This window comes from Humulus lupulus, chromosome 9, assembly GCF_963169125.1.
Source record: "Humulus lupulus chromosome 9, drHumLupu1.1, whole genome shotgun sequence".
NCBI classification, from domain to species: Eukaryota; Viridiplantae; Streptophyta; class Magnoliopsida; order Rosales; family Cannabaceae; genus Humulus; species Humulus lupulus.
The window spans coordinates 179460094-179604272 of NC_084801.1; the positions used below are offsets into that span (position 1 = coordinate 179460094).

At 35.6% G+C, this 144179-nt stretch overlaps 5 protein-coding genes, 3 long non-coding RNA genes and 1 pseudogene across 15 annotated transcripts; 2 read left to right on the forward strand and 7 right to left on the reverse strand.

The window, feature by feature from the left end:
- Positions 1-18316: 18316 nt before the first annotated feature.
- Positions 18317-20029, forward strand: LOC133802557 (uncharacterized). Its single transcript, XR_009877382.1, has 3 exons — positions 18317-18471; positions 19256-19387; positions 19931-20029. It is a non-coding gene; the product is annotated as an uncharacterized LOC133802557 (long non-coding RNA).
- Positions 20030-21929: 1900 nt separating this feature from the next.
- On the forward strand, positions 21930-23171 carry LOC133802558 (uncharacterized). Its single transcript, XR_009877383.1, has 2 exons — positions 21930-22018; positions 22941-23171. It is a non-coding gene; the product is annotated as an uncharacterized LOC133802558 (long non-coding RNA).
- A 2506-nt stretch (positions 23172-25677) lies between these two features.
- On the reverse strand, positions 25678-42948 carry LOC133801343 (tropinone reductase homolog At5g06060-like). The gene is made up of 5 exons (XM_062239522.1): positions 42768-42948; positions 42468-42675; positions 41231-41447; positions 32276-32388; positions 25678-25994 (listed from the first exon to the last, which is right to left on the reverse strand). The coding sequence occupies exons 1-5, from the start codon at positions 42860-42862 to the stop codon at positions 25791-25793; spliced, it is 837 nt and encodes a 278-aa protein (XP_062095506.1). The 5' UTR covers positions 42863-42948; the 3' UTR covers positions 25678-25790.
- A 25463-nt stretch (positions 42949-68411) lies between these two features.
- On the reverse strand, positions 68412-71882 carry LOC133800371 (uncharacterized). Its single transcript, XM_062238330.1, has 5 exons — positions 71750-71882; positions 70631-71442; positions 69991-70429; positions 68552-69567; positions 68412-68495 (listed from the first exon to the last, which is right to left on the reverse strand). Exons 1-5 carry the CDS (start codon positions 71880-71882, stop codon positions 68412-68414), a joined length of 2484 nt encoding a protein of 827 aa, XP_062094314.1.
- A 1238-nt stretch (positions 71883-73120) lies between these two features.
- LOC133802559 (uncharacterized) lies at positions 73121-74058 on the reverse strand. Its single transcript, XR_009877384.1, has 3 exons — positions 73972-74058; positions 73479-73548; positions 73121-73353 (listed from the first exon to the last, which is right to left on the reverse strand). It is a non-coding gene; the product is annotated as an uncharacterized LOC133802559 (long non-coding RNA).
- A 64-nt stretch (positions 74059-74122) lies between these two features.
- On the reverse strand, positions 74123-77644 carry LOC133800372 (protein CHROMATIN REMODELING 5-like). The gene is made up of 5 exons (XM_062238331.1): positions 77630-77644; positions 77447-77514; positions 76037-76046; positions 74415-74657; positions 74123-74281 (listed from the first exon to the last, which is right to left on the reverse strand). Exons 1-5 carry the CDS (start codon positions 77642-77644, stop codon positions 74123-74125), a joined length of 495 nt encoding a protein of 164 aa, XP_062094315.1.
- Positions 77163-79601, reverse strand: LOC133800373 (protein MOR1-like; annotated as a pseudogene).
- A 206-nt stretch (positions 79602-79807) lies between these two features.
- On the reverse strand, positions 79808-82019 carry LOC133801346 (isopentenyl-diphosphate Delta-isomerase I, chloroplastic-like). Its single transcript, XM_062239529.1, has 3 exons — positions 81100-82019; positions 80225-80280; positions 79808-79953 (listed from the first exon to the last, which is right to left on the reverse strand). The coding sequence occupies exons 1-3, from the start codon at positions 81336-81338 to the stop codon at positions 79823-79825; spliced, it is 426 nt and encodes a 141-aa protein (XP_062095513.1). The 5' UTR covers positions 81339-82019; the 3' UTR covers positions 79808-79822.
- Positions 82020-82571: 552 nt separating this feature from the next.
- LOC133801344 (tropinone reductase homolog At5g06060-like) lies at positions 82572-112558 on the reverse strand. 8 transcript variants are annotated; one of them, XM_062239528.1, is made up of 6 exons: positions 112365-112472; positions 106517-106590; positions 106006-106213; positions 83939-84155; positions 83135-83247; positions 82572-82929 (listed from the first exon to the last, which is right to left on the reverse strand). In XM_062239528.1, exons 1-6 carry the CDS (start codon positions 112455-112457, stop codon positions 82744-82746), a joined length of 891 nt encoding a protein of 296 aa, XP_062095512.1. In that variant the 5' UTR covers positions 112458-112472; the 3' UTR covers positions 82572-82743. The 8 variants fall into 8 exon arrangements, 6 of the variants coding, with proteins under 6 accessions (XP_062095512.1, XP_062095507.1, XP_062095508.1 ...); XM_062239523.1 differs by lacking the exon at positions 112365-112472 and having other exon boundaries at positions 83939-84161; positions 106517-106699; XM_062239524.1 differs by lacking the exon at positions 112365-112472 and having other exon boundaries at positions 106517-106684.
- Positions 112559-144179: the final 31621 nt, after the last annotated feature.

Sequence of the window (144179 nt, forward strand, 5' to 3'; positions counted from 1 at the left end):
AGCATATATAGTTTATTAATTAAAGAATCAGTCACAACAAGAGTAGAATTAAGAAAAAGACTAAATTTATTATTCCTAAATGAACAAGAATAACCAAAGTTTTCCAAAACATAAATAGAAACCAAATTTCATCTAAATGACAGTACAACATAAGTCTCTCTTAATTCAATAAAATGAACAGTCTCAAAAGATAATCTAAAAGTGCCAATGGCTTCAACTGGAACTGCTTTGCCGTCACCCACATAAATGAACCTTTCAGCATCACTTGGTTGTCGGCTCCAAATGCAAACCTGCATAGAAACACTTGTGTGAGTAGTAGCACCAGAATCTACCCACCAAGTATTGTTAGGTACAGAAGTCAAATTAACTTCAGAACAAACAAAGGTGAAAAGTCTACCTTTCTTTATACGCCAGGCAATGTATTTGGAACATTCCTTCTTCACATGCCCAGGTTTCTTGCAAAAGAAGCAGGCAAGCCCCTTATCCTAAGTCTTTTGTTTCTTGGGTTGTGAAGTTTCCACTGTAGTTTTCTTATCTTGAGTCCTCTTTTGGTTGTTGCTCTTTGAGGTGGTTGCAACATGAGCACTTTCAGTCTTTTCACCCTTCAGCCTATCCTCTTCTTGCACACAGTGTGAAATTATCTCATTAAGAGTCCATTTGTCCTTTTGAGTGTTATAGCTCACTATAAACTGGCAATGAACACATTGTACCATAGCCTGAGAATTTATTATAACTGAGATAAGGCACATATAGTTAATTTATTACTAAAAACTTGATTATTTCCCATTGATACTATTAATATTTATTTTGATGGTGTGCAACATGTTATATTATTTCATATAATATAATGTTAGATTAAATAATGTGACAAATGTGATTTTTCACACCTTGTAACATATTGTAGAGAGTTACAAAATTAGACATATATGTGTATCCAAATGTAACATATTTTGGAGTTACAAAATCAATTACAAATTATTAACTCCCAAATATTGCCCAATAGTGTATAGATTGAGAGTTACACATTTATGTTTGAATTTCATAGAGACATTATGTAATATAGTTGTTGAAGAGATATGTTTATCCCACATTAGGTGTATGGAGGTTACAAAATCACGTGGGATGAGAATGTGACGTTTTTTGGAAAATTGAAATTTGGAGGCTGAAAATGCACTATGGATGCAGCCACTATCATCCCTAGTCGCGGCCTGGGGGACAACAGCCAATGGTCGTGGCCACTGATACTCTCGCATTGTGAGCCCTAAAAGAATTTTTTTAGGGCTCGCATTACGAGTCTTGAAAAGTTTACTTTTAATTTTTTAAATATTAATTAGTAGCCAAAGTTCTCGTCAGAGCTCCGGCGATGACGGCGGTGCCACCACCCCACGGTGGTGGTTCAGTTAGATCCTTTAGTGGGTTCTGAAGCCCAAATTACAAGGAATGCAATGGTGATGGTCATTTGGCTCGGGGTGGCTCGAGGTGGTTGGAAAATGCCCAAAATGTTTTGAAAACTCACATAGTCGCCGAACTTTGGAGGCTCTGTCGATAGGGCTAGGAGCGCGTGGGGCTAGGGGCTCGCGAGGCTAGGGCTTTTGGGGGCCAGCGAAGATGCCTGGGCGGCACGTGTAGCTGGGGGGTGGCCGGAGAGCCGTCGTTCGTGGCTTGGCAACAAGTTGCGAGAGAGAGAGAGAAATAGAAATGGGGGAAGAGAGAGGGAATCCAAGGAAGAGAGATAGAGAGAGAGAGAGAGAGAGAGAGAGAGAGAGAGAGAGAGAGAGAGAGAGAGAGAGAATGGGCTAAGTATTTTTTTTATTTATTTTATGATTTTATATATAATAAAACTTTTGTTGAAAATAATTATTCAAACTTTTAGGACACACATAAGTTTTTAGGGCTCGTACTACGTGTCCTACAATAAATTCTTTAAGGACTCTCAATGATTGTTTTAAAAAATCCAGGAACTTTTGTTAATTTTTTTTTTAACTTTTAGGACATCAGTTTTTAGGGCTCACACCACGTGTCCTAAAATAAATTCTTTGAGGACTCTCAATGAGTGTCATAAAAAGTCCAAGAGTTGTTTTTAGGGCTCGCATCTAGGTGAGTGCCCTAAAAAAGTGTCATAAAAGCATGTTTTTGTAGTAGTGTGTTCTTCTTAAATTTTGTTCTTCTATTTATCATAGAGTTGTATATTTGATTTTACAATTTCGATTGAATTATATTCTTTAACATAACGTGCTTCAAAAAAGAAAATTTCAGTTAAGACAACAAGCAAGTCCAAGGAGAAAAGTGAGTCAACACCGAGTCCACACGTGCCATCAACTAGATCTCCCTTTGTTGTTGAAGTATCTCAACTAGAAGCTCAAGCTCAGTTAATCAACGAAGATTTCATGACTCACACGCACAGTAGTCTATGATTCATGGTGAGGGAATTCATCAGAGTTAAGGGAGAACAAGATATAGTTCAAATAATGGGAGAACCAGAATTTATACATAGTTACTCATTAATATATATCACTTCTGAAGATGTACAACAAGTAGTGAGTCTGGATATAATCGGAGCTTTAACTATGTTTTTTGGATTGAGGTATTGCTTTAACTCAATATATATCTTATTGAAGCTAAATGTGTACTTAAAAATTGATTTTGAACTTCTGTGTTGTGAATTGTATGTTTATAGGTTTAGATAGTCCTATTTAATGGGGACGCTCTATCATATATCTTATTATAAAATAGTTTAACATTTTCCCATTATGTATAGATGTATTTTGTAGACGATGTATGATAATTAAAAGTCACATTTGATGTTCTATGATAGAACATGGGAACCTAGCTTGTTAGCCCACAAGACGTAGAAAGTTCAACAAAATCATTAGCAAACTGGTTGATGATAATAGATAAGTTAGGACAACTATATTTCATTACTTAGATAGTGCGGTAACAATTTATAAATATTCTCAATTATAAAATTATGTTAATTTATGACTAATTGCCCTAAATTAATCATAACTAACATGAATTATTGTTTTAGAGCCAACTAAATGTTAGTTATAGCATACGTTAGAAAAAGGTGAGTCTTTTTATTTTGAAGGACTCTTTTTTTTTTTATAACTTATTGTTTTGGTAGAAATGCAAGTATGAATTAACTTCTATATTACATTGCAGTTCGATGAAAATAAGACATATATGACAAGATATCTGATCTCCTATACAACAAGAATGGATAAGTAGGGTAATTCAGTAATTTTAATTTACTTTTTTAATATTTAGTTTTACAATAAGTGTAATTTTAGATTTATGAACTTATAAAAAAATTAATTAATATTGAACAAATATTTGAATAAGTAATATGACTATAACCAAACTATTTAAATTTTAATCTATCAATTTTTTTTTTTTATCAATCAGCTCAATGTGAATTACTTCAATTTCAAATTTACAAACTAAGCAGGGCTAATAAAACAACCCAGCTAGTATAACTAATTACAGTATTTCCACCCAATCCCTATCCTGCTGTGTTAGTTCTTTTTTCCATGTATTTGTAATTCTAATTTTCACTTCACTTTTAATTCTTCTCACTATTATCTCAATTGTTGGGATACAATGATTCCAATAAACTTCATTTCGAGCTCTCCATATATGATATACTATCGCTGCAATGGTTGCAGCAAAAAATTTCTTCCTAAAGTCACTAATCTTGGCTCTAGAGATCCAACGAAGGACTTGTTTAAGCGAAATTCCTGCCATCTTCCAACCCAACCAATTTTTTACTCTGTCCAGACAATTTCTACTGAGATGACAGCCAAAAAACAAATGCTCAACATTCTCCTCAGCCATACCACAAAGTAAACACTCAGTGGTATTGCAGATATTGAATTTATATAGTCTCACCTTGGTCTGAAGCCGATCTAACATTGCAAGCCATAAGATTATCCTGTGTTTTGGTATGCTAAAACGACCCCAAACTTCTCTGTGTCATCTAACTTCCTTTTTACTTCCAGATAAAGCCTTGTAAACTTGATGAATACTGAATCTTCCCATTCTGAGTTGCTGAACCTGAATCTTGTCTTTGATCTGTTCTTTTACCTCCACTATCTGTATTGAGAACTATATAATATTGAAAAACATTTAAAACCAGTTCTAGTCCCACACCCTTTCTTCTCGGTTTCATAATCATTTCACAAAAATGGTTTTAAACAAATTCTAAAACCTCCCTTTATCGTCACTTCCTATGCTATGCTTCAAGGCATTTTTGTCACTTTTTAAAAGGGTATCACGTCTCTTTTGTGTAAAAAGTAATCAGAAATGGGGAATCTTTCTTGTAACTTCTGTGAGAACAATCATTTCTCATGGCTTTTGTGAGGAAAGCAATGATTAAAGGCTTTCCTCATTCTTTGAGGAGCATTCTCGTTACTTTTCTCACAAAAAATGACAAAAAATTCTCTCGCTATTTCGGTAAAAATAAACAAAAACAAACAATAGAAAGTCATCCTCTCTCTCATCATGTTTTATAAAGTCTTAATTTCTCGTTGACTAAATAAATATCGCTCGTTAAAATTTTGAAAAGCAACAAAAATCTAACTTAAAAATTGGCAAGAAAACTCTTTTTAAATTGTAGTAGTGAGATAAGATTACATTTGATAATATCTGTTGTGGGTTTTTTTTTAGTGAATTTTTTAACGAAGTTATTGTTAAAGACATGACAATATCAATTAAAACTAAAAGGTTAAATACCGATTTGTAAAAAAATAAAAATAAAGTCCAATTTGGCATGCAACCCACGAAAAATAGAGACCAGCGCAAATTTAATAAGTCTTACTAATTGTAAAAATCCTTATTGGCTAACTTTATTTTAGATAAAATATTTTAAATGGAGAAAAATCAGCAGCATAACTTTAAATAATTATCATATAATTCAACTAGTTTTTAGTGTGAAAATCTCATTCAGTGTGAATACAATTTTTACCTTGTTTATCACAATCAATTTTTCTTGGTAAAATATTGTATTTAAATTATCTTATGAGAATATTTTCAGGGATTATGTTCATTCAGGAATAAGGAAGTTTTCGAAAATGAACATGGTAAAAAGAAATGACCATGTTCATTTTGTCGGATAGGTCTGATGTCAATGCTGACTCATCAGTTTCTTTTTCTGTCGACACAAAATTCATCTGGCGGGCAAATTTCCTAAATCAGAGAAATTTACAAATTGATTACAAAGATCTCAGAGAAAGCTGTCCTTGGACGATTTCTACACCTATAAATACCCTAACAAGGCCCTTGGAAATTTCATCTCATCCACTTTGGAAATTTGTAAACATTATGTTATTTTGAAGAGTGTTTTCTTTGTAGATATTAAGTTTGCTCACCTTAATCTTTGTGAGAGTCTTGAGTGTACTTGTAGATATCTATCTAGTCCCTTGTAAACAGGTAGAGACTATTGTGAACGTGTTTATAAGGATCTTCAGGAAATGATTTAATCTAAGTCTCACTTCGGGAGGAAGTGAGCATTCACTATTCTTTGAAGGGAGTTCAAGTGAATCAGCGTTTCATCAAAATCAGATTTGTAGAGAAGGGTACAACAAGATTGCGACAATAGCTTAAGAGGGAGTCTAACATTGTTTAAGTCAATACTTTTGTACGCATTATTTCTTTACTAATTTGTTTATTCTCTGGGCGTGGCCCCGTGGATGTAGGTTATCTGAAAGGATTTCTGAATATTTTTACCTATTTTTTCTGTTTCTATTGTAATAGTTGCATGAGTAGTGTTAATAAAACCGAAATCTATCGAAACAACTTAATCAGTATTCCGCATTTAATTAAGTTTTTCATTTTAAATCACGTGGTTATATTAAAATACAGAATTTCAATTGGTATCAAAGCGGGTCACTAAACTCTTAGTGCAATCTTGTATTTTTTTCGTTTGTTTTGTGTCTTGTGAAATGTCTTTCTTTGCAAAAGGTGGTTCAATAACGCATCCTCCCTTGTTGAATGACACTAACTATCCTTATTGGAAAGTTAGAATAAAAGCTTTCATCAAATCATTGGATGAAAAGGCATGGAGATCAATCTTAACAGGTCGGATACCACCTATTGAATCTGATGATCTCACAAAGGTAAAATCTAAAATCAACTAGATTGATGCTGAAGACAAATTGTTTAGTTATAATAACAAAGTCTTGCATGCTATCTTTAATGGTGTTGGTGAAGGATATGTAAAATTAATTTCTTCATGTGAGTCCACCAAAGAGGCTTGGCAAATTCTTCAAACTCAATTTAAAGGAACTACTGATGTCAAGCGCTCTAGGCTTGTAATGTTAACTACAAGATTTGAAAATCTTAGAATGACTAAAACTGAGTCCCTCGCCGAATTCTATGAAAGATTATCTAATATTTCTAATGAATATTTTGTCTTGGGTGGAAAATTGGAAAATAGCGTGTTAGTTCGAAAAATTGTTAGAGTTCTTCCTGACAGATTTTAAACTAAACCCACGACTATTGAGGAGGCAAAAAATCTTGACACAATGAAAGTAAAGGAGTTGATGGGTTCACTACGAACTTTTGAACTAAATCAACAAATCCGTCAAAAGGGAAAACCAAATGCTCTCAAAGAGAAATCAGTTGATCTCAAATCATCAAAGAAGAAAGGCTCAGATGAAAATGATGGAGAAGATGCGATGGCCTTGTTGACCAAAAAGTTTCAAAAGTACATTAAAAAAATTGGAAATAAGAAACCTACATTCAAATCTTCCAAAGGTAACCACTTCTCTAAACATTTTGATAATAGCAATAAAAGAGGTGTACAATGCAGGGAATGTGAAGGATTTGGTCATATTCAATCTGAATGTGCCAATACACTGAAGAAGAACAAAAAGGTAATGGCAGCTACTTGGAGTGATCAGGAATCTGGAAGTAGCGATGAAGAAGATAACTCAAACCTTGCCTTAACTTCTGTTGTTTTTGGATTAACTTTAAATTCACAAGTTAAAAAAAGGTTTGTTTGTCTGACAACACAGTTCAAGAACAAAATTCTGAATGTGAATGCAGTGAATCCGATCTGGATGAGGATTCTTTGAAAGAGTCCTACAAAGACATGTACGATCTGTGGTTAAAAGTATGTTCTGACAATCGCTTAATGGCAAGAAATAACAAATATTTACAAAAAAGGAATAATGAACTTGAAAATACTGTAAAGAATCTTGAGAATAAAGTTATTGCTAAAGACTGTGAAATTAAGCGATTATCAAATGAAATTAATCACATGGTTAAAGGTGTAAAAATGCTTAATCCAAATTCTAGGATTTTGGATGATGTAATTGTTGTAGGTCAAAAAGCAGGTAATTTTTTTGGATTAGGATCTGATGGGTCCAAATCAAAAGGCAAAACCATTTTGTAAAATCTGAAATTATTTCTGGCTCAACCACAAATGTTTCTGCAGTAACATCTCCGTTGACTGATGCTACAAAAGTACAGTCTATTCCAATAGATGTTACACAGACCGAGGTTCTCAGAAGCAATAAAAGTGGGCATCTTTTTCCCATTTGTCATTTCTATGGAGTGAGAGTGCACATTCGGCCTAGATATTTTACTATGATGATTTCTTTTTCAAAAATAATTATCTCAATCATTATAGTAGAACAAAACAGATTGTGAAAAAACCATCCAAAAAGGTTTTGATAGAGAAAAAAGATAAATTGTCATGTTGCATTTACTTGTTATAAAACTCGTGCATCTAAATCTTGGTATTTTTATAGTGGATGTTCTAGACACATGACAGGTGATATAAGTATACTCACTAATTTCAAATCTTCGAAATGTGGTGCTGTAACTTTTGGTGATGGTATAGCTGGAAATATTGTTGGAAAAGGTACCCTAAATCTGGATGGGTTACCGAAATTGAGAAATATTTTTCTTGTAGAAGGAATTAAGGCTAATTTGATTAGCATAAGTCAAATCTGTGACCAAGGATTCACAATAAATTTTTCTCATGATTATTGCAATGTTGTTGATCAAACTGGTATGAGTGTTTTGAAAGGATATAGATCCATTGATAATTTTTATACACTCTCACCAACACTCACATGTCATTTGGTCATAGGTAATACAACAGATTTAGGGCACGAAAAACTGGGACATATAAATTTCAAAAGTTTGAAAAAGATTGCAAGTGCAGGGTCAGTTCATGGGTTACCTAAATTGGGTAAAGAATTTGCAGGTAAATGTGAACCTTGCCAGTTGGGGAAACAATTGAAAAATTCTCACAAAAGTGTCACAGGAATTAATACTTCAACAGTTCTTGAACTTTTGTATATGGATCTTATGGGTCCTATTCAAGTTGAAAGTATTAAGGGAAAAATGTACATTTTTGTTTGTGTTGATGATTTTTCTCGTTTTACTTGGGTTGATTTCTTGTGAGAAAAATCAGATACTTTTGATGCCTTTAAAACTCTGCATGAAATTAAGAGTTGAAAATGATTGCACTATAGGTAAGATTGTAAGAATCAGAAGTGATCATGGTAAAGAATTTGAGAATACTGTTTATGATGATTTTTATAAATCACTAGCTATTTCTCATGAGTTCTCAATGCCTAAAACTCCTTAACAAAATGGAGTTTTTGAAAGGAAATGGATAGGGTAATGTTGAATAGAAAAAACCTTTCAAAAAGACTTTGGACTGAGGCAATTAACGCTGCTTGTTACATAATCAACCATGTATTCTTACGATCAGGTACTAGGAAAACTCCATATGAAATTTGGAAATGTAAAAAAACTAACGTAAGTTATTTTCAAGTGTTTGGTTGTGTGTGTTACATCCTTAGGGATCAAGGAAATATTGGAAAATTTGGTGCCAAAAGTGATGTGGGTGTTTTTCTTGGCTACTCCACTAATAGTAGAGCTTATCGTGTTTATAAAATGGGACCTCAAACTGTGATGGAATCTTCAAATGTTGTCATTAATGATTTGAAAGATTTTTCTGAATATTCCAGTGAAGAAGAAATTGACAGGTTAATCGATGAAAATACTCAAAGATAATCATCTGATGTACCTGGAAGTGATTTTGTGCCCACAGTTTCAGAAACAGTCGTAACAAAAACCGAATCTGTTGCAACAACCTCTGGACAAACAGTGACAGAGGGTCCAGAAATTATCACAGATTCAATTAAGAGGAAACATTTTGCTAGAGTAAAAAATAATCACCCTACTGACCTCATTCTTGGTAACATTAAGGATAGTATGGTCACAAGAAGAAGGTATGTGAATCTTGTTCAATTTGTGTGTTTTACTTCATCATTTGGGCCTAAAAATGTGAAAGAGGCTTTGTGTGATGAATCCTAGATTGAAGCAATGCAAGAAGAGTTGGAACAATTTTCTAGAAATGATGTCTGGACTCTTGTTCCTAGGCCTAATCACACCAACATTATTGGCACTAAATGGATTTTTAAAAATAAAACTGATAAATTTGGTAAAATAATTAGAAATAAGGCTAGGTTGGTGGCACAAGGTTACACACAAGTAGAAGGGGTATACTCTGATGAAACCTTTACCCCTGTTGTTAGACTTGTCTATTAGGCTATTACTAGACGTGGCATGCATTGTTGGTTTTAAACTATACCAAATGGATGTCAAATCTATGTTTTTTTAATGGTATATTAAATGAAGAGGAATTTGTTGAACAACTAAAGGGTTTCAAAGATCCACATTTTCCAGATAATATTTTTTAACTCAAAAAGGCCCTCTATGGTTTGAAACGAACTCCCTGAGCCTGGTATGAATGGTTAACTCAATTTCTTGTTTTAAATGGTTATAAGAGAGATGGAGTTGATAAAACTTTTTTCATTAAAAATGTTGATTCTGACATTGTTATTGCTTAAATTTATGTTGATGATATTATTTTTTGTTCCACTTCTAACACTCAAGTGCAGGAATTTGTCAGGCAAATGAAAGATGAGTTTGAGATGAGCATGGTAGGGGAGTTAAATTACTTCCTAGGATTGCAAGTCAAACGGACAGAAGATGAAACCTTCTTCTCTCAAAGTAAGTATGCCAAAAATTTGATCAAGAAATTTGGGATGGAGTCTGCGCTAAACATGTCGAAACACCAATGGGAACCATGGTCAAACTGACCAAGAATGAAAATGGTGTAAAGGTAGATCCAACATTACACAGAAGCATGATTGGAAGTCTTCTGTATCTCACAACTAGTCATCTTGACATCAGCTACAATGTTGGGGTGTGTGCTCGATATCAAGGGAATCTTATTGAATCTCATGTGACAGATGTAAAGCAAATCATTCACTGTGTGAATAGTACTCAGGAGTATGGAATTTGGTACTCAAAGGAAACAAACTCTAACATTGTTTGTTTTAGTGATGCTGATTGGGCAGGCAATGCAGATGACAGAAAAAGTACAAGTGGTGGATGTTTCTACCTAGGGAACAATCTGGTTACCTGGCACAGCAAGAAACAAATTCAATCTCCTTGTCAACTACTGAGGCTGAGTACATAGCTTCAAGAAGCTGTTGTACTAAATTATTATGGATGAAAGAAATGATGACAGATTATGGGTTTGATCTTGACACTTTGACTATTTTTTGCAATGATACTAGTGAAATTAATATCTCAAAAAATCATGTTCAACTCTCTCGCACTAAACACATTGACATTCGTCATCATTTTATTAGAGAACTTGTTGAAAATAAAATTTTGGTCTTAGAATATATTAAGATTGACAAACAAATTGCAGGTATTTTCACAAAATCCCTTGATACAATTAGGTTTGATTCCCTCAGGAAATCCTTGGAGGTTTGTACTAATTAAATATTATTTTTGATGTGCCATATCCCTATGCTAGAAAAATTTGCTTGATGTCTTCTTGTTCTTGTCAAAGAGAAAGTCTCAAACGTTGTGACAGAATGTATTTTTACTGCATGTTAGACTTTATAGTTAATATATATCATGCACATTTTAAAAAAAATCAAATCAAAATAAATAGTCCTTCCAACTAAAATTCTTCCAAATCAATCTGTGTTTATAGTGTGTGAGCATATGATCCTTAAAAGGTATTCTCATGCTCCATTTTAGAATAGAGTGTTTATAGTGTGTGAGCATATGATCCTTAAAAGGTATTCTCGGGCTCTATTTTAGAATAGAGCTACCTGCATTGTTGTGTGATTGCTATCTTTGAGTAAGTTGGAACTATGTAACAAAAATTATGTAGAAGATAGTCTACCACTGATAAAGGCTACCCTCAGTGTAGTGTGAAAGCGTCTGATCTAGGTACTCTTTGAGAAAAAGGCTAAAAATTGCCACATAGGGCAATGACCCTAAAAAAGGCTAACATTGTTATACAGGGCAATGATCTCTGCTTTCACAATCACACACAAATGCTTAAGATATACTGTTGGAAAATTTTGTAAGACTCATACACACTTATTAATTTGGATAAAATATTTTTTTGACAGGAGTAAGTATTTTTTGTTATTTTTTTTTTAAATAATAATAATAAGCATGATTCATATTAACTATATTTTCTATAACATTGTAGCAAAAATATGTTATGAATTAATGTTTGTTACTTTCTCCAAGGACAGGGCATGAAGATATTGGGCACAATCAGAATGGGATATTTTTTGTACTTTTGGTTATTTACTACATATAAAAAATAATAATAATAAAAATTTTAAAAATTGAAAGGGGAACCCAATCCGTGCGTATCAAAAAGGGCAAGTTGTAACATTTTTTTTTGTTTTGTCTTTATAATATTTTTAAGACCAAAAGTTTCCTTTTATGGCTTGTTTCTCAATTTTGTTTTTGTGTTAATGTTGACAATTTTTTTGGGGTATTGTCGTGCACTTTACAAAAGTGTATATTCACATATATTCTAAAAAAGGGAATAAGATCAAATCCTTAACTCTCTCATTCTTTATATTCGGACAACTAGGGTCCCATTCTCTCAACCGTCTCCATCCTTCTTCTTCTCTTTTTCTTTTACGGTTTCTCTTTTCCATGTGGCAATTTTCTTTCTTTTTCTTGCAGCCATGGTGAAAACTAGGAGAAGTGGGTCACGGTCTCTCAAGGACTTGAAGGCTAACTCTTTGTCTGCATCACCCTCACTCACCAAGAAAAAGGCACGAAATAGTACCTTATCTCAGCCTATCCTCATTGACGCAACCACTACCACGAGCAAAGCCGTGGTAATTCTGGACCTCGAAGCCCCCAAAGCTCTACTTGGCCCTCCTTCAATGATGACTCCACTCGCCTCTGTCCCTAGATCTTCCAAAAAGGTCTAAGCATCTCTCTCTGATGATGCCTCTTATCATGAAGTTGCTTTGGCCAAAACACATCTGACTCCACCGAATCTCCTGATGTTCTTGCACCCAAGAAGAAAAACAAAGGGTGGTTCTAGGTTTACTTTTCTCGAAAATCCCTAGGTCCAAAGGTTCTCACCCTTCGAATTGAACTCCAAAGGCATCTTCTCCCATGGGTTCCACTCCTCTCTCCAAGTTTTGGACAAAGGTGAAGAAAATTCCTCCACCATGTTCCTCCTTTGAACCTGACCCATCTGAAGCATTTGTACCCTTTGATGTTGATCCATTTGAAGATGATGCCTTAATTGATGATAATTTTGCATCCGAAGCCGAATCTGAACCATTAGAGGACCCTTCTATTTCTCCAAAAGTCAAGAAAGCTGTGAAAATTCCCAAGCTTCAAAGAAAGTCACCTGTGTATCCTAAAGCCATAGTAGGTTCATCTTTTAAAGCTCACTCTTTGAATTTCAGTTTCAATGAAAATGAGAAAAATATGAAGCATTATGTAATGACCCAAAATTACTAATAAGGTTAAAGGGCCTTGATTTGTGTGCCGGGAGGGCATAACTAGATTATGTGTGATTTAAATGATTAAATGTATGATTATGTGATAAGCTTGCTTATATGATCATTTGGATATATGAGATGCATGATTATGTGTATTAGTATGCATGTAGGCCCTGATTAGATTATAAGGGCATATTCGTAATTTTGGTCTGTTGAGAGCATAAATGTATTATTTGTGATAAATTGTTGAGACCACATTATTATGTGGATATATTTGCAGCTTGTGACTCGAGGCGATCCTAGTGAGCGGTTTAGCAGAAAAGTCACGGTGGGGATTTATACCCGACTCGAGGAAGCCTGGGGTATTTCTCGGAATTTGGGAAATATATTGGAGACTATTTGATATTGAGGAAAATACTTGGTGATTAGTTAGGTGTCAGGATGTAAGCCGTAATTATTAGGGACACTCGAGGAGTTAGCGGGAATTGGGAACAAATGACCAAAATGCCCTTAGAATGACTTAAAGGCTTGGCTATGTTTGGGAGGGAAAAATGGTCTTTTGGTGTTTAAAAAGGGATAAGTATTAATCTGCCTTTTTGCACATAGTGGGATTTGTAGAATATAGTGGAAATTGAAGGAAAAAGGAAGAAAGAAGGAAAAACAGAACACATAAGCTAACCCCATTTCTCTCTTACTCGGTTTCTTCTCCCAGCACCATTTCTTGAGAATTTTTGGAGCTGCAATTCAGAGGAGGCTGAGGCTAAGGCTTGGAACTTGGGTCCTTGGTGAAGCTAGGAGGTTCTTCTGGAATTAAGTTCAATTAAGGTAAGGTTTCTAGTTTATTTTCTGGGATTGCTGAACTCTGTTGTGTTCAGCCTTGAATCTGAAACTTTGGATGGGAATTCAAGGTATTGAGCATTGGGAACCGAGGAGCTAAGGACTGGAAGGATACTAAAGGCAACCTAGGTTTGGATTATCCATTAAAGGAGGATTTCTGGGTTTGGTCATTTTGACTTGCTAGGTAGTTTATGGTTTTCTTATGAGTTCTTGAGTTCAATTCTTGTTTTCTTTGTTTGATGGTGCATGTGATTAAGTTTTATATTGTTGGGTTATGTGTGATGAGATGTAGGGGATGGTAGGCTCAATTTGGTGTGTGGTTGAGGTTGGGAAGGGTTTTAGGGAGTTTTGGCCCGAGGAAATTCGAAGGAGAAAAGCAGAGGTTGAAGACTGCTGCTTGTAGCACTGTAGCGCTAGCCTTAGAGCACTACAGTGCTATGCTGGCTTCCTGGGGGGCTTTTGACTCTACTTGTAGTGGTGTAGCGCCCACTCTGTTGCGCTGTAGCGCTACCCTGCCTTCAGAAGTGGATTTTTGGGTAATTTCTTAGGGCTTTTGCCCGGGGGCTCGGGGTTTGATTCCACCACCCCGTTTGGTGGAATTAGGGCTTCCCGAGGGCCTGGGATTGGTCCCGAGGTTAGGTTACAAATTGAAGTTTAGTGATGGTTCTAATTTATGGCTGTGACTAGGTGTACACTAGGGCTCCAACGGGATCGCGCTCGAAGGTCGATTTCACTAATCAAAGCTATCGGAATCAAAGGTAAGAAATTGCACCCGGTTATATGAGTATGTTGGGACTAAGAGCTCCCTATATTTGTATGTAATGTCATGAGATGGTATTATACCATGAGGACATGTGATAAACGACCTAAGAGAGCCGGAATCAATATTTGCGCACAGGGCGCGACTCGGCCACTGGTAGCTGTGGTTAAGTACAGAATCACTGAGCTCGGCCTAAGCGAGCCAGAGTCAGTGGGATAATCAGAGGGTGCGGCCTAAGGGTGTCGACCCTGGATTTTGACATGATATTTTTAATGTTGTTTAATTGATGAATGTGAAGAGTTTGTTATATGAATAACTTATTATTGGCTTGTAGTTTGATATCACTATTTATGTGAGTTGTATGACTTGTTGTATATCTGATTAGTGATTTATGAGATATCTGGTTGTCGTTTATTGTTTATACTCTGTACTATGGTTTTCTTGCTGGGCCTTGGCTCACAGGGGCTACATGGTGCAGGTAAAGGCAAGAGCAAGGTAGATTAGTCCTAAGTTGGAGGGCTTTGAGGCTGAATGTACATAGTCAGCTGATCGGCCGCCACGAACGAGGAGTGGTACACGACAGGAGAAGCCTAAATGTCAGTTTTGCCTTAGAGTGGCCAGTACTTGTTTACAACCTAGAATTTTTTGTAAACAATCTTTTAAACTCTATTTCTTTTGGGATCCCATGTACAAAATATTTAATTAAATGAAATGTATCTTTTATGACCCAAAACCTTTTAACCCTAGTTCAATTATAGTTGCAGCAAGTCTTCAACTTTTATAAACACACAGTGTAATGGTCTTGCTACCCAGGGCGATACACATTATGTGCATAGAGATGTTATTTTGAGAAAAAAACTTCTTTCTCTGCACATAGAGTATTTGGGTTCATTAAGAATATTGATGACAGAAGGTGGTTGGGATCTTTAACTGGGTTTGGTAGTTTTCTCCCTCATGTTGTTCAGGAATTATATGCTAATCTTAATGATGAATTGTTTGATAGCACACTTGTAGAGTCCAAGAACTTTACTTAGCTAGTTAGATAGTAGTATAATAGTAATAGTAGTATTATTGTTATGACTGTGGATTTATTGGTTCAGACCGGGATTTATTTGGACACTCATAGTAACACTTGTAGATTTTCTAAGTTTAACCTATAGTCTAGGAATATTAATTTTAACCTAAGGTTTGATTAATATGACTGATATTGAGGGTAATATTTATTATATTATAAGGTTTAGATAAGACCCAATAAGATAATAGCACATGTCATGTGTATGTTTAATAATGATTAAGTATTTTGAGGATTAAATTTATTAAGGTTAAAATTTGAATATCCTAGGGTCAGTCAGCAGCTTTGAAAATGTTAGAGGGCTTAGTCAAGGCTGTTTACTCAATTCAAATTAAGCTAAAAATGTGTAATTTCGTGTTTAAATATTCAGCGTATGCCGATATATCGCAGCTATAGGGGCGATATATCGCAGCACGGAAAAAAAAACGTCGCACGATTGCCTCGGGCATAATGGCCTAGGCGATATATCGCCTACAAGGGGCGATATATCGCCTCCTTCAGGACATTTTGAAACTTTTTGAAAATGTTCTCCATTCAAATCTTCAACCTCTTGATAAGTCCAGCATCTTTCTAAACGAGTCTTCAGCCTCTGCTGAACAATAATTCAAATATTTTTCACTTAAAAAGCCATTATTTTTATTCAAGTTAAATGAAGATCTTTTCATTCCTAAACTCTATAAATAGGACCTAGTACCCAGCCATTTATTCATCTATTAAGCTAAGTTCAGAGGCTGCAAGTTGTTAGGTTAGTGTGAGAGTGTAAACACTTGGGTTGGGAATTATAAGCTTGATCATTATAAGCTTACCAAACACTTGGGAAGTAAGGTTTTATAGCATTTCAGTTCAAGGTTTAGATTGGCTATAGAAGCATTCAAGGTATTCCACACTCTAGTTCATTTGGTATTATTTTCTTTATGTTCTTGTAGTCTTCTACTCAGAATTCTAACCTTATTCCTTATTCTTGGTTAGGAAATCTAAGAACTTGCACATAATTTTTTGGTAAGTATATTCTTAATGGTATAAGTTCTTCCATTCTTTTCATCTCATTCTCTTTAGTATACTCACTCTCCCATTTATGGTTTTTAGGAGTGTTCCAAAGTCCCAAAATCTGTTATCATATCCCGGTAATTTGGTAAGGAAAATAGGATAGGATTTATGTGTTATATGATTTTATATGTTATCTTATGATTTTATGTTATGTAATATGCTATGCTAAGTATGTTTGTAGACTTGGGCATATGACCTATACAACTAACAAGCCCCAAATAGATTATGGGCGTATGACTTGCTTAGCTAGCAAGCCCCACTAATCTAATGGGCATATGACTTGTTTAGTTTATGGGACCCCAAGTAATAATGGCCATTATAGTATGTATGTGACATAAGTGTTATGATATGTTTTATGTTTCTTTATGAAATTTATGTATATGGTTTATGTGTTAGATTTTCCTTGCTGGGCATTAGGCTCATTCCTTTTTGTTTATATGTATATTGGAAAATAGGTCTTAGTGGCGGGGAAGGTTCTTGGAAGCTTAGAGAATGTGTATTGAGGCGGAATGGATTCAAGAGCCGAGCGTTTCGATTCGAGGATGTAGTTTTGTTTCTTATGGTTTTTACATGTATCTTTCCGCATTTTGTTATGTAAATCTCTTTTTAATTATGTCATGTTTTGATTTTAAAATAATGGGATCCCATATCCTAACTTGAATTTTATGTAAGTTTAACTTTTATTTTTACAAGTTTCTTAAATAAAGTTATGGTCTTTTCACTTGTAAGTTTTATTAAGGATTAGTGTTTATGTATAGTTTTCGCTAATGGTCCAAAAGTCTAGAGTAGTTGGGTCATTACAGTTATTACTTCATTGTTGTAGAGTATAATGATGTTTCTGCATATCGCCTATCTCTATCAGAAGATACAAAAGCTCTTAACCAACGGGTATGGAGCTCTTTTTGTTCCTAAGGGTATTCTAAGAGCTATATTCGTATAAATAACATATAATGTTACTTTAATGCATTTATTTATACAATAGTTACAATGAGTGATATAGCTTCTTCTTTTTTTAAAGTACTGATATAGTTTTGTTTAGAGTAAGACTTATGTTTATGGTTATGTTCCATTTTCACATAAATGTCTTCAACAAAACTAAATGACATGTTGACCTTCTAATCCACTTGGCTTTGGTGTCAAACCAAAACAAAGATTAATGAAAACAAAATTACCCCAAAAAAATAAAAATGTTCAATCTTTTCATTTCTTAATCAGAATAGTTCTCATCTGAAATCCCTTTTCAGCATCATCATCTGGAGTAACCATAAGAAACACAAGTGGTAGCACTCCCCTCAGTTACTACATCAACTCAGAGTAGGCTCTTTCCAAATCATAAAAATGTTAATTTGTTTCGAGTCACATTCTGGCTGTTGGAATCTTCAGTTTTTCACTTTTCATTTCAGTTTTTCGATTTGTACCTAAGATTGTGGTCTAGTTTTAGTTTGGGACATTTGGATTTTTATTAATGTTATTTTTCTTGAAATGTTACTTCTTTATTTTGATTGTGTCAGCAAACTTTTGATGAATTGACCTCTTTCACCCTGCTTTTTAAGTCAGTTTAGCAAGCTTAGAATAAGATTTTAAATTTTAGCAGCAATAGAAAATTCTTCACGTCAAGATATACATTTGCTCAACCTTTAATTCCTAATATTATATCTTCCAATATAGTTAAAACTTTCAAGAAACTAATTTCTCTATTGTCTGACATATTGAATGAAAATGGGACTGGGTAATGCAAATAGAAATTCTTCTTATTTTCTAACCATTCTCACATTCTAGGTGCATATGTAGCAAACTCAAATTTTTGGGTCAAAGCTTAGTTGGCTAGTGATGAAGGCATCAATGGGCATATTCCTGTGAGAAGGCCAAAGTAGAGTTGAATTACAACCCTAGAAGCTTGAAAGAAGGGCTGGAAGAGGTTCTATCGTGGCGTATGAACATAGGTAGGTTTTTATTGACCCCTCTCCTTTCTAATAGCCAGGTTTTTGTATAATAATGCTTTATGTATAATATCATATTCTAACTTTTCATATATGAAAATCCTTTGGTGTTTGTACAATATGAAAAGCCTTTGGTGTAGAGTTGTATGGTACGTTCATATGCAAGACCTGATTCTGTTTTGGAAAGCCTTTCATTTTATTTTACTTTTCCATAAAACTTGTGGAAAGATTTTAAAGCAAGACCTGATTCTATTTTTGGATTGACTCTTTTAAATTTAATGGCGCATGATTGAATTGTGAAAAATGCTAAGAGACTACATATGCTGGGCACTTTCTCTTCTATTGAAAGGTAGGTTTTGAATTGGATTGAGGTGTAAGTTGAATAACCTTTAAAATATCATAAAATTATGGAGAAAAAAAATAAGAATTTAATAAGCATAGATTCATAAGAATTGAAACATAGCCTTAGTTCGTAAAAGGGCACATAATAAGAAAGCATTAAAAAAGGATGGTTTAAATACTTTTTATTTTCCATGTCTCAGATTGAAATGGTTTCAAAATGTAGGCTTCTTCAAAAGTTTTTCCAAACCATGGATCTAGTTGTTTTTAATTGCTGTGATGGACGTGGGAGTATTTGATAAGGTTATGTACACTATATGTGTACATGTTTGTTGTAGATATTGGGATGTTTTTGTGAAGAAGCTATTGAATTTTTCTCTCTAATTTTTGTTTTTTGATTGTATCTTGATGAGCATGTTTGTCTTCTTATTTTTTCACTTTTCAACAGGATGTGGCATTTGTTGTTGATGGTTGGGCTCTTGAAATTGCACTTAAGCATTATCGAACAGCTTTTATAGAATTAGCAATATTGTCAAGGACTGCTATATGTTGTCGGGTAACACCATCACAGAAAGCACAGGTAATCCTTATCAGTACCTGCTATATGTTATCACTGGACCTGTGATTAAATACATGGTACATTTTAAAATTTAAATTAATATGACCAGGATCTGATAGACATTAGCTATGTGTTGACATCCCCTTGGGGAAACTATAATATTTCTCTATATAAAACGTATGAAACTAGTATGTTGTATAGTTAGGTTTCCTATCTTTTGAATGGGGATTGGAGTTCATGGACATGATTTGAAGCTAGAAAAGATATAAGATGTTTTTCTAAAAAACTATGTTTTCTAGAGTTAAAAGTTTTTGCTGGGGAGCACTTGGAGTCCTAAAATTGATTGTTGATGATTTAGTAGATTAACCCTCCTGTTATCTTGTATAGTTAACTGGTCTTAATACATCTTAATTGAAATTATCTCTGATACATCTACTAAAACAAAGTTAGTCATATTATTTTTTTGTTGTCCTTATTTTCCAAATTTAAAGGCTCTTACTCTACGTGTGATGTCATAAAATGTTGAATACCTAAGTACATATTGCGTTTAACTCTATTTTTTAGCTTGTGGAGATTTTAAAATCATGTGATTATAGAACATTGTCCATTGGGGATGGACGGAATGATGTAAGAATGATACAACAAGCTGACATTGGAGTTGGAATCAGTCGGAGAAAGGGGCTGCAAGCAGCAAGAGCAGATGATTATAGTATTGGGAGTAAGTTGTTGATACCTAAACCCCTCCTCTCACTTTTTGGAAACTTGACAGAACGAACAGGGTAGAGTGATTTGTTTTGGTATTATTGTATTGTTTTGCAGAGTTTAGGTTTTTTAAAATAGTCGAACTCCTAAACAACTATTTTTGCTTATTTTGTTCTTTTATATTCAGGCCTGCTGAATTATTTAGTTTTAAGCACTTCGAAAAAACTTGAACTTAAATTTAGATGTTACTTAGAGAACCATTACATTGACCAAAACTTTGGTTGCTCAAAATATAGAGATGGTTGTTGCTTTTGATTCACTGATACTGATTCCTGGCTTGATTGATGTCCAGGCAATTGTTGTATTTGTAATCAGCATACATGCCTACGCTTATGAAAAAAGTGAAATGGAGGAGATCTCATTGGTGGCTCTCCCTGGATGTATTTGGTTACCGGCTTTTGTTAGGATATTAGAAACAAAGTAAGTTTCTTTCTATTAAGCATGCTTTGTTGATTCAAATTTGACTCTTCGTATAGCCTTCTTGCTGCTTAATCTAACAAACACTGAAATGGTATTCTTACAACATTCAAATATTCTTTTTAGAATGCCCTGACTTGAAAGCTGCTTAGAACTACAGAGGAAAATTCGTATAATTCAGTACTGGGGTTTTGTATCATTTAGTTCAATTTTTTGTTTTGCTTTTCTTTGTGATTTTTTTTCTTATTTATATTAGAAATTATATCTTTTTTCCTCATTAGATGAATGTTACATGTATGTATGTATGCATTGCTGATTTGGGCCATCTCAAATTCCATGGATATGTAGAATAAGATAATTGTGATCATATAGTCTAGTAAAGCATGCCACCCTATATGCACCAGTTTTTTCTGGCTACATACTTGATATTTCTTTTAGTATGTAATGAATTAGATGCTAATTTTTTTTAGCAACAATTATCTGGTGGTTATAGTAGCAATATCAATTTTTAACTTCAGAATGTTTGATTAAAAAAGGTATTTTAAACAATCACGAGAAATTCAAGGCAGATTGGGTACTTTGTGTATAATTTTTTTACCAAATATGTATTATATTAACTTGATGTGGACCTAGTCTTGATGTGTGTCATATACTCCCAAGGATCTCTTTGGCACTACACTACAGGCCTGCAATGACACTAATCATTTATATTATCATGGTTTTTATTCCAATCAGTATATTGTGCTCTGCATTTTGTATAATAAAAATAATTTTTATACATTTTTTATCTATAAAAGTAATGCATGATAAGAACCATGATAAGTTTTAGTTAATTTAACCATGTATATTTTAAGAATCATTTCATAGTAATATCATAGAACTTAGATAATTCAACCTTCTTTTGGACAGTCCAACCTCTCATTATCGCTTCTTGAGTAAGATTTTTTATTTTTGGTTTCTGTATAGTTTTTCAATTTGTGGATTTTGTTTTTTAGTTTTTTATTAGTCTTATGACTTCCAACACTTTGGTTTTGAGGGTACTGCAAGAGTACTGATAGAGTGGCTATTAAGCATGTGAACAATTGAATTCATAGCTTGTTGCAGTAGTTAGCTAGAAAAGGAAAGCCAGACTTATTCTGTTTTGCTTCTAGTTTTATTGATGTTGTTATGTCTACCATTTCTCTTGTTTCTGATGGTACATTTAGGTTTGCTTTTGATGTTGTACTTCCTTTGATAATTCTATATGTGCATGTGCTTTGGTTTCCTCTGTTTTTATAGCTTCTTTCACTGTTGCAATTTTCAACTTTTATGTTGGATGACTAATTATAAACAATGTTTAGTGAACTCAAATTTTTGTGTTTGATTTTTAGTATCTAGTTTCTGTTCTGCTTCTACTTCTGGGGGTCTCTACTATTGGAGTACCAACCTTGCTGGCCCAAAATGGTCACCATTTGCTTCATGGATAATTGGCTGGTATGTAATTAATATTCTTTTTATAACTGTTAACTTGGGAAAATGTCTTTCTTCAATTTTTTCTAGTTGACTGTTTATACTCTGGCTTGGAGCTTTTAGAGTTTCATTTGGGGTCTGAGACTGTAATCCCTGTACAGTATAAAGTCACCATTAGTAAGTATAGCACATACTTTAATCTTAGCACTAGACCTTTTATATATATATATATAATTTAGTTAAATCAGCTAGTTTAGTTAAGTTATTGAGAGTAATTTTGAGCTTAGTACTAGACCTTATATGCCTAAATTAGTATAGCACATAACGTTATGCATACAAGAAACAGATGATAGAAAATGAAATAGATTTTCTTTTGCTTCTGGCTTGCAACTAAAGTTGAATGATTAAGCATAAAGTATGATTGAGTTATTCTATATCATATATAGACCTTTTCTTCAAAAATCATAAACTTGACACAAAAGCCAAGAGTTTAGAACACAAATAGGAAACAAAAATTTAAGACATACCAAAAACCGTCTCCTCAAAACATTGATTCTTGTCATGTTTGATTTTTTATTTTATTGTTTTTCTTTATGATTTTGTTGTATAAGAAGTCAAAGTGTGATTTTGTTTTTATTCTTTAATTTTTTTGGGGATATATTGACAGAATTTAGAGTTCTGGAATCAATTCTTCCTCACATACTTTTTGATCATTGAGAATGATATATTTGTTATCTTGATACATTTCACAAGCCTTGTTTTAAGTTGCATGTTTTGTTGCTTCAGTCGTTGTTTTGCATGGTAGTACATCTTGCTATAACCTGCTGTTTCGTCAAGTTTTAGAGTTATTACAAATTTAATTTAAACTTTATATGCTTACAGGTGGAAAGTAGCTTAAGTCTTATGTTCTTAATAATAAAAGGACTTTTTTATTTACAATGTGCAGGTATATTGAGATGATTTCTTTGGAGCAATTCTTGACAACATTTGTAGTTGAGGTCTTTAGAATGGAAGAATGTATTTCACTAATTTTTGTATACATTTCTTGTTTTGTATTTAGTGATAAAGGAATCTGAATTGGGCATAAATTATGTTGTGATATGATTTCTTAAGCCTAGACTAGTAGACTAAATATTGTAATTACATTTGAGTAATTAATAAAAATCTATTTATGTTACCTTATTTGGCTTCAACTTTCATATTTGTTTTCCTAGTTTTGTGTAAGTAAAAAAAGATTATGTTTCTCTAAGCTAATATAACACATGTGTTATACTAAAGTGTAGTATAACACAAAAAAATGTGTTATACTAAAGTGTAGTATAACACAAAAAAAATGTTATATAATCGACTATAAATAACATAATTAAACACTTATCTATATATTAAAATAACATAGAAATTGTGTTATCGTTGACAGTACAATAACACATCTGTATAACACTGATAAAGTGTTATGTAAAGTACCCTGACCTACGATAACATAGTCGGTCTTAACACATCAGAAAGTGTTATCGTATGTTTTGATAACACATTTTCGGTGTTATTAAAAGCATTTTTTCTTGTAGATAGTGTGCAAACCAAACATGAACCTTGTCTATTTTCTATTTTAACTTCATTTTTTTAAGAAACCGAAGTAATAGCCTGCCACTCATTCATCAACCATTACCTTTGACACAGTTCTCAAAGTGACCGGTCTTATTCATTACTATGACGTGCTTCACAAATTTTCCATCAACAACTGGATTCTTGCCACTCATTCATCCACCATTACCTTTGACACGACATTCTTTCTGTTCAAAGTTGGGACTGGTCTCCAAGTTGGTCTTGCTGCTCTAATTTTTTATCAGATCACTGCCTTAATAAATGCCAAAAAGAAAGGCCAATATTTAGTGTTTCCTCATTTGATCTACAAGTTGCTTGATTCTCAAAGGCCTCTCCGATTGGAATATGAAATCGTGACACCTCCCACTGCTGGTCTAGATTTCAAACTCAAGAAGGAGTCATCATCTACCAAGAAGACTAAAGGAATTGATCTCAAGGCTGAGGATGTTGATTTTGTCGTCACTGAACTCACTGGTGTCAAGACCACTCTGGAAACTGTTCAAACAGAAGTTCGCAGTCTCAAGAATTGTCTCTCGACCATAGAGCAACTTCAGCACACCATGATGTCTCAACTTGCTGGTGGTCCTTCCAAATAATCCCATATGTCCCTCTTTATGTTTTGGTTGCACCATTTTCGGTTGAAATAAATTGTAAAAGAACGCTTTTGTGTCTTTTCGTTTGGCTTCTTTTGTTTGTGTTTGTTTTCCTCCTTTGGCTTATTGATAGACAACAAGGGGGAGAAATGCTTATCTTTTATGTTTATTTTGTCATTGGGATATTGATTATCTTGTTCGTTATTGATTTTTATTGTTGTTATAGAGATAACTATCACATGAGGAGTAATTACATTACTATCTTGCTCTAACCTATTTTTCTTTGTAAGGTCTTTCAAAATAAAGTCTTAAAATATTTTTGTCTATCAAGTTGCCAAAGTAGGAGATTGTAAAAATCCTTATTGGCTAACTTTATTTTAGAAAAAATATTTTAAATTGAGAAAAATCAGCAGCATATCTTTAAATAATTATCACATAATTCAACTAGTTTTTAGTGTGAAAATCTCATTTAGTGCAAATACAATTTTTACCTTATTTATCTTTATTGGTAAAATATTCTATTAAATTATCTTGTGAGAATATTTTCAGGGATTATGTTCATTCAGGAATAAGGAAGTTTTCGAAAATGAACATGGTTAAAAGAAATGACCATGTTCGTTTTTCTTGGTAAGTGTGATGTCGTTGCTGTCTCATCAATTTTCTTTTCTGCCGACACAGAATTCATCTGGCTGGCAGATTTCCTAAATCAAAGAAATTTGCAAATCGATTATAAAGATCTCAGAGAAAGCTGGCATTGGACAATTTCTACACCTATAAATACCCTACCAAGGCCTTTGGAAATCTCATCTCTTTCATTTTGGAAATTTGTAAACATTATGTTATTTTGAAAAGTGTTTTCTTTGTAGAGATTAAGTTTGTTCACATTAATCTTTGTGAGAGTGTTGGGTGTACTTGTAGTTATCTATATAGTCCCTTGTAAACGGGTAAAGACTATTGTGAACATTTTCATAAGGATCTTTGGGAGATGATTTTATCTAAGTTCACTTTGGGAGGAAGTGAGCATTCGCTATTCTTTAAAGGGAGTTCATGTAAATCAGCGTTTCATCAAAATTAGATTTGTAGGGAAGGGCACAACAAGATCGCGGCAATAGCTTAAGAATGAGTCTTACATTTTTTAAGTCAATACTTTTGTACACATTATTTCTTTACTAATTGGTTTATTCTCTGGGCGTGGCCCCGTGGATGTAGGTTATCTGAAATGATTTCTGAACCACGTAAAAAATTTCGTGTGTTAAATTTTTTTCTGTCTTTTTTGTTTCTGTTATTATAATAGTTGCATAAGTAGTGTTAACAAAACTGACATCTATCGAAACAACTTAATCAATATTCCGTTTTTAATTAAGTTGTTCATTTTAAATCACTTGGTAATATTAAAATATGGAATTTCACTAATTCCTATCGTGATTATTATACAATTAGGATTATTTTGTCTTGTATGTACTTACGTAGCTAGTACTACAAAAGTATAAATAAAATAAAATATACGTGTATGACATAATATTTATAAAGATTATTGTCAAAACATATACAAGTACCAACAAAACATAACATAACATTTACTTAGTATATATATATATAATTTACTGGCCAGGTGAGCTAGAGATGGGGAAAGCATTCACAGTAAATCCACCATCAACAGTTATAACTTGACCTGTAACAAATGAAGCAGCAGGTAGACAAAGAAAAACTACCATAGATGAAATTTCATTAGGCTCCCCTAGTCGTCTGATTGGTGTTCGGTCAATAAATTGACCCAATGCTCCTTTCTCTAAATTATCATCTTCCTGTGTTGAAAATAACAATGACAACATTATGAAGAAACACATGAGTATTTTTAAAAAAAAATCAAATCAAATTATTTGCATGATTGTTCACAAATGCGTTGTAAACACAAAATACACATATATCCATAAAAGTGAAAAAGTTAAGTACATATATAAAGTAACGGAGTAAGAATTTAATTCTTATGGGCTAGTAGCTTTTTTTTTTTAAATTTTTTAGGGAAGTTTTATTATAATTTTTCCCAAAATTTTAAGTGATCACCCAACTCCGTAATTCGCTTAATGTGATTGTATAAAATATTTATGTCCTAACAATTAAGGGATATTTGCAGCAAATTCTCTCATTCATTTTTAGTTCACGCACCAATAACTCTAATAAAAAAATTTGATGGCAATACTTACGTTATGTTTTTCTTGCAGCAATTCACTTTTGAACGTTAAGTGCCAACAAGAATGAACGAGAGTCCATGTGTCATGAATTCATTTGTCCACATGGATGCTAACATGTCACTTAATTAATGACATGAAATTTTTACTAATTTAGTAATTTTACCCAAAAATTAATAATGTAAACATAATTAATATATTATATTAACTCAACTCAAATGCCTAGATTAGTTCAAATACTCATAGATTTGTTGAAGAACAAAAACTCAAACCCATCATCTTTGAAAACTATGAATATTAAAAAATAAAAAAACCAAGATCATTCAACAACACTAATCAGAATCAAAATTAACATTGAAAATCAATACTCTATTTAATATTAAACTCATAATTCAAAACCAAAATCACAAATTCAGCAAAGATGAGCAAGAATAGATTGTGAAGAGCTTGAAACCCAAATGCCTGGATCTATTCTTGTTAGATTGATGTCAAAAAACTGAAATGTCCCTTTTCTCAGTTGATGAATTGCATCGTTGAAGCTTTAACTCTACCATAAACCTTAAATCAGTTCTTCTTCCCCCAAAACCTAGATCAAAACTCTACCATCCCAAAAGAAAACTCAAATATGAAACAAACCCATCAAACGTAGACAGAACGAGGATGATGAACGAATCTGAAGCCCATTGAACATTGCTTCGTCGACCTCCGTTCCTCCATAGTAGTAAGTGTTCCTCCATTGGATCGAGACTTCGTCAAACTCCTTTGCTTTCCCATCATCGAATCAGACCCGACATGCATCTTATTAAGATTAGCCTAGCTTTTTCCTTAACTTTTATTATGTTACATATTCTGTTTCATAACAAAAGTTTTATTCTGTTACACATTCTGTATCATAACATAATAGTTTTTTTCTTCATTCCGTTACAAGGCTTTATGCCTCTATATATTGTAACCAAAACTTCAGTCAATGATATAAAAAAACTATTATTTTCATTTTTGTCTTCATTTCCCTAATATGGTATCAGATGCAACACTCTCCTCTTGACTGAAACCCATGGCCAGACCACACACCAGAAGCTCTTCTCAACGCCAAGATCCTCCACCTCCAGCTCCAACGACTGACTCCACCACTGATCGCCCAGTGCCTCGTCAAGCTCAGCCACCTGGTAACAATGGCGGATTGGCTTCTTCTTCAAATCACTTTGAACCCCTCACCAATCTTGATCAACCTGCATATGACGATTTTCATAGTCCATATCATCTCGGCAATGGAGATCACCCCAGAATGATCATTGCTTCACCTATCCTCATTGAAAACTATTTTCAGTCCTGGAAATGCTCAATGACCATATCCCTTGGTGCTAAAAACAAGATGGCTTTTGTGGATGGAACTCTACCTAAACCTCTTACCACAGACCCCAATAATAGCCCCTAGTTACGTTGCAACAATATGGTCATGTCTTGGATATTAAACTCCATTTCCAAAGAAATTAGGGATTCTGTGATCTACCTCATGATTGCTGCTGTTATATGGCAAGAAATCATTGATCGTTTTAGCGAAGGGAATGGTCCCCGTATCTTTGAACTCAAACAAGTTCTTGCACAACTTCGGCAGGGAGATGATTTAATCAGTGGTTATTTTGCAAGACTCAAGCCTATACAATTTGCAATTGTGAAGCTGCTAAGAATAATCTCGATTTATATATGTTGATGACATTGTCATAGCAAGTAACAATGACAATGCTCTTAATGACTTCAAAAATAACTTAGACAGTCAGTTCAAATTAAAAGACCTTGGCCAATTTAGGTTCTTTCTTGGCCTAGAAATATGCCGATCTTCCAAAGGTATTTCCATTTCTCAACGTCCTTTTATCTTACAGCTTCTCATTGATGCAGGTTATCTCGGTACAAAACCACCATCATCTCCAATGGAGCCCAACCTCAAACTTAGCAAGGATGAAGGAGAATTACTCTCAGACCCAACCACTTATAAAAGTATTATTGGGAAACTCATCTACATCACAATCACATGGCCAGACATATGTTATGCTGTCAATCATCTCAGCCAATTTCTTCAAACACCTTGGCACCCTCATCTTCAAGCTGCTCACAGAGTTCTACAATACTTGAAAGGAACTCCTATTCAAGGCTTGTTTTTTCCAGCAAGCTCAAATGCTCACATTCAGGCCTATGCTGAGACAAGCCTTTCCTCCACAGATGTCCAGCTAAAGATCTTTGCTGATGCTGACTGGGCAAGTTGTGTTGATTCTCGACGCTCCATTTCTGGCTTCTACATCTTCCTCGGCCAAAGCCTCATTTCATGGAAGTCCAAGAAGCAACAAATAGTGTCTAAGTCTTCTGCCGAAGCCGAGTACCGGGCTATGGAAAATGCCACTTGTGAGATAACATGGCTTGCTTTACTAAAGGACTTCGGTATATCTCACTCAAAACCTGCCCTTCTTTACTGTGACAATAGTGCAGCAATACACATTTTCGAGAACCTGGTCTTCCATAAGTGCACCAAACACGTTGAAATAGATTGCCACCTTGTTCGGGACAAAGTCACCAATGGAACACTCAAGCTCATTCATGTCAACTCCAAGAACAACATCGTTGATGCTCTCACTAAGGCACTATTCTCGACTTACTTCCATGACCTTATATCCATGATGGGTGTCAAAAGTCTAGACACTCCATCTTGAGGGGGCGTATTAAGATTAGCCTAGCTTTTTTCTTAACATTTATTCTGTTACACATTCTGTATCATAATAGAATTGTTTTTTTCTTCATTCTGTTACAAGGCTTTATGCCTCTATATATTAACTAAAACTTCAGTCAATGATATAAAAAAACTATTATTTTCATTTTTGTCTTCATTTCCCTAATATGGTATCAGATGCAACACTCTCCTCTTGACTGAAACCCATGGCCAGACCACACACCAGAAGCTCTTCTCAACGCCAAGATCCTCCACCTCCAGCTCCAACGACTGACTCCACCACTGATCGCCCAGTGCCTCGTCAAGCTCAGCCACCTGGTAACAATGGCGGATTGGCTTCTTCTTCAAATCACTTTGAACCCCTCACCAATCTTGATCAACCTGCATATGACGATTTTCATAGTCCATATCATCTCGGCAATGGAGATCACCCCAGAATGATCATTGCTTCACCTATCCTCATTGAAAACTATTTTCAGTCCTGGAAATGCTCAATGACCATATCCCTTGGTGCTAAAAACAATATGGCTTTTGTGGATGGAACTCTACCTAAACCTCTTACCACAGACCCCAATAATAGCCCCTAGTTACGTTGCAACAATATGGTCATGTCTTGGATATTAAACTCCATTTCCAAAGAAATTAGGGATTCTGTGATCTACCTCATGATTGCTGCTGTTATATGGCAAGAAATCATTGATCGTTTTAGCGAAGGGAATGGTCCCCGTATCTTTGAACTCAAACAAGTTCTTGCACAACTTCGGCAGGGAGATGATTTAATCAGTGGTTATTTTGCAAGACTCAAGCCTATACAATTTGCAATTGTGAAGCTGCTAAGAATAATCTCGATTTATATATGTTGATGACATTGTCATAGCAAGTAACAATGACAATGCTCTTAATGACTTCAAAAATAACTTAGACAGTCAGTTCAAATTAAAAGACCTTGGCCAATTTAGGTTCTTTCTTGGCCTAGAAATATGCCGATCTTCCAAAGGTATTTCCATTTCTCAACGTCCTTTTATCTTACAGCTTCTCATTGATGCAGGTTATCTCGGTACAAAACCACCATCATCTCCAATGGAGCCCAACCTCAAACTTAGCAAGGATGAAGGAGAATTACTCTCAGACCCAACCACTTATAAAAGTATTATTGGGAAACTCATCTACATCACAATCACATGGCCAGACATATGTTATGCTGTCAATCATCTCAGCCAATTTCTTCAAACACCTTGGCACCCTCATCTTCAAGCTGCTCACAGAGTTCTACAATACTTGAAAGGAACTCCTATTCAAGGCTTGTTTTTTCCAGCAAGCTCAAATGCTCACATTCAGGCCTATGCTGAGACAAGCCTTTCCTCCACAGATGTCCAGCTAAAGATCTTTGCTGATGCTGACTGGGCAAGTTGTGTTGATTCTCGACGCTCCATTTCTGGCTTCTACATCTTCCTCGGCCAAAGCCTCATTTCATGGAAGTCCAAGAAGCAACAAATAGTGTCTAAGTCTTCTGCCGAAGCCGAGTACCGGGCTATGGAAAATGCCACTTGTGAGATAACATGGCTTGCTTTACTAAAGGACTTCGGTATATCTCACTCAAAACCTGCCCTTCTTTACTGTGACAATAGTGCAGCAATACACATTTTCGAGAACCTGGTCTTCCATAAGTGCACCAAACACGTTGAAATAGATTGCCACCTTGTTCGGGACAAAGTCACCAATGGAACACTCAAGCTCATTCATGTCAACTCCAAGAACAACATCGTTGATGCTCTCACTAAGGCACTATTCTCGACTTACTTCCATGACCTTATATCCATGATGGGTGTCAAAAGTCTAGACACTCCATCTTGAGGGGGCGTATTAAGATTAGCCTAGCTTTTTTCTTAACATTTATTCTGTTACACATTCTGTATCATAATAGAATTGTTTTTTTCTTCATTCTGTTACAAGGCTTTATGCCTCTATATATTAACTAAAACTTCAGTCAATGATATAAAAAAACTATTATTTTCATTTTTGTCTTCATTTCCCTAATACATCTCGAGCTGGACGTCATCTGAGTCGAGAGGAGTGGGTTCGAAGTTGCGCAGATTGGACGTGACCTCCATTTCAAGCGGGACGTCACCAGAGTCGAGATGAGTGGGTTTAGAGCTGTGCGGATCTTCAGATATGGGTTTGGGTGAGGGTGGGATTTGGGTTTCAAAGAATGGCATCTGCCGACCATCTGTGAAGAGCACCGTCGCTAGGTTTCTGCTACCTGGTGTGCCTCCGCCCTACCCCCACCGTCGCTCTGCTACTCCGGCCTCTGTCGTCAACTTGCCTAGCCTTTCTTCACAAGATTGATCTCTGAGGTTCTTATCTTCACAAGGTCGACTTGCTCGACTTGTCTCAGAGAAAATATTTGTTCTTATCTCTTTTTGTTTTGAAAAATTATGTTACTTTTTTTTTAAATTAGGATTTTTGTTTTTGTTTTTAATTATTTCTGATTTTATTTACATTTATGTTTATATGTTTAAGTATTGGAAATATTTCAATAATTTTTTTCCTTTTTTTAATTATGGTATTTTAAAAAGTCCATGTCATTAAAAAATGACACATGGACTATGTTGACAAATGAATTTGCGCTATAGGGAATCTCGTTCATCCTTGTTGGCACTTAACGTCTAAAAGTGAACGACTACAAGAAAAACGTAACAATTGGGGATAATGCTGTCAAATTTTTTTATTGGGGTTATTAGTGCATGAACTCAAAAAAAAAAAGAATATTTTGCCTCAAATATCCCAACAATTAATTGACATCTAGTTCTTGTGAGAGCTACATATTTGTACATAGTAGAGATGTAACCCACTGCAATTTTTAACCTTGATATTCTCACGCAAGCATTGAACAACATCTAGTTACAATAAATATTTGCAGACTCATAATAGATTTAGGGGTAACACTGACAAAAAAAAACTTACTTTTAGTCAACACAAATTAAGACTAAAAACATAATCTAGTTACATAAAATGATTACTTTTTTTAGTAAAAGTTTGCTTCAACTGACTATTTGTAGTGAAATGATGAAATGCATATTCATTATTACGAGATATTTATTTTGCAAATGAGAAATTAATATAAATAAAAAATAACATAGAAAAGAAAAGGAAAATATAAGAAGAGAGTAAACCCTACCGAATAATTCTCCAACATGGTGGTTCTAGTAAGCCCTGGAGCAACTGCGTTTGCACGAATGTTGTCCTTTGCCCATTCACATGCCAAATTCTTTGTTATTTGGTTCATTGCTCCTGTGCATGTTATTAGAACAAATTACTTTAAAATGATACAAAAACAGTGCATGCATAACAGACTTAAAATATACAAACTAGTCAGATATAACTCTCACACATATATTTATATATAAATAAAACAATTCACTTTGAATCAAATCACCCTAACCTAGATTAAACATCAATTATCAATGTATATGCATCTTATATGTATTGTTTTCGTAATGTACAATGATTATTATTTTTCTCTCTAATTTCTTTCTTATTATTTTATATTGATACATGCATGCATATGTACGTACAACAATCATGAAACTAATTTTGAATGGAAATATTATAATAATTGTTTTTTTAAATGTTCAATTCTTATTAAATTTCATAGGATCGATTGCACTTTACTAAATCGTTGGCTAATTTGGGTTTTTTTAGCAACAATCTTCATTCTTTACACTTTGTAACACTTAGGTCCCAAAAGTTAATTTTGTATCAGTTAGGTCCCCAACATTTTCAAATCGTATCATTTAAGTCCCTAAATACTATTTTATTTCTTTTTTCTTTCAAAATACATAAAAAATATTAAAAATATGGTGAATCAATCATAAAAAAATCTGGACTACTTAATTTATGACAATACCAAACATGAGATTGAAAACAAAAATTCATGACATTTTAAAAAATATTTAATAGTTTTATAAAAATAAATTAATTTTTTATCAAAAATATTTTTTACCTATATTTTTTTAATTTTAATAACTGAACTATCACAAATTTATCAATATTTATCATGCACATGTTTATTTTTATTTTGTAAATTTTTTCTATGATGTAACTTATAACTAAACATACATATATATATATATATCAAGATAATGAGATAATATAGTTATTAATATTAATTATAAAACAACAATGTAGGTAAGAATTTTTTTTAATTAAATATTACTTTAATTTATAAAGATATTGGATATTTTAAAAAATACCATGAAAATATTTTTTTTTCTCATATCATGTTTGTTAATATCATTAATTAAGGGTCCAAATATTTTAAGAATAATTCACCATTTATTTTGTATTTTTTTATGTATTTTAAAAGAAAAATGAAATATAATAAATAATATTTAGGGACCTAAATGATATGATTTGAAAGGTTGGGGACCTAACTGATACAAAAACAATTTTTGGGACTTAAGTGTTACAAAGTATAAAGAATGTCGGGAGTTAGTTTAGCTAGTTAGTATTGTGTTACAACTATTTCTGTTACAGGGTTGTTACGAGTCTGTACAACTAAGCTATATAATCTCTTGTATCACTCAATTCAATTCAATGAGAATCAAATCATTTGTTCCAGTATGTTTTCCTAACATGGTATCAGAACCATAAGATTCTCTCCTTTGCTCGTACACGCTTTTCCTCTGCTCTTTCATTCTTTCATTTTTTTAGCTTTCAGTGTTCTTGATCTTCTTCCTCAGTTTTCTTGTTCCGTTATGGCAAATCCATATCTTCCCTCTACTACGACAGTAGCGTCTTCTTTGGTGAGGGCTTCGGTGGTGTTCTCTCATAATCTGTCTGTGAAATTAGACTTCAACAATTTCCTACTATGGCGTTTGCAAGTCCAAGCAGCCATTGTTGGTCATCAACTTGATGACTACATATGTCCAGATTTTGTTCCTCCAAAAAAGTTCTTGTCCGATGCTGATCGACAAGCCAAGAAGGTGAACAAAGTGTATATTCATTGGCACACTCAAGATCAACTTCTCTACTCATGGTTACTCTAATTGATGACATAAAGTATTCTCACGCGTTTGGTTAGTTGTCATACTTCTGCAAAAGTGTGGCAGATTCTTGAAGAATACTATACCTCTTAGATGAATGCGAAGATTGATAAATTTGAGACGCAGCTTAGTAATGTGAAGAAAGGCTCATTGTCGATCAATGACTATGTGCTGAAGATCAAGGTGTTGGTCGATAAATTGGAGTCGGTTCGTCACTCGATCTCGGCGAAGGAAAACATAGCTGCCATCTTCAACGGATTACCATCAGATTACAATTTGTTCATTGTTTCAATCAATTCAAGATCTCAGCCATATACTGTGGTTGAGATTGAATCATTACTGCTATCTCAAGAAAATAGGTTGGAGAAACACAGTTAGACTCTTAATTCAGCTCCACCTTTGGTGAGTCTTAGTCAGACGCAAGGCTTCAAGAAAAGATTCAGTAATACCAATTCTTTCAGCCCTTTGGTGGTGTTAACTGGTGGTCCGAGTACAGGCCATGGTGGTTCATCTACTTCCAATTTTCATTCTTATTAGAATCCTTATGCTACTGGAGGTCATGGACAATTTTTTTCCTAATAATGGTGTCTCAGTTGGATCTAATCATCAATCACCTGCTTCTTCTGGTTCAAATCGGCCTACATATCAATTTTGCTTCTGAGTTGGTCATTTTGCATCCAAATATTACCAGATGTTCAATCCAGAATACCCGGGATAGTGAGCTACCACTACAACAATTTTCACTTTTAATGACTCTCTATAATGACTTACACCAATGGTGTAAGTCATTAAAAGTATTCAGGGATACTTAAAGTCTAATGGTGTAAGTCATTAAAAGTTCTTGTTGATGACTACCAAGGTAAGCCATTAAAAGTAGTGGGAGACGTTAATTGAAAAATATGAATATAAAATTATTTATTTATAAAATATCAGACTTGTAAGAGCATCTGACGTCTCCCCTGGGAAGACGTGCCAGACATCTAACGTCTCCCCTGGGGAGACGTGCCACATGGGACGTCTCCCCAGGGGAGACGTTAGATGTCTGGCACGTCTTCCCAGGGGAGACGTTAAATGTTTGGTCTAATATATATATTCATCCTTTCTTTCTTCTTCCCCGAGCGCACGAACCAGAGGCGGAGAAGGGCGATTTTCTGGGCGATTTCAGGGCCATTTTTTGACGATTTTGGCCGATTTTAGGCTATAAAGTCTCATTTGAGATAAGTTTTTACTATTTATAAGTGTTGTATAATAGTTAGGATAATTTTCATGCTTATTGTCTCTAATTATTAAGGAATTTATATTGGGATTTTAGGGTTTATGAGTTGCGGTTTTTGGTGATTTTTGGCTCAACAAAGTGGATTTAAAGCATATTGAGGTAGGATTTCAAGATTAAACAATGTATTATAGTTAGAATGGCAGAAAAAATTATTTTTGTGCATTTTTTAATATGATTTGTGGGTTTTATTAGAAATATTAGTTTAAAGTATGAAAAATAATTTTTATGTATATTTGAGATACTATATTGTTTAATTTTAAGATGATACCACATTATTTACTATTTTTAATTTTTTATTACTATTTAATCCGAAAATTATACATTTTTTAATTAATTTTTAATGTTTGTTAAGTATATATATGTAAATATATTTTGCTAAAATGTATTTAATAATTGTCTAAAATAAGAAAAATAATTTAATTTGAATTTTACATACAAAATAGTAATTCAAGTTTATAATGTTTATAATTTTTTTTAATTTATATTATTATTTAATTAGAAAATTATATATATTTGTAATCTTTATTAAAATTTAAGTAGGTTATTTATGTATAGTTATGTTATTTTATTGATTTACTAATCTTTTATTAATTAATTAATTTAAATTTTTAAGTTGTGGTTTTAACAGAGATTTTTATGAGAATTTTGCCTCAAATTTTCGATTTCAAACATCAATAATAAGTTATTGTTAATTTAATTATTTAGTGAAGTTTGTTTAGTAATATTTTATTTATTAATTAATTTAGTTTTGTAGGTTGTGAATTTAATAGCAAAGTGCACTCTTTGCAAAGTGAAGTAAATTTGCTTGCAAAGACTATTAATTGCAAGTGGTACATACATTATTTTCTTTCTTGTTTTAGCATTATTAAACTTTTGTTAGAGGGGTTTAAATATCTTAAATATTCATCCATAGTGAAGTAGGTTCTGAGATTAAAATTGTGTGTTTCGGTGATAACAGAAGGTTGAGAACTGTGTGTTTTAGTGAAGTAGGTTCTGGAAAATTTGTTTGTGTGCTGCGGAGCTATAAGGAAGAAACTTATTGTGTGTTGTTTGAATTTTTTGACTTGTTGTTCACAGATGGTTAGATCACTATTATAGGGGAAATGCTGCTCGATTTTGTCTAGAATTATGTATTTTATTATTCTATTATTATATTTGTATTGTGTTGTGCTTATTCGATTGGATTTGATTAGATTGACAGATGGTTAGGTTACTAATATAGGAGAAATGCTGCCCAATTTTTTGTATGCTTATTTAGTTTTTTTTTTTAATTTTTCATGAACATAGAAGATGATATGGATAGAAAATGGATGTCAGCGAATAGGTTATCCATGGAATATAAAAACGGGGTCAACTTTTTTCTGACCAGTCTACCAAAACATCCCGAGATTCCAAATAATATAGAAATTGTGCAACCTTAAGTAGCTAACTACAACTTCAATTATTTTGAAAATCTATAGTTGAATTTTACTAATATTCTTTATATTAAGTATTTTTATTTAAATATTAGTGTCCATACCAACCAGACAATGTGTCATTTGGATATTATGTTGAAGGATTACATTGAACATCTACGACCTGGACGTTACTTGAAGAAAGAGGTATGTATATAAATTTATACAAAGTTAACAATTTATTTATTATTATAATATATATAATTAAATAATAATTAACTAATGTATTTTACTTTGTATTTTTTTGTAGCTAAACACTATGCCATATACACCAACACAGATTAATGAAATGCGACAACACTAGGCGAACCATATGCTACAGATAATTCAAAGTCATCGTCCGACATATTTAGGTTTTTTTTTACTTTATATTTCTTACTATATGTCTAGCTAGCTAGAATAATATTTGTTAATTTTTTATGTTTAACAACAAATATTACATTTGTGTATATTTAGCTAGCAAAAACATATTATATACACATTTTTGTTTTATTAATGAAAATTCACAATTTTAATTTGCATATAATTTAGATTTTTAAATTAATATATTTAATTATATTTAAAAAAATATATATATATTTAATTCTATTTAAAAAAAATTAATATATTTAATTCTATTAATTAATATAGTGAAAATAATTATTTAATTATTTAAAAAAAAAAATACAAAAACCTATGATGACTCCCAAGGGGAGACGTTGAATGTCTACAAAGTCTCCCCATGGGAGACGTCATAGGTACCTACAACGTCTCCCATGGGGAGACTTTGTAGACATTTAACGTCTCCCCCTGGGAGTCATCATAGGGTGTACGTGTACACCCTATGATGACTCCCAGGGGGAGACGTTAAATGTCTATAAAGTCTCCCCATGGGAGTCATCATAGGGCCACTTCAGATGGCTCCTGCAACAACGTCTCCCTTAGGGGGAGACATTAAATGTCTATAATGTCTCCCCCATGTAGCCATTAAATGCCTATTTTGTTGCAGTGTACTCATGTTGATAAACAGCCATCCAACATGACAACTATTGTGGCTACTACTAAAATGGTTAATGACCCTGCATGGTCCCTGATTCAGGTGCTATAAATCACTACACAATGGACCAACACAGTCTTAGTCACAAGCAGGATTACAAAGGACCAGAGAAGCTTCATATAGGTGATGATGACAGTGGTTTGATTATTCAGAATGTGGGTAAGACAGTTTTACAATCTCAATCTACTCCTAGATATTTTGTTCTAAACAATGTTCTTCATGTTCCAACACTAACTAAAAATCTTATTAGTGTTTCTTAGTTTGCTCGTGATATTGGTGCATTTTTTTTAATTCTATCCTGATTTTTGTCTTGTGAAAGATCAGGTTTCCAAACAGGTCTTGATGCGAGGTCATCTCAGTATAATGGCCTCTATGCATTCCCTCCATCCTTTTGTGTCATTCTAGCTGCTTCCTCGAAGGGTCATGATGTTCTAGTGTCAGAATCATTTGTTAACTCTTTTAGTAATAATACTAACTCTTGCAATAACACATAGCTCATTAACTCTCATTCTGATTCACATTTGGCATAGTAGATTGGGATATGCAGCTGGCAAGACTATAAAATATGTGCTGTCATCTTGTAATATTTCTTGTGCAAATAAAACTCATGTTGATTTTGTATTGCTTGTTGCCTAGGTAAAATTCACAGGTTTCCTTTTCCAATATCTGACACTGAATATACTGCCCCACCTTAGTTGATCCATCGTCTATCGTGTCCTACAACTCATCAGCAAAATGGAGTTGCAGAACGCAAACATCGTCACTTAATTGAAACGTCTCTTACTTTGCTTGCAAATGCTTCTCTGCCTTTGTTTTTTTGGGATGAAGTTGTGCGTACATCTGTGTATCTTATAAATAGATTCTCTTCGTTTATGTTGTCTGGTTCATCACCTTTTCAAAATCTGTTTCACAAACCTCCAGATTACTCTCAATTAAAGGTATTTGGTTGTTCTTGTTTTCAAAATATTAGACCTTACAACTCTCACAAAGTTGAGTATCATTCCATTGAGCGTACATTTTTGGGATATAGTTTGAATCATAAGGGATATAAATGTATGTCCTCCTCAGGTTGAATATACATCTCTAGATATGTAATCTTTAATGAGCATATTTTTCCTTATGCTAAATTCAATTCTACTTCATCATCTAATTCTTTGTCAATGGATGCTAGACAAACTTCAACCTCTATTTCCATTGCTAAAGGTTCAAGTGTGAGTTCTCCTTTGCAAGTGCCATCCAATCTATCCACTGACAATTATCTGATTATGTGCCTCAACCATTTCCAAAATCTACATCATCATCTCCTTCTCTTCCTCGGTCCTCTGAGTCAATTCCTTCCTCTCCAACTTCACCTATTGATAATACTAATCATGTTGATATTGTAGAATTTTTTTTACCTACACAACCTGCAGGGCCTTCGAATGTTCAAGGAATGGTTACAAGGTCTAAGGCAGGGGTTTATAAACCCAAAGTGTTCATTTCATCTAAAGAACCATTAACAGTGGCAGATGCTTTGAAGGACAGTTCATGTAAGATAGCTATGATTGAATAGTATTCAGCTCTTGTGAGGAGTGAGACTTGAAGTTTAGTTGATCTCCCACATAAAAGGAAAGTTATAGGGCATCTATGGATGTTCAAGCTAAAGGGAAACCCAGATGGATCTGTTTTGAAGCATAAAGCTCGACTGGTGGCTCAAGGTTTTAGTCAACGGTATGGCTTTGATCTTGCTAAGACTTTTAGCTCTGTTGTTAAACCTAAAACTATTAGAGTTATACTCACTGTGGATTTGTTTAAGAATTGGCAAATAAGGCAATTGGATGTTAATACTGTCTTTCTCAATTGTGCGTTACATGAGGAGGTGTATATGCGCCAGCCACCAGGTTTTATTCAGCCTAAAGCAGAAACAAATGTTTGTAAGTTGCATAAATCCCTTTATAGTTTGATGCAGACACCTAGGGCCTGGTTTGAAAGGCTTAGGGACACACAATATCCTATGAGGTTTATCCGTGCTAAGTTTGAACAGTCACTTTTTGTTTGCAAAACATCAACATATATTTTGTTCATATTAGTATATGTTGATGATATCTTAGTTACTGGTAGCTCAAAGGATATGATTGATTAGCTTATTTTCAACCTCCATAATTCTTTTGCTTTAAAAGATCTTGGTGTAGCTCACTATTTTTTGGGCATCGAATTAGTCTATACTAAAGCTGGTTTGCATTTGTCACAGAAAAAGTATCTCATTGATTTGTTATGAAGAGCTAAAATGCAATTTGCAAATGGATTGCCAACTCCTATGTGTGCAAGTGAAAAATTATCAGCTTATGGCACTGATCTTGTTGAGGATCCCACTATGTATCGTAGCCTTATAGGTGCTTTGCAGTATGCCACAATCACTCGGCCTGAGCTCACTTATGCAGTTAATAGACTTTCCCAGTTCATGTAGAATCCACTTATGTCTCACTAGAAAGCTCGTCGAAGGGCGATTAGATATGTAAAGGCTACTCTAGATTATGGTTTGATATTTCAGAAGAGTGCTTCCCTTGATATGGTTGGTTTTTGTGATGAAGATTGGGCTTCGGACCCTTATGACAGACGATCAACCTCTGGATTCTGTGTGTATATTGGCAACAACATTGTTTCTTGGTCTTCGAAGAAGCAGCACACTGTCTCTCGGTCAAGCACATAAACTGAATATCGAAGTTTGGCCAATCTTACTACTGAAGTTACATGGTTACAATCTCTTTTTTCTACACTCTACATTCCTCAGTTTAGAACACCAACATTGTGGGGCGATAACTTGAGCACTGTACTCATTGCAGCTAATCCAATTCAACATGCCCATACTAAGCATATTGAATTGCACATTTATTTTGTTCGAGAGAAGGTGGCTCGCAAACCGATCATTGTCAAGCACAATCTTTCAGTTGATCAAAATGCTGACATTTTTACAAAATCTATGGCAGCTGCTAGGTTTCTATTTCTTAGAACCAAACTTCATGTGGTTTGTATACCAACTCTAAGTTTGAGAGGGATGTTAGGAGTTAGTTTAGCTAGTTAGTATTCTGTTACAACTGTTAGTGGTAGAGGGTCGTTATGAGTTTGTACAACTAAGCTTATAACTAACTAATGCTATATAATCTATTGTACCACTCAATTCAATTCAATGAGAATCAATTCATTCTTTCCATCATGTTTTCCTAACAGTAACAATATATATTATCATATTTCCCTTACGATATACTAATATATTTTTAACTAAAATATAGTCTCTCACATAATAAATGTATACATATACATCAATGTGTATATATATTTATACCTTTGGTTGCAGCATAGAGAGTACTAGCTGGAAAAGTCATAGTTGCGCCAATAGAAGAAATGAAGACAATGCTTCCATTTCCGGAAGCTTTAAAAAGAGGATAACTTAGTTGTGACAAATGAAAAGCAAACTCAAAATTGGTTCCCATTTGAATCGAAAAATCTTCGGCAGAGAGATCTGTGGGATTCTTTGCTATTGCTCTCCCAGCATTATTTACCTGAAGCTCATGAGAATATATGTGTATATGATGACGAACTCACTATGAAATTTCAATTGTATTATCTAATATAAAATTTCAAAATATTGATTAATATTAATAGCAACAATCCTATAGATAGTTAGAACTAGTAGTTGTGAGTATTAGTAGCAAGGGTGATTGTCCTCCGTGCATGCATATTCACTACAAGAAAAAAGAGTTGTAGTGGCGATTCTTGCAGCAATATCTTAGGTTTATGGCACTGATAAGAGGAAGTCCCCACAAAAAAAAAATTATAAAAAGAAGAGAAAATTTATGTTGTAGGAATTTTCGCAGCTAATAACTTTGAAAAATTGAATGAATTCCACATACAAAGTTTTAGGTTTGTAGGAATTGGTGAATCTATTGCGACGATATATGTTTAGCAAGAATAGTATTCTATAAATCTAGTACATTGTGCTAATACTTCTGCATTTTACAACATTGGAAGTGGAGTTTTAAGGTTTTGAGAGCTATATAGCTATTATACAATAACTAATGTAAAAGCACTTCTAATCGATTCTCTACTCTATTTTTCAAAATAACTTACTAAAATTCTATTTTTTTTTAATTTTATCTCGAATTTTTATATTACCTCTTATATTGGTTCCTCTATAATTTTTCTTTATAACATTTAAATATTATATTATTAGATATTATTTATTTATTTAAATAAAAAATAATGAGAGAGAAAGAATGATAGAATAGTAAAAAAATAATTAAATAAGTTTATAGAATGAATAGTATTTAGCTAAATATGTGGAGAAGGATTTATGTTACTATAGCTTAACATTATCTTAGCTATTATATATTATTTCCTAGAAGTGTTATTTTTTGGATTTTGAGCTATATTTTACATATTAGTTATTATACATAATTATTAGGAGTGCTCATGATCTCACAGGACAAAAGTTGGACACTTCATTAAATGGCTGTTGAAAGTAATTTTCGTATGATTAGGCAAATAAATAATCAAGAAAATTAATTAGGGATAAAACTTACTAGAATGTTGAGCTTTCCTTGGAAAATAGAAGACACAGTATCCATAAGTTTCTCTCTTTGGTCTCTGTGTAATATATCACACACTGAACCAGTTACTTTGAAACCCTTCCTTTTCCACTCTTCCAAACACTGCTCCAACTCACTTTCTTTGCGACAACAGGTGTGAACTATGGCTCTAAATCTTGCTAGTTCTTCTACTATGGCATGCCTAAAAACAAGTTTTGTATTTATATTAGTTAAGCACTAATATATAGTATAGCCAAATTAATCATTTATATATATATATATTAAGTTACATACCCTATGCCACGAGATCCACCGGTGACCAGAGCTGTTTTTCCCTGAAGACTCCATCTCTCGTCCGTAGACCTGTTCTTTGTTTCAACCATGTTCATCTATTGATCTTGTCGTCTTTTTAACTTTGCCTTTTTCATTATCAGTTTGTATTTATTTAGTTGTCCAAAAGAAATAAAAATAATTAAGTATTTGTGGTCACTGCACGTTGTCCACAAAATATGTACGATAGATGAAATCACTCAATCTAGTCCATACATTTTTTTTTTCTCTACAATCAAATTATAGGATAGGAAATCACTCAATCTCGTCCATACAATTTATTTTTTCAATCCTTTGCTTACTAGGGACTAGCTCAAGTAGTTCGGGTGGGGATTTGGGTTTTCACATGACAACAAGACTAAAAAATGACATGATATTTGCAGGTTAGGTGGGGGAAATTAAGTGCATGGATCGAAAACGGGTCAGACCCGTTTGACATGATATTTTTCTGGATCGGATTAAAGTCAACCCATATGACACGAAATTGACACGAATTGACCCATTTGTGTTCAGTATAACATTAAAATTATTAATTTATCGTTAAAATATTATTTATTTTCCATAAAAAATAAATCTAAAGTAGAAAGAAAATTCCTTAATATAATATAGCATAATTAATCTACACTTATAATTAATTAATATTAAAAATTTGTTTACTGTGTTGATATTTCGTGATAAATTATTTAATTCAACAATTTTTTTTATTAGAAACATTATATATTTCTATGTAGTGTATTAGTTAAATGAATGAAACAAATTGATGCAATCAAAAATGTAAAATAAATGTGATACTAATCATTTCAATCTACAAGTAGTATGGGATGGGTTTGGTAGACACGTGAACACGACATGTAGACACGAGAACACGACGAGTCGAGTTAGGGTTGAGATTTTTTGACATGAAACATAAACAGGTCGGGTTAGGGTTGACCAATTAGACACGCCAACTCGCCATGACACGACACGAACACAACACGATGACACGAATTTCCACCCATATAATGTAATTAGTTGTTGGGTATATCTCAATTATATTATATATATATTGGCCTACAACGTATTGCTCAAGAGACCAACCTTGATTGGGTTGGGGGCAGACATCTGTGAGGCACTTAGCACTAAAATTCCCAACACCAAGTGTAATTGGGAAACTTAAGGGAGATTAATATTATTTATAATATAATTTTTTAGACTAAATAAATGTGACAAAGAGTGCCACATATTGTAACATATAATAGAGAGTTACAATATTTAGAAATATGTGAATATCCAAATTTGGTGTTACAAATTTAGTCACAAATTTGTAACTTCCAAATATTACTCATTATTGTGTAGATTTGTTGTTACACAATATTGAGATGAATTTCTTAAAGTCATATGTGAAATGGTTGTTAGAGATATGATTTTAACCCCAATAATGTGTTTTGGGGGTTACAAAAGCAATTGGGAGTGTATTGGAACCGTTTAGAAAAACAACACATTTTTTAGTGCTGAAATTGGTCAGTGGCTGCAGCCTGGGGAACAGACCAACTTTTTCAGGTGCTTAACTGACCAACTTTTTTCAGTTTCTCCAACCTTTTTTAACGGCTCCAAAAACCCAAATAACACTCAAATCTCATTTTTAATTCCATAAACATCCAATTAATCATTGGCGATCCCCAACACTCTTCACTTTGGTTGTGTGAGTGAGAGTTTCTAGGTTTTAGTTCTTGTTCTTACTCTTTTTTTTTTGTTGTATTGCTTTTCTTCTCATTATTCTTATTCTATTTACTTGTATTTTTGTTTAGTTGTAATCTTTTTATTTCTTTTGTTTTAAACACTTTTACTTTATTTGTATCATTTTTCTTAGAGTTGTATTTCTCCATTCTCTTCTTCTAATTCTTCTATTGTTTATTTGTATTTTCAGTCGTAGAGTTGTAACACTATTTAATCAATAATTATTTATCTGTAATATTTTGTCTAGAGTTGTAATTTTCTTACCAATTTCCATTGATTCAACATACATTTTCCTAACATTCAAAAGCTCATTCCTTTGTTATTTCACTGGAAGGTGAGATTATCAAGATCATGAATCAAGACCTAGTGAGATTGGATAGATTTGATGGGTCCAATTTCACTAGATGGCAAGACAAGGTGAGATTTCTCTTGACCACTCTCAAGATTGCCTACATCCTAGAGTCCACTCTAGAACCTCTCCCAACAGCATCCGACAAGGACACTCCCAAGGAGGTGGAGAAAAGAAGGAAGAGGGAGGAGGACAATCTCCTTTGTAGGGGTCATATCCTTAACGCCCTTTCCGATAGGCTCTATGACCTCTACACCGAGACCAAATCGGCAAAGGAAATATGGGATGCACTTGAGACAAAATTCAAGGCAGAAGAAGAAGGTACCAAAAAGTTTTTGATATCTCAATATTTTGATTTCAAGTATTTTGGTGATAAACTTATTCTTCCTCAAATACATGAATTGAAAATAATTGTTAACAAAGTGAAAGTTTTGAAGAGTGAGCTTCCCGAGGCCTTTCAAGTTGGTGCTATAGTGGCTAAATTACCCCCAAATTGGAAGAGCTATAGTAAAAGAATCCTTCATAAAAATGAGGATTATTCCTTGGAGGAAATCCAAAAGCATATTTGAATCGAGGAGGAATCGATATGTAGAGATAAACTTGTGGAGGGGTCTAATGGAGAGACTTCCAAAGAAAATGCGGTGTCACAACCAAAACATCCCAAAAACAAAGGGAAAGGCAAAAAGGGTAACGAGACATCCTTGGGTCCAAGAACCAACCCAAATAAGTTTAAGGGCAAGAAAGGTCCTTGATTTGTGTGTGGGAAAAATGGTCACTATGCTAGAGAGTATAGGCATAGAAAAGACCAACAACGACCTAAGGTAAACGTAACTCAAGAGGAGAATATAGCTGCTACCCTTAGTGAGGTGAATGCGGTCCAAGTCAAGGTGAAAGGGTGGTGGTATGATACATGTGCCACCGTCCATGTCACCTATGACAAATCATTGTTCAAGACCTTTGTAGAGTCAAAGGGCAACCATGAAATTCAAATGGGCAATGAGGGCAAATCTGTAATGCACTGGTTACCCCAGAACAGTTACGGTGAACGGTGGACTAGAAATTTGACCCGCTACCCGAGTCCTTTGGTCAAAAAAGTGCTCTAAGTGTAATTAACAGGTTAAGGTGGAAAATTAATAAAAAGGGAATGGATATTTTCATTACAAACTGCTTTGCAGAGCTAATCAAACATTTACACGTTGTTCTCAGTACAAAATGGTCTTTGCTGTCTCAAATTTACAACCCCGCCAACCTAAGCGGCAAAATAGGGTAAACCCCCTAGTTCCTCTAAGAACGCCTTGGCCGTGGTGGTCAAGCGGCCGCATATGTACACATTACCACCTAAGCTCTCCACTCACGGCTGGGTGAGCTTTTCTTTCCATTTACCTGCACCACATAGCACCCATGAGCCAAGGCCCAGCAAGAAAAGCATAATGGCACATGATATAATATCAATAATGATCGTAATAACCATTCTAGACCAATAGTCCAAGCTAATAGGTGACAGTCACAAAAGTCACTAATATGGGGAGGGGACAACACCCTTTAGCCATGTGACGATAGGATCACCAGGCTTAACTGATAAGAGAACCTTTCATAAGTTTGAACAGGATAGGTGTATGGTGAATAGTCACCAACATAACCTTTCTCATGACCATAGAGTAATAACCCTGGAACAACGTTCCCTAGCCATGTGACAAACAGTCACCGGGGCCATATGCCCTGGCTCTGAATAACTGGTCTTAGACCAGACATGCGCTTATAGTTCATCGACCTTAGGGTCGGTCCAGCGTTAATACTCCATATGAGTCATTCTTGCTGATATCGATTAGATCTAATCTTCATTTGGCTCGGCGTTCATATCACTATGCCATTTCTGACTCTTTAGGTCAGTGTCCCTGACTAATCAGTACATATACAAGTATTTAACATTCGCTAGCATTCAATAGGCAATCCATGTCCACATTTATCAATCAACATGCCTCAATAATAATCATGCATGTCACATATACACAGGGTGCAGTTTTCTTACCTCAGATTCGAGCTAGAAAGATTAAAAGAACGACACGTGAGAACGATCAACCTTTAGTCCTTTAGTGGTTACCTAATCATAACCAAACATGGGACATGATTAACAATAATGGTCAACATAGGTTTCCACACCAATATCTAGCCTCCAAAAGATCAATCCCAACTAATCCAAGTAGTAGGAACACTCCCGAGGCCTATAGCTAGTTCTCGGGGTCAAACGAGCAAACGGGGTGAAAACAGGGCAAGGGCTGTGGCCCCCAGAAATTCCTGAAGCAAGGGCCACGGCGCCCTCCATCAAGGGCCGCGGCGCCCAGCAGGTACAACACCTCCACCTGCTTCTTCAAAGCCGGGTCGCGGCCCCCAACTCTGGGCCACTCCCAAACATATTTTTAACCCTCCAAGGCCTCCAAAATCATACCTAAACATTCCCCAATCATCAAAACAAAGTTCCCAAGCTTCCCAAAGCTCAAAAACCCTCAAAACCCAAGGTTCAAACCAACCAAAAACTCAACAATTTACAAAATCCAATTCAAAGCTTAAAAACTCGGAACTCAAAACTTAAACTTCGATTACCTTTGATTGGGTTGTTTTCCATCAAATCCTTTGGTTAAGAAGCTTCTAATCTTTCATAGGATCACTATGCCTCAATCCTCGCTTGATTCCGACTCCTAGAACTCGAGATATCTTCGAAAATGCTTGAACGGTAAAACGGACTATTGAAAGGGAGAACGAGAGGTTTTCTAATCGTACGTTCTATCTGACAACTACTTCAAGCTTAAGTAACCTCAAATAAAACCTAATGCTCGGGGTCTCGAAAATACCCCCGGGGACATTATAGTCAAAACTTCCGAAATTTCACCCTGATCTCAAATATTCCCAATTTATCATCAAATAAATATTTCTATTACCCCAAAATTGACCCTGTTATGACAAAACTGCTAATCCACTCTATGTGACCATCTCATGCCGAATAGCTTGAATATATCTCCATAATAATGGAATCTCATTCACAAATCAAGTTATGCACCCAAATACACATATTCACCCTCAATGGGCCAAATTATCAAAATAGCATAATTATTCAAATGTGGACCCACATGCACGCATATAACATCATATCATAATATAATTCGCATATACATGCATAATATCAATTAATGGCATAATTAAACAAGTATGGCCCTCCCGGCCTACTATTCCCGCCATTAAACCATATCGGAGAATTCGGGGCATTACAAAATCCAAGGTACTTGGCAAAGGTATCATTGAAGTCTTTTTCACCTCCTGCAAGAAAGTAACATTAGTGAATATACTTTATGTTCCTGAAATGAGTAGAAACTTTGTAAGTGGTGATTTTCTTGGCAAGTCCGACATTAAAGCCGTTTTTGAGTCTGGTAAGGGCACTCTTGTGAGGGTATGGTTAAGTTGTGCACCAATGATGTACCTTTCAATGTTATCAATAAAAATGCTAACTCTGCCAATATAGTTGAGTATGCTTCTTTATTTTTGTGGCATCTTAGACTATCTCATATAGGTTTTCAACCATGAAAAGAGTAGTAAAATGTGGTATGATTGCATGCAATATTAAAAACTATGGTAAATGTGAAACATGTGTTAAGGAAAAAATGATTAAGAAACTATTTCCTAGTGTAGAAAGATCATCTAATTTACTAGATTTAATCCATAGTAACTAGAGGTGGTAAAAGGTATTTTCTTACTTTTATATATGATGTTAGTAGATAACCTCTGTGTTCCTTGGAGAGCTTTGGATGGTCAAAATTGACGACATAAAGGAGTTTGAATAAGTGTTCGAGCCTAAAGAAAATAAAAATTTGTCTTAAAAATACTAAGGCAGGAACTTACGTATCTGTTGGAAGGAGTATAATTTGTAGGGATCGAGACCATTGGTTTAGAAGAACTGATTCTTAAAGTTGGGAGGATGATTGGGAATATCCTCAAAGAGCCTCATATCTCTAGGCCAGCTCAATAGATAATAGAATCAATCTCCACCTTTGGTTCACATGGGGTTATTCTTAAGGCAAAAGAGATAAAGAATCTCATATACTGAAGGTTCCTACCTCATCACATGATACAACGACCTTAGTGCCGCTAGGACCCTATAGGATTTGGACTGTAATTGGAAGTGAGCTATACCGACCTAGTAGGTTAACTTTTTGAAGTAATATCTCAAGGGCAAAAGAACCCCAGCTCGCATATGCTCGCAACTCCATGCTACAAGCTTATATTTTTGCTCCTGGTTGCCTACACCCAGAGCATAGCTTCTTTTCTCATGAGGGTCAGGAGCTTGACAGATTAGCTTTGTGGAAAATTGTAAACCATGACAAGACAAGATGTCTGAAATCTACTTGATGGATAACTAAGCTCTTGTAATGAAGAGGGGAGAGAAGGCGTCAATGGGGCTGAAGACCTTCGAGCATTGTTCGAAGAACTCTCCATGATCTCGAAGGAAAGTTCATTGAGCTAGAAGGCTATGGTTACTTTGAGTTTGGGATCCAAAGGAATCGGACAGATATACAAGTTTGTCTCGAGGTGAAATGCTAGACACAGTCTTCTTCTTTTACCTTCTTGGACCTCGACGATCTGGCGTCAAAAGTGAGCGTTGATGTCCTCATGTTCAGTTCGTTCCTTGTGCTCTCGTATTAACCTTTGATTTAAAGTAAATGAAGATTCGACTCAAGGAGAGGGAGGTTGGTAAGGGATGGCAAGCTTGGGCCCCCATCAATTCTTCTTAGAAGATTGCATCATCTAACAATAAATAAAAGGGTGAGGGCCCATTATTTAAAAAAGAATTAAATTGGGAAAATATCTTGAAAATTCGAGCTTGAATAGGCTCGGAGTAACGAGATGAATGTTTTGAGTAATTTGGGCCAATTTAGGCTCGAAGTATCAAGATTATCTCCACATAAAGTGGGGAGTTAATTTCCAATTTGGGTTATCCCGTTAATCTAGGAAATGTAGGCAATTACTTAAAAAGTGGATATTATTGGTTTGTGTGCATTTAAACCCTACTTCTAAAACCCCATTTCTTGTGCTAGAAGGAACATATAATCTATTACTTTACAAATTAGAAAGATGCCATTTTTATCTTGAATAACTCATTTTTTCCTATAAAACCCTCATTCAAACGGATCAAAAGCCCTCTTTTTCCATAAATTTTCAAGAAAAACTTCAAGAATGTGTCAAGAATAGAGATAAATAAAATAAAATCAATGCATAGGCATGTACAGACGATGATATTAAAAATAATGAAGAAACTTACACAAAGTTGATCGAGGAAATGAGAGGATTGATGATTGAAGGATCGAGAGTAGGGAGAATCTTGTTGAATCATAAGATCCAAGGGTCCTCGTTTGATCTCATGAAGTGGTGGTAATTGGGAAATTGGAAAGACATTGGCAGAAGGACTAGTACTTGAGTACTTTTAATAACCACTCTCATGTTGACATGTATGCCCACTCGAGTGGGGTAGGTGGGCATGTTTTCCGAAAGAGAAGTTCAAAAGTTTCTCCGTCTCAAGGCTCGAATAGATACTTTTGATAGGGAAAAATATTTCACCCAAAATTTTGAGATAGATTTATTAATCTCGAAATATAGGCTCGCAAAAATAGGGACCGAATATATAAAGTAAGGCAATTGTGTGATCATATGCACAAATGATCACGAACCCAGGTGTAATGTAACTTGAACATTTTGAGCATGAGTTGTAGGCTCAAACAGGACAGTCGACTCGACGGTCAACCTCGAAAAGCCTGAATGATGAAGAAGTGGATAACAATGTGAATATAAGCTCGAACAATGGTGTAAGCTCGAAAGCATCAGTATGGAAAATAGTGGGTGGTTACGACACACTTATAGTTGAGGGATTGGTTATAGCCACTTTTAAATAACCCTATTATTAAAGGATATTTGATATTTAATGTATCATGTTGTATTTTAATTTATTCTTTTATAACTATAAATTCAAATTAGATATTAATGAAACTTTCCTAAAATTAAGGGAAGGGATATTTGTAAACCAGGTCTATAAATAGTCTGGATTATAGTCATTTGTTTTCACGCACAATTGCTTGTACTCAAAAACACTGTGAAATTGCATTTAGGCTTTAACACATATTATTAATAAAAGTGACTCGTGGACTAGGTAGATTTAACTACTGAATCACACAAAAAATCTCTTTCTTTTCTTTTCTTCCTTGATTGTTCAAAAACGCTTAATTGCTCTTGTTTAATTTTAGTTGATGAAAAACGTCATCAACAATCATAATAATGTTTTATCACATTTAAATATATATATTAATATAATTATTAAATATCTAGTCTTGTATTATATATTATTATAATAAGGATATTTTATAACATTTGAATTTGAATTTATATTAATATAATTATTAAATGGAAAATACTACTTTGGCCCCTGTGTTTTTTATGAATACGCGATCGACTCATTTGTTTTGTTAAATGACAATTCAAACTCTATGTTTTACAACATTGATCAAAATAGTACCTTATGGCCAATTTTGGTAAAAAAAAATCAATTATAATCTTTCATTCTTAGCTCTTTGACCACTTTCTCCACTTCTCTGAACCAGACGCATCACTAACGACCGAGAATTGATCTTATAATTGAAAATATTTTTACCAAAAATAGGTCTAGGGTACTATTTTGATTCATTTTGTAAAACAGGGGGTCCGAATTGTCATTCAACAAAACATAGGGGTCGTTTGTGTATTTGGGAAAAACATGCAGAAAAGCGAAAATGGTATTTTCCCATTATTAAAATGTAGTCTTATATTAATATTATTATAATAATGATATTTTATAATATTTTAATTTATATTAATATAATTAATAAATATCTACTTTTAATTAGTTTTAAATGTATATTTCGTTAAATATTTAAAATATTCCGTTAAAGTTAACAAAAAAAAAACGGTTAGAACCAAGAATTTATGTTATCAATATAATTTCTATATAAAGATATGTTTACCTGATGACGTGACAAAATTAACAAGCACGTGGGATACACATGACCATTTAAGTGAGTACGATAGGTTCGACCATCGACCAGAAGAAAACGCACTTAGTAGGTAGCATATTTTATGGGCGACCAGTTTGGTCGCAACATTTTAGATATTTCCTACAGATATGTAATTTTGGATTTATGTAATAATTGTGATTTCCATTTTTATTTAGATACGCTTGCATTAAATGTAATTAAGGCCCATCGGTCCATGAAGAACTCCTTGAGCCTATAAATAAGACTCAAAGGGCTCAAGAGGAGGGACTTTTCAGAATTTTGAGAGAGAATTTAGTGTTTTTATCGGCCAAAATTTTATTCATGTCGAGGCTTGTGAAACTCGTAAACCCTAGTTCATTGATCACAGTTTTTGGGATTCTACATTAATAAGAACACTAAATGGATGTAGGTTATTACCATTTTTTGGGGCTGAACCACTATAAATCTTTGGTGTCGTTTATCTTTTTATCTTGATTTCATTTGGTTTTTATCGTTTTACTTGACTCCATGTTATTGACCAAATCAAGGGTCAACAATATATACTTAAAAAAAAAACTTTCCTACTTACATTTCTTTTTGTTTTAATATATTTTTTTATTTTAAAAATCAATCAACACTTTTCTTAGGCTGTTTTAAAGCACGCGACCTTTTTTTAAAACCAAACAAAACATTTCTTGCAATATTTTTAACCTGAAACAGTATCTTAACCAATTTCCAGCCTAAACCCGACCACAGTTCAAACATACAACCCACAATCACCACAATTAACATCAGTACATGCCCAAAACTCATCAAAATTCCCATTCTTTTAAAAGAACTTTGTGAAACCAAAAACTTAAAAAGAGAAAGCAAACCAATCTCATTCCTTGCGGAAAACTTGAATCCCCTAGCTTGATGGTGTCACTAGTAGTCTCTAATCTTCAACAACAAGCTTTAATTCATCTAGGAACCCTTTCAAGCTGCCTTGATCAAGTTGGGTACGTTAGACTTTGGTTAAGCTTTTAGAGAAAATCTAAAAGAGGAGAGAGAGAGAAGTGTACGTGAATGGCAAAGTGCTCAGCACTTAGCCTAGTATACTCAGCCTAATGGTCAAAAGCCCAAAGTACCCCATCCTCTAAAAAATCTTTTAATTAACCCCATGGGTGTTTTGGTCATTTAGCTTAAATCTCCCACTAAACCTCAAATTTCACTTAAGACGCCCAATTGATCCACCAATCCTCCAAATACTCATATCTTCAGCAAATTATATCTCACATTCCAATAATTCTCGGTAACTCACCAAAATACCCCTATCAAAAGGGCCGACTCAAGCCAAATATCTCAAATACATCCACATAATAATGTGGTCTCAAACACATAACATATAAATTACAAATATACCCTCAACAGGTCAAAATTACGAAAACGCTCATTTATAACAAAAACAGGCCTTTAAGAATATATAATACACATAAACAGTCATATCATAATATAACTCATATAATCCACATAATTATTCAATTAATTAACACATAATTACTCCATGTGCGCCCTCGGCACGCTAAACAAGGCACAAAGCCTCATTAGGAATTTTGGGACGTTATAGTGGAACTCAGCTTTTATGATGTTAGATGTGGCTTTTAAATTTTAAAAAGCTTTTGCAAGATATGAGGACTACAAGAAAAAGGCTCTGCAGCGATGAATTTTGTCGTCGTTGTAGGTATACAGTGACGACATGCCGTCACAACAACGGCAACGATGTAGCTATGTATGTGTAGCAATCTACGGCGACTACAAAACGCAGTCGTCGCAGTAGGGTTTTACTACAACGATGACATCTCGGTCGCAGAAGGAAATAATTTTTTTCGGTTGGACTGGGATATTACGACGACATGTCGACGTTGTTGGTGGTGCAAGAATTGACAATTTCAATTTCAAAAAACTTCTACAGCGACGACAAGTGGTCGCTGTAGGTACATCGACCGCTCCATCTACAGCGACGCCATGTCGTCACTAAAGAGTGTGTGGGGTTATATGCCTTCAGCGACGGCATGGCATCGTTGTAGTGTCACGAACTCGTGTTCACCCTACGGCGATGACATGTCGTCACTATAGGTATATAATTTTTAAAATATATATATTTAATTAATTATATTGATTAAAATTTATTTAATTAAATATTAATTAAATAAATAAAACCAAATTATTTAATTAAATAATAAAAATAATTTATTAATTAAATAATAAAATCAATTTAACAATATTCATAGTCTCCAAAATGTAAGATAACAAAACATAAGTAGTATTGTCTCCAAAATTAAAAAAAACAACACAAAATATTAATAATTTAAAAATAGTAATTTAATAAAACTAAATGTCAACAAAATCAATTCCAAAGTCATTATCGTCGGGTTGTTGTGGTGGTGGCTGTGGTGGTTGCTATTGTGGTTGTTGTGGCTGCTTTGGTTGTTGTGGTTGAAAGCTTGCCATCATGGAATGTATCATGTTCATGTCCAAGTTGACAGGCTGGAATTGTGGAGGTTGGATGCTCATATTTGTTGTTTGCACATATTGTTGCATTTGCTGGAAGTTGTTGTTCTTGGTCATAAAGGCTTGACTGAAGTGTTGAATCATGGACTGGAAAGCCTCATGTGGTATCATCGGAGGGCCAACTGTGGTGGACGGAAATGGTGATGCCTCTGATTGTGAAGAGGATCCGGTGGTGCTTGAGGCAAACGTACTAGTGCCCTTCAACTTTTGTCCAATACCTCGGTTGTGGCCACGACGTTGACCAAGTACCTTTGAGACGACTTGTATCTCATTGACATTGGCACTTTCTGCTTCTGATTCAGATTGAGACTGAGATTGGGATTGTGTCTGGACTTCTTGCTGCAAGGCATCCTGTAGTTTAGAAACAAGACAATTAATATATAATATAATTGAATAATATACATAGATACAAAACTTAGAAAGTTACTTACATATGCATCCTTAGCATTCGTGTTCACCCATCCTTGTGTCGGATGATTGTGCATGTCATGGAAGGTATCGATAATGCTGGGCAGTTCCTTGGTCTGAAGATTCATCTTTAGAAAACAAAATTTAACAAAATATTAGTTAAATATTGAAATTATTATTAAGATAACTTAAAATATTTCAAATTATCTATTTATTTTCATTTACCTTCTTAAATCGAGCAGAAGCATAAGAAGTCGATCCATGGAGACATGGATACTTCTATTTTGCTCTGTTGGCAGCATTGTGTAATGCCCCAAATTTCCTAATAAGGTTTAGGACCTTTATTAGGAGGCCTGGAGGGCCATAATTGATTTATCATGTCATGGAAGGTATCGATATGCTATTAAATTATTATATGCATGTTTATGTAAATTATATTATTATATGATGATAAATGCATGCATATGGGTCCACATTTAATTATAATGGCATTTTGGTAATTTGGCCCGTTGAGGGCGTGATTGTGTATTTTCATGCATGTGGATGAATAATAAATAATACCACATTATATGTGGACTTGTTCGAGCCATTCGGCATGAGACGATCATGGAATGCAAGTTATCGGTCTAGTCATAACGGGGTTAGTTTCGGGGCTCGGAGTGAGTCTCGAGGTAATTTGGTGATTAGAACATTGTCGGGAATTAAAGGGTAATGGGATATGAATTATTGATATTTGAGAATATTGAGAATAACGGGAATTGGAGGGTATTAATTATAATTAACAAGATAGGCGGGAAATGACGATTTTACCCTAGGGAGTCTTAGAAACCTTTATTTGACCTAGGGGTATTTTAGTCTTTTCATCCCTAGGATTGATATAAGCCATTAGAAGGCTGTGGAATTGTAAAAAATAGAGCATCATCATCCTCTTCTCTCTCCCTCACCCGTACACCATTTCTCCTCTTTCTTCCTTTGGAATTTTTGAAGCCAACTTGAGGATCCAAGCTAGGAGATCAAAGGTGGGAGCTTAGAAACTTAGTTCATCCATTGAAGAGGACTCAAATCAAGCTTGAGGTAAGATTACATCCATGAATTTAAGCTATACTCTATTTTTCAAGTAAGTTTTCAATTGAGAATTTGAGGTGTTAGTTGTGAGAATTCATGGAAGTTTTTGAGTTTGATTGCTTGGGTTTTGATGAGGGTGTGTTGTAGATGAATTTTTGCTTAGGTTTTTGAGTTTTATTGCTTGCGTACCAGGCGGTCCGTGACCTTCTTTAACGCGGCCAGCTATTCCATGAACTGTTTGGCAGTACCGTCTTCCAAGGGAACTCTCTTGTTCCTCCTGTCGTTGAGATTATTTCTCAAATCGCCATCTCAGGGGTGGATCTTTTCCTTGTGGGCCCGTTCCTTTCGAGCATTCATCCCATCGCGCAGGTCTACTCGGGATGTATCGTCCCCGGAGCTAAGGGTGTTCAGCTCGTCATTATGCTGGCGCTCCTAGTGGCCCTTGTTCACAGAAGCGCTTGGGTGGAAAGACCGTTCCCGTCCAGTCCGACCTGGGGCGGACCGGGGCTTGGTACCTTGCGAGCGCGTCCCTCGCGAATTGATTGGGTGGCCTTGTCCTGGGATGAGGCCACCTTCTCTTTCCTAGGGAGCAGTCGGGGACGGGTCCCAGTTTTCTGGACAGGAGGGACTTCCCTCTAGGGGTGTGCTTTGGCCTTCCCTTTTTCTTGGGTCGCATTAATCGGGCCCTGTCCAAGAGCTTATCCTGGGGTAGGAATCGTCCTTGCATCTCCGGGCGCGCCATTCCTAGCCTGCGAAGCGGGCGGTTGTGTTCCTGGAGGCAGAACAACTGGAGGATTAGCCGCCAAGCCTTGAGCGGCTATGAAAGCTTGCAGGGCTTGGATGGACTCTTGCATCCATCGAGTGGCTTCCTTTTTTTCGGCAATCCTGGCCTCTTGGTCTAGGACTTGTTGTCTTAGTTTTGTCACCTCCAGGTCCTCCTGGTTGGGGTCTACTTCTTCAGGGATCGCGGGATCCTCAGCTTCGAGATCATGGTATTCCCCCTCATTTCCCTCCTCTTCCTCATAGTAATCTTCCTCATACTCTTCCCCACCTCCATCGTTCTGTGACTTGTCGGGCTCGGACATCTGATGAGGTGTGTCCTCAGGTTGGCTCTGAGGAAGAGGTTGGCTAGGCAGTGCCCTTCATCGCCTTGTTCTTGGTTAGTAGGGTCGAAAGTGATGTGTTTCGTGTTCACCATTGTTGTAGACATTCAAGATCGACTCGAGCTTTCTTAGTGCTCTCAATGAAAACACCAAAATGTATACAAGGTTTAATAAGAGATTAGAGAGAGTAAAAGAAAGGATTTAATAAAAGTAAACAAGGTTTTTACGTGGTTGGGGCATTAATGAGCCTTAGTTCATGAGAGAGTTGTATTAGAGCTTAGAGAACTTTTGACAATGGAGTTTTCTACAAGTTTGAGAAGAGTAACTGCTTACAATCAAAATCTCTGATCCCCTCCTCGGTGCACCACTATTCGTATTTATAAGCACATGAGTGCACTGGGCTTGGGTCAGACTAGTCCGGGCCCAATAAGGGTGTAAATACCATTGACTTCTCTGATGGGAGCCCAATACAAAGGATTGAAATATGAAACATACATTAATCAAAGCCCATTGGCCAGCCCAAACAAGGTCTTAGTCTAAGACATGCAACAAACTGGTGTTTCAGTTTGGGTGTTATGGGCTACGAGGAAGATTTGGGGGACAAGATCAGTCAGAGTAGTGGTGGCGCATTTCTGAACCAACGACGTACAATCCCGAGGTAGTCTCTTCTGCAGGTTAAGCTTGGGGACAACCCCCACGCTTCATGGGACGATGTCACTATCTTGGACACTTTATCGTGCCGAACTCGGATAACCCATCTCGGTCTATTTACCAAGGTCCCCCTCCGTTTACCAGAGCCCCGTTTTATTTACCAGGACCCGGGTTTGTCCACGGGGATCCCGGCCCAATCTTGGATTTGGTAGCTGCAACCTCCTTTACCGTACCTCAGGGAACATCTCGGTACGCGGTCTCAGGTTTATACTACTTGCCCTGACGATGGTCTTGGCTTACTCTCCCGGTAGACCTTTGGGCCTTACCGTGACTTGGGCTGCCAATACCCATTTTCCCCTTACCTAATTGGCCTGGTCTAGGCCTTAACTCCCAGGAAAGCGGGCCATGGACTTACAGTGTGGACCCGTACATGCATGAAGAAACAGGGATAACACTAACCTTAACAAAAAGGGGCCAAAAATGGCACTAGGCGACGCTAGGAGGGGTTGGGCGGCGTTGGGAGGCGGAGGAAAACAGAGAAAATGCAACGACCCAAAATTATTAATAAGGCTTAAGGGCCTTGATTAGTGTGTCGGGAGGGCATAACTGGAAGTTATGTGATTAAATGGTGTGATATGCATGATTATATGAAATGCATGTTTATGAGTATTGGATAAGGGTGTGGGCCCTGTTTGGTTGTAAGGGCATAACTGTAATTTTGGCCCGTTAGGGCATAAATGTGATTTTGTGATAAACTGTTAAGACCACATTATTATGTGGATATATGTGTTTGCAGCTTTCGGCACGAGGCGATCCTAGGGGGCAAGTAGCGGGAAAGTCACAACCGGACCCGGTACTTGACTTGGGGCAAGTCAAGGGGTATTTCAGGCATTAGATGATTATTTGGGCTATTGGGTTATGGAAATAAATAATTGGAGATATATTTTAGGTCAGAAAGTCTAGGCGGGAATATTGGGGAATTTTACCATTTTTCCCTCGGGGACGTTTTCGGTACCCCGAGCCTTGGGATTGACTTAAGTACCTTAGGATAGACTAAGTAAACTTTAGAAAGCAGTGGAACAAAAGGCTAAACCGACTCTTCTCTCCATCTCTTCTTCTCTCTCAAGGAACTCAGTGAAACCAAAGGACTTGTGGCTGGTAATTCAGCGGTTTGGGGCAGAAGTATTGAAGGATTAGTTCTGTGTTTAGCTAAGGAATTCAATCAAGAACTGAGGTAAGATATAAGCTTTGTGCATGGTGATAAATTCTGTGTTTTGGCTGGGTTTTGAGGTGTTTATGGATTTTGATATTGAAGGGTTGGATTGAAGCTGAAACTTGGAAGTTAGCTCAGGAATCCTTTAGAGAATTGATTCAACAAAGAAGGTAAACTCCAATTCTTGTTTTAGTGTTTGAATTCTGAGCATTTATGACTGGTTTTCTTGTGTTCTTGGGCTGTTGAGTTTCAGAAATTAAAATGGGATTTTAATGAGTTTTTAGACTAGATTTCTGCTGGATTTTGTTGCTGGAAACATGTTAGAATGATGGGATAATCGAATTGTTTTATTGGGATGGTATAGGGTGGATTTTGCTGAGGTTTGAATGTTACAAATGGTGGTTTTTCTGGGTTCGCGGGGTTGGGCCGCGACTCTGTTCTAGAGTGTCGCGACCCTTCGGAGCAAGAAAGAGCCAGGAGGGCTCTGAGATGAGGGAGCGCCGCGGCGCCACAGGGGCAGGGCCGCAGCGCGTGTCTTTGGTCATAGAGGCCTAGCCTCTGTTTTAGGGGGCGGGCCGCGGCCCTTAAGAGCATTTGTGGCCTTTTGGATTCTTTAAGCGCGGGAACCTAACCTAGGGTGCTCGGGATCGATTCCACCACCGTGTTTGGTGGAACTCGATGTCTCGGAAGCTAGAACTATATCCGGAAACCTATACTTGAATATTAATGGAATCCTTTATCATGGTTGTGACTTGGTGTACGCTTGGGCTCGGGGTTGGATCGTGCTCGGGGGTCATCTTTCCTAATTTAAGCACTTGGAACTAAAGGTAAGAAAACTGCACCCGGTTGTGGAATTTATATTGGGACTAAGGGCTCCCTATTTTGTGTGCTCTTTAAAGAGGATGGTATTATGCCATGTGAATTATAAATGGATGGTATCATGCCATGTAAATAGTAAACATGCGGCCTAAGAGCGCCGGTGTTTACACTTGCGCACAGGGTTCGGCTCGGACACTGGTAGCTGAGGACAACTTACTATGCACTGAGCTCGGTTTAAGCGGGCCGAAGTCAGTGGGTTAAACATAGGGTGCGACCTAAGTTGTTGGCCCTAACCATCTGGTGATTTGAGTGCAATTATTATGATTATTATGATTTGTTGGTTAGTTGAATGGCAGATTGTTAGCTTGTTGATTATTATTGTTGATTGGATGAATGTTGTGTTCTGTTGAACCTCGTTATGCCTTGTGAAATAATTGAGTATTATTAGTGATTGTGTCTTAAATGTTAAGTTTTCTTGCTGGGCCTTGGCTCACGGGTGCTACGTGATGCAGGTAAGGGAAAGGGTAAGGCAAGTTGACCATGGGTTGGAGAGCTCTGGGGGCGAGGTGTACATTGTCAGCTGCTTGGCCGCTACGGTCGAGGATTTGTACAGAAACGAGAACCTAAAACGTGTGTTTTGCCATTAGATTGGCTTGGTTATTTATAAGCTATGGAAATTCTGTAATTATGTTATGTAAACCTTAATTTGGGATCCCATGTACCAAACATGTATTTTAATAAAAATTATTCGTTTATAACCAAAACCTTTTAAACCTAACTTGTTTGTAACATTATAATCACATTTTTAGTCAAATGACTTCATTTGCAAGTCTCGCACTATTTCAAACACACAGTGTAACGGTCTTGGTTATCCAGGGCGTTACAGGAAATGTCTCTGTTTTGGAAAATAGCAGCAGAAATGAGGAAGAAAGGCTTTGCTTGGTGGGTTATATCGCTGGGACATATCGCAACAACATGTCGTCGCTATAGGGAATACAATGTCGTCGCCACTGTTGAATGCACTGTTTCACTCAAATGGTGAGACCCTACAGCGACGACATGTCGTCGCTGTAGGATAGTGAATAGTACACGAATCCCTTCGTGTGCTATGCATCAACTATCCAGCGATGACATGTCGTTGCTATAGGCAGTGAAATTTGAATTAAATTTTTTGGCGGTTCACGTTCCCACGTTTTATTTTTGACCCTATAGCAACGGCATGTCGTCGCTGTAGAGTACAAAATTACTGATTAGTGGATTATATTGGATTCTATGGCGACGACATGTCGTCGCTATAGGGTGTGCAAATAGGCAACCAACTGTGGGCGGTTGAATTCCCTGAGCATCCTATAGCGACCACATGTCATTGCCATAGACAAACATATTTCCCTCTTTTTTTCCTACGAATACCCTACAGCGACGACATGTCGTCACCATATAGTCAGTTCCCACCTCGTGTTCCGTCCAAATTCCTGATACCCTAGTCATCGCTGTATGGTTCTAGGAATTTGGAGGGCCAGATCGTGTGTTGTTGACGACCCTCCAGCGACGACATGTAGTCGTTGTAGCTTATTTTTAATAAATTAAGAGAAAAAAAATTTCATGGATTTTGCCTACATACAGCGACGACTCACGACTTTAGAGTCATCTCAATAGATGTCGTCGCTGTAGAGTCTTTTTCTTGTACTGAGGATGAAGATGACATATTTGTGAGTTTCTTCATGGAGAATGAAAATGGGAAGAAGATGGTTGGGCCACCTACTTCTAGTGATTAGGGGAGTGCTACTATTTTTGTCAAATTTCTCTCCACTTTTTATGAAGTTGCTCTAAAGTTTAGTGGCACATTGCATGTAACGTCCAACAATTTCTATCATGGGATTTGCAAGATTCATAATCAATTAAGTCATCTGGCTACTAGCAATGATCATTTGTTATCCACCATGGTTGCTAGTATGGAAAGGAAATATGACAAATATTGGGGCAATATAGAGAACATCAATACCATGTTGTTTTTCGCAGATGTGCTTGATCCAATGTACATGTTGAAGTATTGTTTTGAGACTTTAAATGATAATGAAATTGTCGCCAAGATTGTTGTTAAGGTGAAACAAATCCTTCAACGATTGTACAATTCTTATAATGTTGAGGGTGAGAGTAATAGTGATAAGGTTAGTTGTTGGTTTTTTATTTTATTTATTATGATTTTTTTTCATATGTTATTGTTTTCTAACCCTAAGTTTGTGTTTCTTTTTGGCAATATGTTTATGCCAACAAAAGTGACTCACCACCAAAAGGTGGTGTCAAAGAAACTTTGAGGAGGAGATTATTGGAAAATTATTTGCAGCAACAATAGATGTTTGTGATTGAGAAAATGAATGATGTTGATAAGTATTTGGCTGAAGAAACTGTCAATCCAGAGACTTCTTCATTTGATATCCTACTTTGGTGGAAGGATAATTCTCAAAGGTTTAAGATTATGTCTATAATTGCTAAAGATGTTCTTATTATACATGTGTCTACCGTGGCTTCTGAATATGCATTTAGTACTAGTGGACGTATTTTAGACTCATTTATGAGTTCTTTGAGTCCAGAAATAGTGGAGGCACTAGTTTGCACTCAAAATTGGTTGAAGGGTAGTCATAAAAAGATTTAATCGAGGGAGTATTTGGATGATATACAAGCTTATGAGTTTCTTGAAGAAAGTAAATAAAATGATGTAGAGTCCAAGAACTTTACTTAGCTAGTTAGATAGTAGTAGTAGTAGTAGTAATAGCTAGTAATAGTTGTAGTGTGTTTATTACTGTGGGTTTTGGTTCAAGCCGGGACTTAGTTGGACACTCGTAGCAACACTTGTAGATTTTATAAGTTTAACCTATAGTTTAAGAATATTAATTATAACCTAAGGTTTGATTAATATGACTGATTATGAAGATGATATTTAGTATACTATAAGGTTTAGATAGACCCAATAAGATAATGACACTTGTCATGTGTATGTTTAATGAATAATTAAGTATTTTTGAGGAATAGTTTATTAAGAGTAATATTTGAAAATCCTAGAGTCTGCCAGCAGCTTTGAAATCATTAAAGGACTTAGTCAAGGCTGTTTACTCAATTCAAATTAGGTTGAAAAAGTGTAATTACATGTATAATATTTCAGTGTATGCTGATATATCGCAGCTCTAGGGGGCGATATATCGTCACACGGGGATACAAAAAATACGTAACTTCGCACGACCACCTCGACGAGCCTCGGGCATATGAGCCCAGGCGATATATCGCTAGGCGATATATCGCTAGGCGATATATCAGCCCTAGGGCATAAATTTTGAATGATTTTGAAACCGAGCTCATTTGAATCCTTAACCTCTTGATAAGTCCAGAATCTTTTTGACCGAGTCTTTAGCCTCTGCTGAACAATTATTCAAATGTTTTTCAATTAAAAAGCCATTATTTTATTCAAGCTAAATGAAGATCTTTTCATTCTTGAACTCTATAAATAGGACCTAGTACCCAGCCATTTCTTCATTCATCAAGATGAGTTCAGAGCCTACAAGCTGCTGGGATTACTTTAGAGTGTTAAACACTTGGGTTGGGATTATAAGCTTTATTATCTTAAGCTTATCAAACACTTGGGAAGTAAGGTTTATAGTGTATTTCGATTTCGAGGTGTAGTTCGGATATAGCAAATTCAAAGGTATCCCTATTCTTAGTTTCTTTCTGTATTGTTTCATTAAGTTCTTATAGTTTTTCTCTACTCAATTCCTAACTCAGTATTCTTTATTCTTGGTTAGGCATCTAAGTTCTTTGAACTTGAAGTTCTTTTTGGTAAGTATCCACTCGATGGTTTAGTTCATTCTTTTCATTTCCTTTCTTTTAGAATACTCACCTATCTATTAATGGTTTTTAGGAGTGTTCCAAAGTCCCGATCTTGTTCTCACATTCTGGTATTTTTGATAAGGAAAATAGGGTAGTTCTTACGTGATATATGTTTATATAAAAGTGTTATGATTATGCTATAGTATGCTTCTATATGTTATGATATATGTATGCTTGGGGCTTATAGTTGTTATATAGCAAACCCTATCACATTTATATTTTGGGGCTTATAGTTGCTATATAGCAAACCCCAATAGTTATATGTTTTTGGGGCTTATAATTGCTTAACTAGCAAACCTCATTATAGTTCGAGGCTTATAGTTGCTTAGTTAGCAAACCTCAATAGTCACCATGTACATGGGTAAGAATTATGATATATGTTCATAATTTATGTGTATGATTATGTTTCATGCTTGTAGTAGATTTTTCTTGCTGGGCATTATGCTCATTCCTTTATGTTTTATATGTGCAGGAAAATAGTTATGGCGGCAGAAAAGTTCTTGGCAGCTTGGGAATGTGTATTGAGGGAGAATGGAATTGGTGGAATACGTGAACAATTCGAGGATGAAGTTGTTTTCTAGTCATTAAAAATTATGCTTTATATGTATTTTCCGCTCTTTGTTTTGTAACGAATTTTCATATTTAAGTTATGTTCTATTTTATTTTAAAACAATGTGATCTCATATCCTAACCGCATTTTTATGTATTTAAACCTTTACGTTACAATTTTTAAATAAACACTACAAGAAAAAGCATTTTTAGAGGCAGAAATATTACCGGTGGACTTCGTCCGCTGGTAATGTACAGGTTATTAGCGGCGAAGTACTAGGTCCGCCGCTAATAATGTGAAAATTAAATTAAAAAATTAATTTTTTTTATTAGCGGCGGACTGACCCATTATTAGCAGCGGGGTAGTCCGCCGCTAATACAATGCCCGGGAAACGAAGAAGAAGGCGTTTCAAAATTGCAAGTGGTGGGTTATTACCGGCGGACTATCCGCCGATAATGTTATTACCGGAGGGCCTTATCCGCCGCTAATAATGGATTACCGGCAAAGCTTTTTAATAGTGGCGGACCCTCGCCGGTAATAATGCTATATATGGGATTCAGTCGGTCGGCCCTCCCATTTCTCCTCTTCTCTCTAAATTTTTTTTTCCTATCAGTCCGAGCACCACCATCGTCCGAGCCCCGCCGTTCAGTCGTCACTCTCACCGCCTCATCTCACCGCCTTTCAGTCACCACTCTCCTCTCCCTCGCATTTCTCAGGTTTGTCTCTCTCTCTCTCTCTCTCACTTCGAGCCCTAGTATTGTGAATTTGTTATTAGTGTTGTTTCTTCATCTCTTTCAAATTGGGGTTTCTCCGGCCTTCATATGAGCTTGCAGCGGCGTTCGTTTGAGTTTCCGGCAAAGGTACGAATTAAGTGATTAAAATTGTTGAATTTGAATGATCCTAATCTATGAATTATTTTTTTAAATCTTTCATATATTTTTTCAAGTTTTGAAAAAAACGTATAATTTACATTTTTTTTTTCTTCTTGTTTGAGCCTATTGTGCATTCTAAACTGATAATATAACAGAAGTATAATTGAGTGTTATTTTAAAATGAAATATGTGATATGTATATTGTTAGATACCGTACAGAATTCAAGATTTGAATATAGAAATTGAAATGTTTATTTAATAAAAAAATTTACAATAAATAATGATTAATTAAAAATTACTACATATTTTGTAATAATTTATTTTTTAATTTTTTAATTAATTAAATAATAAAAGTTTGATTCAACATTATTTAATTTAATTTTTTATTAAATAACATTATCTAATTGAATAATTTAATTTAATTTAATAAAAGTGTTAAAAATTAATAGTGATTAATTAAATAAATAATATATTATTTTAAGAAATTATTTTGATTTGTTTATTAAATATTATTATCTAATATTAACTATTATTAAAATTTGAATATAGAAATTGAAAAGTTTATTTAATAAAAAAATTTACAATTAATAATGATTAATTAAAAATTACTACATATTTTGTAATAATTTATTTTTTAATTTTTTAATTAATTAAATAATAAAAGTTTGATTCAACATTATTTAATTAAATAATGTAATTTAATTTTTTTATTAAATAACATTATCTAATTGAATAATTTAATAAAAGTGTTAAAAATTAATAATGATTAATTAAATAATTTAATCCTCAACATACCAGTACAGAAACTGAGTCGCTGTTTGAAAGCCTTCTGCAACGATATTTACCATCACAACCTGAAGGTGGTATATCTTCTCAAAGTCCACCTCCTTGGTCAATGCCACAACAACAACAACATTTTTATCCACCTCAACAGAATTATCCAAACATGTATGGACGCTCCTTCCAGTCCCCTCCTTTTTATTACCACAACATCCCTGCAGGATCTCAGACGTCACATCCTTGGCGTCGTGACTTCGGGGATTCATCGCAGCAGCAGCATCCATAGCAGATGTATGGTTAATTTGTGAGTTTGTCGCAGCAGCAGAGGTATGGTCAGTTTGAGAGTTTATTGCATCAGTGATTAGTGGTGAAAAATGCACATTTGTTTATTTTAATTGTCAAAATAAATTAAGTTTTAATTAATATTTTCATAGAATTAATGTGATATATTCTTACATTGGAAATATGTGATTTTAATTTAATATTTACATTTTGCAGAAAATAAAGTGTATTTTGGCACTTGGAAACAAAGAAAAAAAAAAGCAAAAAGGAAAGAATTAGAATTGAAAATATAGTGGAAATTGTGGTATTTTTTAAGAAACTTGGCCCAAATCAGCCCCGGCCCGCCTAGCCTCTTTCTCCACCTTTAGCGCCATGTGGCGCCTTGTCCTCGCGCCACGTGTCTCAGCAGCACTCCAACATAGCTTCAGCCATGCAACCAAGCTCCTCCTTCAACGTCCAAGCCTTCTTCAAAGAGCCAAAACTCCTTCAACGTAAACCAACTCCAGCAGCCCAACACAGTAAGCCCAACTCTCTTCAGCTCCTCCAAACAGGCCATCCAAATCTCCAACGTGACAACCCAGCCAAAGCCCAAACGCAACCCAGCAACCCAAACTCGCCTCAGTTTCTCCTCTCCCAGCCAGTGCCTACGTGGCGCATCCCCATTGGCTGGGAATGGGTCAAAACCCACATCTGCCACCAACCACCTTCAACCCATATTTTGTGGGTATTGGGTCTTGCAAAATTGCCATTTTGAGCTTTAAAGCTAATCTTTTTTTGTGTTTTAGAAAAATGGCATTTTGACCATACACCAAAATAACTAGGTTAATATTTATAATAAGATTTGATTTTTCAAAATCATATTTTATTATTAATATTTCAGATTTATTTTGTAAACCCCAAATTGTTGTTTAATTTCTTTTTTAGTCCCTTTCTCCCTCTATAAATAGGGACTACATTTCATATTTTGTATGTAATTTTTAGGTAGCAAAACTCTACCAAATTTTAGTCTCATTTCTCATATTTTCTCTCTAGAATTTCATGAGAATGTCTAGCATAATAGGCTAACCTTCTTAGGAAGGTTAGGATGATCTTATATGCACTATGACTTTATTTTGTATTTTTTATTCACCATGTGCTTAAAGTTTATATATTTTAGTGATTTATTTTCTTTCATCTCTATTTCTTCATCTTGTTATCTATATTTATGTTTACTAATAGTATATAGATTTTGTCAAGCACTTTCTATGTATTATCAAATTAGTGAAAATAATATAGGTAATATCTTTATCATTTTCTCCATCTCATTCATATATATTTACTTTTGCTAAAATATATATAGAATTAGTCATGCTCTTTCTATGTATTTTATAAATAGTAAAAGTAATATTTGTGTTAGGTTTTATGTCCAATATTTTATTGCATTATTGCCAGTAATATAATGTCATTTTTAGATTTCTCATAAGATTTATCTCATCTTTCCATGGTAAAGAATAATAATCACTTGAATATATTTTTGTAAAACATATTTGTGCTTTAATGTTAAATCTTCCAAATGAATAGTTGGGATGTGAACTTCTTATTTGTGTAACTTTTGTGAATCAAATATCCAAATAAATAATTATGCATATTGGTGACTCTTGATCCTTCCTACTTGTTACTTATTGTTACATCACACTTTATTCTATCTTTATTTCTATTATTTAAATCTCCAAAATAACAAAAAATATCACTTGTTCTATTTTCTTCATATTATTTATCTCTAACATTTATTTATTGATTAACTTTATTTCTTTTCCTCTTTGTGGAATCGACCGCCTGATCTATACTACGACTACTGCGAAGTGGAAGTCACGTTTGGGCGTTAAACAATCAGTCTCCCTCGACACGACCACATACTCGACAATTTGGATCATCTTCGCAGCAGCACTCTCCACAAGCACCACAGTTTGCTTCACCACCATTGTCGCGCCATAATACTGGTGATCAAGATATTGACCTTAATGAATATTTTACACCTGGTTGGCCCGATCAAAACAATAATAATTAGATTACGTTTGTTAATTATATATGTTTTTTTTGGTAAATCAGCAGTGCATTTCATTACTCCCAAAAGCCAATTTACAATAAAATGGCACCCACTAAAAGGGTCCAAACATACTTCTTTAATCTGTACAATGGTTATATTCTATTTATAATACAATATACCATGCAAAATCTTTTGCAGATACTTTTTTTGGCCATACACTTTGGATTCTAATCTTACTAGCTGCTTTAATCTTCTATACAATGCTTGTTGGATTGTCAAGGGAGGATAGCCAAAGACTTTCATTTCTTGCCCTCCATAAATGGTACACCAGTGCAGCCATAATAGCTGAAAGTACCATTTTGCTGAACCTTGTTGCCTTCATCCTGCCAATCACCCTCATAATACTAGGTAGTTGGCACGCAGATATCCCCTAGCAAACCCAGCTCTTAACCTGTTGAAGACACTCACTAGAAAATGGACAATCAAAGAAAAGGTGAGTAGTTGTTTCATCTGCCACTTTGCAAAACTGACACCTCGCTTCAAGAAGAACATTGAATCTATATAATCTTGCTTTAGTCTTCAATCTGTCTTGGATAGCCAGCCATAGCATGAAACTATGCTTTGGGTTATTCAATCTCCCCCAAACCTCCTTGCTCCAATTAACCTGTTCATGTACAGGACTGAGAAGTCTATATCCCTCTGCAATCTTATACTTTCTTTGAGGAAATAGAACTAAATCCACAAGAGTCTTCACTTGGTCTTTAATTGCTACAACCTTCCTCCAATACCAACTACCATGAACCAGGGCAATGTAATCCCACCATACTCCATCTTTTATGTACACACTATGCACCCATCTAACCCACAAATTGTCTTCTTTGGCTGCTACAGCCCATACATACTTGAACATAGCAGCTTTGTTCCATTCAGAGATATTCTTGAAGCCTATACCTCCTGCTGCTTTAGGCTTGCACATGCTGTCCCAAGCTATTTTCCCTGCTCCAACCATCAGCTTTTTACCAGTCCACAAGAATGCTCGGCAGATAGCTTCAATCTCTTTAATCACCTTCCTGGGCAGCAAGATAATTTGACTCCAATAAGAATGAATTGAAAGGAGAATAGAGTTAATCAAGACTACCCAACCTACAAAAGAGATGTTCCTTGTGCTCCAAGACCTAATCCTATTAGTCATTTTATCCACCAGCAAGCTGGATTCCTTTGCAGAGATGCGCTTAGCACAGATGGGAACACCTAAGTAATTGAACGGGACATCACTTTTCCTAAATCCTGATACTTCCAAAATGCGATGGACCTCATTAGAATTCATCCCACTACAGAATAGTGCAGACTTCGAAGCATTAGGTTGTAGTCCTGATGTTTGCGAAAATAGCTTGAGGCCTTGTAGTAGGTAACAGATGCTCTTGTAATCACCATCGCAAAACAGTAAGACATCATCTGCAAAAATTAGATGATTTAACTTCAGCTCCTTGCACCTGTTATGAAAATTAAAATCAGATTTCTGGCCAACTTTTTACATTATTCTAGTGAGGTATTCCATTCCCAGCACAAAAATAAGAGGAGACATCGGATTCCCTTCTCGCAACCCTCTTTTAGCTTCAAAATATCCATGCATCGACCCATTAAGCATAAGTGAAAATCGTGGTGTTCTTATACATGTCATGACCAGCTGAATAAAATGCTAAAGGAAATGGAAACCATACAACACTTCTTCTATAAAGCTCCACTCAATGGTATCATAAGCCTTTTGTAAATCTAGCTTAATTAAACAACTGGCTTTTGATGATTTTCTCCCATAATGACAGACTAAGTCTTGTCAAATCATTATATTGTGCGCTATGAAGCGACCTCGAACAAAACCTCCTTGATTTTGAGCCACAATACTAGGGAGAATTGTTTTGAGCCTCGAGCAAATCAGTTTCGTAGCTGCTTTATAAATGACATTGCAGCAGGCTATTGGTCTGTAATCCTTCACTGTATTCGGGCATTTAGTTTTGGGAATAAGTGTAATCACTGTGGTATTTATCTCTTTAAGCAGCTGCCCAGTCTTTAAGAATGAGATAATAGCTTCAGCAACTTCATCTCCAATTAAGTCCCACTTTTCTTGGTAAAAGAAACTCCCATAACCATCCGGACCTGGTGCTTTATTTCCAGGGATTTCAAAGAACACTTTCCTAACCTCTTCTTTTGTGTAATTTTTTAATAGTAGCTCTGATTGCAACGCTGTTACTTTAGGACCTTGATTCATCACTCCAGCCAATACTTTCTTCCTTTGCAGCATCTTACTACCCAAAAGTTCCTGATAGAAATTTAAAAAAGCTTCAATAACCTGTATAGGCTCATCTACCCAATCACCCTTTGCATTAACAATAGATAGAATTCTGTTTTTCCTTCTTCTCTCCCGAATACTGATGTGAAACAATGTTGAATTCTCATCACCATCTCTAGCCCAATTCAGTTTAGATTTCTGCTGCAAAAAGGAGATATAATCCTAATGAACCTTAGTATACTTGTTTCTAGCCTCCAACTCCATGCCATGTAAGGCAGGGCTTAAGGGTTCACACTGAAGCTTATTTTGACATTCAGCTAGGTGATCTCTAGCTTGAATTTCTGCACTAATTATATCAGAATAGCCTTGAGTGTTGATCTCCTTGAATACTGCCTTTAGTGCCTTCAACTTAGTAATTAGTCGATACATTTTTGTCCCTGTAAATTGTTGCTGCCAGGTCACTTTAACCTTCTTAAAATAATCTGGGTGTGTAGACCACATATTGAAATACTTGAAAGGCTTCCTACCACAAGGGACATTTGAATAAACCGTGAGGACCACTGGGGTATGGTCAAACAGCCCCTCATTCAAAAATACCGTCTCAGCATCAGGGAATAAGTTCAACCAAACTTGGTTTGCTAGCACACGATCTATCTTAGAATAGATTATGTCTTCTCCATATTGTTTATTGCACCAAGTATAAAAATTCCCACTATATTTGACATCCTCAAGTTGGCAGTTTGCTACATAGTCAATGAAGTCAGTGGATGTCTTATATCTAACTCTATTGCCAATCCGCTCCTCTTTTGCTAAGATATCATTAAAGTCACCCATTACAGTCCAAGGACCCTTAACAGTCAGATCTTGAAGGTCTTTCCAAAGCCATTTCCTCCCCTCCTCATCATTAAAAGCATAGACATAAGTGACAAAAAAGAAATTCTTATTGTCAATAGTTGTAACTCCAAGATGAATCAAATGGCTAGTACACTTGATGATATTAACATGAAAGCTAGAAGGGTTCCAGCTAACCACGATTCGCCCTCCTGAATGCCATGCATTATTGGAAGTGAAGCACCATCCAGTAAACAAATTCAGATATAAGGCTCCTAGTTTCTGAGCCTTAACTCTTGTCTCGAGCAGACCAACCAAACCAACTCTCTAACAAGAAATGAATTGGTTGACTAACCGCTGTTTTTGTTGGTTGTTAATCCCTCGGACATTCCAGCTAATAATTTTATCCATTTGAAAGAGGAGGTGCTCCCCCACCTCCTGTATTTTCACTTTGAGTTCCAACTTCTATCAATTGTTGACTCTGTTGTTCCTTATGTTCATTTTACACCAATTCCTCACCATTCGATTCTAGAGCCTGAAATGAATTAGTAACCGAAGTGTTAACTGGAGGGTCCTTTGCTTTAACTTTCCAAACCTTTGTTGCTGGTTTGAAGCCATCCGGATCAGTTCCTGTGTTCAAATTAGATGTCATATCCTTATTCAATTCTAGTGTTTCTTAATTATATTAAGACAATTGAAATGTGATTATGTTTATTCTATAATTAGTTCATATGTAATTAAAATGAGACAATTGATATTTTTATTATGTTAATTTTATGATTAATTATAATGTTATTTTTGTTTAATGAATATTAATTGTGTTATTAATTATAATTTATGTTAAATATTATTATTTTTAAATAAGTATTATATGTATATTTATTATGAAATAAAATAAAATCAATTATTATATTTTAATATTAGTATTTTATTACCGGGGGATTAATAGAGGCGGAACCCGTTGGTATTAAATGAGTCAAACGAGGTAGACAATGTATTTTATACCGGCGGACTCCCGCCTCTATTAATCCGCCGGTATTAATATAATACCGGCAGGTGTGTCAATTGGTCGGTAATTCCACTAATTACCGACCGATTATTACCGACGGATACACCATTTATTACCGGCGGAATCCTCCGCCGGTAATACTATATTTTTTTGTAGTGAAAGTTACGACGACTTTGTATGTAAGTTTTCTTAAGATTGGTATCTATGAATAGTAATTATCAATGGTCCAAGGTTTAAGATAGTTGGGTCGTTACAAATGACTTGTTAATATTGCTCTTTCTTTAATGCTTTTTATTTTCAATAAGTTGTTTAACTTTGGTTTTTGAATTGTAGACAATAATAAACTCAAGGGTAAGGTAGAAACAAAGGAGAAGACCAAGACAACCATTGACATTATTGATTGATGGATTCATGTTTTTTATTTTGTTTGAATTTTTATGAATTATCTAGTTGCTATAATGCACTACAAGAAAAAATGTTTTTAATAACACCAAAAATGTGTTATCAAAACATACGATAACACTTTCTGATGTGTTAAGACCGACTATGTTATCGTAGGTCAGGGTACTTTACATAACACTTTATCAGTGTTATACAGATGTGTTATTGTACTGTCAACAATAACACAATTTCTGTGTTCTTTTAATATATAGATAAGTGTTGAATTATGTTATTTATAGTCGATTATATAACACTTTTTTTGTGTTATACTACACTTTAGTATAACACTTTTTTTGTGTTATACTATACTTTAGTATAACACATTTTTTGTGTTATACTACACTTTAGTATAACACATGTGTTATATTAGCTTAGAGAAACATAATTTTTTTTACTTACACAAAACTAGGAAAACAAATATGAAAGTTGAAGCCAAATAAGGTAACATAAATAGATTTTTATTAATTACTCGAATGTAATTACAATATTTAGTCTACTAGTCTAGGTTTAAGAAATCATATTACAACATAATTTATGCCCAATTCAGATTCTTTTATCACTAAATACAAAACAAGAAATGTATACAAAAATTAGTGAAATACATTCTTCCATTCTAAAGACCCCAACTACAAATGTTGTCAAGAATTGCTCCAAAGAAATCATCTCAATATACCTACACATTGTAAAAAAACAGTCTTTTTATTATTAAGAACATAAGACTTAAGCTAGTTTTCACCTGTAAGCATATAAAGTTTAAATTAAATTCGTCAATATCCATATTCAAGAGCCTTTTCTTACTTTCTTCTTCATTCCTCTCTTCTTTAAAAAGTTCCTCTGCTCCAAATCTCAAGATAGCTGAAAGCTCATTCTGCAATTGTGTAATAGAAAATGGCAATTAGAGAAGACATGAGAGAGAAAAATAGTATAGAAACTCTACATTGCATTTTTTTTTAAAACTAAGTTTCCTGCCTAACCCTACAATATTTGGGGACCAGAAAACTATAGCAATTGCAATTGCAACGTAGGTACCCAAGAGGGACTCAACCTTGTGGAAGCAAACCACATGCTTGACCATTGGAGCTACCCCTCTTGGGTTACTCTACATTAAATATTGATGTACAGAGAAAGAGAATTAGGGGCCTCGGAAAGGAGTTGAAGGGTCAGGGGAAAGATTACCACAACTAATCACCCACTGATAATCTACTTTATCATTTTTTAACAGAAAAAAAAAATTGTACATAATCCAACTAATTCAGGAAACTATTTCAAAACACCCCCACAGGAGCCGTACCTTGTCAAAATAACTCCCCTTCTTTGCTTCTTTCTTCTCCAATCTGCCTTCTGCATTCAATTTCTGGATCACCACGTGGTCAAGAGCCTAAATGATACATGTAGAGATGTAAGTAAAACTTCTGAGAGAAAACAAAAGGCATTATTAGACTCTATAAAGCAAACAAATTTCTCAAGAATTTGAAGAGAACATCATCAACCATCTTTTTCTTAGCTCGCTCCAAGATATCTTCCTCAACACTTTTGCTTGTGACAAATCTGTAGATGTTCACAACTTCTTGTTGGCCGATTCTATGAGCTATACTCATTGCCTGAAAATGAACGCATTAATTAAGTAAAACCATTTTCTCTGATTATATTCTGCAATGAAAAAACCCATAAAAAATAACATAAAATACCCAAAAGAAATTAAAAAATTAAAAGGAGATTTCATTTCAATCAAACCTGTAGGTCATTTTGAGGGTTCCAGTCCGAATCAAATATGATAACTGCATCTGCTGTTGCAAGGTTGATACCTAGGCCACCTGCCCGAGTTGAAAGAAGGAAGCATAAATCATCACTACCAGGTGCATTAAAATGATCCATTGCTTGCTGACGCAGTTCAGCCTTAGTGCTGCCATCTATCCTTTGAAATTGAAACCCTCTATGTGACATATATTCTGCTAATATATCCAACATTCTTACCATCTGCAATAAATCAGTATTATTAATTTAACCATCAGCAAATACTTATCTGGGCATTGAGTACTACAATATACTGCGAAGACATAATCACAGTCTTAGATAGATAACTCCCATACTACAATAGTAAAGATACAGGAACACTGAAAATCGGCAACATGCCTTTTATTTATCTAGATATATTGGCATTATAATTTTCTTCAGTATGAAAGAAAACTAACATGGTCATCAAAATGAAGATAACAATTAAAAGAGCGTAGAATAACAATTCTCGCCTTTTCAAAATAAGTAAAGAAATAAATCACAACTCTCACAAAGTAACCCAAGGAACCAAAAAACCATACACTCAGTAACCCAAGGAACCATATACATGACAAAGTCATAGCATCAAGAAACATAATTCCAGATACTGTTCTAACATAACAAGTTAACTACAAGTTAAGTTTTGTTAATTTTGACAAAAGAGCATAGAACTGGACATAAAGTGAGGAACACATAATTCATAGAGAGACATAAGCATGTTGGTGTAACATGCCAATTGAAAAAAGATATGCCATTATTACAAAATAACAGAAGAACAATGTTGCTAATACTTGGAACGTTGGTACATCAAAAAATTATGGCTTTAATATTAACGTTACAAGCATTTTGGCTTGCTTAGATACAGAGTGCCCTATGACTACGAGAGACTACAATTCCTAGAATATAGTAAGAAAAATGGTAAAAGTAAACAAAGAATTATATCCAAATGAAAAACAAAACAGACGTTTAACCACAACAAGTGTTGCACTCTAATCAAGCTTCATAGCTTTAAGCAACCTCTCAAAAGACATATCAAGCACAATAGCATCTTAAACAAACCTGGGAAAAAATTAAAACACAATGCTTTGTCTCATGCAACCTAACAAGCAGCTTATCGAGTATAACTAACTTCCCACTGCTCAAAATAATTCTCTCAAGTTTACTGCTATCATTGGTTCTTGAGTCGCCACCATAACCATGGTTTGCACTCTCAAACAGGAAGGGGTGATTGCAGCACTTCTTCAACTCAACCACAATATTTAAAAGTGAAACTTGAAAATAATTATTACACAAATGTTTCAGCAATTGCTTAATACGAAAACTAGAACCACACTATGATGTTGATATAGAATGGTGAATTTTTATTCATGGTAAACTTATGTGTAATAACATATCAAATTTCCAGTAGACACTAACAGAACATGGACACTAGAATCACAATACTGGCGTTGCTAAAGAATATTAATTTATTAAAACAAAAAACTCTAGAAAGAAAAATCTCTTCCACCAATATTAATTTGGCATTTCCATGGAAGCATTATGTTATACATAAGAAGTTACAAAGACACCCATAAAATATGTACATTAAATTCCCTGTCAAAGCAAATTCAATAATAAAACCAAAATCAATTGAAAACCAACAGGATAGAATAAATCAAGAAGAGGAGTTCCAGAAGTAAAGAAAGGCAAATGATGGATAGTGGATGCGTTGAAATAGTCTAGTATATACAAAGTAGAAGAATGAAGGAAGCATGATGTTCGTAATGAATTGAACAGTAGCTCTTAAGAGTGTTTTGGAGTGAATTCCACCACCACTTGTGGCTAAAAATGATCAAACTAGCAAAAGAAGCAATTGGGCAAGAGCTGCTTGTGCTTTTTCCCTATATTCAAAGTCACCCTGTCTCGTATCATATACATCATTGGGGCTGGTTCAATAGTCCAGCTTTTAACGGATCATGCCTTTATATTTTGGCCAAAAGTCAACTTTTCTTTAAAGAAACATCAGCTTGTATTAATGCTAAAATAATACAAGAGTAAAGTGAGTGAGAAAACACCCAGATCATCAAACAAGCAAAAGTATAAAGCAGGCAAGTGAAGCACCTGACATAACAAGAGTACATAAGCAAAATACCCATTTTCCATATGTATATATATACATATAAATCTATATATTGTTTATTTTATTTCAGGAAATCAAATAATCAATAAAGCAATGGTTTTCAAGAATTTATCCACCTCCCTTTTTCTATATTTCCATAATCTCCTTTCTAGATTATTATCAGTCACAATATAAGCTGTAATTGTACAACTATGTTATGCATTTTCTTGTTTATAATAACAAAATTTTATTGAAGAATTCAAATAAGAAGAACATCTGGGAATTGAAGCTAATTCAGAGAATGATTATGACAACTAAAATGTAATAAAATCCAAGAGAAGACAGAAGAGTCAACAACATTGTAAGAATAAAAAAGAATAGTACTTGAAACAGGAGTAGTTTAGAAATATATTATTAAAATGATATCTAGACACCAGATGAAATTGATGATGGTTCCACTATAACAGCTAACAAAACAGTTGCCCAACATCAAAATTTTAGCATATCTAGAAACTGTAGCTGCTTCAACCTCTCCACACATAATTAAAGATGCCAAAAATTATCAAATAGAACATAAGAAATTCAAATTTAATAATTCAATATTTCTGCAAATTTAAACATTAATGGAATTACTAAGCACAGAGTTTAAACCCGTCCAACAGCTAAAAGATTTGGTATATGTGCTCATAATCACAATTGGTGGAGGGAGAAGAACAAAAATTATTCCCATACTTCCCACTTCCCAGGCACCATAATCAGCTCTAAACATAAAACTCCAAACAAGCTGGACTGTTTTGTTAAATGGGTAATCACATGCATGTATAGCAAATTAACAACAATGCAGAACACACAAAATCTTATATGTCTGTGTTAGTGAAAAAGAGAAATTATTTACCACAACTCTTCCACACTGTTCTGTAATGGAGTACCAGTAATCAACAACTTGTTCTTGGTGCTAAATTCCTGTCAATCACAGCACTAGCAAATGGTAACAAACTAAACTTGAAAAGGAAAGATAAAATGGGCAGTTGTAAATGCTGAATTAAAGAACTACAGCGTAGGATAAAGATATACTTGCCTTCCACAATGTCATCTAGACTTAAGCACCCAGCTGTATGCATTGCCTGAAGACTTTGATTTAGTGCCTCAGTAGAGGCAGGTTTTTTCTCTTTCAATTTTTCCTTTATAAAAAAAAATAAGAGAGAGAGAGAGATAAATCAAAGGAGTTAGATAAATGCAATAAACCAATATCCCTTCTTCAATCTTTATTAAATTATTTCTAAGAAAAATCTGAGATAAACCAGATCAAAATATATATTAAAAGTAAAATTGAATAAAAAAATCACTTTATATACAAATCAAAGCTACGATCAACATCATTTGAACTTCTAAAAAAGAATCTACTCGTATGACTAAGTGCACTTTTATTAATAAGAAAAATTAATGTACAAGTCAAAATCCAAAAAAAAATACCACCATGCTCAGTTGTAAGTAACTGGAAAAAAGTAAATGAACACTTGAACAGCTTGGTTACATTCAAACAGTCTGTTTGCATTTTAAGTTGATATAATATTATTTTTTTAGCTAGCAAAAAATGAACATACCAGCAAAACTGGCAATAGGAAGCGTGAAATTGCAGAGAAATTAGTTCTTAAACCCTGAGCAAGATTGCCAATAGCTTGAATTGCCTCGACTACTACAGTGATATTAACATCTCTTATGAGCTGTACAGAAAAAGAATTAAATGATTTTTATTCATCAACTCAAAAAGCAAGTATAAACTTATAACAGAAGTAAGAATATAAAGCATGAAGTTAAAACTTAATGGAGCAGATTGAACACTTAACTATGAAATATTAAAAAGATCCTAGGCAATAGATAGAGGTATAAACGATGCAAACGAAATACCCAAACATAAAAAGACAATGTACCTTTTTTAGTGTCCGACAGATTTCTGAGAAATCACCGGGTGCTATTCTTTTTGTTGAAGCAAGCTTGGTTAGCTCTGCAACAGCCTCTTTCCGTTTTGACCACTTGGTTGCTTTCTGTGACATAAGGCACAAGATGTTAATAGTAGTACAGGAACATCAAAACCAAATATTCCTAAATTAAATCACTACAACCAAAAAAAAAACTGAACTAGTTTGACGGAGAGAAGAAAGAAGATTGACCACTCCATCCCAAAATCCAGACTTCTCCAAAGGAGCCAATATATCAACAGGATCAACGAGCTCATACTCATCTATTTCCTGAGGAGCTGTTAATTAAAATATGTTAAACTATGCATAAACAGGAGAGCTAAATAACCAACATCTCTGCAGTGAAAAAACTAATAAAATATAACACTAAAGTGTCAAACTCCTACAATGGTAATCACTTGTTACCCGCTGATAGAACACGTACTTGTCGTCATTTAATATCAACCAAGAAAAATAATAATCTAATAGACTATGTGTATTACACACCATTAGGTGTAGATTCCTTAGATGGGCTAGCACCCACAACTTCAGATACAACCTCCTTTTCTGGCTCCTTGTCTTGCTCAGACCTGAAGACATCAATACCAACTAGGTTAAGAAAAATAAAAACAGCAAGCAGGTCAAACAACTAATGAAAAAAATGAATTTTCACCTTATTTTGCGACATGGCCTAGCTGCCCCTGTTACATTTCACCAGCTCGGCTTCCAATTATTTTTTCTTCAAAAAATAAAAAATAATAAATAAGTCATTACTTCCAAGGATCAGGGAGCAACAAAAAATTCCATACGCAAAGCCGTACATGTAAGAAGTTATCATACCATTGTATCCCTCATTTTCTCAAATAATATTGATTTTACAGGGTCCTTTCCAATCCATCGACAAAGCTCAAGAGTAAGTCCTTTAGAAAATGCACGAACATTTTGATCTTGATGGTCAAATAGCTCAGGCAACGTCTTTAATATCCTCTTTGGAGGGACAAATTTTGCTCCAAACTCACTATCAAACCAAACATGCAGATTAGATAAAGAAGTACAAGAAACATTTCCCACAAAGAAAAGATATGTAGACATGGTCATGAGTGCATGAAATTTCAGGAATATAGAAAACTAAAATGGGAAATAGAATATGACACAATTATTCAATTTATGCCCTCCTAATAGATCTAGATCTTGACTTGGTTCCTCACATGACACTTATTACTATAAATGTAAGCACCTAGGAGGGCAGTTCAAACAGTCAGGTCTGTTGTTTGCTCCCACAAGATCTAAGTTTCGGGTACCTAATTGGCAAATCATATAGCTTGATGTCCCTCAAATATTGTAAGCAATACCTGAAGAAGCAACTCGTATTTCGAGTTGAACAAAAACACACTGAAAGCCTTGTGCAGCAAATTTTCCTTTTCAATCTTTTCCATCAAGTGACCTACAGAGTACAAAAGCATTAGCAAACCACAGAGGTCCAGCTGATCCAACAAAATGAACATGATCTATATACAAAGTATATGATTTGAAAATGTAGTAGAATGCCCAAAACATGAATAAACAGTTCATTTCCATAACGTGAAGGTATCCAAAATCAAAATAGGGTATAAGATTTAGGAAGGATAGAAATCCTTGGAGTATGCAAAATGCAAAGTACCATAAAGACATGACATAATACCCAAAAAGAATTGTGTAGATCAAATTTTACTTACAATTATATTTTGTATCATGACCAACAACCCGGTCGTTCTCATCCACTAGAATGCATCTATAGAAAGTTCACATGAAGAAACATAATCAGCTCCAGTACAACACAAAGAAAGATATGTAGATCTAAATGCAAAATTTGCATTCAGATTTTGAATGTTCTCCAATCTCAAAACCACATGAATATTTGGCTCAAAATAGACCTCAACTCATTTTATTATAGTTAATACTCAATTAAAGTATCACCTCAATCACTGAATTTTCATTTCTTACCAAAAACAAACAACAAAGAAATGAAACCCAAGTCTTCATTTTTTCATACTTTGAACAGCCAAAGAGAGCAAGAAAAGGAATATTATAATATCAAGAACAATAAGAGATCAAAGAAATGAAAAAAAAATCCAATAATTCACTTTTCTGTCCAAAAACAAACAAACACAATACATATCTGTAGATATAAGATTTAAAATCAATATCTTGATGCTTTCTAACAACAACAATTGTTCAGTTCGGTTGGCTGAAATTTTAAAGGGGATACTGGTAATAGCAATGTTGTAGCACCAAAAAAAATTAAGCAAACACAATATAAAACAAATCATGGTAATGAAGCAAGATTAAGGAAGAAAATTAAGCCCCATGATATATATACTTCGTTACCTCAACAGTGAAAAAAAAAGAAGAAGAAGAACATCAAACAAACAAAGTACAATAATTGAAATAAAACAATGAAGAACAAAAAATTAATAAACCCACGAAGTATATAACCCAAAAAATCAATAATACAATTTTTCCTATTCAAAATCCAAGCAACCAAACAAAGCACACCAGAAGACAAACAAAAAAGAAGACGAAATGGGAAAAAGGGTAATCAGAAACGCACTCGTCCTCAAACATAAGGCATCTCTGGACAGCGTCCATTCCAGCGTCGGAAGAGTCTCCCATGGTGGGATTGGAAGCTTTAGAAGAAAGAGAGACCCTAGCAATGAGAGGAGAAAGGGGCTTTGGAATGGAAGAAGGGATTCGGAGAAAAGGGTTATGAGAAAACCTAGAAGAAGAGGTAAAGAGATGGGCTCTGGGGGCAAAGTAGAGCTTGGCACTTGTATTTAGAAGGTGGGACATTGTCGCACTCGCATGTGATCTCCGCCATTGTTGAATCGTGTAATATTATTATTATATATTAATATTAATCTTTCACCCACCAACATAACGAGAGAGAGAGAGATCTTTACCTGCACCAACAAGTCTCCGAGTCCACGTCGTCGAGCCTCCGGCAGTCCCGCTGAGCCTCTGTCAGCCCCGTCGACCTCCACCGTGGTTGAAGCCTCCTATATCTCCTCGCCGTCGTAGTTGAGGGAACAAGAGAGAGAGAGAGAAGGAGAGGGATCCGGGAAGAGTGAGTGAGGAGACCGGCTTAGAGACAGGGTTTTTAGATTAGAGGAAAAAAAACGAGAGCTTTGGGTTTAGGTCTAGAGAATAGAACGGGAAGAGGGAAAAGGAAAGTATAGCAATTTCCTAACCCGCTTTTTTTTTTAACTATTTATTATTTACCGCTTTTATTTTTACATTAGATAGTATAACACTTTTTTAATAAACTTATATTTATGTGTTATGGAATGAGGTATTTGGTGTAGTGATGGATGACTGTAATAATTTTATGATTTGTGTTTGAAATTTGGATAAGTGTAAGATTTGGGTTATTAAGTACTAACTTATAGAAGTAACTATTAAGACATGATTTTCTTTATTTTATATTGAATTATTAATTTTGAAAAACTTAATAGATTTTTTTTTAAATTAATAGGTTATAACCCAACCCAACCCAACCCTTAATGTAACTAGTAGGGTTGGGTTATACATTAAAAATATTTTGAATGAAATATAATTCTTTAGGCTGATATAATTGGGTTTGGTCATTCAAATACCCTCAACTCGGCCAACCCAACCCATGTGCAACCTTAACCACAAACACTCCTATACATATAAACATGTTTGTTGGTAGTCGAAATCGTCCGAGGTGCGCAATTATATATTTGAAGGGGAAAACAAATAAGTTACTATGAAATCGTAAAAATTTGCATCAATCTAAATCTGCAGATGTATCACCACATGAGTGATGCCAAGAAGATTTAACCGCCAACTTTATATTAACCTGTAATAGAGATGGAATATCTATCATAACTTATTCCCATCTCATTCATAACAGTCAAAGTTTCATCATTCAAAGAATCTTGATCATGAAAACAAGACTTAAAAACAATAAAATTCTTTTACAATGATAAGTTATCCAAAAGGAATGTCACACATGCATTGCAATAATTAACAATACAAAGTTAATTAGTACAAATCTTCCAATTAAAATGAGAATAGTGATTTTTATAACAGTTTACTTGACGATATTGTATATAAAATAGCATATAATAAGTAGCACAAGTTCTCATGGACATTATTTTCAAGCATATATAAGTACTAACAAATTTATTTAGTTTAGAGAGTTTTCATATATGTATGTCTCATTTGCTAGTGTTTAATTAGTTGGAGATGGTATCGGAAAGCCGCTCACAGTAAATCCACCATCAACATAAAGAACTTGGCCAGTGACATATGAAGCAGCAGGTAGACAAAGAAAAGCCACCACAGAAGAAATGTCTTTAGGCTCTCCCACACGTCCCATTGGAGTTCGATCAATTAGTTGACCCACATACCCATTTCCCTTTTTCAATTAATATGATAACATTATGAGAAAACATGAGTATGCAAAAAATATCATATTACATAAGCATTTGGACCCAGCATAAAAACCTAGTGGAGCTTACTATATTGAGATATATATAGATAATTTTGATGAATATATAATATAATAAATAAAACAAAATCTAAAAGAAAAAGGTAAGAGTGAAGTGAGTACTGCACCATACCGAATCACTCTCCGACAAGCTGGTTCTAATAAATCCTGGAGCAACTGTGTTTGCACGAATGTTGTCCTTAGCCCATTCACAGGCCAAATTTTTTGTCATTTGGTTCATTGCTCCTGTATATGACAAACTACTTAAAAAAATGATAGTACTGAAACAATATAAAGGATTTATAATATCTAACAATTACATAAAAAGTTTATATCATATATAAAAAGAAAAGCAATTCGAGCATTGTATCAAATTCAGTATCACTGTCACCTAATAACTATCAAACATAGCCAATTATTAATTTATGTGTATCAAATTTTTTTATAATTACATGCATATGTTGCATTTAAACAATAGTGACAGTTATTAAACAAAAATTATATATAAAAATATATGGACCAAATACTTAATACATAAATTTTTAACAATGAATAATGGTAATGTAAGTTTTAACCATTCGATTTTATTAATTATTCAATATTATGTATATGGTTGTGATCAATTTGGTAGTAAGTAAAAGAAAGATTTATACAAAGTGCTGATTTCAACATCTAAAAATAAAGATAATATATCATATATATTTTTGAAATATATAGTCACTATACAAAATATAACTATTAAAAACTCTCCATATGTATATATTGATCTGTTTGGATAATTCAAGTTTCATTATCTTTTGTTTTGAATTGTACTAACTATATACTTGTATTAGAAACAATAAGAAGTAAATGGTAGACATATTTTCGTTAAGGTACAAATTCAACTTGGAATAATTTCTTACTATACATCAATATTTATATATATATATACATATACCTTTTGTTGCAGCATAGATAGTACAACCTGGAAAAGCTGTAGCTCCAGAAATAGAAGAAATGAAGATAATGCTTCCATTTCCAGAAGTTTTGAAAAGAGGATAACTCAGTTGTGAAAAATGGAAAGCAGACTCAAAGTTCGTTCCCATTTGAATTGAAGTATCTTCAGCAGTGAACTCTGTGGGATTCTTTGTTATTATTGTCCCAGCATTATTTACCTGAATCTTATATGATAATTAATATGATGAAATACTCACTTGCAAAGTTGAATTATATCAATCTCAAAATATAGTATTAAATCAAATTTAATATGAAGTCTTGACTATATTAGTGAAACACCCTTATTAGCAAAGAATGACCAAGTGTAAAAAACAATTTAATTATTTCACTTAAAATAAAAATAAAATATTGTCCATAGTGTTTGACATAATAATTTTGATAGTTTTTCTAAATAAAACAAAAAAATAAGATAAATAGTTTAAAATATGGTATTTTTCATATTTATGGGACTTTTAAGGTTGTTTTACAAAAATGTGGACATTTAATTTTTCTACTTTTTTATTTGAAAGTTCATATTTATTGGATTTTTTCCCATAAATTTGAAAAATATATATATATATATAATTATGCCACATTTTTTATCATAATTATATTTTCTTTAATTTTGAAGGTAATTTTATTTTATTTTTTCATTTTTTCCTTTAATTTTTAATTATTTTTTCAGTTTTTTTTTTCCTTACTTATTTTTTCTTCCATTCTTTTATATTTTTTTTCTACCAATTTTTTCCTTCATCCTTTTTTTTCTTTCCATTCTTCTTCTTCTTCTTCTTCATTTATTCATATTTTTCAGTTTTCTTTCCTTTTTTTTTCATTTTTTTCCAACTATTTTTTCTTTATTTTTGTATTTATTTTTTTATCCTTCCATTTTTTTTCACACATATGAGCTTTTTTTTTCTTCTTCCATTTTTTCCTTTTTTTCAAACCAATTTTTTCATTCATATTTTTTTACTTTCCATTTTCCATTATTTTTGTTCTTCTTTTCATTTTTATTCAATTCATCTGTTTTTTTCATTCATCATTTGTTTTGTTTTTTTTTTCATATTTTTTTAGTTTTCTTTCCTCTGTTTTTTTTCATTTATTTTTTGTACTTATTATTTTCCCATTCCATTTTTTTTCCTTTTTTCACACATATGTTTTAACATTACATAATTATTAAACTATTTTTTTATTTATTATCTTTTATTATTGTAATTTTTTTTATAGTTTTTTTCACTATATGTAAAAAAAAAATCAAATCAATTTTTTCAGCATTTTCTTTTTACTATAACCCTTATAGCAACATCAAATTTGGAAAGAAAACTAATAAAAATTTGAAAACATGAATGTGTAACCAGTTTCCCTGACAGGAATATTTAAATCTAGAAAAAAAATTATATGAAAATGTGAATGGGTAACCAGTTAACCTAGGGGCAACATCCAAATTAGGAACGAAAAAAATAGATATGAAGACGTGAATGGGTAATCAGTTATTGTAATGCCCTGGTTACTCCAAGATCGTTATTGTGGACTTTAAACAGTGCTTTAACTCGCTAAACAAGTCATTTGGTTATAAACGTGCATCTAGGTGTTATTAATAGGCTAAGGTGAAAAATTGTAATCAAAAGGAATTGATATATTTTAATCAAAACATAAAATTGTACATGGGCCCATAAAAACGTTTACAAGTTATTTACAATCCAAAATGGTCGTTACAGTATAAAAATTACAACCTGCCGACCTAAGCGTCAAAAATAGGGTTAACCCCTAGTTCCCCTGAGAAACACTTTGGTTGTGGTGGTCAAGCGGCCGCATATGTACACATCGCCACCTAAGCTCTCCTCTCAAGGATTGGTGAGCTTTTCTTTCCCTTTACCTATACCACATAACACCCGTGAGTCAAGGCTCAGCTAGAAAACTTATTACTGCATGTATGTAATATCAATGAATGATTATGGTAATCATTCTGGGGCTTGCATCCCAATCAGACAAGTGACTAATAAGTCAAGAACTTGAACCAGATAAGTAACTAATAAGTCGCGAACATAAACCAGATAAGTAACTAATAAGTCACGAACTTGGGTTCCGCACCCTAAGCCATGTGACATTACGGTCACCTGAGCCCTTTTGGCTTTGACTCTAAGTAACTAGCCTTTAGACTAGACGAGCTCTTTTGTTTTCATTGAACTTAAGGTCAGTCAAGCATTTCATACTTATGTTGAAAATGCTTATTGTTGACGCCATTTTTCGTCAACAGTGAAAGAAGAGCACGAAAACAATAATCAGTTATGGCCAAATGAAATTCGACAAAATACACGAGATCTTTTACGTGGTTCAGCAGTTAAATCTGCCTAGTCCACGAGACTTTGTTATTAAATTTGAGATGATCTCTAAAAATTCTTCAAGGATGAATTCTCCAGAGTTTTCCCTCAAGATCACAAAAAATTATGTCCTTTACAATGGTGCATGACCTCTCTATTTATAGAGAAGATTTCAGAATACTATCCCACATAATTTGGGTAGTTATTCTGTATATGCAAATAAATTAAATGGCATTAAAAGCCTGCAATCCGATATACAAGGAAACGTCCCCTGAAGATCAGGGGGCGTATAACTGAACAAATAGTATCCCTTGATTATAGGGGATTTATAGTAATAAATGTAGACCGCGTCTGTTATTGGTGATTCACTAGGATATTCAAAGTTATTATCCTGTATCACCAAGGCCCCATTCACCTAGGTTTCTTATTGAGTTTCGAGCTATAGCATCTTCCCGAGGCTATATGACTTCGAGCTCATACGCGCGTCAGGCTCGGTGTCCTGATCCGAGGCCATCCCGAGAACAGATGTACCTCGGGGTCTATCTTTCGAGCTTGTGAGGATTTCGAGGCTATCATCTTCGAAGTCGTCTCTGCTTCGCAGGCTCGATGCTTAGATCTCGGACATATTCCAGACTTTAGGAATTCATTCCTTATGAATCCAGCTTTCGAGGTCACAATTTTCATGGCTCGAAATCTGGGTGTAACATCTTGCCCCCTCAAAAGTATTCGTTCGAATCCTATGAGAAGGAAACTTTTGAACTACTTTCTTCGGGAACCGCATCGTCACATGCTTGAAAATGGACACGTGTCAGTTGGGTATTGCCCATTCAGGGTACTCGAGTACCTTGAAAATCTGCCCACGATCGTTCGCCTGCCACCTTTATGGTACCATCTTATCATTAATCCCTATCCGTTGGATTTTACAAGGGCATTGTTCAATGGCTTAGATTAATCCTCTTTTTCCACCTATATATATAAGACCCCACTCATCGTCTTCCTTTTATTTTTCGCTCATCAGAAGAAAGAGAAGAGCAAAACCAGAGACTATCCCTGAGAATTTCTTGCTTGTGCATGTTTTCTCAACCGAAGAAACAGAGGACCGCCAGTTTGCTCGAGACCGTGAGCTCATATCTGCAGCCTCTCCTTTAGTCGACGATTTCTCTGCAATCGCCATTATTGTGTAAGTGTCCAATTTTTATTTTCCCTTATGCCAGCTTCTGTCCATATTGTTCTTGTTATTTCTGGGAGTGCGCTAATATATTTCCTTAGTATGATATGCTAGGAAATTTTTGATCAATAGGCTTCTACGTTTACGTTCCCATACTAGGTTTAAATCTCTGGTTTCAAATCCAGTTTTGATGTAGAACAAGGTCTCTTTTTTCTGGGTTTCAAAATTTTAAAAGGCATATCTTGCACACCAAGATATTGGGTATAAAACCTTGGTTTTAAAGAATGCACGATACCCAAGATTACCTTTTCTGGATAACCGCCACTCTTTTTCCCCTGATTTTCAGGATTTTCAAAAAATTTGTCCACTCTCCTCCTTTTTCTCGTGGAATACACGTTCTGACTCTTAATCAGAGTCTTAGTTTCGAGCTCGTTGCATTCTTAAGCATTCTCCGAGCTCATCCTGTCAAGCTCGTAATTCTTGAACCCTTGCATGCATGGCCCTCACCATTTTTTCTTTCTCGCTAGATGTCACAGAATCTGGAAAGACGGTGGGGGTCGTCGCTGGCAATCCCTTACTCGCCAAAAACCCCGAGCCCGGAGTCGCTGTTTGCTCGGAATCAATGTCTGATTCGCGAGTACGATCTCGCGCGCGAACAGGAGGAGATTCGAGCTCATTATCGCCGCCAAATTGATGAGGTTATAGAGAGGAAAAGGAGAACCCTTCGGGAGGCTCTTTATCCAGAACCTGATTCTGGACCCAGGCCGATTCCCCTCGACCCTAAATTAAAAGTGACCGTTGCTTATAGCCCGGGAGAGCTCCAATTCTCGCTCATGGGGGAGCCTTCTACCTCGCAACCAAGGAGGGAGTTCTTCGAAGCAGAGCACTACTGGAGCTCGAATACCTCACTAGGCCAGATAACTGATATCCTGGCTCTCCATGGTCTTAGGCTGTCAGGCACCCTAAGGTGTCGAGCTCCTACCCCCAGTGAGCGAAGCTGCCACGCCCCGGGAGATGGAAATCCCAAGCTGAGATATGCGGCCTGGAGCCAAGAGCATATGAAGGCAGGAGTGTTACTGCCTTTGAAGTCATTTTTCAAGGACTTCACGGACTTTGTTGGGCTGGCTCCATTGCAGCTCAACACCAATTCTTACAGGGTTCTGTCTGCCCTGAGGTCGCTATACCACGAGCTGAAGTGGGAAGGACCCTCACCACAGGAGATTTTATACCTCTTCTGTCTGAAAAGCAACCCCTCCCAAGCTCGGGGAGGAGATGGCTTTTACTATCTTTCGAGCTACCCCAAAGAGAAAAAGGTGTTTGAGGATCTTCCTAATCATCCACCTGACTTTAAGAAAGCCTTCTTCTGGACAGATGGCTTGTCCCCGTCTCGATGCTACTCATTCAGACGGATTCGTAAGTACTCCAACCTTCTTTATCTCTGTGCTGGGGCTTTTATTTGTAGGTTCGTAATTAGTTGCAATGTGTCTTATTTTCCAGCCAATTTTCACCGTCCTACTCCCGACGATGCAATGAAGGAGCATAGAGAGACTCTGCTCCAACTCCCTTACGACAGGAGGTCCCTCTCATACCTCTTACATGAGAGTAAGCTCCAAGCTTGCGGGCTTTTGGGAGATGGCCAGTCCACCTTGGACTGGTCCAATAAAAAGTATGATCGTTGGGAGCAGGTGCCTTTGCCCACAGGCATCCTCCCTCCAAGGAGAGAGGTGAGGCCTCCACCTCCAGCTCGCCGAAGGAGTCCACCATCGGGGAACGAGGCTAACGATGAAGCCTCGAGCTCAAACTCGGATGAAGAAGGTAAAGTCATCCTTAGCTCGAGAATGTGGTCCCCCACCTTATTAAAACACAAACCCGATAGGTTAGTTTTATGCCCGGATGATAGGGACCACTTCTACATATGGACTTGGGTAGACGACCGAGTTCATAGGTTTAATAGTTGGCTCGGGAAGTATGACACCATGTATATTCTGAACGAGGTGTGGGACGGGATAGTCGTCCAGTATGGGACCAATGATTATAGGGACCTTTCGAGGTTGATGTCCACCTATAGGGAAGGTACTCCCCCCGCCTCTTCTGAAGATGGGGGAATTTCATGGTCTCCGAGCTCGAGCTCGGGGGGGAGTTCCAGTTAGGTTTCTCCTATCATTACTTTGTATATCTATGCGATACTGAATCACTTTACATACCATTCCCTCTTTTTGTTATGATTCACATTGTGGCGTGACTGTGAAGGCAAGATGGACTCCGACCTTGACAACATCATCGAGAGTGGCGGCGCCAAAAGGAGCAAGCGTCCCAGGGCGGGGTCGCGAAAAGCTGACCGGCCCACCAAGGTCCCCAGGAGGTCCGAGAAAACCCCTCCTCCGCCTGTTACGAGCTCCGTCGCGACGCCGACTTTGCAGGTCGGGACTTCCACCGTTGCGCCGACTCCGTAGGTTGGTGCCTCCATTATGGCCGAGCCTCAACTTCCTGTAGTGGTCCAGCCAACACTTGGTCCACCTCCCAGAAAACCTTCCGCTTCTCGGGCTCAGAAGCTGTCAGTTTCTACTCACGTCGAGGAGTATGTAATTGATAACGCGGCTGGATCCCATGGGTTTATGCTATGTTCGGATGTTATGTCCCAAATCGGCCAGAGCTTCAGCAGTCTCGAAGCTCCTCAATGGCAATACTTGAACAATGCCCGAGACTGCACTGCACTCTATGAGAAGAGTATCGAGCTCGCTGCCGCGGTAAGTTTTCTTCTACTTCTTAGTTATATTTACACAGTCCTGGCGTTAATGACGATTTTTTCTTTTGTCAGTCTCTTGCCTTTACTGCCCAGCTCAACTATAGGTTGAACAACGAGATCCATTCAAGCAAGTCTTATGCTCAGGAGGCAAAGGATCTTCAACTCAAAGCGAGTGACGACCTGAAGGCAGCAAATGAAAAGCTCGAGCCAGGAGCCGAGGAGCTTAAGGTTAAAGCGTCCGAGCTTGAGAAGCTGAATACTAGGCTCGCGAAGCTCGAGAAAGAGAATGCCAGGCTCGCAGAGCTTGAGAAGGAGAACGCTCGGCTCCAAGAGGCTAACAAAAAGCTCAAAGAAGACCAGGCTGCTACCTTCGATATAATTGAGGGTGAAAAGGCTCGCCTCCTTGCTGAGTATAAAGAGAAGAAGGACCAGGCAGTTGATTCGGCCATGTACAGAATGTGGACCAACAACGAAGATCTCGATACCAGTTTCTTAGGTCCTCTCGAGGTGAAGCTTCTGGATAAGTGGAATGCTCGGCTCGAGGCGGAAGAGGCTTCTCAGGAGGCCGCCTCCGAAGGTGCTCAGGAGGATAGTCATGCTATTCGTCTTGAGGGGTCCAATGCTGCTGTAATGCCCTAAATTCTCCGATGTATTTAACGGCGTGAATAGTAGGCCGGGAGGGCCATACTTGCCTAATTATGTTGTTAATTGACTAAATGCATATACATGTTGATTATATTATGATATGATGTAAAATGCATGCATGTGAGACCATATTTCTTATTACAGGGGTGTGATGGTAATTTGGCCCGTTGAGGGTGAATTGATTATTTGAACGCATGTTGGTGATATAAATTGAGACCACATTATGATGTGGGTTTGTTCGAGCCATTTGGCATGAGACGATCAAGGAATGTAAATTGTCGGTTTGGTCATAACAGGCTTAAGCTCGGGACTCGGGGTGAGTCTCGGGGTGTTTTAATGATTAGAGTGTCACCGGGCACTAAAGGGTAACGGGATGTGAATTATTGGTGTTTCAGGATATTGAGATTAGCGGGAATTGGGAAGCGTTAATTATGATTAACGGTGTAGTTGGAATGTACCAAAATTACCCTTGAGTTGGTTTAGAAGATTTGAAAGACCTAGGGGTACTTTGGTCATTTGGGGGATTTGGATATATATGGTTTTAAAAGGCTGTAAAAACAGAACCAAAAACAAAGTTTCTTCACCCTTCCCATACGTTCATCTCTCTCACTTTCCTCTTTGGAGTTTTGAGCTCAAGGTGTGGAACTAAGCTAGGAAATCAAGGGGCTTAGGTTATAGACTTGGTTCAGCCATTGGAGAGGGTTCAATTCCAGGTTTGAGGTAAGCTTTGTCCATTAACTTTATGGTTTTGCCCTGTTTTGATGTTAAGTTTCAGCTTGTGTTTTTACGGAGGATTGTTGGAATTGATGGAGGTTTTAATTGGGGTTGTCTTAGGTTTTGCTAAGGGTGTGATATAGAACAAGTTTAGGGATTGTATTGGAGGTTTGAGTGGTGTTTAAACTGGGTTTGATGGATTGGTTCCAAGAGAAAACGCAAGGGAAGAAAAACAGGGGTTTTGGCTGAACTGGGGGTTGCGCCGCGGCATGGCCAGGGAGAGCCGCGGCCCTTGGGGAAATGCTGAGTTTGGGCGCCTCTGTTTGAGGGGCGAGCCGCGGCATGGCCAAGGAGGGTCGCGGCCCTTAAGGAATTTTTGGCCAAAGTGAAGTTTCTAGCATGGGGGTTCAAGCCTAAGGCCTCGGGGTTGAACCTACTACCCGGTTGAGTAGTGTTTGATGTCCCGGAGGTTAGGTTTTGGTTTGAGAACCTTTTATTATTCATTTTATTGATGGAATCCCATAATTGTTTATGACCAGGTAACTGCTAAAGGACCAAAAAGTCGATCGTTCTCAGGGTTGTTCCTTTAATCATTTTTGCTCGAACCAAAGGTAAGAAAACTGCACCCCAAGTGTGACATGCATGGACATTGCTGAGGCGTGTTGATTGTGAGAATATGGACATGGATTGAATATAGAATGCTTAGCATATGTTGCTCACTTGTGCATGGTACTGACTCATTAGTCAGGTTTGGCAAAGGTGCTAGTATCCACTGTGAAGCTGTGACTTATTAGTCAGGTTCGGCAGTGGTACTGGGCACTGATCACGTTGAGCTGACTCATTAGTCAGGACAGCCTTAGCGTGTGTCACGCAAGCCAATAGGATTTAATCTAATCGATTATCAGCATTGAATGACTCAAAGAGCATTAATGCCAGACCGACCCCGAGGGTCGAAGAATGAAATAAGCGCTTGGAGGCCAGTGGCTTACTTAGCAGCCACTCTCCCAATTGAAATAGTGACATGCTTGTCAGTCACTCAGTATGGTTTACCAGGACCTCATGTGATGTTCACTCATTTGTTTAAAGCTTTAAGCTTAGTGTGATTATAATGATAATCATTTGATAATGTTTATGAAAAGTATTATGTTTTCTTGCTGGGCCTTGGCTCATGGGTGTTATGTGGTGCAGGTAAAGGAAAAGAAAAGCTCACCTAGCCTTGAGTGGAGAGCTGATGTGGTGGTGTGTACATATGTGGCCGCTTGACCACCATGGCCAAGGTGTTCTCAGAGGAACTAGGGGGTTTACCCTATTTTTGCCGCTTAGGTCGGCGGGATTGTAACTTTACAACAGTAGTGACCATTTTGTACTGAGAACAACTTGTAAACGTTTTGTTTAGCTATGCAGAGCAGTTTGTAATGAAAATCTCCATTTCCTTTTTATTGGTTTTATACCTTAACCTGTTAATTACACTTAGAGCACGTTTTTGACCAAAGGACTCGGGTAGCGAGTCAAATTTCCGGTCCACCGTTCACCGTAACTGTTCTGGGGTAGCCAGGGCGTTACAGCTGCCGATGCTGAGAAGGCCAAGGAGACTCCTCCTTCTTGATTCTGATCTCGGGGAAATCTTATCATGGGGCTGCGTCCCCTTATTTTGTAATTGTTTTAATTTATGCCCGTAGGGCTGATACAATTTATTTTTACCTTGATACATATGCTTTACATTTCTTGTTTCGAAATATTTTGCATATATCTTTTATTAATGAATCGTTTATGTTTATTCATTCACACAAACATAGTTTGGATGTTGGGCTCGAAACCCAACGCATTCGTGCATCGTTTGCTTGAATTATCCGCTTCCGACTTCGTTATTTATCAAGGTCGGGTATTACTTTAACCATGAACCCAAAAGCACTTGTATGGTATGTAATGCGAATGGTTTAGTTATATCTTATTACTTAGTTACTTTTTCTTGTCCTCGGTTATTTCTCCGAGGTTAAGAGTTCGGAACTATTTTCCTTTAAGATATTCCAGCCTCGATCTCGACTTATCTCGAAGCGGGTTTAGGTTCCCACTTATCGTCGATTAGTTTTAGCTGGTTTGTTCCAAACCTATTAAGTTCATGTTTTGGTTTGTAATCCACACTTACATTTTTAACCTATTTTGCACATTTGGTTATATCCAAACGTTTGTATATTTTTTGATAATTCGGTTACGTCCAAACTATCTAAGCTCGCGCATCTGGTTGTATCCAAACACTTGTATGTATTTCGTGTATGTTATTTTATTTTTTAAGCTGATGGTATGTATACCAATGATGCCCCCTTAATATCCTATGAGTTTGACCATAGGTTATTAAATTAAGAGAGATTGCAAAAATAAAAAGAGACATAACATATTGAACGAAATAGATCTTTATTTGATGGAATTCGAAAGCAGACAAATTAATACAGATAGAAAAATCATGGTTACAGGCAACACTTTTCCTATACTATTGGTAGTAAGGTCTAAGGTGTTCGCCATTCCATGCTCGCGGTACCAAGCTTCCATCCAATCTCGCTAGCTTGTAAACACCGGACCGGATGACTGACTCTATCTGGTATGGTCCTTCCCAATTCGGCCCGAGCACACCAGTTGCTGGATCTCGTGTTGCCAAAAATACGTGTCTTAACACCAGATCTCCCACACCGAACTTTCGATCTCGAACCTTCTTGTTGAGATACCTGGTAGCTCATTGCTTGTAGGCAGCGTTCCTCAGCTGAGCCTTGTTTCTCTTTTCTTCTATTAAGTCTAAGGTTTCTTCGAGCTAAGTGTGGTTTGAGTTTTGGTCGTAAATGTGAGTTCAAATTGTTGGAATTTCGACCTCGATAGGTAACATTTCCTCGCAACCGTACGCTAGAGAGAATGGGGTATGCCCCGTTGATGTTCGAGCTGTGGTCCTATATCCCCATAGGACTTGGGGCAATTCTTCGGGCCATCGTCCTTTTGCTTCCTCCAACTTTTTCTTTAGTGAACTTTTGAGAGTTTTGTTTACAGCCTCGACCTGGCCATTCGCCTGAGGATGAGCTACTGACGAAAAACTCTTTATTATTCCATTCTTTTCACAAAATTTGGTAAATAAGTCGCTATCGAACTGAGTTCCGTTGTTGGATACAATCTTCCTCGGCGCCCCATATCGGCATACGATGTTTTTTACCACGAAGTTGGGGACCTTTTTGGAAGTTATTGTTGCTAATGGTTCAGCCTCCGTCCACTTTGTGAAATAATCCACAGCAACTACAGCATATTTTACACCGCCCTTGCCTGTCGGGAGAGAGCTTATGAGATCGATTCCCCATACCGCGAATGGCCATGGGGATGTCAACATGGTCAGATCAGATGGTGGAGCTCGAGGAATCGTGGCGAATCTCTGGCATTTGTCGCATTTCTTCACGTACTCGAAAGAATCCGTTTTAATGGTAGGCCAGAAGTATCCTTAGCGTATGATTTTCTTGGATAGGCTATGCCCCCCAGTGTGATCTCCGTAGAATCCTTCATGAATTTCTTCGATGATCTTCTTAGCTTCGGGTGGAGTTACGCACCAAAGTAATGGCATGGAATACCCCCTTCTGTATAGCTTTCCGTCTAAAATGGTGTAACGGGGAAGTTGATACATTAACTTTCGAGCCTAGTTATGATCTTTTGGAAGGGCTCCGGTCTCGAGGTATTCAACTATCAGGGTTATCCAGGTAGGTCCGGATTCAATCATACACACGTCTTCCTCCTCCGGTTCGTTGATGCTAGGTGCTGAGAGATGTTCTATGGGCACAACGTTCAGTTCTTCATTTTCAGCGGAGATGGCGAGCCGAGCTAAGGCATCTGCATTTGAGTTCCGCTCTCGGGGAACCTGTTCAATTGCATAAAATTCAAAACGCTCCAATGCGGATTTGGCCTTCTCCAAATAAGCTGCCATTTTTGTGCCACAAGCCTGGTATTCTCCCAGGATTTGATTAACCACGAGCTGAGAGTCGCTGTAGCAATGTATTGCTTTAGCTTTGAGCTCCTTGGCTATATGAAGCCACGCCAGTAAAGCCTCGTATTCGGCCTCATTGTTTGATGCTTTGAAGTTAAATCTTAAGGCAGAATGAAATCTGCTTCCCGCGGGGGTAATCAAAATGATTCCTGCCCCCGATCCATTTTCATTGGATGAGCCATCGACGTAAAGTTTCCACAGCTCGTGGGCCGGGGTTATAACTACGTCGTTGGTCATGCCAGTACATTCTACTATAAAGTCCGCCAACGCTTGTGCCCTAATGGTCATCCTCGGGTGGTAGGTGATCTCAAACTGTCCGAGCTCAACCGCCCATTTAAGAAGTCAACTTGATGCCTCCGGTTTAGACAAGACCTGCCTAAGTGGTTAATCAGTCAACGCATGGATGGGATGCACTTGAAAGTAGGGGCGGAGTTTACGAGATGAATGAATTAAACTAAGTGCCAACTTCTCCATCAGGGGATATCTTGACTCTGCCCCCAGTAACCTTTTACTAATGTAGTAAACGGGTCTTTCTACTTTTTCTTCTTCTCGCACAAGTACTGCACTTATCGCGTGTTCAGTGGTGAAGAGGTATAGGTACAGTACTTCTCCCGTTTCAGGTTTTGATAAGATAGGGGGATCGGCGAGGTGCTTTTTAAGCTCCTGGAATGCCAGCTCGCACTCCTCTGTCCATTTGAATTTCTTACCTCCCCTCAAAAGGTTGAAAAATGGGAGACAACGGTCCATAGATTTTGAAATGAACCTACTTAGGGCCGCCATTCTGCCGGTCAAACTTTGGACATCCTTGTGTCTTCGAGGTGAGGGCATGTCAATCAGGGCCTGGATCTTGTCGGGGTTGGCTTCTATTCCATGAGCGTTCACGATAAATCCCAACAATTTTCCTGAAGATACTCTGAAAGTGCACTTCTGAGGATTCAGTTTCATGTTATACTTGCGAAGCACGCCAAAGCACTCTTCGAGGTCATCAACATGGTTATTGTTAAGTTGAGACTTGACAAGCATGTCGTCAACATAAACTTCCATGTTATTTCCTATTTTTTCTGAAAACATCATGTTCACGAGCCGCTGGTATGTGGCCCCAGCATTTTTGAGCCCGAATGGCATGACATTATAGCAGTATAGCCCCTTATCCGTTATGAAGCTCGTATGTTCCTGGTCGGGGGCATGCATGGGGATCTGGTTATATCCAGAATAGGCATCCATGAACGACATCAGGCCACGCCCCGCCGTGGCATCCACGAGCTGGTCAATCCTTGGTAATGGGAAACAGTCTTTCAGGCAAGCCTTGTTGAGGTCTGAATAGTCAATACAGGTTCGCCACGTCCCATTGGGTTTTGGGACCAACACCGGATTGGCTACCCAGTCAGGGTAAAAGGCATCCCTAATGAATCGGTTTGCCTTTAACCTGTCAACCTCCTCCTTCAGCGCCTTCTTTCTGTCGTCGTCCAGTTGTCTTCGCTTTTGTTGCTTCGGAGGGAAGCTTTTGTCTATATTTAGCGCGTGGTTTTCTATATTCGAACTTATTCCTACCATGTCCGAATGTGACCATGCGAAGACATCCTGGTTCTTCTTTAAAAAGCAAATCAGTTGCTATTTTGTCTCATCCTGGAGGTGTTTTCCAACCTTCCCCTTTTTCGAGGGATCGGTTTCCTCGAGCTGAATTTCTTCGAGCTCTTCTAAGGGTTCGAGGTCAGCTTTCTCCTCAACCCTTGGATCGATCTCTTCATCAATTTCTAAGACCGTCCCGTCTTTACTTTGAATAATGACGAGTGCTTGTGCGCTCGTCTGTTTCTTTCCTCTCAAGGAAATGTTGTAGCATTCCCTCCCAGCTAATTGATCTCCCTTTAGTGTTCCAACGCCACTAGGGGTCGGGAACTTAAGGGCCAGATGCCTCACTGATGAGACTGCCCCCAGCCCAACCAGGGCGGGTCTCCCGAGCAGCACATTGTAGGCTGAAGGTAGGTCTACTACCACGAACTCCATCATCTTGGTTGCCGAGACTGGGTAGTCTCTCAAGGTTACAGGGAGCTCGATGGATCCCATGTAGGCGGTCCCTTCTCCTGAAAAGCCATATAAAGTAGTCGCACACGCTTTCAGGTCGCGAAGGGAGAGTCCCATCTTTTCGAGGGTTGCTTTATAGAGAATGTTCACTGAGCTCCCATTGTCTATGAGAACTCGGTGGACCCTTTTATTTGCCAGCTGGAGAGTGATGACCAGCGGATCATGGTGAGGAAACTGGACATGGGACGTGTCTTCCTCGGTGAAGGTTATTGGTTGAGATTCAACCCTCTGACACTTTGGAGCTCTAGGTTAGGGTTCATAGGGAGACCCGTCCCCAGTCTTCAGCTCGTTAACGTATCTCTTTTGGGCATTCCTGCCCATTCCTACGGGATGAGGTCCTCCCGGGATGGTTATTACATCTTCTCCATCTATCGGCGGGGGCCTATCTTCCTCCCGAGCTCGGGAATTATTGTTTTGTGTGGGCTGCGACACGGCTGCTCTCTGGTTCGCGGTAGCCTGATTAGTAATCTGGTTCTTGACGTATTGTCTGAAGTAACCTCTCGAGATCAATCCTTCAATCTCGTCTTTCAGCTGTCGACATTCATCAGTAGTATGCCCGGTGTCTCTGTGAAATCGGCAATACTTGCTGGAGTCCCTCTTGGACTTTTGATTTCTCATTGGGTCCGAACGCCTGAAGGGGACCTGGTTTTCATTAGCCAGGTATATGTTCTCCCGAGACTCATTGAGCTCGGTGTACACTTTGTACACGGAGAAATATCTCTCTCCTTTCTTTTTCTTTCCTCCTTCGGCCTCAGGGTTGCTCCCTTCGTTCTTTTTTCTCTTGGAAGGGTTTTCCAGAGCAAGCTTTGAAGTTACTGGGTCCGCCAAGGTTGAGGCAGAGTTTACGTTTATCGTTGTAGTTCCGGGCTGGGAAGTCACATTAAGTGTCGACCTCGCTTCCTCTACATTGACAAACCTCTGCGTTCGTCTATTAAACTCGGTTAGGAACCTCACCGGTTTTCTCTGCATGTCGTCCCAGAGAGCACTTCCTGGCATTACTCCGGCTTGGACAACCATTAAGTGTCCACTGTCATCCACATTCCGAGCTCGGGCAACTTCCAAATTAAACCTTGTAAGGTAACTTTTTAATGTTTCACCTGGTTGTTGCCGAACGTTAGTTAAGGTTGACGCCTCGGGTCTAACCCCCATCATGGCTTTAAACTGTTTCTTGAAGTCGTTAGACAACTGCTCCCAAGAAGTTATTGAGTGTCTCTTATATTTTTTGAACCAGCTTTTGGCTGGTCTTGTCAATGATGCTGGAAATAACATGCACCTGAGCTCGTAACCCACGTTACTGGCTATCATTATGGTGTTGAACGTACTCAGATGGCTGTACGGGTCAGTCTTTCCCTCAAACGTTGGGACGTGAGGGATCTGAAATCCCTGGGGAAATGGAGTGTTTGAAATATGGGGAGCAAACGGTTCAAGCTCCTCATCAGAATCTTCATATCGATCCTGTCCTTGCTCATTTTTCAAAAGCCTAAAGGCCTTTTCCAGCTGATCAATTCTTTCCTGGACTGGGTCCGCGAGGGATATTGTCTGGAATCGGTTGTCATCGATAACAATTCCAGGCTCGCGCCTCTGTAAGGGATCTTTACGCCTATTCAAGTGATCCCTCAGGTCCGGGTTTATCGGGTCAACATTACCCCGACTTTTATTCAGGTGCTCTCGCAGGTCGGAGCGATTTCTGCGGCTTCTAGTATTCTTACGACCTTGATCATGCATGTTGACCGATCTGGTATCTCCAGAATCGTCACTAGTAAAACTTGTTGCATGGTTATTTCGAGATAGGTCTTTTCCGTGCCGCCTCATTTCCGCTGTGCGGGGCCGAGATGTTTGACTTCTCTCTGATAGGGCATCTTTACGCCCCTGGAAAGCTTCCCTGTTTCCTTGTCTCCTCCTCGCACGCCTTTCGTCCTGATCTCGAACCGGTTGAGCATTCCTGCGAGGGGGTGAAGGGTATCTTATAGGTGATGGAGGGAAACGTATGGGTCACGGTGGCTGCCACCCATTTCGCGGCCTAGATGGTCCGGAGTTTGCCCGGGATGGGTTGGTTCCATGTGGTGCATTCTCAGGGATTTGAGTCCGAGTCTCTGCAGGGGCTCGGTTGTTCTCAGTTCCCGCAGGTACTTCCACAGGTGGATTAACCGGGGCCCTAGCCCGAGTACTTCTCTGGGGCCTAGGAGGAGCGGATGGCTCTGCTGGTGCCGGAGGTTGTGCCGGGCTTCTTGGGGCAGCATTCTTTCGCGGACACCCCCGGGGCCTGCGGGGAGGAACATGCACGTCCCTAGGAGGAGGAGCTTGATTTTCACGCGGAGGCAGGGGCTGAGCCACCTGCGCCTCCACAGTTATCCTAGCTAACTCCTCATTCCGCTTGTTGGCCTCTGCCAACTGCTGTTTCAGCTGCCGATTCTCAAATCCACAATGGGAACATATCGTTCAGGATTGTAATACATATCCTCATCCCGTGGCGGAGCGGGTGGTCCGCGGGAATCGGAGGATCCACTTCTTTCCTCAGCATCTGGGTTTTCCATCTGCTGTTTCCCAGGACGTCTTGGGTAATTCTCTTCAGGAGCATTCTGATTATTAGTGGCCATGACTTATTCCGGGACTGAATGCTTAAGGCTCTCAATGAAAGCACCAAACTGTTGACGCCGTTTTTCGTCAACAGTGAAAGAGGAGCACGAAAACAATAATCAGTTATGGCCAAATGAAATTCGACAAAATACACGAGTTCTTTTACGTGGTTCAGAAGTTAAATCTGCCTAGTCCACGAGACTTTGTTATTAAATTTGAGATGATCTCTGAAAATTCTTCAAGGATGAATTCTCCTGAGTTTTCCCTCTAGATCACAAAAAATTCTGTCCTTTACAATGGTGCATGACCTCTCTATTTATAGAGAAGATTTCATAATACTATCCCACATATTTTGGGTAGTTATTCTGTATATGCAAATAAATTAAATGGCATTAAAAGCCTGCAATCCGATATACAAGGAAACGTCCCCTAAAGATCAGGGGGCGTATAACTGAACAAATAGTATCCCTTGATTATAGGGGATTTATAGTAATAAATGTAAACCGCGTCTGTTATTGGTGATTCACTAGGATATTCAAAGTTATTATCCTATATCACCAAGGCCCCATTCACCCAGGTTTCTTATTGAGTTTTGAGCTATAGCATCTCCCCGAGGCTATATGACTTCGAGCTCATACACGCGTCAGGCTCGGTGTCCTGATCCGAGGCCATCCCAAGAACAGATGTACCTCAGGGTCTATCTTTCGAGCTTGTGAGGATTTCGAGGCTATCATCTTCGAAGTCGTCTCTGCTTCGCAAGCTCGATGCTTAGATCTTGGACATATTCCAGACTTTACGAATTCATTCCTTATGAATCCAGCTTTCGAGGTCACAATTTTCATGGCTCGAAATCTGGGTGTAACACTTATGTCGATTAGATCTAATCTTTTCGGCTTGCGTTAAACACGCTAATACCGTTCTTGAATCATAGGTCAATTCCATACAACCAGTGCTCAGTACTACTGCCGAACCTGACTAATAAGTCATAGCTTCACAATCAATAATGAAACCATTGCCGATTCTGACTAATAAATCAGTACCACTCACAAGTAAGCAAGACTGCTAAGCTTTACTATGCAATCAATGTCCACATTTAGAGCACTCAACATGCCTCATCAATAACCATGCATGTCACATACTGGGTGCAATTTTCTTACCTCTGGTTCAAGCGAGAAATAATAAAAGAACGATCAATCCTTAAGTTCCTTAGCGGTCACCTAGTCATAACTAAATATGGAATCTCATCAATAAATAAGTAATGAAAGGTTCCCGGACCAAGACCTAGCCTCCGGGACGTCAAATCCTATTAAACTGGGTAGTAGGAACGATCCCGAGGCCTAAGGTTTGAGTTCCCACGATTAAAACACCACTTTGGCCCAATCTGCCTTTAAGCGCCGCGACCCCACGCCATTGAGTCGCGGCCCGCCTCCCAAACAGAGACGCCAGCCACATTCAGCCTGCACCTCGCGCCGCGACCCGCCTCCTAAGCGTCGCAGCCCCAATGCTCTTCAGCTTATCCTCTATTCTTCACTAAGCTTGGGCTGCAGCGCCCAAGAACAAGGTCGGGACCCCACCTAGAACCTAGCCAAAAACCTTCATTTTCCCCTTTTAAAATCCCTCAAAAACCTATCCAAATATATCCAAATCCAAAAATCAAAATTTCCAAACATCCCAATGATCCAAAACCATCAAACCTCGAGGTTCAAACAACTCAAAAACTCATCAATACATAAAATCCAATTCAAAACTTAGAAACTCAAAAACTCAAAACTTAAAGCTTGGATTACCTATTATTGAGTCGTTTCTCGCTAAATCCTCCGGTTAATAAGCTTCTAATTTTCCCTAGAATCGCTATAGCTCGATCCTCGCTTAAATTCGAGTCCTAAAACTCAAGTTTCCTTCGAAAATGCGACGAACGGTAAAAAGGGTCACCGGGGGAAAAGAGAAAAAGTGTTTGAGCGTATTTTCCTTCTGACAGGTTACTTCAAGCTTAAGTAACCTCAAGTAAATCCTAATGCTCGGGGTCCCAAAAATGTCCCTCGGGGGTGAAATGGTCAAAATTCCCATAATTTTCTTCTGATATCACTAACTCTCAATATATCATCAAATAATCATTCTCATTACCCAATATCCCAATAATTGACCCCGTTATGACAAAACCGCTAACTTACATTCTAAGACCATCTCATGACGAATAGCTCGAACAAATCCACATAATAATGTGGCCTCATCCATACCTCACCAACATGCATTAAAATATAGAAATATGCCCTCAACGAGCCAAATTACCAAAATGCCCTTAGAATGAAAAGTGGACCCACATGCATGCAATTATCATCATATAATCATGCATTTAATCACATATTGGCATAATAAATCAATTATGGCCCTCTTGGCCCCCTAATCTAGGCTCTAAGCCACATTAGGGAATTTGGGTCGTTATAACTATCCCCTCCTTACAAAAATTTCGTCCTCGAAATTTACCTGAACAACTTGGGATACTGATTCTGCATATCTGACTCCAGCTCCCAGGTCGCTTTCTCGACCTTGCTATTCCTCCATAATACCTTAACCAAAGGTATCATTTTATTCCTCATGACCTTGCCCTTTCTGTCTAATATCTGGACTGGTTGTTCCTCATAAGAGAGATTTTCCTCAAGCTCCAGATCTTCGTAACTCAAGACATGAGTCACATCTAATACATTCCTCCGAAGAGCTGAGATATGAAACATGTTATGTACGACTGACAATGCCGGTGGTAAGGCCAACCTATAGGCCACCTGACCAATCCTCTCCAAGATCTCAAATGGACCTACAAATCTACGGCTCAACTTGCCTTTCTTCCCAAATCTTCTTACCCCCTTTATGGCGAGACTCTAAGGAAAACATAGTCTCCTACCTGGAACTCCATGTTCCTGCGTTTAGGATCTGCATAACTTTTCTGTTTGCTTTGAGAAGCAAGCATCTGAGCTTTAATCTTCACAATGGCCTTATTGGTTCTGTGAACTGCCTCAGGACCCAAGTATATCATTTCTCCTGTCTCATCCCAATGAATGGGAGATCTACATTTCCTACCATACAACATCTCATAAGGTGCCACCCCAATGGTAGACTGATAATTGTTGTTGTAGGAAAACTCTATCAAAGGTAGATACTTACTCCATAACCCACCAAAGTCCAGCACACATGCACGCAGCATGTCTTCTAATATCTGGATCGTCCGCTTAGATTGTCCATTTGTTTGAGGATGATAAGCAGTATTGAACTTCAACTGTGTTCCCATGGCCCTCTGTAGGCTTCCCCGGAACTTGGAAGTGAAAGTGGGGTCCCGATCTGACACGATTGACCTCGGTGCTCCATGGAGGCGCACAATCTCTCTCACATAGAGATCTGCGTACTGGTCATCTGTAAAAGTAGTCCTCACTAGAAGAAAGTGAGTTGACTTAGTATAGTGATCCACAATAACCCATACTAAATCATGTTGACCTACAGCCCTGGGTAACCCCACCATGAAATCCATCGTGATGTCCTCCCATTTCCAATCGGGGATGTCTAGAGGCTGCAATAACCTTGCTAGCCTCTGATGCTCAGCCTTAACCTGTTGACATGTCAAGCACTTAGCCACATAATCTATTACATCCCTCTTCATCCCAAGCCACCAATATAGCGATCTCACATCCTGATACATCTTCGTGGTGCCTGGATGCAAAGAATAAGGAGTAGTATGAGATTCATCCAGAATCTCCCATCTCAAAACAGTGTCTAACGGAACACATATCCGACCTTTGTATCTCAATAAACCCATCTCAAACACTGTGTAATCTCTGGATACTCCAGCCAAAATATCCTCTCTAATCTTGATCAGTTGTGGATCACCCAACTCACCCTCCTTGATTATTTCCAACAGTGTAGACTGTAGCATAAAATTGGCCAACTGGCCCACCAGTAATTTTATACCAGCTCTGGTCATATCTTCTGCTAACTCTCTGGCTATCAGCCTTGCACTATAAATCTTTCCTGGACCTTTCCTGCTTAAAGCATCTGCTACCACGTTGGCTTTTCCTGGATGATACATAATCTCACAATCATAATCTTTTACTAACTCTAGCCAACGCCTTTGTCTCATGTTCAAGTCTTTCTGTGTGAAGAAGAACTTCAGGCTTTCGTGGTCAGTATAGATCTCATACTTCTCCCCATAAAGTTAATGCTCCATACCTTTAATGCAAAGACCACAGCCGCCAACTCTAAATCATGAGTGGGATATTTCTGTTCATACTCCTTCAGCTGACGTGAGGCATAAGCAATCACCTTCCCTGACTGCATCAAAACACAACCAAAACCTTGATGTGAGGCATCACAGTATATCACAAACTTCTCCTGATCTGTAGGAAGACTCAGAACTAGAGCTGTAATCAACCTCTGCTTCAGTTCTTGGAAGTTGTTCTCACACCTGTCTGACCACACAAACTTCTTATTCTTGCGTGTCGGCTCAGTCAATGAAGTGGCAATCCTTGAGAACCCTTCCACGAAACGTCTGTAATAACCTGTCAATCAAAGGAAACTCCTAACTTCTGAAGCATTCTTTGGCCTTGGCCAATCTTTGACCGCCTCAGTCTTCGCTGGATCCACTTTAATCCCCTCCTTACTGACAATGTGCCCAAGGAAAGTTACCTGAGATAACCAGAACTCACATTTCTTTAACTTTGCAAATAGTTTGTGTTCCCTAAGTCTCTATAGAACCAATCTCAGATGTTGCTCATGTTCTGACTCTGACTGAGAATAAACCAGAATATCATTGATGAAGACGATCACAAATTGGTCCAAATAATCCTTGAACACTCAGTTCATCAAATCCATGAAAGCAGCCGGGGCATTAGTCAATCCAAAAGACATGACTAAGAACTCATAATGTCCATATTCACTACAAGAATGAAAGAAAGAAAAAAGAGTTGTAGTGGCGACTCTTGCAGCAATCTTAGGCTTATTGCACTACTAAGAGGAAGTCCCCACAAAAAAATAATGAATTTTATAAAAAAAAAAACAGAGAAAATTTATGTTTTAGGAATTTTCCCAACTAATAACTTTGAAAAATGGAATGAATTCCGTGCGCATACAAAGTTTTAGATTTGTAGGAATTGGTGAATCTAATTTGACAATATATGTTCAACATAAATAGTATTCTACAAATCTACAACATAAATGGTAGAATGTGCTAAAATTTGCATTTTACAACATCTTGAAGTGGAATTTTAAGGTCTTGAGAGCTGCATAGCTAGTATACAATAGCTGATGTGAGAGCACTCTCAATAGATTCTCTATACTATTTTTCAAAATACCTCAATAAAATCTTATTTTTTTTTATTTTATCGCGAATTTTTATATTACACTATTTATTATATATTTTTACAATATTTAAATATTATATTATTTATTTATTTAAATAAAAAATGATGAGAGAGAAAGAATAAGAGAATAGTAAAAAAATAATTAAATAAGTTTATAAAATGAATAATATGTAGCTAAATATATGGAAAAGGATTTATGTTACTATAGCTTAACAATGTCTTAGCTATTATACATCATTTCCTAGAAGTGTTATTTTTTTGGATTTTGAGATATATTTTACATATTAGTTATTATACATAATTATTGGGAGTGCTCTGATCTCACAGGACAAAAGTTGGACACTTCATTAAATGGCTGTTGAAAGTAATTTTCGTATGATTAGGCAAATAAATAATCAAGAAAATTAATTAGGGATAAAACTTACTAGAATGTTGAGCTTTCCTTGGAAAATAGAAGACACAGTTTCCATAAGTTTCTCTCTTTGGTCTCTGTATAAGACATCACACACTGAACCAGTTACTTTGAAACCCTTCTTTTTCCACTCTTCCAAACACTGCTCCAACTCACTTTCTTTGCGACAACAGGTGTGAACTATGGCTCCAAATCTTGCTAGTTCTTCCACTATGGCATGCCTAAAAACAAGCTTGTTTGATTAATAATCATGGATTTATTATAATAGGAGAGTTATATGAGTATTCGAAATCATTGATATAACACCTTGACATGATAATGTATAAATATATATATTTTTTTCAAACAAAAAATGTCTAAAAAAGACTAGGAAGTTTCTTTTTTTTTGGGCTCCATCCCATCGTAGTTTGCATAATGAAACTATCCCAATCCCCAAGTTAATCATTTATATATAATTATAAGTAATAATCACTTTAAAATTGGGGAAATGGGATCATTCAAATAACTTTAACATATGAACATACCCTATGCCGCGAGATCCACCGGTCACCAGAGCTGTCTTTCCCTCAAGACTCCACCTAATTTCATTCGTATAGTTCTTTGCTTCAGCCATATTGTTCCTCTAATTTCTTGTCAAGTTGACTCTATTTGCCTTTAAAATTATTTTTTTACGATGGGGTCATCAGCATGATGATTTTGGTACTGTAAGCTCACAGACTCGTAAGCACTCACGTCACTCTATTAAGACAAGTGTGGCCATTATTACATTTTTTTTCAACCAATTGTAATAAATGCTCTGCATGTGGATTTGTGTCTTTGTTGAAGTACTATTAAGATAAGGTTTGCCATTATTTGCATTTTTTTTCAACCAATTGTAATCTTTGGTTTGGTTTAATTGCGTTACATATATGAATTTGTTTAGGTAGGGATATCACTTTTCTCCCTATAGTAGGAGTGTTTTTTTTTTGGCATTTGGAGAAATTCTAACCCAATTTTTATTGCATAGTGGCATACATTATAGTTATAACATGTATATCTCAAATTTTCAGAAAATTTTGAATAATTTACGTTATTGAAATCAAAGTTTAAACAGTAAGTTGCACGCACGCCTAATTGTTTTTTATACGTGTGGAAAACAGACTATTTGAATTATGATTTCGACAATGGAAATTATTCAGAATTTCAAAAAAATTGGTGAGATTGCTATTGTAACGATCATGTACGTTGTCATACAAAAAAAATAAGTCATAATTTCTCCAAGTACCGAAAATAGAAAACATCCCTACGGTGAGATGTGAATTATGATTCGACAATGTAAATTATTCAAAATTTCCCAAAAATTTGTGGGATTGCTATTATACCGATCATGTACACTCTCATACAAAAAAAAAAGAGTCATAATTTCTCCAAGTACCAAAAATAGAAAACGTCCCTACAGTAGGGGCAAAAGTAATGCCCCTACCTAAGAAGCTCCCTATATATATATATAGGAAAATTCTACAATAGGGGCATGCCTTTTGTCCCCATCGGTAGGGGCGTTTCTGTTTTTAGTGTGTGAAGAAATTATAATCCAATTTTTTTATATGACGGTGTATACTGTAGTTATAGTAGACATCCTACAATTTTTTAAGAAATTCTGAATAATCTACAGTGCCGAAAAAGAATTCAAAATAATTTGTTTCACATGCATATAGATTACAATTCAAATATTTTTATATGACAATGTACAATGTACTTATTTAGAATCTCCCACAAATATTTGGGAAATTCTAAATAATTACACTACTGAAAATAAGAAATAGGTTGTTTTGAAGCTTGTTTTCATTATCATAAAGTATTTGGAATTTTTTAAAAACTGGTGGAAGGTCTTAAATAATTATAATGTACACTGTCATATAAAAAAGTTGGATTATAAATTTTTTGCTTGCAAAAAATTGAGACACCCCTACCGGTGGGGGCAAAAGGCATGCCCCCACTATACTCGTCCCCTATATATAATGAATTTATCATCATAGAAAAATAGAATGAGTTACCGAAACAAACCATAGAGTATTTTTTTATTTAATTTAATAAATTAATAATTATAACATATAGGATTTTTTTTTCTTCACAAATATACATTTTTTGTTGTTTATTTTATGTTTTATTTTTTTTAGAGTCCCTAATTTTTTTTCTTCAAAATACTAACTTAGGTTTTCAAAAAAAAAAAACAGTAAGGTTCCAAATTTGCTAATAAGGCTTAGTGCCTCGATTACTGTGTCAGGAGGGCATAATTGAATGTTTATGTGTTAATATGATTTAATTATGATTATATATGTGAATTTTATGAGTTATATTATGATATGACTGCTTATGTATGTTTAAGTGTATTAAATGTGCTTATAGGTCGACTTTTGCTAAAAATGATATTTTCAAAATTTTGACTCGATGAGAGTATATGTGTAATTATATATGCTTTATGAGTGAGACCACATTATTATGTGGATGTATTTGAGATATTCGATAGGATTTGATCCTTTTGAGCATAGTAGCAGTAAGGTCACAATGGGAATTAATATCCGGCTCGGGGTGAGCCAATGAGTTTTTTTTTTTAATTTGGTGAACTCTCGAGACTCATTGGGGGATGAGTTATGATTAGGGAAAATATTTATATTTATGTGATCAGTGGAGTTAATTGGAAAGTTATGGTATAATTTGAGGATTAGCGAGATTTTGGGAAAATGACTAAAGTACCATTGTGTTTGTTTTTGGGATTGAGTTCACTTAAGGGCAAAATGGTCTTTTGGCTATGGGGTTAAGTCTAGATGGGACATTGGGCTGAACACTCTAGTGAATTCACATTCATCCCATCTCACTCTCATTCTTCGGTTACTCTAAAGAACGCTTAAGGAAATTTTAGGTGCTTCTTGAGATTTATTGAGAAAAGGAGGGATTTTTTGGATTTAGGAACTACTAGTGAGCATCCAAGGGCTAAGATCATGAAAATTTATCACTGAGATATGAATTATCTAAGTTTTCCTTGATGTTCTTGGTGTTCTTGAGTTTGGATGATTTTTTATTTTTAAATTCGTAATTGGTGCCCTTATGATTGGCTTGATAATGAGAATTGATTTATAAATTGATTTGGAAGCTTGTTGTGGTCGGAATCATGATTTAAAGTCATTAATTTTGGATTTGGAAATAAAAGATGAACTTTGAAGCTCAAATGGTGATTTTGGGTTTTGGTGTGGTTTTAGTGGGTTTTGAAGGTTGTTTATTGTGTATCTGTATTGCTGGGACTATTTTGATTGTCAATTCTGACTAAAGTTGAGTTTTGGGTTGGATTTGGGAAATTGCAATTTTGGAAAATCGTTGGAGTTTCTAAGTTCACGGGGTTGTGCCGCAGCGCTGTTCTTGAAGCCTCATGGCCCGCATGAATTCAGAGGCACTGGGGTCCCTTTGAACCGCCTTGGCACCACGGTGCGTGTCCTATGCCCTTGTGGTTTGGGGCTCTCTACCTAGAGGCACGCCGCGGCTTGGGGAAAATGGCCAAACCAGGTTTTGGGTTATGGAAACCCAAACCTAAAGGCTCGGGAATGATTCCACTACCTAGTTTAATGGAATCTGGGGTCCCGAAGGGGTATGACTCAGTCTTGAAGCTCTTAATTGGTTTAGTTCTTGATGGATATCTGTTAATATGTTGTGACTAGGGGTACTGCAAGGCTCGAGAGGAAAGGATCGTGCTCATTGTCGCTTTACCCATTGCTTAGTACTTGAGGTAAGAAAATCGACACTTGCACCAAGTGTAGGGCGTGCACCCCAATTATAGGGCATGAGAATGACCGTGTCAAGAATCCGTTTATAATTAAATGTCTGCTTTGTTTGAATCTATGTTGTTATAACTGTTTGTATTGATCGCTCGGTCGGGAGGTTGTTATCGACATTACATGCGTAATGTATGCTGTAGTGACGGGACCATAATGCAGATGCGATATTCACCATAGTGGTGAGACCATTGTGAAGATGCAATATCCATCTACTCGGCATGGGTTGTATATTATTTGGAAAATCTATGTGAACCAGTTGTGGTTATAGAGTAGGCAATACATGTTGATGTTTATTTGGATATCTGTATGATTTGTTTGGGTTTTTTTGCTGAGTCTTAGCTCACAGGTGCTTTGTGGTGCATGTAAGGGCAAAGAAAAGTTGGACCAGCCATGAGTTGGAGAGCGGTATGGGCGGCGTGCACATACTCAACCTGCTCGACCACCACGATCGAGATATTTTGAGGAGCATGAGTCATTAGTTGAAATTTGCCGCTTAGGTCGGCTAAGTCTTTAATTTTGATAAACTTGTATTTTATTTAGAAACTTTTAGGGTCCCTTGTAATTATTCAACCCTTTTTAATGAAAAGTTCAACTTTTTGACCAAAAATTTTAGTACCTAAATTTCCATTTAACCTTAATTATACTTTTAATTACAAATGACTCGCTTAATGAGTTAAGCACTATTTTTAACACGCAGTGTAACGATCCTGGATTAGTAAGGCGTTACAACTTGATATCAGAGCTCCAAAGGTTTATTAGTTCCTGATTATTGGCTGGGCATGTACATTCACCGCTAATGATAAACTCGACTCATGGTTTGGTAACTAATGATATGAATATGTGCCTAATTGCGTAAATGAAGTATATATGCCTTATTTGCATGCTTGATTAGGGAGCATGTGTTATACTGATAGGGCCTGACCCTTGACTGGCAGGGGAATATGAGAATGTATGCTTGTTAACATTATTGATGAATGTGAAATGTCAAATAGCATTATTTTTGTTAGTGTTGCTTATTGGTTCGGTTGTGAACCGTGGGGCAGTTGTGGAATCTGTTATCATTGCCTGATGAGCTAAGTCGTTAATTACAGATATACTTGGAGAGTTATGCCTCCAAGGTAATCAAACAGACTAGTCGGCTCTGAAATTAGGGCTAGAGATGATAACCAGGGCCAAAACCCTCTGCCAGCTTCTGAGAACTGAAAGCAGATGTTTGCAAAAGTGCAAGCCAAATTACAGAGATAGGAGGATGAGATCAGACTTTGGAGGCAACAGGTTCCATAAGGGAATGCTGCACCGAATCTACCACTTGCGGGGGTACAAGTTCTGGGACAGCCAGAAGTTTTGAACAGATAGGAGCCTCTTTATGCTGGTTCAGGAAGCAGCACCCTCCTACTTTTGAGGGAGGGCCAGATCCACTGTGAGCTGAGTATGAACGTCTCCATCTTAGACTTTATAAGGATGGTAGGTAATGAGCGAGCGGCCTGTGCCACGTACATGTTTCGGGAGGATGCTCGTATCTGGTGCGAGGTTGTATTTTAAACTCAGAACGTCACCGTTTTAAGTTGGGATGAGTGCCGAGATTTGTTCAATGAGAAATATTACAATGACGCTGTTCGAACTACGAAGGCAGATGAGTTTACCAGATTGGTTCAAGGCAACATGACTATGACTGAGTATGCCCTGAGGTTTGACAGGTTGGCCAAATTTACTTTTGACTTGGTGCCAACTAATGTCGTCAGGAGAGACAGGTTTGTTCGGGGAGTAAACCCAATGATAGCACAGGTTGTTAGGATTACCTTAGTGTCTGGAATTACTACATGTGCTCAGGTAGTTGAGAAGGCCAATAATTAGATGTAAGTTATATCAGGACAATAATTATATGTGGGAATGTGGTCATAGACATAGACAGTGTAGTAGCACACCTCTCTTCACAAAGAGAAGAGATCCCCCTTCCTCAGTATTAAAAAAAAAAAAAAAGGTTGTGTAAACCATTATAATGATTTACACATGGTATTAGTTTCCCATATAATTTACAATAAATTATGGACCAAACTTACAAGAATGTTGAGCTTTCCTTGGAAAATAGAAGACACAGTTTCCACTAGTTTTTCTCTTTGGTCTCTGTACAAGACATCACACACTGAACCAGTTACTTTGAAACCCTTCTTTTTCCACTCTTCCAAACACTTCTCCAACTCACTTTCCTTGCGACAACACGTGTGAACTATGGCTCCAAATCTTGCTAGTTCTTCCACTATGGCATGCCTAAAAACAAGCTTGTTTGATTAATAATCATGGATTTATTAGAATAGGAGAGTTATATGAGTATTCGAAATCATTGATATAACACCTTGACATGATAATGTATAAATATATATTTTTTTTAAACAAAAAATGTTTAAAAAAGACTAAGAAGTATTTTTCTTTTTTGGGCTCCATCCCATCGTAGTTTGCATAATGAAACTATCCCAATCCCCAAGTTAATCATTTATATATAATTATAAGTATTAATCGCTTAAAAATTGGGGAAATGGGATCATTCAAATAACTTTAACATATGAACATACCCTATGCCGCGAGATCCACCGGTCACCAGAGCTGTCTTTCCCTCAAGACTCCACCTAATTTCATTCGTATAGTTCTTTGCTTCAGCCATATTGTTCCTCTAATTTCTTGTCAAGTCGACTCTATTTGCCTTTAATATTTTTTTTTTACGATGGGGTCATCAGCATGAGGATTTTGGTACTGTAAGCTCACAGACTCCTAAGCACTCACGTCACTCCATTAAGACAAAGTGTGACCATTATTACATTTTTTTTCAACCAATTGTAATAAATGCTCTGCATGTGGATTTGTGTCTTTGTTGTAGTACTATTAAGATAAGTTTTGCCATTATTGCATTTTTTTTCAACCAATTGTAATCTTTGGTTTAATTTAATTGTGTAAATTCTCTGCATGTGGATTTGTTGTTAGAATTTTTAATCTACTCAAATAATACGAATAAATAATAACTTCCAACATATAATATAAAATTATGTTATTATAAATATATATATGAGAAATTTTAAATCATAATTCTATAGAATTTTTATTAAATTAAAAAAGAATATTAACACAATAGCGGAAGCACTAACCTGAGGTTATTGTTGGAGATTGCACAGAAAATTTAGATTTTCCTATATAATATGTATTTCTATGAGAGAGTCTTTTTTTTCTTTTCTGTTAATGGGATGACAGACATAATAGAATAATACATATATATAGGGGACTACAACCCTAGTTTATAATTAGTGATTTTCAATTTTGCCTATTATAAAATTAAAAATTCAATTTTTTATTTCTACACATTAAATCCATAACACGTTAATATCCTATGATATTTATAACATAATGGTCACTTAATTTTATATCCTATTTTATAATAGCATTATACAATATGTGCCCTTAAAATATAATTTTAATGTATCGCTTGAGCAAAACGTACGGAGAGAAAACAGAGAAAAGATAATGCAAACCTTGAAAAATGAATAAGCTCAACTAATGAGTTGGAGCTGTCGAGCTTTTTATATATAAATATATGTATATATATATGTGGTCACTACTAGGAAAACAGTTTAAAATTGTTGTAAGAATGGTCATGATACGGTTGTGTGTGCTATGCAGTGTATTGCCATTGACTGTTATGAGACAGTTCAAATAAAAATATCGGCCCATGTGTTTCTATGGTATGGTGCGACTCTCGTGTTCCCTTACCATAATAATATTTAGTGGTATTTTTTGTTATGAATATTTATATTGTAGTTATTTTAAATATTTTTAAAATTTTATAAAACTTTTGAATAATTTACAATGTTAAAAATTAGGTTCAAACAGACTATTTTTAATTTGCATAACAAAAATTAGTAACGACTGTAACAACTTATTTTTGGCACTATAAATTATTTAAAATTTCTCAAAAATTTACAAAATACTGTAATTAACTAGCTAGAATAAACACAACCATCAAAAAATCGTTCCCAAAATAATTTGGTATACATGAACAAAAGCCGCCTCTTTTTTAGCCCCTACCAGAAGAAAATCCTATATATATATATTTATATATATGGATTTGAATGCCATCCTATCACGTCCGACAACGAATCGGCTCACACTCTATTATTTTGATTATTTAATATATTTCTTTTTTTGCGTTAAAAAATCTGACAGTTTCTTACATAATTGTGTCAATTCTCTAAAAAGCAACATTAGGCCTCGTGACACACATAAATTAGAAAAAGAATTAGTTTTCTTACTATAGCCAGTTTGAAGGACCGGATTTACTATTTAGGATTAAAATGTTTTATTGACAAAGGTTAGATTTGTCTTTATAGTTATTGTTTTACAATATTTTATTGTAGTATTAAGAGTATAATTTGCAATTTCATATATTTGACAAACACAACAAATCATATCATATTATACATATTACGATCATGACACTCATATTGTCCAATGATCAGCAACATAAGAATGAGAATCAGACCCAAGAACAAGAACAATTATTAACAATAAAATGTCATACCAGAAAAATAAATCAGTTACAATAGTCATATCTCATAATAGAAAAATATGAATTTTCAAGCCAAGAGCCACTATGCCTAGTAACAACAAAGGCCAATCAACTTTTAATATTTTGGTGCTTACTACTTTTGTTAGCGTGCACTATCTATATAAGAGAAGCTTTTGCATTGAAACAAATATAAATAATGCATTAATTTAGATTGAAAAATCACCATCAAATATTCATGTTTGGAGAATAATCTTGTCAATTAGGACTGAACAAAACAGAATCTATCTGTATCATTCTCACCAAAGAAAAAAAAGCCTATGCAGTTGAAATTAACCTAAAATCAATGGGGAACCTATATTGTATACCCTATATTGAAATTCTTTGACAAACTTATTTAAGAAGCCAAATCAATATAAAATGAATATCTACCTCCAAAAGCTTACTTAAAATGTATATGAATTATACTAAAATTCAGTACCTCATTCAAAAGTTGAAATATTTTCTTTGGAGTAGTTGTTGCCTCATCTCCAAAAGGGTTTTCATCATAGGTTGGTAATTCCCTAACTATTTGCACATTCAATATAGAATACATCGTATCAATGCCAAATACATTTATCTAATTACCATTAACCAAATAAATAGAAAATCTCTCTCTCAAATTTGTGATTGACTTAAATTTAGCAACGTACATAACAAATACATAGGCTTTTTTTCCAAGGAGTCAAACAAGTAGAAGCAAACGATATACTTAATATATATACATATAATTATAATAATTTAGCATAATTTAGTAATAAACTAGTTACCTGCTCTGAATATTCTTTAGCATACTAATGATCAATTTGTGCTCAGCATTCTTCAACTTCAAAGTTTGAAATTCTTGTGTTCTTGTGCCTAAAAAAAATAGACATTCTGCTCATCAAATCAAGTAGTAAGCACCAAAATATTAAAAGTTTTAATTCATTCAGTCATGAATAGAAAGAAACAAAAAAATATATGGCAGTCTTTGAGATAGAAAAAAGCATTAGTATTTCTAGATGCTTTAAAAGTAATAGGCTTTCAAAAGGGATACCACAAAAAAATAGAGCAGACTTCCTCAAGGCAGTGAAAGCGAATTAAATACAACAAAATAATTATACTAAATTCAGGAACTTTCAATAACTTGCTCATGAATAAAAAAGCTTCAAAACAGATCTAAAGTTGACTCACCTCACAAAATTTGAAGCCAGGTCTCTTGATTCCCTAGAAGACCCAAGTGTCACATAAACAAGGGCATCATTGCAAAAGGACAAATTAATACACTCTGCACACAAAATAAACACAAACACTACTACAAAAAATGGTAATTATGTCAGTCAAATGTGTCAGTTAACGCAGTTGATTGACGATGTTGAACAAAAATTAGCATTTGTAACAGTTGGGCACTGCCACAAATGAGGGGACAACTGCGTCATTACATACACTGACGCTGTTTAATGGGGGCTGTTTGCATTAGTGGCCCACTGAACCAAACAGGTCGTTAACGGCGTCAGTGGCCCACTGACAGTTAGGGGACGTTTGCATCAGTGGGGCACTGACGCAAACGCCCATTACCATCAGTGAGCCACTGACGCAACTGGCCCACGTTTTCACCAAAACCCTCCATCATCCCCAACCAAGACCCATTTCCCCTCAAAATTTCAGAAAACGCTCTTTCAAAAACCAGCGGCGCTCCAACTGACTTTTACCCATTTAGGTACGTTTTTATCCAATTTTTTTTTCAATTTTAATGTAAAAATAATTATTTATATATATTTATGAAACTTATATATATATTTGAATTTTTTGTATAGATTTTGTATTTTTGAAGATTATTGTTTGAAAACCCATAAACTTTCTTGGTTTTTTTGGGTTTTCTACTTCAAGAACCCACATTGCTCAATTAATAATATTAAGTGCAATTTTATTAATTTTTGTGATTTTTTTTTATAAATTGACATAATTTCGGATTTTTTAATTTTTGGATAGTTTTATATTAATGATTATGTAATTGTTTTAGGTTTAAACTTCGCATTTGAATAATTGATTTTTTTAGAATTTTTTTATTATAATTTTTTTAGAATTTTTTTATTAACTTTTTTTTAAATTTAATTTAATTTCGAATTTACTTATATAAATGAGTAAATATATATATATATATATATATTAACATATTGTGTATACCATGTGTTGTATAAATGCACATTTTAAATTTGGGAAATGTGATAAAAATAGGAGAAATGCTGCCCAATTTTTTTTGGACATATTGTTTCCTTTATTTACTTGTCAATTAAGTAATCCACGAACTTAATTGTTAATGTTTGTTGCTTTGTTTGTTTTTTTGTTGTTGTGTGAAGTATGACAATGGATAGAGATTAGATATCAGCAGATAGGTTATCCATGAAATATAGGAATTGAGTTGAGTTTTTCTTGGAATTTTGTGCAAGAAATACTCAATCTCCTAATAGTAATCATTGTCCATGTGTTAAGTGTGGTAACGTTGTGAGGATGCCAGTTTTTAAAATAAAAGACCACTTATTTAGGAATGGAATGGACAAAAGTTATAAAGTATAGTTTTTGCACGGAGAAAGAATGAAAGTTACTGATGAGGGACCATCTAAGAATAATAAGTATTTTGATGTTGATTACAAAGTTGATGATATTGCAGAGATGGTTGATGATGCACAATATGAATCACATGTGGATCCAATTAAATTTCATTCAATCTTAAAAGATGCTGAGAACCTATTTTCCCTAATTTTACAAGGTTCACTAAATTATCAGCACTGCTTAGGTTGTATAACTTAAAAGCCAAACATGGGTGGAGTGATAAGGGAATGACAGAGTTGTTAACATTTTTAGGAGAATTATTACCCGAAGGTAATGAAATGTCGTCTTCATTTTATGAAGTAAAGAAGACATTACGTTCGTTAGGCATGCAATATGTAAAAATACATGCTTGTCCTAACGATTGCATCTTATATCGAAAGAGATTTGTTGATGTTATTGCATGTCCGACATGTGGCGAGTCTAGATGGCAAAAGAAAAAAAAATTCAGATGCAGTTAGAAAATGTGTCCTTGCAAAGGTTTTATGGTATCTACCACCGATACCTCGTTTGGTTAGGTTATACCGAAATGATGATCATGCTAAAAAATTAATTTGGCATGCTAAAGATAGAGTAAAGGATGGCAAGCTAAGACATCCAGTTGACTCGCCAGCTTGGAAAACAGTAGATGTTAAATGGCCAGAATTTGGCAATGAATCGAGGAATATTCGTTTAGGTCTTTCTGCTGATGGAATTAATCCACACAATTCCCTTAGTAGTAAATATAGTTGTTGACCTGTAATGTTAGTCATCTATAATCTACCGCCATAGTTATGTATGAAGAGGAAGTTTACCATGTTGACCTTGTTGATATCTGGTCCTAAACAACCTGGAAATGATATTGATGTATACCTAGCTCCTTTAATTGATGACTTGAGCACATTGTGGTATGAGGCGGTTAATGCTTACGATGCTTATAAGAAAGAAAACTTTAATCTTAAAGCAGTGTTGTTGTGGACTATTAATGATTTTCCAGCCTTAGGTAATCTTTCTGGATTTAGTGTGAAAGGGTACAAGGCATGTCCCATTTGTGAAGAAGGGACTCATTCTGAATATTTAAAACATTCTAGAAAGATTTATTATATGGGACATCGAAAGTTCTTATCCGAAAAACATAAATTTCGAAGTTTGACAGATGTCTTCAATGGTAAACCTGAATTTGGAAAGGCTCCACCTCCTTTACTTGGAGGACAATTGTTAACAAAGTTGAACAAAGTCCAATGCAAGTTCAGTAAACTTAGAAATTTTACAAATAAGAGAAAAAATGTTAGACGTGATAAAACAAAGGAGGCTGTAGATGGAGCGACAGGTAGTTGGAAGAAGAAATCTATTTTTTTTTAGCTTGAGTATTTGGAGCATTTGGTTTTGCGACACAACTTGGATGTAATGCACATTGAGAAAAACGTGTCAGATAGCTTAATTAGTACATTGCTGAATATTCCTGGTCGGAGTAAGGATGGAATTAAAGCTCGATTAGATTTGAAAGTATTGGGTATACGCAGTAAGTTACAACCAGAGGTTGGTAAGAGACGAACCTATTTACCACCTGCGTGTTATACCCTGTCTAAAGAAGAAAAATGAATTGTATGTCATTCTTTGTCGAATCACTACAACAAAAATGATTTTTAGGGGCGACGCATGTCGCCCCTAATAACCCAAAAAGTCGCCCCTGATTAGTCGCTCGTGGAAAAATGTCCCTGAAGGGTACATTAGGGGCGACTCGAGGGTCGCCCCTAAAACTTGAAATGTCACCTCAAAATTTTGAAAATTTTGAATTATTTTTGTCGATATGTCGCCCCTGATACTCCATTAGTCGCCCCTAATACTATACTATGTTGCCCCAAATGTTTACACGTGGCAGTCGCCCCAAAAACTTAAAATGTCGTCTCCAAAATTTGAAAATTTTGAATTATTTTTGCCGATATGTCGCCCCTAATACTATACTATATCGCCCCAAATGGTTGCACGTGGCATATTATCAGGGGCGACAATGTCGCCCCTGATAATATTTTATTTATAAAAAAAATAAAATTTTAATTATTTATTTATTGAAATTATTATTTAAAATTTAAATAATTGAAAACAAATATATTAAAAATAAAAATATTATATTAAATATTCAAATTAGTTTATTAAAATAGCAATTGTACATATTCATAATACATTAACATAACAAATATTCATATTGTTCATAAAATTTAACAATAATTAATAATAAAATAAACCTAGTCTCCTAAATCAGCTGCATCGTCCTCCTCCCTATTGTCTTCTTGTTGTGGTTGTTGCGGTGGTTGTGGTTGTGATTGCTGTGGTGGCGGCATCGGCCAAGGATATTGGGGAGGTAATGTGGACGATCCAGCTCCATACATGTAGGGATACGATGGCTGGGAGGACGGTGGAATCGGACACGGATAAGGTGTTGCTCTGTACATATATGGAGGAACCATATGTTGAGACGCCGCTGCCCCGTACATAGAAGGATGAGTTGGAGCTGGAGGTTGAGAAGACAAAGCCCTAGAATTATTGTCACTATCAGGGACAGGCGGTATCTGAACGTTTGGTGGACGAAATGAAGGTACAAAATATTGAGTTAAGAAATTAACTTGATCAGTCAATTTCTGTAGATTATTCTCCAATTTTTCTATATATTCTCTTGAATGATGAGGAGGAACTTGAGACTCGCTGAAGTGAGAGTGTTGGGTAGATGATGACCCCGACCCCGACCTCGACCTCGACCCCGACCCCGACCCCTTCAATTTGCGGCCCACTCCTCGCACATATCCACGCCTATGGCCTAATACTTTTTGTAACACCTCCACCTGATCAACTGATGACGGACTATCATTATTAGAAGCATCAGTGGATGTTTGCTGAGTTTGTAACTCAAAATCAGCCTTCAGTTTTTCCTGTTTTCAAAAAATGTTAGACACTAACATTAAATATAACTCTATTAATATTAAAAAATATAATTCAAACTTACATAATCTTGGCGAGCATCATCGTTCACGAAATCATTTGTTGCTTTCTTCCAATGATAATCCTTCCATGACTCAATGAGGTCCGAGTTCGTCTAAAAAATATAACCCAAATGTTAGAGAACATATAATTTAAAAGAACATAATTTTGATAATATTTTATCTTTTACTTACTTTTTCAAAACGGACGGCTGCCGTCGATTTTTTACCCTGCGTTGTAGAATACTTTTGTTTCTTCCGATTTTCCTTATTCTTTATGGAGCGCGCAATAAATTGTGGACTTGTAAATAACTGACAGATCTGCTTCCACTCCTCCTTGTTAACATCATTGATTGGGTTGTTTAGAGCCTTATCCCAATCCTCCAGTCCATTGTAGTGTTTCTCAAAGTGTTCGTGTCTTAGTGTTTTCCTATTACGGTATCGGTCTTTCATCTCTCGATCGATACCATCTAAACACTTTAAGAAATCCTCGCGGCCCGCTATTTGATAACAGTACTAAATTGAAAATTAAACATATTAATAATATATGTACTATATTAAAGACAAATTTTTTAAAAATATATTTAATACTATTTTTACCTGAATTATGCCAAGGACCTGATCCTTGTATTGTTTAGGCACTAATTCCCATGAACCGTAATGTCCGAGAACTTTCGTTTTAATTTGGGTTCCCACAAGGCGGACAAAAGCAGCGTGCTCGCCCCCATCAACCTTGTACGTTCGTGGGCAAAACGCTACTTCCAGTGGTTTTCCATTTTTACGCTGCCTCTCCTCTAGATCTTTTCCAATAGCTGCGCCACGACCATTTTTCTTAGTTGGGATTCCTGTATTTTTTTTTATTAATAATACATAGAATATTAGTATATACATGATAAACATATGTGAGTAAATAAAATAACAAAAAAATTACCTGAGTCGCATGTAGTCGGGATCCTAGTAGGATCCGATGGAGGATCACCGCCAGCGTCTCCACCGTGAGCTCTAGCCACATCTGCTGACATCTACTAACACAACAGTAATTTAACCTATCTATTTTAATATTTAATTATTATTTATAATTAATTTATTGAGTATTATTTCAATTGATTAGGTAATTTGAAACATGCTATTTGGAAACGAACTTTTTATTTCTCAATATGTATAATACATTACTAGATACAAAACTAAGTAGAATAGTCATTATCCTCACTAATTACATCAACATCTATCGGGCACACATCATCAGTATTATCATCACTAAGGTCGACAATTAATTCATCCTCATCTTCTGCTTCTTCTACACTGTCTGCCATATCATCTTCATTGTCATTAATAAATCCATCATCTTCTTGAACAACTAAAGAAGGTCGATGGGCCGTGTTGACTTGAGTCGCTACCTGCTCTGAATATTCTTTAGCATACTAATGATCAATCTGTGCTCAGCATTCTTCAACTTCAAAGTTTGAAATTCTTGTGTTCTTGTACCTAAAAAAAATAGACATTCTGCTCATCAAATCAAGTAGTAAGCACCAAAATATTAAAAGTTTTAATTCATTCAGTCATGAATAGAAAGAAACAAAAAAAATATATGGCAGTCTTTGAGAAAGAAAAAAGCATTAGTATTTCTAGATGCTTTAAAAGTAACAAGCTTTCAAAAGGGATACCACAAAAAAATAGAGCAGACTTCCTCAAGGCAGTGAAAGCGAATTAAATACAACAAAATAATTATACTAAATTTAGGAAATTTCAATAACTTGGTCATGAATAAAAAAGCTTCAAAATAGATCTAAAGTTGACTCACCTCACAAAATTTGAAGCCAGTCTCTTGATTCCCTAGAAGACCCAAGTGTCACATAAACAAGGGCATCATTGCAAAAGGACAAATAAATACATCCTGCACACAAAATAAACACTACTACAAAAAAAGGCAATTGTGTCAGTCAAACGGGTCAGTCAACGCAGTTGACTGACACCGTTGACCAAAAATTAGCATTTATGACAGTTGGACACTGCCACAAATGAGGGGGCAATTGCGTCATTACATACACTAACGCTGTTTAATGGGGCCGTTTACGTTAGTGGCCCACTGACGCAAATGGGCCGTTAACGGCGTCAGTGGCCCACTGACCCACGTTTTCACCAAAACCCTCAATCGTCCCCAACCGAGACCCATTTCCCCTCAAAAACCAGCAGCGCCCCAACCAATTTTCACCCATTTAGGTACGTTTTTATCCATTTTTTTCCAATTTAATGTAAAAATAATGATTTATATATGTTTATGAAACTTATATATATATTGAATTTTCTGTATAGATTTTTGTATTTTTGAAGATTATTGTTTGAAAACCCATAAACTTTTTGGTTTTTTTGGGTTTTCTACTTCAAGAACCCACATTGCTCAATTACTACAAGTAAGTGTAATTTTATTAATTTTCGTGATTTAAATTTAATTTTTGTGATTTTTTTTTTATAAATTGACATAATTTCGGATTTTTTAATTTTTGGATAGTTTTATATTAATGATTATGTAATTGTTTTAGGTTTAAATTTTGCATTTTAATATTTTTATTTAAAATTTAATTTAATTTCAAATTTACTTATATAAATGAGTATATATATATATTAACAGATATATTTTGTATAAGTTTCATTTTATTAATAATTTTGTTTGATTATTATTAGTAATTTTTTTTTATATTTTGTTAACTTATTAAATTTATTTTTAAATTTTGGGTTTAATTGGTTAAATATGTATATATTAAAATTGTTTGTTTTTTTAAGTTATATTTTATTATTTATTTAGATAGGATATTTATAGTCGGTTTTTCTTTCGGTGATTTATTAACTTTTTTTTAAAACAAAATTCGGGTTTAAGTATATAAATGAGTATATATAACAAATTATTTGTTTTTTTAAGTATTGTATTGTTTATTTAGTTACAATATAACTTTAATATATTTTTCTTTATATTTTGTTAACTTTTTTATTATTTTTTTTTTGTTTATTGTTATATTTGAATAGGTATTTTGTTGACAACTTTGTTGGTGAGATCAAGCTTTGGAGGATTTTATATTAGAGGTAATATTTTAAACCTTAATGTATAATTAAGATATTGAACTTAGTAGAATGTATGAATTATAAAATAGTCGAGATAGGTTCTAGGACTGTGTGCTGCGGTGATATAAGACTGTAATTATGAATGTTTGATTGATTAATTGATTTTTTGTATTTATGTGATGAATATATGTTTATTTAAAATTTGGGAAATATGATAGAAATAAGGGAAATGTTGCCCAATTTTTTGTAAGAATTAGTAATTTGAGAATTATGCATGTTTGATTGATTAATTGGTTTGTTGTATATATGTGATGAATATATGTTTATTTAAATTTTGGGAAATATGATAGAAATAGGGGAAATGTTGTCCAATTTTTTTTTAAGATTTAGTAATTTGGGAATTATGCATGTTTGATTGAGTAATTGGTTTGTTGTATTTATGTGATGAATATAAGTTTATTTAAATTTTGTGAAATATGATAGAAATAGGGGAAATGCTGCCTAATTTTTTTTAGGATTTAGTAATTTGAGAATTATGCATGTTTGATTGATTAGTTGGATATTTTAGTGTATACCATGTGATGTATAAATACACATTTTAAATTTGGGAAATGTGATAGAAATAGGGGAAATGCTGCCCAATTTTTTTTGGACATATTGTTTCCTTTATTAACTTGTCAATTAAGTAATCCACGAACTTAATTGTTAATGTTTGTTTCTTTGTTTGTTTGTTTTTTTTGTGAGTGAAGTTTGACAATGGATAGAAATTAGATGTCAGCAGATAGGTTATCCATGAAATATAGGAATGGAGTTGAGTTTTTCTTGGAATTTTGTGCAAGAAATACGCAATCTCCTAATAGTATTCCTTGTCCATGTGTTAAGTGTGGTAACGTTGTGAGGATGCCAGTTTTTAAAATAAAAGACCACTTATTTAGGAATGGAATAGACAAAAGTTATAAAGTATGGTTTTTGCACGAAGAAAGAATGAAAGTTACTGATGAGGGACCATCTAAGAATAATAAGTATTTTGATGTTGATTACGAAGTTGATGTATTGCAGAGATGATTGATGATGCACAATATGAATCACATGTGGATCAAATTAAATTTCAGTCAATCTTAGAAGATGCTGAGAAACCTATTTTCCCTAATTGTACAAGGTTCACTAAATTATCAGCACTGCTTAGGTTGTATAACTTAAAAGCCAAACATGGGTGGAGTGATAAGGGAATGACAGAGTTGTTAACATTTTTAGGAGAATTATTACCCGAAGGTAATGAAATGTCGTCTTCATTTTATGAAGTAAAGAAGACATTACGTTCGTTAGGCATGCAATATGTAAAAATACATGCTTGTCCTAACGATTGCATCTTATATCGAAAGAGATTTGTTGATGTTATTGCATGTCCGACATGTGGCGAGTCTAGATGGCAAAAGAAAAAAAAATTCAGATGCAGTTAGAAAATGTGTCCTTGCAAAGGTTTTATGGTATCCACCACCGATACCTCGTTTGGTTAGGTTATACCGAAATGATGATCATGCTAAAAAATTAATTTGGCATGCTAAAGATAGAGTAAAGGATGGCAAGCTAAGACATCCAGTTGACTCGCCAGCTTGGAAAACAGTAGATGTTAAATGGCCAGAATTTGGCAATGAACCGAGGAATATTCGTTTGGGTCTTTCTACTGATGGAATTAATCCACACAATTCCCTTAGTAGTAAATATAGTTGTTGACCTGTAATGTTAGTCATCTATAATCTACCGCCATAGTTATGTATGAAGAGGAAGTTTACCATGTTGACCTTGTTGATATCTGGTACTAAACAACCTGGAAATGATATTGATGTATACCTAGCTCCTTTAATTGATGACTTGAGCACATTGTGGTATGAGGCGGTTAATGCTTACGATGCTTATAAGAAAGAAAACTTTAATCTTAAAGCAGTGTTGTTGTGGACTATTAATGATTTTCCAGCCTTAGGTAATCTTTCTGGATTTAGTGTGAAAGGGTACAAGGCATGTCCCATTTGTGAAGAAGGGACTCATTCTGAATATTTAAAACATTCTAGAAAGATTTATTATATGGGACATCGAAAGTTCTTATCCGAAAAACATAAATTTCGAAGTTTGACAGATGTCTTCAATGGTAAACCTGAATTTGGAAAGGCTCCACCTCCTTTACTTGGAGGACAATTGTTAACAAAGTTGAACAAAGTCCAATGCAAGTTCAGTAAACTTAGAAATTTTACAAATAAGAGAAAAAATGTTAGACGTGATAAAACAAAGGAGGCTGTAGATGGAGCGACAGGTAGTTGGAAGAAGAAATTTTTTTTTTTTAGCTTGAGTATTTGGAGCATTTGGTTTTGCGACACAACTTGGATGTAATGCACATTGAGAAAAACGTGTCAGATAGCTTAATTAGTACATTGCTGAATATTCCTGGTCGGAGTAAGGATGGAATTAAAGCTCGATTAGATTTAAAAGTAATGGGTATACGCAGTAAGTTACAACCAGAGGTTGGTAAGAGACGAACCTATTTACCACCTGCGTGTTATACCCTGTCTAAAGAAGAAAAATGAATTGTATGTCATTCTTTGTCGAATGTGAAAGTACTGGAAGGTTATTCTTCAAATATTTCTTCTTTGGTAGATATGAAAATTTTGAATTTAGTTGGAATGAAGTCTCATGACCATCATACACTACTTGAACATCTTCTACCGGTAGCTATCCGTTCTGTGTTATCTAAAAAAGTTCGATATGCAATTACCAAACTATGCTTTTTCTTTAAATCTATTTGTTGTTGTAGAACCCAAGTAGTCCAGTTAATTAATTATTTGTCTATTATTATGAAATGTTCTTAAAATTGTGGTAATTTAAAATAATACTTTTAGTTATGGTGTTATTTTAATTAATGTTAGAAAAATGAGATAATTGTTTCAGTCAGTTTATTGAATAAATTGACATTTATTTTGAGTTTTGAATTAACTAGATAGTTTGTTTTTATTATTATTATTATTATTATTATTATTTTAGTTATGAGAATTTGTTCAGGTTTTAAATTTAACATTAGTTCTTCAATGATAGAAGGAATTAATAGAGTTATTAAATTGATAAATTATTATAGAAACATTAATAACATTTAACGTTTAGTGTTTTACGTGATGTTATTACTTTGTCAACTTTTGACTTATTAATAGTTAGTTTAGCTATTGTTATGTGAAGTTAGTTGGCAGTGCATCATATTGCTTTATTTCAAATAAGATTAAATATAATGGGGGTTTTGAGGAAATGGAATAAATAGATGATAATTCAAATAGTTTGTTAGTGTTTTTGGGGAGTGTACTGTTAAAGTGGAGTGGGAAATTTTACAAATTTAAATTCAAGTCAATTGGTTAACTAAGGAATAGAATATATATATATATAGCATAAGTCTAAACGTGGGCTACGGTTATAGAAGAAAAAAATAAATCAAAGTTGTTAATAGTTAAAAGATTCTCTCATGTTAGTTGTTAGATATTTAGTATTTGAATAAAGGGCCTAGACTATTTGAGCTATAAATAGGCTTATGAGAAGAGTTCAGAAGACAGAAAAAAAAATAGAAATAGTCGAAGCTCTATGAGAAGAAAAAAAAAGTGAAGCAAGGCTGAATTGAAGGAGAAGGAAAAATAACAGTCTCTTCATAGCAAGTAATTAAGGTAAAACTTTATTGGGGTTTAGTTAGTTTTGATTTAATTAGTTTTGGGGAAGACACTAATGAGATTGTATTTATGATGATATAGGTTCTGTTTTCTGCAATCTCTCCTATTAAGTTCTTGTTAGAAAAACTTTAATCTGTATTTAGTCCTAATTAATTCATGAGAATCAAACAATAGAATTAAAGATGAGTGGAAGCGTACCGGAGTTCATAGAATCGATTTTGAATAGTATGATCTTCCAATTTTTGCATCAAAATTTTCTCTCTGGAACCTAAGTTTCTTGATGATGGGGATTCAAGAGTAAAGATACGATATGAAGCGATGCAAAAATGGGGACCAATACCTGTTTATTAATAACTGTAAAAAAAACAGTAATTAATCATTTATTTACTATTTCTAATTTGGCCCCTCATCAAATCAGAAATTATCTCAATGGTATCCACATATTAAAACCATGACAATCATGCCCTTAAGTCATAAACTTTATTCCAAAATAGACCACATAAATTTGACTTATTTATTTGATGACCCAACACATATTTTATATATACAATTGTAACCCCAATAAATTTCTAACAATCTCCCACTGGGCCACATATGTATATATATAAATGTGTTAACCTTATTGAGCTCATAACTTTGTCATCATAACCATAGGCATATGCAATCTCGTCCATTAACTATATCAACATAGGATCAAAGCGATTTTCTTTGTATCAATCACAACTAAACCCATCAATGGTCACATATACCGACACAGTTAAATGACATAGATCAATCATAATAATGTGGTATGAAAATTACATGCATGGTGATCTATTCATGTCAATTTTCAATTGGTCCTACTTTACTTTATAGAGATCAAAACTTTAGCTTAATGTACAAAGTGAAATAAACTGAATAACATAATTTCTGATCAGAAAAATATCCAATTATACAAGTTTCATGAAACAAATAAAACACAAAGGATAATAAAGACAAACTCCTACTGAATCTAGATATCCTCATACTCTAAAACACCCATACGAGCAGTGTGCTCATGAAAGACCTTGGGTGGCAAACCCTTAGTAAGGGGGTCTGCAATCATGGAGTTTGTATCTAAGTGTTCTATACAAATCTGTCCACTCTGTATCCTTTCTTTTACAACAAGGAACTTGATGTCAATATGTTTTGACTTTGTCGAGCTCCTGTTGTTGTTGGAATACAATACAGCTGACTTATTGTCACAATACAACTTAAGTGGTCTTTCAATTCCATCCGCAATGCGTAGCCCGGTGACAAAGTTTTTCATCCATATACCTTGGTTGGATGCCTCATAACATGCAACAAACTCTGCTGCCATGGTGGATGAAGCTATGAGTGTTTGTTTTGCACTCCTCCATGATATAGCTCCACCACCTAACAGATATATGTAGCCCGAAGTGGATCTCCTACTATCTTGGCATCCCGCAAAGTCGGAGTCAGAATATCCAATGATCTCAAAGTGATCTGACCTCCTATATGTGAGCATGTAATCTCTTGTTCTCTTCAAATATCTCATAACCTTTTTGGCTGCTTTCCAGTGATCAATTCCTGGATTGCTTAAGTATTTGCCTAACACTCCAATAATGTACGCTATATCTGGACGCGTACAAACTTGAGCATACATTAGACTCCCAATAGCTGAAGCGTAGGGAATCTTTTGCATTTCTTGAATTTCAAGGCTTGCTTTAGGGCATTGCTTAAGACTAAATTTTTCTCCTTTAGCGACAGGGGTATCACCTGGTCTACAATCTTGCATGCCAAACCTTTTGAGTACTTTATCGATATAGCTCTTTTGTGATAATCCAAGAATACCCCGAGAACGGTCTCGATGTATTTGAATTCCTAAAACAAAAGAGGCGTCACCAAGATCTTTCATCTCAAAATTTCTTGACAGAAACCTCTTGGTTTCGTGCAACATGCCTATATCATTTGTGGCAAGCAGTATGTCATCAACATACAAAACCAGGAAAACGTGTTTACTCCCACTGAACTTATGATACACACAATCATCAACAACATTCATCTCAAAACCAAACGAGAGAATCACTTGATGAAATTTGTGGTACCATTGACGGGAAGCTTGTTTGAGCCCATAAATGGATTTGGTCAATTTGCAAACCATCTTCTTTGGGTCTCCTAACACAAAGTTTTCAGGCTGCATCATATATATTGTTTCATCAATGTTTCCATTGAGAAATGCTGTTTTCACATCCATTTGATGAAGCTCTAAATCATAATGTGCAACAAGTGCCATGATTGTCCTAAAAGAGTCCTTTGATGAAACAGGAGAAAAGGTCTCCTTAAAGTCAATCCCTTCCTTTTGAGTATATCCTTTTGCTACAAGACGAGCTTTATACCTTTCCACATTACCTTTTGAATCCCGTTTTGTCTTAAAAATCCATTTGCAACCAATCGGTTTCTTTCCTTCTGGTAATGGGACAAGCTCCCAAACTTTATTGTCTTGCATAGACTTATACTCTTCATTCATTGCTTCATTCCACTTTTGAGAGTTAGAACTTTTCATGGCCTGATGAAAGTTGATTGGATCATCTTCCATCATTCCAATGTCATCCTCATGTTCTTGAAGATACACTATGTATTCATCTGGATTAATAGTATTTCTTCTTTCTCTAGTGGATCGTCGCAAAGGCACTTGTTCTTGAGGTTGTTGAGTTTGTACCTCTGGGGTTTGATTGACTATGTTTGGTTGCTCTTGATCTAAAACTTGATCAATATCAGGATTGGAATCCTGAACATTGTCAAAAGCAACTAATGGAATATAAATCAACTCATCTTCAAGAAGAGTGGTTGATTCTAAATCCTCCTAAAAAAAAAAGTCCTTAACCGTATTTCTCCCCCCAAACTCAATATCCTCAAAAAACTTTGCAGTTCCCGTTTCAAATATATTCCTTACTTTGGGATCATAAAACTTGAAACCCCTAGATCGCTCAGAATATCCAATAAAGTAGCTGCTCACAGTTTTGGGTTCCAACTTCTTTTCATTTGGCCTATAAGGCCTAGCTTCAGCTGGACATCCCCAAACGTGAAAGTGCTTAAGACTAGGCTTTCGCCCCGTCCAAAGCTCATAAGGTGTTTTTGCAGCTGCTTTAGTTGGTACCCTATTCAAAATGTAGGCTGCTGTCTTAAGTGCCTATCCCCAGAGTGATTCTGGTAAGGTTGAATGACTGATCATACTCCTTACCATATCTTTAAGAGTACGGTTTCGTCTTTCAGAAACACCATTCATGCTAGGAGATCCCGGCATAGTGTACTGTGGGACAATTCCACACTCCTCTAGATATCTGGCAAAAGGTCCTGGACGTTGTCCACCTGATCCGTCATATCTACCATAGTAATCACCACCACGGTCAGGCCTGACTTGCTATATTCTTTTGCTAAGTTGATTCTCAACTTCAGCCTTAAAAGATTTGAACACGTCCAAGACTTGAGACTTTTCATGAAGTAGAAATAGGTACGCATATCTCGAGTAATCATCTATGAATGATACAAAATATTGTTGACCATTCCAAGAAGGTGTAGGAAATGGCCCACAAATGTTCGTATGTATCAACTCTAAGACTTCCATAGCTCTTTTCGCACCTAATTTCTTTGTTTTGATCTGTTTGCCTTTGATGCATTCAATGCAAACATCAAAGTCTGAAAAATCAATTGAATACAAGATTCCATCAGACACAAGTCGCTCAACTCTATTTCTAGAGATGTGACCTAACCGTTTGTGCCATAAGGAACTTGATTTTTCATTATCTATTTTACGCTTAGTACCACGTGATTCCACATTTAAGGTTTCATTATAAGAAGCAACGGTGTCAAGCAAATATAAGTTGTCATAAACCATAAGAGAACCAGTTCCAACAATATTTGAATTAATAGATAAACTAAAGCAGTTGTTTCCAAATGAACAACAATAACCTAATTTGTCCAAACAAGAAACAGAAACCAAATTCCGCCTAAATGACGATACAACAAAAGTATCTATTAAGTCCAAATAGTAACCAGTACTTAAAAACAACCTAAAATGCCCTATTGCTTCCACATTCACCGACTTGCCGTCTCCCACATAAATGCTTCTTTCAGCATCACTTGGCTTTTGGTAACTCAGGCAACCCTGCATTGAAACACTGATGTTAGTAGTAGCACCAGAATCTAACCACCAGAATCTAACCACCAAGTGTTTCTTGGTACTGAAGCTAAATTTACCTCAGAACAGACCAAAGTAAGAAATGTACCTTTCTTTGCACGCCATGCGTGATACTTGGTACAATTTTTCTTCACATGTCCAGGCTTGTTACAAAAGAAACAACCATCTGAATCCTTCTGTTGTTTCTTTCGGGTTGGACCCTTAGCAGCTTCATTCTCAGATTTCCTTTTCTTGCCCTTATCTTTAGAGGTGGTTTCCAAATGAGCACTTTCAGTCTTCTCTTGCTTCAATCTTTCTTCCTCTTGAACACAAAATGAAATGAGCTCATTAAGAGTCCACTTCTCCCTTTGACAGTTGTAACTGACCTTGAATTGACTGAATTGTGGAGGAAGAGAGATAAGCACTAAATGCACAAGCAAGTCATCTGAAAGCTCAAGCTTTAGTGCCTTCAACTTTGAAGCAAGGTGAGACATTTCCATAATGTACTCCCTTATGTTTTCCTTTCCCTTAAACCTCATGGAAATAAGTTTCTTTAAAAAAGTACTTGATTCCGCCTTATCGCTTTTTGCAAAGCGTTTCTCAATTTCAGCAAGGAAAGTTGTGGCATCGGTGACCTCCTTGGACACCGCACCCCTAAAAGCCTCAGGTATGCCGCGCTTGATGATCATAAGACTCATGCGGTTTGAACGGTCCCACTTCTCATAAATCCTCCTTTGCTCGGAGGTACTGGCATCCGTAAGAGAAGCAGGCCGATCCATCCTTAATGCAAGGTCAAGATCCATGCAGCCAAGAACAATGAAAATGTTCTCCTTCCAGTCCTTAAAGTTATTACCATTAAGGACCGGCACCGAATTAAGATTAGCAGATACAGAAGCAACAACTGGAAAAGAACAATACAAATACATAAATTAACATGCTCATATAAAAAACCAAATAAAACAATAAATTCAAATAATGGTTAATCCCATCTCAACATACCAAACACATCATTAATATCAAGTCTTTGGACAATAATATTAATTGTAAGCGGTACTCTTGTTATAGCGATCAAACATTGACAATAAATTATGTCAAATAATATGCAATCTTTGGACTAACATATTATTCACACAAAAATACCTTATAATTGTCACACATTTATCACCATATGAATGTATGAAACTCTGTCAAATATTAACTTACCTTTGGGTCAGTTAATAAACACATGAATTACATACACACAATATCTTAATATTTTTATTAAATTAATCTACACAAAAGAGATCACTTTGGTGATATTTTGTTTCAATTAATTGAACTAAATACTAGATATCCTTAAAAAATTCTAAAACCAAAATTTGAATTAAATTGTTACTGTATTATTATTATTATTATTATTATTATTATTATTACTTAAACTGTTATATATTTAATAAAATAATAATAACAACTATAATAAAACAAAGCTACTGTATCACAAAATATATACAGCACCGAAAAAGAACTAAAAAATTGTGCAAGCAAAATTATATGATTAAATCTGAGAACAAAACAGACAGAACCATATATATATATATATGCCATTGATTAACGACAATACAGTACGCCAACCAATATACTGATTTGCATGAAGTTAAGGATGCAATCAAACATTATACTGAATCGTAATTGGTATAATGTATTCATACATATGTATATGCCCTTGATCTATGAATATATATTTGCCACAGAACATAATTGCCAAACGTAATTGGTACGTATATATGAATCTATCATATATATATGTGACTAATATATGCATTCTAACTTATGCGATATATTAGTAATCGAATGATTACAACCAAACAAATCAGAAAAATATATATTCGGCAGAAACAATTAAAACCCAAATCGTATTATTTCAATTGGCACAAACTGAATAAATCATTAACAAATTTAATCTCAAATAAAAATATACATATGCACAACGGCAAAAAAGAATTTCATGGAAGACTAATAATACCATAAATTCTCAAGAACTAATTTAGGGATGCTCTTGATACCACATGTTAGAAAAACTTTAATCTGTATTTAGCCCTAATTAATTCATGAGAATCAAACAATAGAATTAAAGATTAGCGGAAGCGTACCGGAGTCCATAGAATCGATTTTGAATGGTATGATCTTCCAATTTTTGCATCAAAATTTTCTCTATGGAACCTAAGTTTCTTGATGATGGGGATTCAAGAGTAAAGATACGATATGAAGCGATGCAAAAATGGGGACCAATACCTGTTTATTAATAACTGTAAAAAAAAACAGTAATTAATCATTTATTTACTATTTCTAATTTGGCCCCTCATCAAATCAGAAATTATCTCAATGGTATCCACATATTAAAACCATGACAATCATGCCCTTAAGTCATAAACTTTATTCCAAAATAGACCACATAAATTGGACTTATTTATTTGATGACCCAACACACATTTTATATATACAATTGTGACCCCAATAAATTTCTAACAGTTCTCTCATAATAATTCTTTTTTTCCAAAGTAAGGAAGTTAGATAGAATTAGTCTTTGTTCTATGTGAATCTAGTCTTGCATGTTGAGTTTTGTACAGAGATCACAGTTTTTGACCGTGTAGGTCCACAGTATTTGACCGTGTAGGTCCACAATTTTGACCAAGTGTGGTCTCAGGGGTATTTTATGCCCAACAGAATCAGGATCTCTTGCTTCCTCAACTCATCTATATGTTGCTTGTTGTGGTAGAAATATGTGATATCGTTGTTGTTATATTATTGCTTGAAACTTAATATGCTATAAATTTTGTGTTATGATTTTATTTTTATGAAGATAGAATTCTTGTTTGTGTATGCGTGAAGCACTTCCTTACTGGGCTTTAGTTGCTAATTCCTTTCTTTGTCTTCTGTGCAGATAAAAAGTGAAACTTTAGGACAGACGCAATAAGCTGAGACTCGATCCAGAAGTGTGTGTATCCTGTGAGGACCATATAATCGATGGGAGATCTCGGACAAGCCAACTTTATTTATTTATTTCCAATAAAGATTGTTGCTATAATTATGTTAAGACTATTTTTTTTTTACTGGGATCCCATTTTGTCGAAATTTCTTTTTCATTTAATAAATATGGCAACATCTACTGTTTATTTATACACTTTATTTTGAATAGTTTTTATATAAAATAAAGTTAGGGCCTTACAATTGTAAAGTGGTAGATGTGTCGAAGTTGGACAATCTTCAAACAAATATCATGATAACTATGTGTGAGTTGGAGCAGTATTTCCCTCCTTCATTTTTTGATATAATGGTTCATTTAATAGTTCATTTTGTAACACCCTCACTTATTTTAGTTAAAACCATATTTGAGGTGTTACATTTTAAAAATATATCATAATTTATTATTGCGGAAGTCTGGACATTTTTTTTTTAAACTTGAAAACTTATTTCACATTATTTGCATTAAACATAAAGTGTGTCTCAAACATATTATACATAAGTATTAAATAACCCAATTTGTTTTCAAAACATAACTTCACACTTTATTACAAACATCACACTGATAACTGAAATAACCCACAAAAAGGTCGATATGTTCATTTACAAATCAGGGTCAGGACCATGCTTCAGTTCTCCTTATGTCATTCACGCATTTCTTTCTCTACCTGCAACACAAGACAATTGTGAGCCTAAAGCTCAGTAAGCAAAGTAATGCATGCAATGCTAATGATTACCCAATATCAATGGACATACACAACTTCTTTTTAAATTTTGGGCCCCTTAATATTGTGCACACTGTTTGAATTGGTCAATGCCTGCAGGGCTTGTTACACATATAATATAAAATCCCATGGGTTCTCCTCCAGCTAGCCATCACCACAATAGGGCACATTAAAAACCTTATTCCATCGTTGCCCCGTCGGGCTCAAGAGTTAAGGCGGCCACACACTGTGGTGTCAATACATATAACAATAACTCATATGGAGGAGAAATAAAAATGGAAACATGGCAAACAATATAATTGGTTAACTAAAACCTAGCCCAAATTATTGGGCAGCCACTATAAGCCTACTATAGGCCTCTGTTTACACTTATTAACACTTTCATTTGCCTTTTCAAAATAGTGGCACTGAACTTAAACTTCTTATTACAACTTTATTTTATGTTGCACAAAACTTGCAAAGGCATCATATAATTAATCATCATAATATCATGCATGGTCTTATATCATATAATAATTTACCATATCACTATTATGCCACGCATACAAATTTATGATGAAGTGTCAATGTATGTTAATACCACTTACTCACAAAATATTCATATAATGCATACTTTCACATAACATGTAATTCTTGTGTTGCAGTTGAGTACTTTACTTACCTTATGTCCAAAATATAATTCACCGTGTAACAAGTGGTGTCTTAGGTGTTGATGTGCTTATCTTGACAATGGCATGGATTTCTCATCATAGTGATGATAGTAATACATTGAACTCTCATTTAAAAATACCCATAAAACATCATATCAAATTTCATATCAAAATCATGCTTAAAATGCCTTAAACCACCTAGGTCGAGCGTTAGATTTATCTTAGACACTTAGAGAAATTTTGACAGAGTTTCCCCTTAATTTTAGCTATCCTCAAATATCAAAATCATCCAATAATCAACATCAAATAATCTGCCATAACCATATATCCCAAATACCAACATAATTCATCATAAAGTTATCATATACCGATTTTGATAAAATTCTAATTTCCTAGATCATCACCCAAATTAAATGAGGCTCCACGTCTATTCAAACATTTATAAACATATCTACCCTCTTATAAACTCAATAAAATAACCAAAAATCAGCTTGTACTTCAAGAACCCCAAAATCCTCATAAAACACAAAATTTCACTTACCGAGCAACTTTTCGGCGAAAACAATCTCTTCAAGCTTTTCTAAACCTCAAACCACTTGGAAACCACCAAGAAATATCTTAAAAATGATAAAACACCATATATAAGCTCTCAGCAAAATTCAAAAACATAGTTTAACTTCCAAGTACAAGAACTTACCATAAAAAGGTTAGAACTAAGCTTAATCCACTTCTTTGGCTTTGATTTCACTTGGATCTCCTTAGAATTTCTTCAAACCAGCCAAGAAATGGTTTATGGTTTTCTTTTCTCTCTGTTTTTCAGAGTAATGGTCGTGCAAAGTGATAAGGTTGATGAAAATTCTTTATTTTCAATGATGTGGCCTTATTGTATCAAAATTTGACACCTTTCACCTCATCATTTCACCTTTTGACTTATGAAAACCTTATCACTTCAATAATTTCGACTTAATCATCTGCTAGGCCTATTATCCTTATGTGTAAAACACTCACACCAAACCTTAGGTCCATATGAGTTCATACCCAATAGTTATGCTTACCCGATTGAGCATAGCGCATTATGCTAAGCTCGTTTTCACTTTGCATCAATACCACTGATTATGTATACCTCCCATCAAGAATTGATCTAATGGTTCTAAAACCATTTTTACTTCATCAATGAGACCTTAATCATACCTCAATTATATTTGGTAAATCCACTAATACTCAATTTTACCCTGAAATACTAGTAATCGACATTGTACTATTTTTCACCACTTAACATCTTTTGTCTTCTATATCTCACTTAATTTCATGCCTTGTCCATATTTTTCATACTTTCTTATATCTTAAGCACATCAAACAACCATAAAAGACAACTCAAATACCACAAGGTTAATAATATTGAGCATACATATAGACATCACATACACAACTTTTATACTTATACATGAAAACACTTATAAGAATATGCATATGCTCAAATTATACATATTGTATGATATGTAATGCAATGCAATCATGTGATTATTGGCTATATTATATCAAAATAATGTGGGTGCTACACATTTGGTGAGAGAAGTAAAATTGTGTGGACCAGTATACTTGAGATGGATGTACCCATTTGAACGGTATATGAAGATTTTAAAAGGTTATGTTAGAAATAGAAGTAGACCTGAGGGTTGCATAGTTGAATCATACATAGTTGAAGAAGCAATGGAGTTCTGCTCAAAATACTTATCAGGAGTTGTGAGCATTGGACTATGTTTTTCTAAAATTGAGTTTGAAATAAGTAAAGGTGGTAGAGGCGGTGTTGTTTCTGAAGTAAATAAATCTTATAGAGATGAAGCACATGGCCTAGTCTTACAAAATATTGATGATGTTCAACCATACATTGAGTAAGTTCTCATACATATGCATGGTCAATCTTATTTTTCTCTTTCATTATATTGGCAATGAATTTTGTTTGTTGATATAAATGATATTTTTTGAAGATGACATTTCAATTGGATCAAGACTACTTATCCTAATAAGTCTCGGAATAAAAAATGGGTACAAGATGAACATTATCGAAATTTCAGCACTTGGTTCGAGAATGAGGTAAAATACTTGTGTTGTTCTTGTTTGAGTGTTATTGTATTTTAGCTTGTTAGAATTTAATATACTTTATTTTATTTTATTGTATTCTAGGTTCTGATTAACACCACAAACAAAGTGTCTGAAACACTAAAATGGATAGCACGAGGTCCTTCAATAAGTGTAATTAAGTATCAATGCTATTATATTAATGGTATTCAATTCAACACCATAGAACGTGATAATATTAAAAAGACACAAAATGGTGGTGTTACTATTATCACCCAGACTTTTCAAATATCTAGTTCCAAAGATAAAAATCCCATAAATTGTGATATGACATTTTATGGGGTGATCAAAGAAATTTGGGAACTAGGTTATGTGACTATTCGAATTCCTGTCTTCTTGTGTGATTGGGTGAAAAATGATAATGAGGTCAAAACAGATGACTTATGATTCACACTGGTGGACTTAAACCGAATAGGACATAAATCTGACCGCTTTATAATGGCATCACAAGCCAACCAAGTATTTTATGTGAGTGATCCAGTAGATGCTCGATGGTTAGTTGTCCTAACAAGTCAACCGAAAGATTATTTGATCAAAGAGTCTTGGAGCGATGACATTATACTTGAACAAGAAACATTTACCATTGATTCACCGCCTATTGATCTCACCATTGATAATGATGATGACTATATACGCAAGAATGGTGAAGGGTTGTGGGTAGATAATTAAAGGTATATATATTAATTTTATGATTTTGTTTTTATGTATTTTGTGAAGTTTATACCAGATAATATTTGTGTTTACTTAATTGCAGATTTATTGATTATGGATCCATCATATGATGACGAGGGCGATATATTTGTCGATGATCATGGTAATGGTCTGGAGGGGATTTATCATACGGCACCAACAAATACACAAGATAAGAAGTATAGGGGTAAATCAAACTGTAGTGATGTATTCAAAGCAAGAAGTGAGGGTCGCAATTATGAGGTCGAGTACAATCGTTTTGGTCGAGCGATGGGATAAGGGGGCCAACCGAGTGTGGCTTTTACATTATGAAATTTGCTAGGGACTTGATTTCACAGCCTAGACCGAAGGCCTACTTGAAAAATGAGGTATTGTTTTACTTTTTAATTTTCATTTAAACTATCATTCATGATTTTATTTGGATGATTTCTAACTTATTATTTTAAATATTTTCTAATTAGTTTACGAATACGAGTCCATATTCTGCTGACGAAATCAACGAGATACGAGATGAGTGGACTGAATCAATTATGGCATATCTCAATTAGCAAATGAGCAAGTTGGTGAGGAAATTTTAGTTTAAGTAGGTTTAATACTTAGAAATATAGAACACACAAGAGTACATATATTAACTTTGATTTCTGAATTACGTTTATAGTTTTGATCACAAATGTTAACTCTAGATAAATGTTTAAAAAAATTTATACTGTTGTTTTTCTGTTCATACTGCTGTTTTTCAGTTCATACTGCTGTTTTTCTGCATCTGGTGCTGATTTTTTTTTTTTATCAAAATAGGCTAGGGAAATTGGCATAAACATTTGCAATTTCCCTGGTTAATACTTTATGTGACAGTGTCCAACTAACACAAAAAATACTCATTTTTAACATTTGTGGCAGTGCTCCACTGACACAAACCAGAGTGTCATTTGCGTCAGTGGGGCACTGCCACAAATGTCAGTTTGTGACAGTGCCCCACTGACGCAAATAACACTCTGGTTTGCATCATGGGCAATTGCGTCACATATCAAACTGACGCAAAAAATCAATTGTGGTAGTTATAAACTGACGCAAATGACCTTTTTTGTTGTAGTGAAAGCAGAGTTTCAAAATAGGTACATGAATATATAAAAATTTCTTATATATTTTAACATGAATCAATTAAAATATGTTACATATTTCATGAAAAAACATAATATAGTGATAAATCTGCTTCAACTGATATGTAGAAGGTGAAGCTTTGTTAGGAAAAATATGTATTTGCCTCAATGGAAATAGCAAGATAATACAACTCTATGCAATAATATTACAAATAAATATTTATTGATTGAATAGGGTTACAACTCTACAACTGAAAATACAAATAAACTAAAGAACAAGAAGAGAAGAAGAATAGAATAGTGAAAAATACAACTCAAAGCAAAATATTACAAGTAAAGTAAAAGTGTTTGAAATAAAGACAAGAAGATTACAACTCAAAACAAGAAATACAAATAAACAAAAGAGAAGAATATGAAGATGAAGAGAAATAGAATAGAAAGAAAGAACAAACAAACTCACTCACACTACCATAGTGAAGAGTGCTGGGGATCACCAACTTGAACAAGGTTTGAAACCTTTGTCCAAAAGCTTATTTTCCCCTAACTCAAGCACTAAGGGATCTCTCACAGATTATAGGAAATGCTTTATGGAATTATCAAGCCTCAAGGTGTTTCTAGCCAAGTGCTCTAATGGATAGAAAATGTTGTGTCTTTTAAGTGAGCTATAGGCTCCTATTTATAGAGTTTAGAGACACCCTTTGAATTTCAAATTCCACCAACCCCCATGGCTGTTACCAATGTTTAATTGGATTAATATGGAATTAGAAATGAGATTTAGGAGTTATTTGGGTTTTTGGAACCGTTTAACACATTTGGAAAAAACTAAAAAAATGCCCTGAAATGCACCTGTGGCCGCGGCCAGGGACATCAGTGGCTGCGACCACTGCTCTCTGTCCCCCAGGCCGCGGCCACCATCATTCAGTGGCTGCGACCACAACCCAGTTTTAGCACTTGAAAATGTGCTGTTTTTCCAAACGGTTCCAAACCCTCCCAAATGATTTTGTAACTCCCAAAACACATTATTGGGGTTAAAATCTTATCTCTAACAGCCATTTCACATATGGCTTTATGAAATTCATCTCAATATTGTGTAACACCAAATTTACACAATAAAAGATAATATTTAGAAGTTACAAATTTGTAACACCAAATATGTTACATTATTTGGATATATCTCATATATCTAAATATTGTAACTCTCTATTATATGTTACAATATGTGACACTCTTTGTCACATTTATTTAATCTAAAACATTATATGATAATATAATTTTACATTATATTATAAAATAATATAACATTCCCCCACTAGATTAAATAGTTATCTATTGTAACACTTATTTAATCAATCATTATATTTTGAAATATAACATATCCCCCACTTGATTAAATAAGAATTCTCTCTTATAGGAGTCATTGCATTAGTGCATAAAGCAAAATGTTTTTCAACTTGAACTTTACTATAGTGTAATTATCACAAAATTTGTCGAAAATTTGGTTGCACTAGGCATTGAACCATCTTTTCATGATAACAAATCGGTGATAACACAAACACATTTGCGATGTTCACTTGAGACCTCTATGTCTCGCTTTGCACCGTTAATGGCCATGTGCACTTTCCATTCATGGACGTTCTTGAGAATACTCCCAATTCTCATGAGAGGCGGCACCACCCCTAGGCCCATATAGGTAGAATTCTTACAGTATTTTGTTACCAAAAATACTTGTCTTCACAAGACTGAATTCTATTAAAAAATCTTTCGGTTTTAACCCTCAACTTGGTAACACACAATTTCTCAATATCTCTGATGGGACATGTTTTGAGTACATCTAATATTCACTTGATTGACTTGTTGTTACCTATTCAACTAGTGTTAAGATAGGTTACCATCAATCGTGAATCTCTTTAGGGAGTTTAAGTCCCATCCCTCGAGATGATGCAGCCACTAAATCCCTCGTTAGTGGCTTAGTGAAAGGGTCCGCCAGATTTTCACTTGTTCTCACATAGGATATTGAGATGACTCCTCTTTGAATCAATTCTCTTACATATCCATGTCTTAGACTAATATGTCTAGACTTCCCATTATACGCTTTGCTGTATGCTCTAGCCAATGTCGCTTGGCTATCACAATGTATCGTTATAGTAGATACATTCTCTTTGATTAAGGGAATCTCTATCAATAGATCCCTTAACCATTCGGCAACTCTGCTTCCATAGTGGAATGAGATATACAGGTTTGTTTTTTGGAACCCCAAGAAATTTCACCTCCACCAAGTGTAAATACCCAACCAGTTGTGGACAAGTTATCCCCAAGATTTGATATCAAGCTTGCATCTGTATATCCTTCTAAAATTGAAGGAAATTTGGAGTAGTGAAGGCTTAGTCCTTTGGTTTTCTTGAGATAACCTAGGACTCTTCCAATTGCCTTCCAGTGATCCACACTTGGATTACTTGTAAACCTACTAAGTTTACATACCGCAAATGCTATATCAGGTCTAGTACACTGGGCAACATACATTAGACTCCCTATAGCACTAGCGTACTCCAATTGAGCCATCGCTCTTCCTTCACTATTCTCTAGTTTTACACTATGATCGAATGGAGTATTGGCATCTTTAACCTTGAGATGGTTAAATTTGTTCAATACTTTCTCAACATAGTGGGCTTGCCCTAACGCAAAACCCCCACTATGTTTCTTTACTTTGATACCAAGTATGGTGTCAACTTCTCCAAGATCTTTCATCTTGAAGGTTGATGATAGAAACCTCTTCGTTTCTTCTATCCCTTTCATGCTATTACTTAGAATAAGCATGTCATCCAAATATAAGCAAACAATGATCACATATCCCTTACAAGTTTTGGAATACAAACACTTGTCTCCATTGTTATGTCTAAACTCATTAGACATGATGGCTTGATGAAATTTCTCATGCCATTGCTTAGGAGCATGTTTCAATCCATATAAGGATTTTACAAGTCAACAAACTTTATGTTCATATTTTGGTAGGAAAAACCCTTCGGGTTGTTCCATATAGACCTCCTCATTGAGGTCACCATTAAGGAATGCTTTTTTGACATCCAATGATGAACATACAAGTTGTGTATAGAAGCTAAAGCGAACAAAATTCTTATAGAAGTTGTTCTTGCAACAGGCGCATAGGTATCGAAATAATCGATACCCTCCTTTTGCCTAAACCCTTTAGCTACTAATCTAGCTTTAAAGGTTTGGATAGTGCCGTCAGTCTGGTATTTTCTCCTAAATACCCACTTACACCCAATTGGCTTAGACCCCAGTGGGAGGTCTACCAATTCCCAAGTGTTATTGGAAAGAATGGAATCCATCTCATCATTGATAACTTCTTTCCAAAATGCACTATCTCTTGATTGCATAGTTTCTCTATAAGTCTTAGGATCATCCTCAGCAAGAAGTACAATAGTAATTATCCTAATAACTTCCTCTCTATCTCCTTCTACCATGTAGAATGAAATTCGTTGAGAATCTATCTCATCCACTACTAGACTTTTATGATTTTTAATCCTTTGACTTCTTCTAGGTTCAAAGGGTTGCTTTACATCCTTTTGAGAATTCTCTTCTTGAGAATCACCTTTGGATGTAGAAGCTTGAGAATTGTTCTCATATAACAAATTCTCCTTTAAATATGTTGAAGCTTGAGAATTGTTGTCACATAACATATTCTCAAAGAATTCAACTTCTCTAGATTTAATCATAATATTAGACTCTAAGTCTAATAGCCTATAAGCTTTACTATTGTTGACATAACCAACAAAAGCACACTTTACGACTCTTGAACCTAACTTTGCTCTATTAGGTTCATTTCTCTTGCAATATGCAATACCACCCCCACACTTTGAAATACCCTATGTTGGGTTTTCTTCTTTTCCATAACTCATATGGAGATATCTCATTTTTCTTCATTGGTATTCGATTCAGAATGTGACAAGCGGTTAAAAGCGCTTCACCCTATAAGTTGAAGTTCAACTTAGAAAACACCAATATAGAATTTATCTTCTCTAGATAAGTCCTATTTTTCCTTTCAGCAACACCATTGTGTTGTGGTGTATAAGGTGCAGTGCACTCATAAATTATACCATTTTCTTCACAAAATGTATTGAATTCATTAGAGAAGTACGCTCCTCCTCTATCACTTCTTAACACCTTAATCTTTTTATTTAATTGATTTTCAACTTCTAATTCATACAATTTAAAAGCATCAAAAGTTTCATCTTTATGCTTTAAAAGAAACACATAGGTATATCTACTAAAATCATCTATAAAACTAAGAAAATACATTTTACCACCTCTAGTTAAAACACCATTTAATTCACAAAGGTCACTATGGATTAAATCTAGTAAATTAGATGATCTTTCTACACTAGGAAATGGTTTCTTAATCATTTTTGCCTTAACACATGTTTCACATTTACTATAGTTTTTAATATTGCATGCAATCATACCACATTTTACTACTCTTTTCGTGGTTGAAAAATCTATATGCGATAGTCTAAGATGCCACAAAAATAAATAATCATACTCAACAATATAGGTAGAATTAGTATTTTTATTGATAACATTGAAAGTTACATCATTGGTGCACAATTTAACCATACCCTCACAAGAGTACCCCTTTCCCAAAAATACATTTGATTTGGTAAGTATAAGTTTACCGGACTCAAAAACGGCTTTAATGCCGGGCTTTCCAAGCAAATCACCACTTACCAAGTTTCTGCATAAGCCATGTCATGAAGTTGGAAAACACAAAATACAATAATAGATGACATTAGGGGACAGTTCCTATAAAGACTTTGTTGAGGAGTTTGACAGTCTTCTTCATATTTTTGCGAATTTGAACTTAGATCAGATCCATTCGTGTTCACCTCTAATCGATCACAAAGTTTCTCATTCTCTTTTTCATCAACTTTATTATGAAAGTGAAGTGTTTCTTGAGACCACATGCAAGTAGTTAGGTATGTTGATCAATAAAGATTAAACATATCAAACGTGAAAGATATCA

Excerpts from the sequence above, each read along its gene's own strand:
- LOC133801343 (XM_062239522.1), bottom strand. The coding sequence starts at position 42,862 with ATGAACATGGTTGAAACAAAGAACAGGTCTACGGACGAGAGATGGAGT. Across the intron at positions 32,389-41,230 it reads TCTCTATGCTGCAACCAAAG|GAGCAATGAACCAAATAACA; the intron begins GTATAAATATAT and ends TAACATGCACAG. Across the intron at positions 25,995-32,275 it reads CCATGTTGGAGAATTATTCG|GAAGATGATAATTTAGAGAA; the intron begins GTAGGGTTTACT and ends TTTTCAACACAG.
- LOC133800371 (XM_062238330.1), bottom strand. The coding sequence starts at position 71,882 with ATGACATCTAATTTGAACACAGGAACTGATCCGGATGGCTTCAAACCA. Across the intron at positions 70,430-70,630 it reads CTAGAAACAAGTATACTAAG|GAACTTTTGGGTAGTAAGAT; the intron begins GTTCATTAGGAT and ends AATTTCTATCAG. Across the intron at positions 69,568-69,990 it reads TGTGGCTCAAAATCAAGGAG|ATGATGTCTTACTGTTTTGC; the intron begins GTTTTGTTCGAG and ends TAATTTTTGCAG.
- LOC133800372 (XM_062238331.1), bottom strand. Across the intron at positions 74,282-74,414 it reads ACCCTCAAAATGACCTACAG|GCAATGAGTATAGCTCATAG; the intron begins GTTTGATTGAAA and ends GTTCATTTTCAG.
- LOC133801346 (XM_062239529.1), bottom strand. The coding sequence starts at position 81,338 with ATGTCCCACCTTCTAAATACAAGTGCCAAGCTCTACTTTGCCCCCAGA. Across the intron at positions 80,281-81,099 it reads TGCCTTATGTTTGAGGACGA|ATGCATTCTAGTGGATGAGA; the intron begins GTGCGTTTCTGA and ends AACTTTCTATAG. Across the intron at positions 79,954-80,224 it reads TCATGATACAAAATATAATT|GTCACTTGATGGAAAAGATT; the intron begins GTAAGTAAAATT and ends TGTACTCTGTAG.
- LOC133801344 (XM_062239528.1), bottom strand. The coding sequence starts at position 112,457 with ATGGCTGAAGCAAAGAACTATACGAATGAAATTAGGTGGAGTCTTGAG. Across the intron at positions 106,214-106,516 it reads GGTGGATCTCGCGGCATAGG|GCATGCCATAGTGGAAGAAC; the intron begins GTATGTTCATAT and ends GCTTGTTTTTAG. Across the intron at positions 82,930-83,134 it reads GCTTGTCGGAGAGTGATTCG|GGAAATGGGTATGTGGGTCA; the intron begins GTATGGTGCAGT and ends TAATTGAAAAAG.